We start from the raw sequence: 112,468 nt of genomic DNA on the forward strand, positions 1-112,468 counted from the left end.
AGCATTAGTAGAGGCATATTATGCAAGAAAGCAAGCGAATGCAGAATCAGCCAAAAGAAGAAAAAAAAAAAAACACTTCAATTTCACCCCTCCGTTCGTTCGAAATACCTGTCCAGCTGAGCCTTAAATTTATTTAGGCTATCAACTTCCACAACAAGGGATGGAAGTCTGTTCCACCAACCAACTACCCGCTGGCTAAAGGCAAATTTCCGCACATCTATCCTGCATCTGTCTTTCCTCAATCTGAATCTATGCCTTCTCAGGTGATTATTCTGAGCAAGAGGAAGAATCCCATCGACATTGAGCATGCTCAAACCATTCAATGCTTTATACACCTCTATCAGATCTCCTCGCCAGTGCCTAGTCTCCAAAGACTGTAATTTGCAAAACTTAAGCCTTTCTTCATAAGAGCAACCCTTTGTTCCATTCACTAATCTTGTTGCCCTTATCTGTAAATCCTTCTTAAAATGAGACCTCCAGACTTGTGTACTCAAGGTTTGGCTGACCATTGCCTTATACAAAGGGTACTAGGAAAGTTTTGCAATACAGCTTTGTTTATTTAATTTTTTAAAAGTAATTTCCTCTACATTCAATACACCTCTCCATCCTCCGAAACCAATCTTTAAACCAGTTCTGCCAAGTTTCACTAGGGAGTAAAGCACACTCGTTGTCCCAAGCCCGTAGAAGGTCCTCATCACTGGAAAACCGCCTCCCTTTTAGCTTCATTTTCACATTTTCACATGCGGGAACAGTGCAAAGTCGCAGGGAGAAAGGTCTGAACTGTAGGGAGGGTGCTCCAGAAGTTTCAGTCCTGTCGTGGTCAAATATTCGGTGCAGGCTTTGGCGCGGTGAGCTGCAGCATTATCGTGATGGAGGTACCAAGGTGTCCATTCTTGACTTTGGCCGCAGGTTCTTCATAGATCCAATGACTTTAGGCAGGCATTGTTCAGTATACCACTTAGCTGTGACTGTCTTCTGCGTATCCAAAACGACACGTTCCACAATTCCACTCGATTTGAAAAATACAGCTATCATTTTCTTCTTTACAGATCGGGATTTTCTGACAATTACGGGTGTGTCGTCATCATCAAAGACCCAAACTTTGTTTTGAGCCTTGGTCGGCAGATCGTAATAGTACAGCCAAGTCTCGTCACCTGTCACGATGTTGTTCACATACCGAGATTGTCCCTTATCAAACTTTTTTAACATCTCCTGGCACCAAGTCACACGTCGTGTCATCTGCTCTTCAGTCAGTTGATGCGGCACCCAGAGAGAACAAAGTTTCTTCACGTGCAAATGATCTTGCAGAATCGAACGAATTGCTGGTGCATTTAGGCCCAAAGTATCCTCTATCTGTTGGTAGGTCACTCGCCTGTTTTCGTCAAGCATTTTCCTCACAGCAGTAACGTTTTCCTCCGTAACTGACGTTCGTGGCCTCTCAGAATCCTCCAGAGTGAAATTTCCCCTTTGGAATTCTCTATACCACCTGAATATCGTTGTACGATGTGGACAATCATCATCTAGTGCAAGAGTCATTTCTTCTAAGCACTGGTGTATGGTTAAACCACGCACGAAATTATACCGCAAAACTGTCCTTATCTCATTTCGTGACCACGATGCTATCGCAAGCACTGTACACTCTCACTACTAATGAATAACTGAGCCCATCGACTTGGCGCGGCGGCTACTATGCACGTATGAACATGTCTCAACATGCAGCAACAAGCAGCTTCCTGTGATTCATTGTTGCGTCATATTGCAAAACTTTCCTAGTACCCTTTGTATTATGTTATACTAAGCTTACGCTATCTCTAGTTCGGGATATAATGTTCCATCGTATAACAATGGCGGCAAGTTACGAATGGTAAATCTATGGACACTGAAGTATTAATTAACTTCCAAATCTGGCTGTCTCAATTCAGAATTAACTAAGGATCTTGACTAGGTCTATAAGCTACTTATAGAAAATACTTTGATATTACAATTGGTCAATAAAGCGGCTAAATATGGCTAAAAAACCTCTCATTCAGCGGAGCTGCAACTTGTAACACGTGGATTTGATATCCTTACCGATACTAAGTAATACCTACAAAATCTTTATCTAAGTTAAACTTTAAACTAAGTATCTAGGAATATAAAGATACTCTAGAAAATTAGTTAATATGCCAATTTAAGCTAATAAAACAGAAAAAACTTCACTATTCCAGGAGCAGTAAAAACTTCGCCTGCACAAGGCTACTCTCGTTGAAAAGCCGTATAGGGTTAAACAGCTGACGACCCAAGAGACACCCTCTCCTCACCCCTGATAATCGTCAGCGGCGAATGCTGTAGTGTTAATAACATGCTGGTTGGACACTGGAGGATTGTAAACGATTGTGTTTCTCATGGGAATAAAAATACCAGGTACAATACACCTTCTTCCTCACTGGTCATGGATCGTTTCGGGCCAAGCTGCATGCCCTGGGTCTCACCGATTCTCCTCTCTGCACATGCGGTGACAATGAAGACTGGATTCACCTCATGTATAATTGCCCTCTTTATGATTTACCCAGAAGTCTCCTAATCACCAAAACTGGAAATATACCCAGTGGGCAGGAACACCTCTACATAATTGACGAAACCAACTACAAAGCCTTCACTACTTTTGCCCAGACTGTATTTGAAATGCGTCAAATTCACCTACAGCAAACTGTTCAACGCACCCCCCATCTTATAATGAACCCAAAACTCAATTCACAGAACATATCCTGAATGGAATCAAAGAAAACACAAACAGAATATTGATCTTTGTCATGACCTAACAGGAATCTCTCGACGTTCACAAAGGTAGCTATCTGACAAACCCACGAACCCAAAAAGGACTTTTCTACAATAGCCACAAGAACTCCAAGCAATCCTTGAGCTTCATGAATCCATGTGCCTCCTCTCATCCCCTAAGAGAAGATTATCCAAATCCCAGTGTGGGACACTGCTCATTGCCTACAAGTCACCCTTGGATGAAGAAGATTAAATTGCTTGACACTGGGCCCCTTGCCCATTGTGGGACCCACTCACTTGCTGGCACCTCTTCTCTTCAAGGTGTATGACAATATCTGATTTTCCTACTTGTGCAGGAACTCATATAAATACTCCTCTGGGAGTGGGACTGGCATTTGACTTATCAAATGCAGGATCATGCTATTAGGTAATCTGACTTTGTGGGTCACTTGGCCTCACAACCTTTTCTCTTCTTCCTGAGGTAGGGTGGGCTCCCCCCTGGGGGGAGCCCACCCTACCTCACCCTCTCTCTTCTGCTTACCTTCTTTCTTCTCCTCAATCTCTTACCCCTTCTCCTATTTCAAAAAAAAAAAAATTATTATTTTTTTTTTATTTATTTATTAATTTTTTATTTTTATTTATTTTATTTTATTTTATTATATATTTTTTTATTTATTTTTTATATTATTTTTATTTTATTTTATTATATATTTTTTTATTTATTTTTTATATTATTTTTATTTATTTTATTTTATTTTATTATATATTTTTTTATTTATTTTTTATATTATTTTTATTTTATTTTATTATATATTTTTTTATTTATTTTTTATATTATTTTTATTTTATTTTATTTTTTTATTATTATTAATTTTTAATTAATTTTTTTTATTTATTTTTTATTATTATTATTATTTTTTTTTTATTATTATTTATTTATTATTTTTTTTTTTATTTATTATTTTATTTTATTTTTTATTTTTTTTTCGGCCCTCCCTGGGAAGCTCAGGCTAACCCCAGGGTCGGCCAGCCAGAGTTCTCTTTCCACATACCTGGTCCGGCTCCCAGTGCCAGTGACGGTAACTAGCAGTCTGTGGTGTTCCACAGACCCTAGGCTAAGCGGCCAGATGAACAACATAACCCGCACTAAGCAAACATGAACATACACTAACATATGATATCTGGCCTTGACAGTACTGTACTGTCTTACTTCACAAGAGATTCAAATGCGGAGTTGTGCGAAAGCACCGGTGCCGCTTGTCAAAAAACACTATGTCACTATGTCACTATGGTACAATACACCGGTCTGCATGGGCAGCCCAGTAGAATCGTCACAGTCCTCCCCACACCGGATGAAAAAGTCTGGGTTCGAATCCCGTCGATGACGCGAAGAATTTTAATTGGCTTTTTAACTCCGTGGCTGAGTCAGTCGGTCTGAGGCGCAGAAAGCATGGTTTCTTCCCCCCCCCAGAAACTGGGGTTTTTCATCCAGGAAAACAGACGAAATGACCATATAACAAACGCAATTAACAGACATAAGACACACAGCACGGCAGATGAATTTAATTATTCGGGTGACCTAAAAATAAAATATAGGGTGTTTCAAAAGTGATAGTCAATAATTTAAAGGTGAACTGTACAGACTACAATATGCAAAAAAAGCCTAGTAAACTTTTTTCGTTTTCGAGATATTGTTTTCGTTTTCGAGAAATTGCACATTTCTAGTTGGGATCCACCACTGACAAGTTGAACTGTACAGAGTTGAGATCCACCACTGACTTGTTTGTTTAGGTTAGGTTATGCACATTCTCTCGTTTCCCCTCTCTCAATGCTCTGAGACGTGGCAGGCATACTAGTACAGTAGTATTTGTCAAAGTCATATGATAGTCAATATGGAAATAGGTTACAGCAACGAATAGTATGCGGACATGCACTTCATGTATTGTAAAGCCAACGGCAGTGCACTCGAAGCTGCACGTTTGTACCAAGAAGGATTTCCCCGCCGAAGACAGCCCAACAGGCGCACATTCATCAGGGTACATCAACGCCTTAGAGAACATGGGCGTTTCACACATGGAGTACGAGCAGGTAGGCTCAGAAGCATAACACCTGATATTGAGGAAAGGGCATTAGAAAGAATATCCTGTAATGTGTAACATCTGTAAAATCCTGTGGTTTTGAAACCAAAAATTAAAAATGCATTATCTTATGTTTAATAAAACCACCGGTAGCAAAGGATTCACAGCTTTTTTCTAAACTAGTGGTCCCATAGTCAGTGGCGGATCCTAACAGAAAATGTGTATTATCTCGAAAATGGTTCATTTGTGGCCCGATGTTCACTGGGACTCTTTGCTTACACCAGTCTGCGCAGTAGCACAGTAATCTCATCACTGTCCTCCCCACATTGAGTGGAAACGGCCCGGGTTCAAATCCCGTCGATGACGCAAGGAATTTTAATGGGCTTTTTTTACTCCGCGGCTGAGTTAGTCGGTCTCAGGCGTAGATAGCAAGGTTTTTTCTCCCAGAATCTGGGGTTTTTCATCCAGCAAAACAGACAAATCGACCATAGAACGCACGCAATTAATAGACATTCGATACACAACAAGGCATATGAATTTCAATATTTGGGTGGCCTAATGTAATAGTCTGTTATTTATTTATTTTATTTTATTTTATTTATTGGTACAACACCGATGGACGCCTTCATGTGTGGCGCAAGCACCACGAGTCCATGGATCCATCATGCATGGTGTCTACTGTCCAGGTAGGTGACGGTGGTTGCTTAATATGGAGCGTGTTTTTCTGGTAAGAACCAGAACCCCTGGTGCGTATGGACCAACATTTCACTGGTGAGGCTTACCGGCAGCTCTTAGGAGATTATTATTATTATTATTACTAGCCACATAGTGCAAGAAAGCCTGAGGCTTATGCTGCCCCAGCCAAAAGAAATTTCTGAGTTACCCTGAGAGAGAGAGAGAGAGAGAGAGAGAGAGAGAGAGAGAGAGAGAGAGAGAGAGAGAGAGAGAGAGAGAGAGAGAGAGAGTAGAAGGGAATCATCAAGAAAGAGAAGAATGATGATATCCAGCTGGGGACCCTGGGGGTATCATGATTTAATTTAGTCATAATTTACTGATCACTGAGTGTATATTATTTGAATATATGTTGTTATTACCCGAATATATGTTGAATATCATCATTTTTCTCCTTCTTGGTGACTCCCTTCCTACTTTTCTCTCTCTCTCTCTCTCTCTCTCTCTCTCTCTCTCTCTCTCTCTCTCTCTCTCTCTCTCTCAGGGTAATTCAGAAAATTTGGCTGGTGCAGCAAAAGCCTTAGGCTTCCTTGTACCATGTGGCTAATAATAATATATATATGTTGAATATATATCATTATCATTATTTGCCATATGGCAATATGGCAAATAAGGAGAGAGAAGGTATTCACCAAGAAATAGAAGAAAGATGATATCCAGCTCAGGGCCCTGGGTGTGCCAAGCACGTACTCACCAGATGTGAGCTTCTGGGATATATAACTTGAATATATACAGTATATGAATATATGTTCCTCATGGAAAAATTTAGTAAACTTCGTTTATACCCAGACGTGAATATTTTTTCAAACGGTTGGTAAGCCAATGAAAGGACTTAAAATAAGGTTTTAAGGTTTCATCGATTTGAGGCCTCATACATTTCACAAATTAGTGTGATTGTAGGCTCAAATATGCTTGACATATTCATCTCACTCACCTGTATCTATTAACTAATGACAGCGCTCCACAATGTACATCATGTCAAGTACAACTGACCATTCGCCATTTGTTAGTGGACTGTCCCCACTTTCAGAACATCCGCTTAGATTCTTTTAAATCAATTGCTAAAACACAGTCATGAATAAATTTATTGCAGATTCTGGGAGATGATCCTAATAAAAAAGAATTATTTACTTTCCTAAACCGGATAGAAATATATCATAAAATATTGTTATTATTTCATATTCACCATTAGAAGACACAATATGGCCCAAGTAGCCTAAGTGTCGTTAAACCCAACAACAACAACAACAACAATATGCTTGAATACATAGAATTTTCGCTTTTCAGTACTTTTTTTTTTTGAATGATTCGCTTCCTCCAGGTGTCGCGAGAATCCACAGTCAAGCGTGGTTCTATATTTGCATAACATGACGTGTTTAAAGCGGTGTGTACGGATTTTAATAATTTATAGTAAGGTTGAACAGAGTGAACCCAGAGTGAAATGTTCCACATATATCTTCCCAAAAGAAAAGTAACGACTGAAAAAATATTTATTAAAAGGAAGAAATGCTAACTAGATATGGCGGTTCATTTTAAATCATGCTTATCCTTGTGGTTTATCGTAATGTTTTGTAATTTAATGATTTTACCATTAAAAAGTCGAAAATTAACGGAAGAGAGCCTTAAGTATTACAGGTGAGCAAGAATGATTACAATCTTGTTTTTTTTTTTTTTTTTTCCCCATTACTATTATTTTTTGCAAACTGAAACCAGTGGTGAGAAAGAACGGGGAAACGCTGGTCCTCCACCTCTTTTTCTTTTTTTTTCCGTTGGGTCGTGGATTACTTTTTACCAGGAGTTGATGGTGATCAACAGTGGGGAGAGGAAAGAAACAGAAGAGAAGGCAATCTTGAAATTATTTCATATAAAATATTTTTTTAGACTACTTTGTAACCAAAAAAAAAAAAAAAATTACAAATTACTATCTGTATTTCTTTGTGATATCTTGTATAAATTTTGAATATTAACAAAGCCATAGTTTAAAACATTTAGACAAGTATTAAATGTTTTAAGATACATTCATTGAAAAAAATGTGTGTATGTGTATATATAATAATATTAATGCAGTCTCTCAAAACTGAATGGAAATTTTATTTCTTTTTGTCACTCTATGACCTGGAAAAATTAAATGATGACAAAACCCTGAACTTTAAATGTTGTAAAGCACTTGACAATTTCAGGGAGAATGTATTTTAACTTATACTGTAATTATAATGATATTGAAATTTCAGTTATAGTCCAGAACATGGTACAACCCTGTACTTCAGCGAAGAAGAAGGCAGTGATAGGCCGGTGGAAGCACATCTTATGCAGTGCTTTCCCCGTCTCCTCCTCACCTGCACATACCAGAGGATGTCATGTGACATCACAATATATAATATTGGAGTTGAAAAAATATTTATTAAAACAGCAATTTTTTTTTTAAAACAACTAACAAAAATTAACACCATATACAACCATTGATTCTTCTTGCCTGTGCATCACTAGACAATTTCATGAGCATTAACAATGAGAATTGCTCATGCACATCAACAGAAATATATATTTTTTAATGGGGGCTACTTCTACCCCCTGCTTCTGTGGGGACTACTGCCTCCATATCCCCACTAATATAAAGAGAACTTGATACAAAGAACTTGTATAGTTACTGCAAAAAAAATCAAATCATCAAGAAACACTTGGAAACAAAAAAAAAAACACTGCGTCGGTCCTCACATGCCAGCTGGTACACTTTATCAAACATCCACACTGAAAACACTTGTGTTCCGAAGCTATGAGATTCACACTCGTACACCATTCAATTACAGTCTTGCATCCATCCTTTTGCAAACCATGAATATGGAACAACAATCACACACAATAACCAAGGGCAGCAGAGCAGCACTACAATGACTAAACAACAGCACGATAATTTCACATTTCCTGCTAAAATCAGAAAATTCGGAAGTGAATTTGCATCCAATCAAACAATCAGAAATGCAAAATGAGGTAAATTACACATTCCCAGTAATCAGCCAATCATAAAACTCAACCAGACAATCTTTGGCCATGCCCACAATGCACTGACTCGGGTACCCATATTCTGGAGATCAGAATTTCAAAATTTCAGTCCCCACCCTAGTTGAAGAGAAATTATTCTACATCCCAACGTTCTCTGCTTTAGAAGGGGACATTTGAAAAGTTTGTGGCCAGAGCAGGAAAGGGTTATTTGAGGAGTCTGGTAACATGTTACTTTTCAATATAGTCTCCCCTTTGGAATCAATAACTTTTGCCACTAATGCTGCAATGTGTGGATTCCAGCTACAAAGCAAGTTTTTTTTCATGGGCCTCCAGGAATGCATCTACTACAGCTACAGTGTCACTGTCAATGGAAAAATGGATGCCAGCCAAAATTATTTTTTCAATTTTTTAAAATTTATTTATTTATTCAGGAACACTTCTCAAACCAAACTGCGGCAACACTGCAGTGTGTAATGTGCAGTTATCTTACAGATAAAGGCTAATCAGTGTAGTGGTGTAAGTGTACTGTAATGTCGTGGTGTGACTGGCCACTTTGCCTAGCTGGCAAGCAAGTTCCCATCCCTGGCACATGGAGCCAGCCAAGGGACCATCCAGCAAACACATGAGATCAAACATACAAATCCAGCAAACACATGAGATATATACAGAATCCATTAGATTGCCCTCAACCTTAAAGTGTATGAAGTAGATGTAAGGCAAAGATAGCATAAAGTCAAAAAAGAAAATTAAAGCACCAAAATATTCATTCGCCAAAATGCTCATTTATTAATTGTTATTTACCAATTTAAAAAAAAAAAAAAAAAAATTTTTTTTTAAAATTTATTTATTGTACCAGGCAGGCCCTGCCAAATTTGGGCAACCCCACTGTATATTTACAATACCATATACGCAGTATTACCAGTGGTGAGCTGTGAATATTTTAACAATGAGCTCACAGTTTTTCCGACTTTCTACTGAGTAAATTTGATCGATCGTGGAAATGACGTCTTCTGCGGTTTCTACTAGAGGCGCTTTGCACCCTCGCACTACTAGTAGTGTGATTAGAGCGCATGACGCATTTTTCGTGACTGGTATGATATCTTGAGTCAGTGACAGATTTAGGGGAGTGGACAGATTCGACTTATTACCCCCTTAACCATGCGTATGAGTGAATGTGTAAAACGTTCCTAGGTTTATATAAAAAAAACTTAAAAACCTGGTCGTCATGCTTCACCTTACGATGATAACTGGATACGACAGTGTCTGGAGTTCTAACTTTTTGATAAAATATGAAATAAAAATTAATGATTTTAAAGATTTTGTCGAAGACAGAATTTTTGAATACTATGACGTTGCGGTCATGCTTCCTGAAGTTACTACAGCAGTAAGTACGATTGCAACAATACAAATATTTGTCAACAATTTCTTTTTTTCGTCTCGCATTTTCGTTACATTCCATTGTTAGGTGCCCCTAACAGCTGCTTATGTCGCTTCAACTACAAGATCGGTACATCAATCGGTGCTATTTTACAGAGCTATTTAGATACATTGCACTCGCAAGTATACATCTCTTACTTTAGTTATTCTAAATCCATTGTATATTGTCTTCCAGAAATTATGAAAATTTGTGAATGGTCAATAAAATATTTACAATAAAAAAGCTGTTTTATTTTGTAATCGATACATACAAATCAAAATACCTAAAAGAAACGCGAAGGATGTTTCGCATAAACCATCTACTCCGTGTGCTCGACACATGCGCAACTTTTTTTATTCGTCCAATTTTTATAATGGATACCAGTAGCGTAGCTACCCTTTTTCAGGCCCAGAGGCAATGAGCATGTTCGGGCCTCTACTTAATTAATGAAAATTGCAAAAACAGGAGACAGCAAGATGCCGGACCTGGAGGCAATTGCCTTGCCTGCCTACATGGTAGGTACACCACTGATGGATACATTTTTTTCATGATAAAATTTTAATATTGAGAATAAAAAATAACACGAAATATTTCCCATATCACAAATAACATAAAAACTATCACAAAACATTCCACAATGTAAAAACAAACTAGAAAAAGTACACAAAAATCACAGATTACACGAAAAAGAAATATTTCACAAATATTCAAGAAAAATTTATTCTAAAAATTGCCAATTTACTTCTTTATTAATATTTGTTGTCGATCTCCTGCTTTGCTCAATAGCTGAGCGATGATTACAGAGGAATGATTTGACGTAACGATCCAGATCAAATTGAAGCAATGGTTTTCCATTTAGATAAGAGCTAAAAGGTATGGTCATCATAATCTGCAATGTGTTTAATTGTCACAATATTATTCATTACGCTGAAAGCTCACTCAGCTTCAAACTGCTAATCGCAATGGTTTCAAAGATATTTTCTGGCTTTTTTAATTGAAAAGGGAATTTCACTTGATTTTAAAGATAAACTGTCTTCGACAAAACTTTAAAATCATTCATTTTTATTTCATATTTTATCAGAAAACTTAAATCTCTTATTCGGTTTTCACCATCTTCCCACCGAGACGAAAGTTCTTTCACATTCCATGATTTCCAATAGCATATGTTTAAAATTTCTTTCAGTGGTATCGTTATTTTCTTTATTTAATTTAAAATTGCCCTGTTGCATTAATAACTTATCATTTAAGGATAAAACAATGCCTTTAATAACTTGTCAGGAGGTAATTTTTTTACTTTCGATTTTGATTCCTTCAACATGCTCCTTCACCACTTCTCAATTTTAGCTTCAGAATTTTTCAAATTAGCAATAGCACTGATAGTTCGAATAATTAATTTATATGCTTTTACCATTGTGATTCTGTAAAGCTTCTGAAAGGTAAGAGAGCTCCTGCAGGATGTTGATCATTAGTGCTGAATTGTTAAGAAATTCCAAATTTAAAGGTTGATTTAATAATCCGGAATATTTAACTTCTGATTCAAAATATTTGCACAAAGCGGGAATTCCTCCATCCCACAATTGCCGTCAGCAAGCTAAAAGCTGCTCATCGTGGCCCGAACACACGACCGATCTTTATAGTTTCCACATCAAGTTCTTTAGCAATCATCCTTAATTTGCGCTAGTGTTTTGGTTGTCTGTATGCCATTATATTTTAGAACATTTTCTACAGAGTGAAAGGCTCGACAAAGTTTCAAAATCTGCCAAAATTTCATCCTCGTAAAGTTTATATAATATCTTAGTTTCCTCAATCCCCCCCTCTACATTGCTACTATCACTAGTTCTTTGAATACAGTGCAAAATGTCGGAATCACACGCATATTCAGCTACTGTGACCATGTAAACATAAACAGGAGAAATTTACTGGAAGGTGTGGATCACTCACTTCTCCGAAAAACATACACCCGTTTGTCCGAGTAAAGGAGAACCACAACATAGGTTGACCAGGGGCTATTATTTGTGTCGGAATCTTCCTAATCCTCTGACTGGCTATGGAAAGCATATTGACTAGCGCAACTTCTCGGAATATGGCTGTGTAGGTTTTATGGACACCACTAACATTGTGAAACGGTAATCCCTTTTACCCTTAATTCGCACTTTCTAATTACCTAAAGGCCAGAGGTAAGAACGATGCATAAATTTGTTGTCTCTCCTAATCCGCTCATTACATGGAAATTTTCTTCATTCAACAGAAACCATTTTAAATGTAATTACCAAGGGGGAATCAAAAAAAAATCGCTCTAAAGAAGTTCGTTAAACAGAGGTCCGACTAATTAAATCAAAAATGAAGCAATTTTAAAATGCTGGGAATGGGCTCCCCTCGCCCCACCGTAGTTTCGGCTCTGGATACTCAATAATTGCGCATTTAGGATTTCATTTGTAAAATAAATGGGCTTGCAAATTGAAAAAAAATAAATAAATAACAATGGGCCCTCGCGAGCCCACTATAGCTCACCACTGAGTATTACAGATACAATTCATAATATCATACAGAGAATGAGGTTCAATTCAAAAGTAGGCAACAATGCCATGTAGGGTTCATGTCTACCCACACACGAACCCTACAAGAAGAAATGCATAATCCAAGTCACGTGCAGTACATGGAACTGCGTGACCTTACTGAAATTGTCCGATGTACATATAGTCTGTCACAGCACGAGGAACTGCACATTACTACTGAGCCATTTGAAATGTTTATGTTCTGAGAAAAGCAATGAATAATCCAATTGAAGTTATGCAGCACAAGGAACTTCATTTACTAAAATTGTACATAGAACAAGAAAGAAAGTGTAGTAAAAAGTCATTAGCGAAACTGCACTAATAATGACATGTGATTGCCCTGCTAAATGACAGTGCAGCACAATGAGCTGCAATAGACATTCCTTATTTGAGACAAACAGAGATTAATTACCTGCACATGTTATTGGTTAGTTGAGCAATTGTCACTGCATGAAGATTGATTCAATCGTTGATTTATGCTGGCATCTCATGGCATCCACAAAATGCCAGCATTTTGTGGCATTTGTGGGATTGATTGCCCTGCTATATGATCAGTGCAGCACAATGAGCTGCAATAGACATTCCTTATTTGAGACTAACAGAGGTGAATTACCTGTACATGTTGTTAGTGCACGTTATTGGTTAGTTGAGCAATCGTCACTGCATGAAGATTGATGCAATCTTTGATTTATGCTGACATTTTGTGGATGCCACAAAATGCCAGCAACAGGTGTCTAATCTTGCAATACAATTAATTTCAATAAAAATTGCTGTATTATATAATAATTATTTTTGGAAAAAGCTTATATACAGTAGTCATTACAACAATGTTACTTTTCAGTATATGGATTTCTAGGAGAAATATGTGCTAACTGCTATACACAATATTTATACCATATTTCAGTTTCCACTTACATATAGTTTGGTATTTATATCTCTCAAACCACTGTGTATTTTAATATAATTGGATAGATTCTGTTAGCTCCACCATTTCTTATTTATTTTTAGCTTCACAATTTCTCTTCCATTTTCCTCTCACTATCAAAGAATCCTTTAATACTCCCAATTAGAATTTTATATGCAGAATGATTTATAAGTATGTTACCACTCTTATGGGAGTTTTTTGTTTCAGATTGTTGCTTTCAGTTGGGAAGAAAAAAATTGCTAACAGACTGGTTTTCTTATGTTTTTTTACCCTTTTTAAAATTTTCTGTGTAACTGTGTAAAAATAAGTATAAAAAAAAAAATTTGTTTATATGTTTTGTATTTATAATTTCTTTGGCAGACCTGAACAGAATCATCAGTACTTGTAATTCATCCCTTTCCTTCTAGTGTTAACATAAGCAAAGAATTATTTGTTATTTTTCTTTGCGTTCTTAACCAAAGATCTCGTAATGCCTTGAGTAACTTGATTGCAGATTAATTTTTACTTTATTATAGGCTTCTATGTTCCCCTGATAGATTATAATCAACTCCTGCATTTTTCTAATCCATAAGATACTAGGAAGCTAAGCATTCGCTGCATATAATGGTGTTTTTAAAGATTTCTGTTTAATAACGGTTAGAATTTCACAGAGATTTTGAAATAAAGGTAAACTGAGTTTAAAAATGTAAATTACGGGCCAGAGCAGGTATCATACAATAAATCATTTTTAAACAGACAAAATGAGAAAAGGGGATTTCATAGATGACAAATTTTAGAAGTCAGAATACAGATATGTCTTATAGTTAGAATTTTCCAGAAAGCCATTCAGGAATACTTCTTCAGAATTAATAGTAATAATAAGCAGGGTTTGTGGGAGGGGGGGCAAACAGTACAATCCAGTATGCATACCAGCTAGCACAACAAACAGTAAATATCTTAAATTTTATGGTATTCTAATTTGATTTAAAAACAATTTTGATTTAAAAACAATTTAGTCCTTGAGGTTGTCACAGACATTCTCTCAGATATGCCAGACAAGCTGTACTTGCTACCTGGGAGTCAAAATGCTGATGGAACTGATATTTGGGTGACACTCAAGTCAAGTGGACCCAATTTCGGCAAAGTCCGGACGGTCTGTGAGCCAAATCCTCTGCTTGCACCTTCACGATGTTGGGACTGTTAGTAATCCTGGGTATAACCTCCATGCACAAGTACATGGTGGGTGACCACCCAGGTGTGAACCAACGTAAGCAGGGGTCGAGGTGTGGCACCCACACCATATGGAGTAATGCTGCCCCTCTATGTTACCAGGCAGTACTAGGTGGTAGATGACTCTCATCAACCGGTGAAATACCACCACTTTGCTTATTGGAGGCTTGAAGTGGTGGAACCCATGTTTAGTCTCTAGAGCTAAGGTCCGGCCAACCCTTCCCTATCTCTTCCCTCATGCAGTATGATTGATGACTTTTGAAGTTATGATGAATGTCGTGGCGAGATCCAATATTCCTTATATTTCGAGGGTACAGCTCTAAAACTGTGTTCGCAGGCCGGCCGCTAGTTAGTACACTGGACCAAACCTATTGGTAACTCTCTAGGAGGCTTCCGGATCAGCTAGTGTATAACCTTGCTACCTCTACTCTGCCAGACAGTGACTGGAGGGAGTACGAGTAGTGTGTATGCGGGGAGCATTGTCGAGGCCATGTTATGTCAAGGATCTGGGTATATTCTTACCACATGTACGCCATATCCAAAAATTTCATTACTTCATACAGCATGTCCCACCCACTTTTTCTTACTATTGAATACACCATGAATTGTCAAACTAATAGAGAGATCTTATCTGCGAAAAGATCTAAACCTCCCAAGGACTTCCTAATTCATTTCACAAATATACGTGGTCTCAGTTCTAATCTCAACGATGTCCATTTCCACTTGGAGTCTTCCAAACCCCATGTACTTTACTTGTGCATATGTCCATTCTGATATTCCCTGTCAGAGACTTGGCAATTTGGAATCTCCTCTCTTTGATTTTCTCTGGCTTAAAATCTCTCTACCGAATTGTGTCAAATTCATCTGTTGTCTCTACCATTCTCCCAACTCCACTAATCACTTGGAGCTCTTTGACTTCCTCTCTTTACAACTTGACTTTCTCCAGTCCAACTTTCCTAACAGTGATGTAATTTTCTTTGGTGATTTTAATGTTCACAACTCCAGCTGGCTTCCGTTTTCTAGTCACACTGACCCAGCAGGTCGAGATGCTGAGGCTTTTGCAATTACTAATGACTTAGCAGAGATTGTTCATTTACCTACAAGAATACCGGACAATCCTAATCATACAGCCAATACGCTTGATCTTTTTCTCACAAACAACCCTTCTATGTACAAGGTCGAAGTGAGAGGTCCTTTAGGCACTTCAGATCACCACTTGGTGATTGTCTCTTCTCCAATGGAACCTTTTATCTCATGGCTATTCCCAACCTCGTGTTGTTTGGCATTACAAGAATGCAAAATGGGATGACCTGCGAGATATCTTTTCTTCTTTTCCTTGGTCGGATTACTGTTTCAAAACTTCTGATGTCAACGTTTGCTCAGATCGTGTCAGTGAAATCATTCTTGCAGGAATGGAATCCTTTATCCCACACTCCACTTTAAAATCTCGTCCTTTATCTAATCCTTGGTTTTCCAATAAATGTGCTAAGGCTGTCCAAGAGAAGAATGTTGCATATCGTAATTGGCTTGTTTCTAATTCTTCAGTTTCATTTTCTGCCTACACCAAAGCTCGCAACAATTGTAAAGCAGTTATTAATCAGTCCAAACTAGAGTTTGAACAGGCTAAGAGTAGAAAACTTGCTTCTTGCCCTAATGGTAGCCGAGCATTCTGGTCTCTTGCCAAAGCTATTGGCCGCAACTTTTGTCCATCTCTGCTCCCACCTCTATCCAAACCAGATGGTTCTGTTGTCACTTCAGCCAAGGATAAAGCTGACCTGCTAGCATCCCATTTTTCTTCCAGCTCATGTATTAATGATCTTGGTAAAACACCTCCCACCATTCCTAACACACTCCATTCAATGCCTCCTGTGGTCTTCCGTCAAAAGGATATCAGAAGGATTTTGATGAATCTTGATACTAAGAAAGCTCCAGGTCCTGATGGTATTTCTCCACTAGTTCTCAAAACCTGTGCTCCTGAACTTACTCCTATTCTTTGCCGCCTTTTTTCACTTTCTTATTCGAAAGGTGTTTTTCCTTCTCCTTGGAAATTTGCTCATATCCAGGCAGTTCCTAAAAAGGGTGACAAATCCCTCCCATTGCAATTACTTTTGCAGATCCCTCCCATTGCAATTACTTCTACTCTTTCTAAAGTAATGGAGAAATCAATTAACCGCCAACTCTTAAACTACCTAGAAACCTTCCGTCTGATCAACAATCTCCAGTATGGATTCTGTCAGTGTCAATCCACTGGTGATATTCTGGCTTATGTTATCCATTTATGGACTAATTCAATGGAAAGGTTCGGTGAAACACAAGTAGTTGCTCTTGACATCTCAAAGGCTTTTGATCGTGTTTGGCATAAAGGTCTTCTAAACAAGCTTCCATCTTATGGTTTGCCAACTGTTTTTAGTAATTGGTTATCCAGTTTTCTCTCTGATTGCTCACTGAGGGTTATGGTAGATGGCTCTCTGTCTTCTAACTTCTCCACTAATGCCGATGTCTCCCAAGGTTCAGTTCTTTCCCCCACTCTTTTCCTCTTGTATATCAATGACCTTCTTCCATTGACTGGAAATCCTATCCATAGTTTTGCCGATGATAGCACATTGCATTCAACTTTCCATTTTGAGAAACCTTGTCCTGCTCAATCAGCTTCAACTTCTCGAAAATCCGCTGCCAATTCCTTAAATGCTGATCTTCAGGTAATTCTCCAGTGGGGCAAAGACAACTTAGTTGATTTCAACCTTTCTAAAACTCAGTCTTGTCTTATATCTCGCAAAAAGGATTCTTCTGCTCCTATGCTTATCTTTAGTGACACTCCGATTTCTAGGCAAAATGATATATCTCTTTTGGGGATTACCCTGACTTCTAATCTCTCTTGGCACAAGCACATTACAAATATTGCTTCCTCTGCATCTAAAAAACTTGGTTTTCTCTTTCACTCTCGGCGTTACCTTTCTTCCAAACAGCTGTTCACTCTGTATAAATCGCAAATCCGCCCTGCCATGGAATATTGTTCCCACATCTGGGGTGATGACCCCAAAACCTCTCTCAGGCTTCTTGATTCCATTCAGAAGAGGGCAGTTAGGTTAATTAACGATTCATCTCTAACAGAGATGAATCATTAATTAATATCATTAATCGTCATAGACGCACTGTTTCTGCTGCATGCCTCTTCTACAGATACTTCCATGGGCACTGTTCTTCTGAATTGGCTTCTATAATTCCCGCTCTCTCTTTCAAAACAGTCTGAACATGTGCAGCCACCAGCCAACATCCATTTACTGTCCAACTTCAAACCCACAGAACGAACTTTTCATCTTCCTCATTTATTCATTCAACTGCCGTTTTCTGGAACAACCTTCCTTCATACGTATTTCCTGAAAATTACAATCTACAGAAGTTCAAGTCCAATGTCAACAAATATCTTCTTTCATCTTCTCAACCTGCAACCTAAGCATGGTACTAAGTACTATAGGTTCTAATACCTCTCGTGTTTGGGGTTCACATAAAAAAAAAAAAAAAATTTCCCTAGAGCAAATAATTCTCTAGGGAAAAATTATTAACATAAAAAATAAAATAAAGTTTAACATACAAATTATGATAAAAAAAAAAATCCAATTGCATAATGAATACCAGTTCACTCTACTACTGTGCTTGTTTACATCATGAATGGCAGTCAACATTTACACAGCTGCAGTTCCTTTCTTGCACTTAAAACATTTACTCAGCCTCATAGTTGTCACCATGTTTGTTTACAAACAAGAGCATCAATCAGAATTTACATTTGCACCACCCAAGCACTCATGTCTCTGAGAATTTTGTTAACTCTCTATGTAATGTCATGTATTTCATATTATAACATCTTCATCAAATATTAATGTTATCACGACTGAGTTGTAGATTCTTTTACTACATATAATATTTAAATAGAAAAATTAACAAGTGAAATACCTGAAGGTTATTTCATTGTTAATTTTATCTCTGTAATTTACAGCTTTGTGTAATTTTATTATATAAAATAATAGCAGTCAGAGACCAAAAATTTTAATTCACTTAAAGACTTCTTGAGTATATTTTTTGATAAATATCTAATAATCTGGCACTACCACAATCCCATAGAGATGCCAAATTATCAGTCTTTTACTATCCATTAATATTTATACTATACTGCATTATGTTAAAATATATATGCTGTTTGTTGTTAAACTTTGAATACTGAAGAAGCATTTTTATTGCAGAGAACGAGTAGTTCAGATGTTCCAACATGCATATAACAGCTATCTTGTTAATGCATATCCTTATGATGAACTGAGACCATTGTCTTGCAATGGAATGGACACCTGGGGAAGCTTTTCTTTAACTCTAATTGATGCTCTAGATACTTTAGCTGTTATGGGCAATTATACCGAATTTCGGCGGATTGCCCACAAGATAATTAGTACTGCAGACTTCAATATAAACATCAATGTGTCTGTATTTGAGACTAATATACGAGGTTTGTATATAATTATGATAGTGTTATTGATCTCTGCATTTAGTTAAATAATTTGTAATATTATAGTAGCACCCAGATAAGTTGTCCAAGGGGCTGGAGGTTTAGAACTTCTTACAAGGAGAAACCTTCTTAGAAGGGAAAATGTCCTAAGGTTATGAAATATTAACTACACAAATAAAAATAAAAAGATACACATACATAAGTTAAAGATGATTTTAACTTATATGTATTAATAACTTTAACTTATGAATGGTCAATTTTATTGACCATTCATAAGTTAAAGATGATTTTAAGTACTATTTCAGAATTTATAAATATTTTACTATGCCTATGGAAAACTTTTTAAAGTGAGGATTTCTAATTGTTTAACATTCTGTTCATTAAACTCATTACCAAGTTGGAAGGATGAACTCCAAGTTCATCATTCCAACTATAACCCTTCAAATTATAAAAAATATAGTATAATTAATATTTATAGCATTAAAATAAAACTGCCCAGGAGGGAAGAAAAATTAGGGCCAGTGCGATAGATAGACAATACAGTTATTCTTTAAAGAATTACCAAAATTACTAATGATAATCTATAGAAATAAAGTATTATAAATTCAGCTTTCAATGTGCCGACCGGGCTAGCCGGGTGGGTAAAGTGCCTACCTGGCAACCCAAAGGTCGCTGGTTCGATTCCCGCCTCGGGCTTGGATCAAAGTACTGCAAAAACCTTGGGAGGTGCATTATGGCCACAGAAGCCTATGTGCCAACAACTACCAAAAAAAAAAAAAAAAAAGCTTTCAATGTACCTTAAAAGGTCACAATAAGACACAGCAACAATCCACTAAGTAATTCAGAACTGTTTAAAACCGTCAGAACTGAATAGCAAACTCTTCATGTGGTCAACGATATCCAGTTATGGATACTGATGAAAACAATTGCAATATGTCACTTCCATTATATCAAAATGTTTATACTAAAACGTTTTTAGGGCCGAAAACCTCAGACTATGGAAAATTCACTAATCAAAGGAGTTAGTGCATAGCATCATTTTAGTTCGTAGTAAATCACTGAAGTAGGTGGAATGGCATCTTTTTTGTTATGTCTCATATTGTGAATGCCTTTGCAACAAGTTGCCGTGATATTTCACTACCTTGAATAAGCAGTGCTTCATCAGTAGAGAAGACTGTTACTTATTCTCGGCGGATACTATCATCCAGGGGTGGTGGTGGTGATATCCGCCAAGTATCTGGTGGTATCTATCACAACGAGTTGCCGTGATATTGGACTACTGCGAATAGGCAACACTTTTCCAGTGGAGAAGACTAATGTTACTTATTCTCGGCGGATACCACCACCCCAATTCTAGGTGGATACCTTCCTGCAGAGTAAGATATCAAAATAATATGTCATGTGCTGTTCACTTGGGCAGAAATGTCATGCATTGTTAGTTAGTATTCTCCTTCAATCAGCATATCAATAGCCCCAATGTTTTCTGATGTGAGGAATGCCCATGGATGACTGGAATGCCTTTTATCTAATAAAATAATTTTAATATCATATACTTGGATTTCAGGAAGGATTTTAATACTGTTGCACATGGAAGACGGCTGTGCAAATTGGAGCGGTGTGGCATTAAGGGCAAGTTGCTGAAATGGATAAAGGCATGGTTGAGTGGGAGATGGCAGAGAATGGTAATAAATGGACACTGCTCTTTGTGGACTAATGTTATTAGTGGAGTCCCCCAGGGTTCAATGCTGGGCCCATTGTTGTTTTCTGTATTTATGAATGATATTGATGATGGTATATCAGGCTTAATGTCCAAGTTTGCACATGATACGAAGGCTGGTAGGGTTGTTAATGACAGTACGCTGCTGCAACAGGATCTAGAAAAGTTGAGTAGATGGACTGAGAAGTGGCAACTGGTTTAACATTGACAAATGTAAAGTACTGCATATGGGTAGAAGTTGTTGTTGTTATTTGGTTTTTAGGAGCATTAGCAACTAAGGCCATATTGCTCCGGGATATGCGGTGGTCATTCCCTGACCTTTCCGCATCCTCCGTATTTGGTGGTGACGGGCTCGAACCCCGGTCTAATCAAGAAGCGTGTGCTATGCACTGCTGCTCCTTCCCACCTGGCTACAGAGGCGCCTATGGGTAGAAGTAACCCCAGAGTAATGTATCAACTGTGTGGTACTACACTGACAGATAGAGAGTGAAAAGGACCTGGGGGTAATTGTGCAGGCAGATATGAAGTTTTCTGAGCAGTGCAGATGGCCTACAAGAGTAGCCCATGGTGTCTTGTCAATGATATACAGGAATTTTTTTAGCAGGGATAAGGAGGTGATTATCCCCTTGTATAAGGCAATGGTCAGGCCACACCTTGAGTACTGTATACAGGTCTGGAGGCCTCATTTTAAAGGATGTAGAGCTGTTGGATTGAGTTCAGAGAAGGGCAACAAGATTAGTGAATGGAACAAAGGGTTGCTCTTACGAAGAAAGGTTTAAGTTTACACATTACAGTGTCTGGAGAATAGGCACCTGCGAAGTGATCTGATTGAGGTGTATAAAGCCTTGAATGGTTTGAGCATGCTCGGTGCTGATGGGATTCTTCCTCTTGCTCAGAATAATTGCCTGAGAGGGCATAAATTCAAATTGAGGAAAGACAGTTGTAGGATAGATGTGCAGAAGTTTGCCTTTAGCCAGCGGGTGGTTGGTTGCTGGAAGAAACTTCCATCTGTCATTGTAGAAGTGGTTGGTTGGTTGGTTAAACAGATTCAAGGCAGAACTAGACAAACATTTGGAGCGGGTGGATGAGTGAAATGAGACTGGAGTATGTGGGTTTTTTTTTTTTTTTTTTTTGGCTGATACTATATAAGCTTGCTTCCTTGCATCATGTGCCCTTGCTAATGTGTGGCTTAGAATCTTCATTATCAATAAATCTATCAAACATACTACACTGAAGTTCAGAAAAGGCTGCATGAAAACATTGGGAGGAAGATACCTGAATTATGGAAGGATGGGTGGATGCTCCATCAAGATAGTGCACTCTGTTTGCCATTTTCTTATGAAAATACAAATCCCTATGTGTTGAACATGTACCCTATTTGCCAAACCTAGACTTCTGACTTTTTTCACCTCCATAAACTGAAGAATGTACTTAAGGGAACCCATTTTCTGTCCATTTTAGACTGAAGATAGAAAAAATACAACTGAAATATTAAAAGGGCTTACAGAAGATGACTTCCAGAAATGTTTCTGTGCTTGGAAGAAACATATGGAACAATGTATGCAAGCCCAAGGCAATTATTTTGCAGGGTATAGTTTTCAAGGTATGAAATATTTCATTATATTTATTTTATTGCAATAGTCCCATTATTTAATAGCTATACATTATATGTGTGCCAGGCCCCTATCTAAATTCAAGGACTACGTTAACTCAACACAGTCTACATCAAATACCAATGTTTGAAGATTTCTGTTTAGAAACTTATTTTAGAATCAGAAAATAACAAAATATCAGTATTTTGGCCCAATTTTAAGTGAACCGGAAAAATTGTGGGTCCAGTACGTCATTCACAAAATATAAATTAATTTCTTAAATAATAACATTTTCAATAATAAATTAATTGGTTGTGTTCTTGAAAGGTATGTATGAAGCCATGGACTGAAGGTCATAACAGCTTGAGCATGTTCAGTAATTTCAATTCTGTATGGGAAATGGTTTTATCCCAGTGGAATGCCATTTGAATCCCACGTGCCTACTGCTGTATCAGTCCCAAATAAATATCCAAATGCTTAAATTAAATGGCTATTAAAGCACCTTTTACTGTAACCTGAATATATTTTATAATGTGATATATGTCTATATTATCATCTTATATTATTTATTTAAGTGCTACATAACAGTTAAATATAGCCATGTCTATATTTTCAGTGATTGGGGGCCTGTTATCTGCTCATTTGCTCTCTCATAAAGCTGGAATGGATTTAGAACCTGGGTGGCCCTGCTCTGGCCCTCTGCTCAGGCTTGCAGAAAGTGTAGCTAGAAGACTGTTACCAGGTTTGAGTCAGGTTAAAATAATTCTAGTTCTTAAAAATTTGTAGAATCTAGCCTTGCCATCTACCCTTCCACATACACTGTACAAATATAAACTTTAAAAGTATTTTAAAAAAAACTCAACTAATTTAAGAAATAAAAATCCTAAAATGTAAATTTTAGGATTTTTATTTCTTAAATTAGTTGAGTTTTTTTTTTTTCTGTGATTAATGGAAGTGAAAAGAAATAACTAATTATCTTGTTACCAGTTAATTACTAATAATTTAACTATATATAAAAATAATTGTTTTCATTTCACTGCACATGTCACATTGCAATATTTGCTCACTTTTTTTAATGCTTATTTCTGCCTGTTTTTAATAAAAATTGAAATGAAACACATTTCATGTTTTACAACTTAATGAAATAAATAAATAGCAACATGGAACTCAGATCATAATATAAATTCAACATTTTTTGTAATGCTTTTTTCTTATTTTTCATAGATTTTAATAAAAATTGAAATACAATATGTATTTCACATTTCTGTTGTGATTAATATAATAAATGAATAGTAATATTTCAAGATTATATATATTTAGTAAACTGTTAACAAAAAAAAATGAGCTAACATGTGCTCTTCGAAAAAGGCAGTGGACTTTCCATACATGTACTGCTTAAACCAAAAATGTTTCTTTTTTGCACATCCACCATATTACCCATTTGTTCCTCCAGTCAAGTGCACGCATAATATCCAGTGCTTCTGCTACATTATAGGAATAGCCTATATGATATGTATGAAATAATTGAAAAAAAATTTTTTTTTTTCCAGATTTCTCTGTCTAATTTTAATGACATATGACATGTCTCGACAGATCTCTCTACAAGACCAAATATATAAATATATGAACAGGATGTCCTGACAACACTTTATTGTTGTTATATTTATTTTTTATTTATTTGTTAGCCTATCATATTCCATTACTGGCCCACAGTCTTTCCTTTCTATTAGGAATATTTGATTGTAACTTCCCACATTGACCAGACAGGTGGAGAATTGCATTATTTTGAAGACTTTCTTTGTCAGTTTGCATGATGAAAAAAATTCTCCGAAAAACCATGCATCTCTGCCTGAAACTAACTTAAGCTCTTTTGAAAAAAAGCTTCCTTAGGTTCTGATTTTGATGGAACTTACCAAGTACAAGAGTATGATGGCATTACTCTGGAGGACTTTAGTGTCCTTTATGCTATGCAAAAAATGGAATGGTCAAAAATTTTGAACATTAACTTGATGTAATAGGAGTAATAAGTTTTTCTGTTTGTTGCCACTGCTTTTTTTTTTTTTCCATGAGAAAATTTCCAGTGATAATCTATATATTTAATACAGAAGCCATTTTCTTTCAACAGTCAGCGTGAATGATAGGCTTAACTGATCGGGCTGGAAGTGGTTTCAAATTGAAGATATTTCTTCCTAGGTGTGCAGAAAGTTGTTAAAATTTAAAAATTCTGAATAGTTTTATTTTACGGAAAGGGCCAGTTTTGTAGTATAAACAAGAATAGTTCAACATTCACTTCATAGATGGAGCCACACGAAGATGTTAACTGTTAAACAAACTGTTGTCTAAGTTGATAAGGAATTTTTTTTCTAATTAACAATTTGCACTTTAACTGATTAACAATTTGCACATTCACACAATCGTGTCCTTTGTTTCAAAAAAATAAATAATAATAATAAAACTCTACTACCAATTGTGAAATTTTTGCAATGGGTACAGCTAGCTGTAGCCATTGCATACGAAAGGCCTAACCGATTTGGTCTCAAATTGAAGATATTTCTTCCTAGCTGTGCAGAAACTGAGAAAATATAAAAAATCCGAATAGTTTTATTTTACAGAACTGGCCAATTTTCTATACTAGCGCTGCCTACCTTAAAAGAAAGAATAGTTTTATTTTACAGAAATAAGAAAGGATTCAATGTGTACAGGCTTAGCTGCTCATGACAAAACACAGACTGCATTTCTTTAGGACAGCTAGAGAAAAACTCTGCTACTAATTGCAAAATTTTTGCAATGGGTACAGTTAGCTGTAGTCATTGTGTACGATAGGCCTAACCAATTTGGTCTCAAATTGAAGATATTTCTTCCTAGGTATGCAGAAACATGGGACAATATAAAAATTCCAAATAGTAAAAAATCCGAATAGTTTTATTCTACAGAACGGGCCAATTTTCTCTACTAGTGTTGTACTTAAAAGAAAAAATAGTTTTATTTTACAGAAATAAGAAACAAGAAAGGATTCAGTGCTTACTGGCTTACCTGCTCACGACCAAACACAGACTACATTTCTTTAGGACAGTTAGAGAAAAACTCTTCTACCAAATGTGAAATTTTCAAAAGGGGTACTGCTAGTGTGCTATTAATTCAAAAAAAAAAAAAAAAAAAAAAAAGCGGCCATTTTGTTCTTTATGCAGTTAATCCATATGTAATCACTTGGGAATCTTGTGGCCATTACCCCCAACCTGTTTTTTTATTTTTTAACTCTTTTGTGTTTCTAAAACCATTCTGTTGTTCATCTAGCTGTAATTCACTTTGCTCATTTGAAACAAAACACCTTTCAAGAAAAGGTATGGCCTCATTTTTCTTATTAAAAATTGGAGAAATTTAAATTTGAATATAGTTGGCATAGCTCATGCACACTTATGGCTATTTCATGCAAATACCAATTGGTTAAGTTTATTATTTAGACATCTTAAAGGTGAACAAGTGGATGGAGTATTCAACCCATCCACTTCCACAACAACAGATGGAAAATGATGCAAGAAAGCAAGTTTATATAGCATCAGCCAAAAAAAAACCAAGTAAACTACACACATCTCTCATCCATACCCAGTGCTGGATTAAGGCACGGGCTAGAAGGGCCTTGCCTGGGGCGGAATTCTTTAAGGGGTGCCAAATGTTACAAATCATGAAAAAAAAAAAAAAAAAATATATATATATATGTATATCCTTAGTTGTTATTTGGTTTTTAGGAGCATTAGCAACTAAGGCCATATTGCTCCGGTGCGGTGGTCATTCCCTGACCTTTCCGCATGCTCCGTATTTGGTGGTGACGGGCTCGAACCCCGGTCTAATCAAGAAGCGTGTGCTACGCACTGCTGCTCCTTCCCACCTGGCTACGGAGGCGCCTATATCCTTAGTAAAGGGGTGCCAAAAAATCTTTCTGCCCAAGGTGCAAAAATACCTTTGTCCAGCACTGTCCATACCCTCCAAGAATTTATCTAGTTCTTCCTTGAATTTATTCAACCCATCCACTTCCACAACAACAGATGGAAGCCTGTTCCAACAATCAATCACCCGTTGGCTGAAAGCAAACTTCTGCGCATCTATCCTTCAACCATCATTCTACCCTCATGAGCTTTGCACATTCTCTCCAGGGCTGAATTGATTGATAAGGCTCTCAACATGTACTTTCTCCTATTGTATCTGGACAGAATTGCAGTCAGTTTCAAATTCAATCCTAACTTGCAACTTTTTTTACCCCAACATTACCTGTACTTGTTAAGTAAATCCTCTGATCTCCTACTCTTAATATCATTAGTGTCAACATGTACAACAATATCACCTTTTGCACCCTTAAAAGATGATATCTGCTCTACATCATCTACTTTTTACCCTGGCAGACATACCCTGGTCCTATTCCACCTATCCTTCTTGCACAATGTATTTCCCATTTCCTTGATGATAAAGTCACTGACGATAATCACCTTCTGTGAGATTGGCACATTCTGACTTGGAAGTTTCCACTGTGTTGCCTGATGCACAAGTGTGAGCTCTAGCATTGAGTTGGACAGCTGAGAGCTTGATGGGCATCTACCCTGCTCTTCAAACTCTCATAAATGTCCATCAGAACACAGTTGATGCCTAATTTCTTCACACTCTCTGCACTGAACACACACAAAGACCCTTGGCTGTATCATATCCTGTTCCAGAAAGATTGGTGAACATTGCACAAGTTGAACATTTTTTTAGGCCATGATTCATAGGAGAATTATGCTCTTCGTTTCCCCCCCCCTCCCAAGCCACAGCACAGCACTCCCTGCTACTTTGTGTCCATTGTTTTTTTGCTCTAGTCTGGGGCATAATTTCCATTTAAATACAATTTAATTGATCAACAAAAAAAGATCAATCCAAAGGCCGCATCCAGAATAATAAATACAGTAGAGATATTAAAATATTTGGACAGTCCTACCATTAGGTTTAGCAAGCACTTCTAAAATTTCGTAATAAAGGAAAATCATGTTGCTTATAAAGTTTTTATTGAAACAGTAGACAAAATACAATTGTTTATAATTATTATTTCATTTAATGAGAGCTCTGTGGTTGTTAGTTTTCATTTACTAATGTAGCTATATCAATATCGATGCTTGTAGTTGCTAATCGCAGTAAATGTGAAAGTGATTTATCAGTCAATGAACATCTGTATTTGGATTTTATGAATTTTTTCGTTGAAAAAGTTCTTTCGCAATGATATGTGCTTCTGAGCATTGAGCACATCTTAGGTCCAAAGTCCCTCAATTTCGGATAGCGTTCGCTTGGTAATAATTTTAAAAAATCTTCTCCTTTTACGATTCTGCCAGTATAAAAAGGATCAGATTGCAAATCACACAATTCCAGTTGGAGGTCAGATCTTATGTCTTTAATGCTGACAGTCAATGGTTGAATGAAAACTGAAATATCTTCATATTTCAGTTTTCCTTAATATCACCAAATCGATTCTCAGTCCTCCATGATTGTTTCAATGCACTTTATATGAGCTGAAAATGATTTTCTCTCAAAATTCTTCATTTCTTCAAATTGTTTTTTGCAATTAGAAAAAATAGTAAAAAAATTATTGGCCAATGTTGATTTCAAAAGCTTCAGTTTACTTTTAAAACCATTCAAATGACCATATAAGTTGGCAATATTCTGTTGTTTTCCCTGCAACTTTAAGTTTGGATAGCCCTGCCTTATATTATCAAGTTCAAGATATACATTACGCTATACTCTTATGACTGCAGTTTTAAATTAGTTATATCCTCACTAAAAAAAAGTAATTTCTTAACCTAAAAACAAAAAAATGTATGCCTAACAAGTGATTAGAACCTTCGAGCTACTTATTTATCACAATTGAATCCTACTATTACGTGTTATGATATTCGCACCAAAATGTGGATACAATAGCGGTACAAATAATAAGTTGTAATTTACAAAATCACTTCCTAAATTTAAAAATAAGCTAACAAACTTCACTAAGACTATTAAACTATTTGTCAAACACAATTTAATATGTTAATCAAAAAGATGGTAAAAGTTTCCAAAAAAACTTATCTGTTCCCACAAGCTCAAAATTCTTTGATTTTTCACATATCATCCTGTGTTTGCATCATCCTTGAAAAGTGGTTATCATATAGGTAAGTGTTTTTGTTTTTATCTACTGCCATGCAGATAAAGAACAAAAAAAGAAGTTCAAAATGTCTAATAACTTTTTAAACTTTTATATGGTATATCATAAAGGATAGGCTCTGCTGAATTACTATGTGTTTAAAATGAATAGCAAATGTACAGAACCTTTATTGGACGTAAGAAGGAAAGAAGTATTAATGTCAGTGACTGCCATTGACTGTAGTATATCAACATATGTTTATTATTAAAGAAATTATTGGTGCTGATTAACTGAATAATTGAACACTTGATCTACCTCATTTCCATCGTACTGCATAATACTTAACAAGAAAAAAATTGCAATTTTATTGATTACTGCAAAGGAATAGCTAAGGACACTTTAAACATGGGTTTTTTGGAATTCAGTAAGCAACTTTATTTTTAAAACTTTTTTTTATATATAAATGGTATTAAATGGAGTTATAATGTTATTGTTTATCTTCTCAATAAATTGTACTTTGTCTTTATTCCATCTAGCATTTGAGACTAAGACAGGCATGCCTTATGGAACAGTTAATCTTCGCTATGGTGTACCATCAGGAGAGACTCCTGTTACCTGTACAGCTGGTGTATCAACCTTCATAGTGGAGTTTGGTGCACTTAGCCGGTTAACAGGAGACCCAGTATTCGAACAGACAGCTTTAAGAGCTCTTTATAAGTTATGGGATAGTAGATCATCTGTAGGATTAGTAAGTTAATATTTATGTATTTCATTTATTCCTATAGTATAAGTACTGCTTAACCTTGTTTCTAGTTATCCATAATTGAGTTTTTCCACACAGATATGAACATTTCTGCCAAGCCATCACATTTGGACAGTGATTAGGTTCACTGTCCTCTTGCACTATGTAGAAAGGCCTATATTGAATCCTGTATACATGGGAGGGTTTTTTCACACTGTGACCATGATAGTCAGGAGGGGAGTGGTGTGTAGTTCCCCCACGGAAAACTCAGGTTTTTCATCCAACAAACAGGTAAACCAACCATAAAATATATGCAGTATACAGACACAATAATGTTAACACCTTGTGGTCTTAGTTGACTAGATGTAAATATAAAAACAAAAATGTTCCTAGAATCTGTAGGATTCTAGGAACTTGAATAGCTAAACCTTGAACTTCTGATATCCATTTGAGAATTCTTAAGTTTTTTTTTTTCCTTCATGTTCTGAATGAAGGAAAGTGGCTTGTGGTACAATTGTATAAATATATCTTGTCTGCTCAATAAATATGTTGTTTTCTTAAGAGTATCAATTAGCATCAACATTAAAAACAAATGTGAAGAAAAATCTTCATAACAAAACTGTTGTGATTTTAAAAATAAATTATAAAATAATTGAGCATCTGACGAATTATTGAAGGTTGAGATATTATTACAAAATCAATCTTAGAAAAAAAAGAAAAGGTATCTGAATAAATTTGCATTTAGTAAATATTAAAATTAAAAATTATAACCTTATACTGAAAATATGGCCCTCATGTTTAATAACATGAGGACCATATTTTCAGGATCAATTTAGGACTTGGAAAACATTAAAAAAGTTCATAAAACATGTTCCCAGTTCTGAACTGGACACATGCTTATTACCATTAGCATTAGTTGAGGCATATGATGTAAGAAAGCAAGCTTATACCGCATCAGCCAAAAAATGAAGAAAAAACCTTCCCATTTCACCTAAATCCGGTCAATCCAAATGTTTGGTCTAGTTCAGCCTTAAATTTATTTAAGCTATCAACTTCCAGAACAACAACAACAGATGGAAGTCTGTTCCAGCAACCAACTACCCGCTGGCTAAAGGCAAACTTCCGCACATCTATTCTACATCTGTCTTTCCTCAATTTGAATTTATGCCCTCTCAGGTGATTATTCTGAGCAAGAGGAAGAATCCCATCAGCATTGAGCATGCTCAAGCCATTCAAGACTTTATACACCTGTCAGATCACCCCGCTGGTGCCTAGTCTCCAGATGCTCCAAGTTGCAGAACTTAAGCCTTTCTTCGTAAGCACACCCCTTTGTTCTTCTCACCAATCGTGTTGCCCTTCTCTGTACTCGTTCTAGCAACTATAGATCCTTCCTAAAATGAGGCCTCTAGACCCGTACACAGTACTCAAGGTGTGGCCTGACCATTGTCTTATACAAATGGATAATCACCTCCTCTTCTCTGCTAGCAAAGTTCCTATATATCATTATATGAACAGTTACAGGGCTATATCTGTTTGAATTTAAAAAAAAAAAAAAAAAACAGTTTTTCAATTGTAAAAAATAAATAAGAATAAGCAAAGATGTACCTAATATGAATAAACACTTAGGTACATGTGTGCTCGGGCGCCTCCATAGCCAGGTGGGAAGGAGCAGCAGTGCGTAGCACACGCTTCTTGATTAGACCGGGGTTCGAACCTGTCACCACCAAATACGGAGGATGCGGAAAGGTCAGGGAATGACCACCGCATATCCCGGAGCAATATGGCCTTAGTTGCTAATGCTCCTAAAAACCAAATAACGAACAAACAAACAAACAACATGTGTGCTTATTCTTATTCATTATTTGATTAATTTTATTATTTTTTACCATAAACTACACAGTTTTTTTTTTTTTTTTTTTTAATTTAAACAGCCATAGTTCTATAACCGTTTAGAATTAGACATATTTTTTCATTGCTTTCAAGTCCCGAGTTGACCTTGAAATACTCTGTATAACATTATAATTAACTTAAAGAATTCAAATTTTTCCAAATAATGAATGCAGGCATAAAATCAAATAAATATGTAAAAAATTAATCTGTAAACAAGTTATTTACAGTCTTGTTTCCCAAAATGAGGTGAATTCAAAAAAGGAGACATGTGTAAGCAAGTACAGTGGCATTTTTTTCATATGTTTGTGTGTGTGTACATTAAAAATAACTGAACATAAAAGAAAAAATATCACTGTTGTTCAATTAACTTGTACTTAATCTTCAGCATAAGTAAAAGTTAATCAACTTATACTTATGAAATTGAACCAGACATGAGGTTAGCTTTAATAAAGGGGCTGAAGCCACTCCTGAACAAATAAAAGCTGTAAGACAAGGTGGCATATATTTTTGGTATGGAGATAACCAAAGACTAGTAATTTCTGCTTGCAACTTTAGTTGATTTATTATATTGAAAAAATGTTAATAAAGAAGGCTTAAACTTTTACTATCAAAAATCAATAAATAATCTCTCTCTCTCTCTCTCTCTCTCTCTCTCTCTCTCTAAACCTAAATGAAATAATGGCACCAGACATTCCATGTGTGTACAAGAATTTTATCATGAAGTCTGTCCAGTGCTAGTTGCCCACTGTAAGAACACAGAATGCAGAGCCCATTACTCTGTCACCCTTTTTTCAGAGACTATAGGTATGTAATGATAGGGAAAAAAAGTATACCATCTGTACCACAATATAAATATGTAATATCAGTAAGAAATAAACAAGTTAAAAGTGGGGAAATGATTATTGGAAAGGAAATATGCAGGAGTACTAAGTTGAAAAAGCCAGAGATTTAATTGTATTATGAAAAAAAAAAAAAAAAGTTCTGTAGTGCTCATTAGTAAGAAATTACAATTTATTTTATTATATTTGACATAAGAAATGGATAGAAATCTATAAAACAAGCTAAGCTAAACACTAAGTAAACCAGGCCTATTCCGGTTGGCTCACCTGTAGTACAGAAGCTGTTGATTATACCATCCCAACTGGGATCGGGAGTAAATAGTAATTCATAAAAAAATATGAGGAGTAGCTTAGATGGCGAAGTTCATTGACAAGTTGCAAAGTGCCTGTGGTAAAGCAAGTTCAGAGTACAAGGGAAAGCAGTGATAATGACACTATTATTTGTTTCTGGTTATTTTCTTTTATGTTATTAAGTTTGCAATTCTTGAATTTGTTTTCTAAATATCATAAGTGGGCTCTTAAGAAAATTATAGCTAGAATCAGCAGATGTGTTCAGTAAAAACTTATTGAAATGATAATCATGAATGTATATATTTTTGTATTTGTGTGTTAGATTGCATAATAAATTGTTTTTGTTTGCAAAAGATTACTTATATTGAGAGAAAATAGACCAATGAGCCAAAACATTGACCAGCAAGTTGTTATGCAAATCGAAGCAACTGCAGGTGAACTATGGCACGTGCGCAGGTCAGGACATGGTATAAAAAACACCTGATACTGAGTTCTGTTAATCAGTGTTACTCTTGTTCTTCAGATAGGAAAGGCGCCTCCGTAGCCAGGTGGGCAGGAGCAGCAGTGCGTAGCACACGCTTCTTGATTAGACCGGGGTTCGAGCCTGTGACCACCAAATACGGAGGATGCGGAAAGGTCAGGGAATGACCACCGCATATCCCAGGAGCAATATGGCCTTAGTTGCTAATGCTCCCAAAATCCAAATAACAAACAAACAAACAAACAATCAGATAGGAAAGGCAGCGGACTTAAGCGAGTTTGACAAAGGCCAAATTGTATTGGTCAGGTGACTGGGTCAGAGCATATCCGAAACAGCACAGCTGGTGGGGTGCTCATGGTCAGCTGTGGTTAGTACCTATCGAAAGTGGTCCGAGGAGGGAAATCCATGAACCGCCGGCGAGGTGTTGGATGACCACTGCTTATCGATGCTAGAAGTGAGTGAAGGCTCTCCCAGATGGTACGTGCAACAGAAGGGCGACTATGATGCAACTTGCCGGTAATTGGAATGCTGGTGACGGCAATAATGTGTCATAACACACAGTACATCGAACCCTGCTGAAAATGGGGCTGTGTAGCCGCAGGCTGCTTTGAGTGCCCATGCTAACCACGGTTCACTTGCTATAGTGCCTACAATAGGCACATGAGCATCGAAACTGGACCTTGAGTGATTAAAAGAAAGTCATCTGGTCCAATGAATCATGTTTCCTGTTGCACCATGTTGACAGCCTGATACGTGTGCATCATTTACCTGGGAAAGTGATGCTGCCTGGATGCGCTATGGGATGAAAACAAGCTGGTGGCAGCAGTGTAATGCTTTGAGCGATGTTCTGCTGGATACCCTGGGTCCAGTCATTCATGTATCGGGCACTCTGACGTAGTAGTAGTAGTAGTGGCATGTGATGCAAGAAAGCAAGTGTATGAGCTTATGCAGCCAAAAAAAAAAAAAAAAAAATCACACCATTCCCTCCAAATGCCTGTCCACTTCCTCCTTAAATTTATTCAACCTATCAACTTCCACAACGACAGATGGAAGTTTGTTCCAGCAATTAACCACCCGCTGGCTAAAGGCAAATTTCCGCACATCTATTCTACATCTGTCCTTTCTTAATTTGAATTTATGCCCCTTTAGGTTTATAATCTGAACCAGTGGAAGGATCCCATCACAATTCAGCGTGCTCAACCCATTCAAGGTCTTATACACCTCAATCAGATCACCGCGCAGGTGCCTAGTCTCCAGCCACTGCAATTTGCAGAACTTAAGCCTCTCTTGGTAAGAGGATCCCTTCATTCCCCTCACCAATCTTGTTGCCCTTCTCTGTACACGCTCAAGTAAATCTACATCCTTCCTAAAATGAGGCCTCCAGACCTGTATGCAGTACTCAAGGCGTGGCCTGACCATTGCCTTATACAGAGGGACAATCACCTCCTTTTCCTTGCTAGCAAAATTCCTGTATATCATTGACAAAACCCCATGACCTGCCCTGGCAGCCTGTCTGCATTGCTCAGAAAACTTCATATCTGACTGCACAATTACTCCCAGGTCTTTTTCATTTTCTACCACCTTAAGTGTAGTACCACACAATTGGTACGTTTCTCTGGGGTTACTTCTACCCATATGCAGTATTCACCATCCACCTCCAAATTCCAATAGCCAGAATAGAATATCTAGAGAATTGCATTGATTCAGCCATGGAATTTAAAAAAAAAGTTCTTCCTTTCTTCCCACTTTTTATCTCTCCCCTCCCCTTTGCTGCCGTAGCCTAGTGGTCAGCCGCGCGGGTGCTTAAGTACACGTGCCTTGAGTGACCGGTGTTCCAGCCCATGACTGCCGAATACGGTGCTGTTTCTTGTATTCAATCTATCATGCTATCACTGGCTATAGTGCCTACAATGGGCACATGAGCATTGAAACTGGACCTTGAGTGATTGAAAGAAAGTCGTCTGGTCCAATGAATCATGTTTCCTGTTGCACCATGTTGATAGGTGGTCAACAGGTGGACGACCAAACGGTCAGAGGACCGTTTGGTCGTCCTGGAGTATAAACAGAAAAATTTATTTTTTTTGTCAACAATATTCAGAACCATAACACATTATCAAAACCTAATTAAAAAGATATATGCTTTTTCATGGTTAAAAAGTAAAAATTTAATTTGCAATTGACAATTCAATTCAGACATTTTGAACTCTGAAAATTCATTGATTCCTTTATCCGTGATTAAGCTTAACAGATGATCAAATTAAATTGAATTGAATTTAAAACAAAGGAAATTATATATTCAGCATTTCAATTTATTTATTCTTTTCAGTTGAATTGCTAGATATTTACTGTTATAATTATGTTTTAAATTCACATGAACATAATAATTTGTTAAGTTTAACCACTGAAGGACTCCAGTGAATTTGCAGATTCCAAAATGCCATTGTGCCTGCAGTGTTGAATAAATTGTTTTTGACCACATAGGAAAAATGTATGAAAATCACTGTTAATATATAGAACTGTTGAAATTATACATGTATTATTTTTTGCATTTATTCTTGAATTAGAATTTGCATATTTACTAGTATTTAAATTAATTTATAATAATTATTGTATACTTAATGTTTAGGTAGGAAATCATATTAATGTTCAAGATGGAAAGTGGACAGCTTTAGATGCAGGAATAGGGGCTGGCATTGACTCATATTATGAATATCTTGTTAAAGGTGCCATACTTCTACAGAGACCTGAACTCATGGAAATGTTCCAAGGTATAGTGGTCTAAAAATATTCTATGTTAATGCTGCAAGTAGTGAAGATTAATTGATCAAATCTATAGTGGCTACACTTGTTAGAAAAAAATGAGAAGACAGTTCTTTATATTAAGGTTGATGATATTTTTTTCTTCCTCCCAGTTAGAAATGATAATTTACATTGATAACTGAATCATCTATGTGATTTCTCTCTAATATAGTGAAGTAGACCAAATAGAGGATAAACCTAGTAATGTCTGCCAATGATGGGAAATGGAACTATTTTTTCATGAAATATAGTATTTTTTTTTTTTTTTTTTTTGGAATTGTTGTTTTGGGAATTTAACGAAAAATGCTGTGTTATACAACACCACTTAAAAGAAATATGCAAATAGAGTGAGTAGAGGCAAAACATAAAACCTCTTCATATCAAGGGTTTTGCTTCCACAGAAAACTTTGATAGGCAGCTCACTGAATACCCTGGGTCTATTTCTGTAGACTTCTTTAGAGTACATAATCTATTGATTATACTATCCCAACTACATGATCATACACAAGATTGCCATCATTCTTGAAGGTGGGTCAGGAATATTCCAAATTCAGGAAGAGTTGGCTATTATTACAAATATTTTTTAAGTTTGGTGGTTGTTATTATATTTATAAAATTATAAAGTACACAGAACTGGCTGTTATTATGCAGATTTTTTATGTTATTTTAATAAGTGTATCCATTCCTTCCTTCCAACAGTGCATATGAACATTTCTTGCTGATTTTTTGCTGGGTAATACAATTTTAGAGTTTATAAAACTAAAATATCATACTTCTGAAATAGTGATAGTTGGACAGTTTGTAATACAAACTGTTTCACTATTACAAAAACTTTGTCTATACAACCTATATCTATTTTATCAAACTCTTACCACCATCAGAAATTCCTGATCTAGCTGTCCTTTTAATTACATTGTCAACCAGACTGTCAACCTCATCTACCCAAGAATGTAATTTTTCTAGTGTTTGGCAATATTTTGACTTATATGTAAACTTTCTGAAGTCAATTAGTTTTCCACAATACTCTGTACCTTTTCAGTGTAAAAATTCATGTTATTCCACCTCATTTGATTGAGGTGGAATTTCCCTGAAATGTTTAATTTCCCAAAGGTTCTTTTCATATGGATGTCCCTTTGCTACTCTTTGTCTCACAAGATTAAGAAATTTACATCGGTATTCCTTATTTTTTATATATATATATATATATATATATATATATATATATTTTTTTTTTTTTTTTTTTTTTAAACCATCAGTTCTGTGCTCATCATAGAACTAAATCACTGTTGTACTATTTATAATTTCAGTTATGTTTCAGTTACCATTACCCACAATAAACAGTTAACTTTAAGCAAGGAAAGATAAATGAAATAAAGATAGGGAACCCATAAGGGCCATTTCATCAGGCAAAGTCAGCCCTTGTGAGTTCCAAAGGATTATTTCAGATTACTGCCGTCCAATAAACTACTCATGGATGTTCTACAATCCATATACTAGGCAAAAGTAGCAAACAAACAATTCAAAAATACAAAATATATGCCTTCTATCTTCTGTAATAGAAATGAACAAATATAATAAACAAAATACAAATTTCTGTGTTATCTCCAACCAATCAAAAGCCTAAACTGACAAAATAGATTCTCCGACAAAGCAATCCTTTTGGATTCTCTGTCGTTATTTTATTTAATTTATCTTTTCTTGTTTTAAATTAACTTCACTTATTGTGTTGCTGCTGGTGTTACTCCTTTGGTGCTTTTTTTTTTTTTTTTTTTTGGCAGAGGACTGTGTATTTTCACTGCAAGAGGTGGGTGTCAGTATTCACAATTGGGGTTTTTTTTTTTTTTGAATTTAATTTAATTAATTTTATTTTAATTAAGGTAATTTGTTTCACAGGTAAAATCCATTCCTTGCCAAGGAATGAATGATCTTAATTGCTACATTAGAATGTGGTATAACAATGTATTCTTTTCTTCAATAGTCTGAAGACATGGCTGTATTTTTTCGTGTTTGCAATTAATTTAAAATCTAATTATTATAAACAGTTAGTTCATTTATTTGATTAATATAATTTATATGATTGGCATACTTTATCATATTTGAAACCCCCTCCCAAATACATAATGTGAAATATATTACAAGAAAAATATTATTCAGAACAAATATTTTCTAAATAGTATTTAGAAATTAGTTAATGCTTATTTTCTCCTTGTTTGCATAGGTTATTATAAAGTTATTGCAAAGTACATGAAAAGAGATGACTGGTATATGTGGGTCAGTATGGGTAGTGGACAAGTGACTATGCCAGTTTTCCAGTCTTTGGAAGCTTATTGGCCTGGACTCTTGGTAAGTATAGACAGTGTATAATACATATGAGGATATAAAAACAGTGTACTGCATTCAGAAAATGTTTAGCTTTGACTGCATAAATACTATAACATATACTATATGTGCGGAAATTTTCCTTAAGTCAGCGGGTAGTTGATTGCTGGAATCGACTTCCATCTGTTGTTGCAAGACATTGATAGCTTAAATAAATTTAAGGCTGAACTAGACAAACATTTGGAGTGACCAGATGAGTGAAGTGGGAAGTTTTTTTTTTTTTTTTTTTTTTTGGCCGATGCTGTATAAGCTTGCTTTCTTGCATTATATGTCTCAACTAATGATAATGTGTTAGAATGGCCAAATAATGCGAGGTGACTATTGGTTGATGCATTTTTTATTTGATGCATATATTCATTTTATTTTCTATGCACAACCATTATATTACAGTATAGCAGTACAGTATAGCCTTTGTAGTAAAATGTTTTCAAAGTTTGGTTACATAAAGGCCTCCTTTTAGTTTGAAAAATTTTTCTGCAGACCCCTCAAACAAATTGTCTGTGGTGTAAATTCTTCAAGCTTTTTTAAATATAAGAAATTTTGGACATAACTGGTGAACTCCCAGAGGTCCTTGGACCACAGATTAAGAAATACTACAGTTAATGTATTATGTTATGGAAAGTAAGCAATACAAGTGCTGCTAAGATTTCATTTTGAAATCTGATAATAACCTTATCCCAAAGTTTGCCAGAATTGAGAGGCAGTCTTATATTTATTTATTTTAAATGTATTTCTTTCCAGAAATATCCTGCTTATAATAGCGATGTACTGAACTGCACAATAAATATCAGGAAAAGAATTTTTTATGCTATATGAAACTAGTGGAATGGTACACTAAATTGTGCCCTTGTCTATTGCTTCGTGTTTTGTGGCCTTTTGCCGAAACAGCAATACGTACATACATTGATAAATAATGCCAAACAAATAGGCACCTCCGTAGCCAGGTGGGAAGGAGCAGCGGTGCGTAGCACACTCTTCTTGATTAGACCGGGGTTCGAGCCTGTCACCACCGAATACGGAGGATGCGGAAAGGTCAGGGAATGACCACCGCATATCCCCGGAGCAATATGGCCTTAGTTGCTAATGCTCCTAAAAACAAAATAACTAACTAGCCAAACAAATACTGAAATTATTATTATATGTTACCTTGTAAGTTTTCGTGCCATCAACTCACAAAATTTTGTGCTGGTCCTGATGTTGGATTCACAAAAAAAAAAAAAAAAAAAAAAAATTAAAGAAAATATCATAGCAATGTTAATTTTACAAAATAAAATTGTACTCTATACTGTACTGTATATATATTGTACAACATAAGTTAAATACATACATTTTGAAAGTATTTTGATTGTCATTCATTTTACTCTAAAAAGGCAATGTGCCATACAGTTGCTAAAGTTGAGCTTCGAGTTCATAAATAAAAAAAATAAAATTTGTGATGTCATAAGATAGAATGTTCATAATTTGAGCAATTACTCTACATTTGCTTGTAAAACATTTATCAAACGTGTTAAGTTTAATAAATGCTTTATGCATAAAATGAAATAAATGCATTTAATCTATAAATGCCTTCATGCACAACATGAACCATATTTTTGTATATGTTTAATATTATAAATTTTGGAAATTTAATAAATAATCCATATATGCACAAGACACTACAACATATTGAAACATAATTTCATTATGTTGTAGTGTCAACTACTTCACACCCATAATTTGGGGAAAATGAAGGAAAACAAATGGACATGAACAGATAATCGAATATATTATAAACTCTATTTAACTAAAAAAATTTAAAACAAAATTGTTAATGTTTTAAAAATTTTTAGGTTTTTTTTATTTATTTCACAGGAAGTCCCAAATGCTTTTTTTAAAAAAAGCATAAAATTTGTAGACAATAATACTTCATTAGTACAAGTATAAAGACAATAATGACAAAATACTTCAATATATGTGTAATGGAGAAGGTAGTCATAACAGAAAAAGGGTTTAGTGGTGAAATAGCAAATATTGTGCTGCCCATATTTTTATTATAATCATTATTTAAATTAATTTAGGTGGGAGGCAAAAGTTCCCTTCTTTGGAATTTCAGCCACTCATTTCTACATTAAAAGTGAAACATGTTACATTTGTGCCATTGTTTTTGTTACCATATAATCTGGTTGATTTTTTTTCCTATTCTGCTTATTTAAAAAAAAAAAATAAACTTGTATAAGTCTGTTCTTTTTGTTGATATATCACTTTTATTCTTATTCCCAATCTTTATATATATATCCAAGATATATATAAGGTATATGATTTGTAATTTTTTAATTTTCTTCAAGGCGGGATCTGTAGATTATTGATACTATTGCAATTTTCTTTTTTATTTATTGCAATTCTTTTGACCCTCTTCCCAAAAATAACATAATTTTGGCAATGGGGAATCATTAATTGGCATCCATTTTTTCCAGGGGGTGTGCATTGCCCCCCCCAACCTGTGTGTGTTTATTTGCAACCAAATTGTCTTATTCATATTGCAGTTGCTACTTAGAAATAAATGTTTTTCAATTTTTTTTTTCTGTTTAACAGTTTTTTTTTTAAGTGTGTACATAGATGCCGTAGACACTTTTTTCTTTTAAATTTTACTACCAGATCAAGTATAAAGCCAAGAAAAATACTATAACGATATGATTTGCAAAAAAAAAAAAAAAAAAAAAAAGCTATTAGTAGCACACATTGTTTTTGCATGCATTGTAAGCTCGATGGATGCCAAGTACTGTACTACCTTTTGAACTGTTTTTGTTAAGTATGGTCAACTGTCTAAAACAGTTGCCATTCAATAATTTTCCTTCAAGTTTGGTTATTAGATCAAAATGGCAATGGGGAATCATTAATTGGCATCCATTTTTTACAGGGGGTGTGCATTGCCCCCCCCAACCTGTGTGTGTTTACGACCAGGCTGCCATGCACGGAAACTGAACTTGGCCTGTTATAACATAAGAACACTCATCGGTGAAGACAGGATATTAGAGCTGGAAAAGGAATTAGAAAACGTGAATTGGAATATCATCGGTTTGGCTGAAACAAGAAGAAGAAATGAATCGCTTATAAGTTTATCAAGTGGAAATCTGCTGTACACCAATGGAGACAGTGAAAGGAGTGAAGGTGGAGTTGGGTTTCTGGTCCATAAAGATTTTAAAAACAACATTTTGGAATTCAAAAGTACATCACCAAGAGTGTCAAGACTAATAATCATTGGAAAACAGTGTATAAACTTTATTTTTCTTCAGTGATATAAAAGTGGTCTAATGAATTATGATATCTCATTTAAAGACATGATTAAAGTCTGATGTATATATTTTGCACTAATTTTGACAATTTTATAGTGCAGCTACCAATTGATAATTTTTGCAGAAAATTTGTTATTAGGTCAAATACACATCAAAGGAAGATGTTATAACAATATGAATTTCAAAAGAAATAGTTCATTATGAGCATGTACTTTTGTACTTTTTTTTTTTTGTGTGTGTGTGTGTGTGCGCGTGCGCAATGTAGAACAGCTACAAAGTTTTCTGTTTGATATGATTTTGGCAGTTTACATCACAGTTGCTGACTGATAATTTTCTAATAGATATATAGCCAAGACAGTTTCTGTATAATGATAATTTTTCAAAAACAATGTGTAGTACACATGGCAAAGTAGTATTTTTCTTTTTTTTTTTCTTTTTTTTCTTCTAATAGTCAATAGTTATATTCCATGAGGCTTAGAAGGGAACAGGTATCCTGTGTGTTATCAGACACTCGGCCTAAAACACTGATGGATCCAATATCTCTCTATTACAGAAGATTTAGGAGAAGTCCGGTTGGCCTACCTCCCTAAAATCCACTCATGCACACCTTCTCGATGGTAAGCCCTGTTACGTCACTTAGGTGGCAACGAACATGTAGAGTGGTTCTCTTCAAGACGCCTGGTCAGCGTGAAGAGGAAAAGACCAAGCCCTCCAGCATATGAAAGCACGACGAAACAAATGGCCCTCAGTCCTCAGCAGCTTTCACTCTCCCTCTTACGGCAGCGAGAGGATCAGAGTGGAAGCAGAGGGTGCTAAGAATCTCTGGGTACGACCAGGCTGCCATGCACGGAAACTGAACTTGGCCTGTTATAACATAAGAACACTCATCGGTGAAGACAGGATATTAGAGCTGGAAAAGGAATTAGAAAACGTGAATTGGAATATCATCGGTTTGGCTGAAACAAGAAGAAGAAATGAATCGCTTATAAGTTTATCAAGTGGAAATCTGCTGTACACCAATGGAGACAGTGAAAGGAGTGAAGGTGGAGTTGGGTTTCTGGTCCATAAAGATTTTAAAAACAACATTTTGGAATTCAAAAGTACATCACCAAGAGTGTCAAGACTAATACTCAAGATTTCTAAGAGATACAAGCTAAAGATTATAATGGTTTATGCACCAACATCGAGCCATGATGATGAAGAGGTTGAAGAAATGTACACCGAAATTGAGAGTCTTCTAGATGAGCAGAAAACCCACTACACTATTACTATGGGAGACTTCAATGCTAAGGTTGGAAAAAGACAAAACAGCACAGAAAGGGGAACTATAGGAAATTTTGGAATTGGTGAAAGAAATGAAAGAGGTGAAATTTGCAGAATCTCAAGGACTGTCAGTAATGAACACTTTTTTCAAGAAAAGGGAGAACAGAAAGTCCAAATGGAAGAGTCCAAATGGATTAACTACTAATGAAATTGACTTCATCCTCACTAACAGAAGATATATTGTGAATAATGTTACCATCCTGAATAAGGTAAATATTGGAAGTGATCACAGAATGGTAAGATGTACACTTGATATAGATGTAGGAAAGGAAAGGAAAAAACTGACTCGAGTAAATAATATGAAGGTCTTTGAGGTAACAGAAGAGGAGAAAAAGCAGTATGTACTGGAACTTAAGAACAAGTTTGAGCTTCTGCAGACTGCTCAGGACCAAGATATCAACGAGGAATATTACAACTTTTTGAAAGTGATAAAGCCCAAGAAACCTATAGGGAAAAAGAAATCCAAAGAAGAAAAAATTAGTCAAGAAACACTTGTCATGATGAACCGAAGACGACAAATGAAAAGCAAGCAAAACACTGACAGGGAGAAAATTGAGTATACTGAGTTATGCAAAGCCATTAGAAAGAGACTCAGAGAGGACATAAGAAGAATTAACACAAGAAAAGTAGAACAAGCATTAAGGGAAAACAAGGGATTTAAATCAGCAGCCATGAGCTGCTGATTTAAATCCTTTGCCGGTGATAGTTCCCGGTAATACAGAAAGACAAATGATACTGCAACTGAAGAATAGCGATGGTGTACTTATAAACAGCGGAGAAGGCATAATTCAAATAGCAGAAGACTACTATAGAGAATTATACAAGGAGCAGGGGAATGATGCCAGCAGTGGGGAAGATGGATTGCAAAGTAGCAACACATACGACATACCCAATATTCTTCCCGATGAGGTAGAACATGCATTGAAGAAAATGAAGAATCAGAAAGCCCCGGGGGAAGATGAAGTTACTGTAGAGTTGTTAAAATTGGGAGGAAGAGACATAACACAAAAACTGGCAAGGCTCTTCACAAAGTGCATTAGAAAAGGTGTGATGCCTAAGCAGTGGAATAATGCAATCATAGTTTTGCTGCATAAGAAAGGAGATAAATCAGAAATTGGAAATTATAGACCAATTAGCTTGTTATCCCACATCTACAAGTTGTTCACAAGGGTCATTACTAACAGATTAGAAAGAATACTTAATGAGAATCAACCGAAAGAGCAAGCTCGCTTTAGGACAGGATTCTCAACTATGGATCACCTTCACGTAATATCACAGCTAATGGAGAAAGCAAATGAATATAAAACACCATTATGCCTGGAATTTGTGGATTATGAAAAGGCATTTGACTCCATACAGCATAAGGCAATGTTTCGGGCACTGGAAAGACAAGGCATCAATACCCCATATATTATGATTTTGAAGAAAATGTATGAGAGTGCTACCTCCTTTATTAGACTAGACAAAGACAGTAGGAAATTTAAAATTGAGAAAGGAGTTCGACAAGGAGACACAATATCTCCAAAGCTGTTTACTGCTGCCCTTGAGGAAGCTTTCAAAAGATTAGACTGGTCGCAGAAAGGAGTCAATGTGAACGAAGAGTACCTAAACCATTTACGATTTGCAGATGACATTGTGGTCATAAGCCATGATCCCAAAGAATTAGAGGAAAATCTTAATCAGTTATGCACAGCTAGTAAGGATTTTGGACTAAAGATGAATATGGCTAAAACAAAAGTAATGATGAACAAGTATGCCACAGAAAGGGAAATAATGATTGAAGGAGCAGTAATTGAAAAGGTGGAGTCATATACTTATCTGGGACAAGTTATTAGCTGTAATAATGATAAATGGCTGGAAGTCAAGAGAAGAATAAATTTTGGATGGATAGTATTCAGGAAATATAGTCACATACTGAAGAGCAATATCCCAGTTTGTCTGAAACGTAAAATAATGAACCAATGTATACTCCCCACCATGACTTATGGAAGTGAAACTTGGGCACTCACCAAAAGAATGGAAGAGAAGCTGAGAACTACACAGCGAAGAATGGAACGAATCATATTGGGAATCAGACTGTTAGATAAGAAGAGAAACACATGGATTAGGCAACAAACTCAAGTAAAGGACATTCTTATCAAAACTAAAGAACTAAAATGGTCTTGGGCAGGACGCATAGCTCGAAGACATGATGACAGATGGACTAAGAAAATAGCAGAATGGTATCCAAGAGGAGCTAGAAGAAAACCTGGAAGACAAAGGCAGAGATGGATAGATAAAATTCATGAGTTTGTGGGTAATAAATGGATGGCCAGTGCTCAAAACAGAAGGAACTGGAAAGTTGCTGGAGAGGCCTTCATCCTGCAGTGGATTGAAAATGGCTGATGATGATGATGATATTCCATGAAGTTTGAAATTTTGTTGCTAGATCAAATACATACTCAAAAAGGAATTATTACAATGTTCTCAAAAAACAATCTGTTAGTGGCAGCTTGGAATTATCAGGAGGTGATTATCCTATTGTATAAGATAATGGTTAGGTCGCATCTTGAGTATTGCATAGAAATCTGGAAGCGTCATTTTAAGGAAGGATGTGGATTTCTTGGAATGAATACAAAGAGGAGCAACAAGATTAGTTGGTCACAAAAGGCTACTCTCAACAAGAAAGACTCAAATTCTGTAAATTGCAGCATCTGGAAACTAGGCACTAGTAAGGAAACTTGATTGAGGTGGTTATGGCTTTGAATGAGTTGAGTAAACCAAATGCTGATGAAACTGCAGCCATTATCAACCCACTGCAGGATGGAAGCCTCCTCAACAATTCATGTTGAGGGAAATGGACCATAATCTGCCACACTGGTCCAGTGCAGGTTTGCAGTCAGGGGCTTGAACCCTGGTCTACTCAAAGAGTGTGTGCTACTGCACTCCCACTCCTGATCACTTGGCTGTGGAGATGATGGCATCCTTACTCAAACAACAAACAAAACATAAGGGAACATAAATTAAGATGCAGAATAGATGTGTGGAATTTTTCTTTCAGTTCAGTCAGAGAATAATTGATTGATTGATTATTGGAACAAACTTCCATCTGGTGTTATGGAAGCAGGCAGTTTCAATAAATTTAAGGAAGGATTGGAAATTAAGTTTTTTTTTATTTTATTTTATTTTATTTTTTATTTCTTGAAATGCTATACAAGCTTACTTCTTTGCATCGCTTGCTCTACTAATACTAATTGTGCCAGGCATGTATACCATGGGACTGGAAGGATATCTATCCCATTAGGATATGATAAAAATGATAAAAAGAATTTACTTTGCAAATTAATATGCTTAATGAAATTTTTCTTTTATATATCTGAAATCATCCTACTGGATATCACATCTCTTGTAATATTTTAGCAATAACTTGGGGCAGGGGAAAATTGTTCTTCATATTCTTGAATCTCTTAATCAGTGGGGAAACATTAATATTGTATAACAGAAAAATGATAAAAGAAGTACTAGAATTTCCAGGGTTTAATTCCCAATTTTTCTGCTTAAAATGCTATTATTGAATAAAAAAAAAGTTATTGAACTATTTCTTGTTTTTGGATTGCTATTTGGCCAAGGAGCAAAGTGATATTATAATTTAACATTTATGTAGAGCCTTGTTGGGAACATAGAGCAAGCTCTTAAGACTCTGTATAATTATCACCAAGTTTGGCGCCAATATGGTTTCACTCCAGAATTTTATGATATTGTTAGAAGTCAGGCCAATAGCAGACGAGAAGGATATCCACTTCGTCCAGGTAATGTTGCAGCTCTATCAACTTAATTTTGGATTCAGAATTTTTAATGTAGTCTAAAATGCTCCTCTATCTAAATTTTGTTCTCATTTGTATTCAAACACTTTCCTTTTCAGAAAGATGATGTGCTTTAAATAACAAACTATTTATTATATTGGGTATAAACTTCTTAATTATGTATAATCTTATTATTTTCATAACATCAAGTTTTCATTTGAAAAATGTATACAGAATACGACAAGTCAGGTTTTTGGGGCATGAATATCTTCAGAAATGAATAGTTAGGCTCTGCTCTTCATGATATAATGATGCTCCTATTTATTTTAAATTTATACACTTAGTAAATTTTCCCATCAGCTGAGATTATTTGCTGGTTACCTGCTAGTCTTCTGTCAGCTTAGTTAGCATAATACATCACTGTCCGGCACTTGTTTAGAGGGATCTGGATGTTATTCTCTTTGACAACTGGAGTTGTCAAATTTCTAAAAGTTTTCTAAATTTGTTAGCCAGTCTTGGGCAGATTGGATAGGTTTTTATCCTTCATGATATGTAAATTGACTCCTGAACACACTTCAACAAATGAAATACGCATATTATAATGGTTTAAGTGACAAGCTCCAGTACCACTAAAATAATAATTTGAACTTGAAATTTTTCTGTGATTTCATACTGAAAGGTTTCAAAAGTTGTTTGAGAAGGTAAAGGGAAGTGTTGGAGTGGGAGGGGAGGGGGGGAAGAATCTCCTATCCACTACCCGATAAGAAAAATGACAGAAAAACATGTCAAGGTGGTGGAAAAACCCAGGATGCTACTGGTTGATTAGGTGAATTACATCATTTTGTGTTCAACTGAGAAAAAGTGCCATGGAAACATTTCAAATGATGAAGCAAGTGCATGGAGAGAATACTTCCTGGGTGATTACTGATTATCATATGACATTGATGTTCAAAGAGCATTTCAGAAATTCCCTGTATATCATTATTATATGTAAAAAAAACAGTATCCCCAAACTGGCTCCTACACCCAGACAAAGAGTAACTATGTGGTGATAGTTCCCGGGAATAAGGTGTTCCAGCACCTCCCAACCCCAGATCTGCAGCAATTGTTGAACATCCTGACGGCAATGCTACATTGTACTAAAATTAAATCATTGCCATGTTTCAGTAGTTCAGGAGCATTTGATGCTCCTGAACTTCACACTTACTTCACATCAGGAGTTTCTGATGTGAAGTAAGTCACAATATATCATGTAACACTCCTGCATAATACACACCATTAACAGTGGTACAACATGGTCAGGCACAAGTTCTGGGGAAAGAACACAATGCAGGGCATCTGCCAAATCTTCTCATCTGGAGTTGATAACATTTACCCACTATCAAACAGTTTTGCAGGATATGATATTGGTCCCAGCCTTACTTCATTAGCTAATGACACTCACACAGATTTTTTTTTCAACAATGCTTGTCTTAATCACTGTCCAAACTTCACTCACATGAACTCGCTTCTATTTTTTGATGATCCATAGCAAGAATTAAATGAACACGTTTTCTCTGTATTATTTGTAACCAATGGGCAGTCAATACCATGGCACACCCAATGGAATTTGCCTACACAAATCATTATATGCTAGTCCTGCAATACAGGGAACTTCTGATATGCCTCTTGTACATCCCTCGATGTTATGCAAATAGTTCGATAAAAGCTTAGGAATTTGTGTCCATTATACAGTGCAGCAATTGGAAAACAAGACTGATGTTATGAGTTGAGTGCTGGTGCTGCCATCTACTAGACGTAAACATGAAATGAAAGGAGTGATTGTTCCTTGAGCACCACACTCAAGGTCAGCAAAAATTTCTACTATTTCAGAACATAGTGTGAGCTGACCTGTATGTCTCTTCTGTGTCTACATTGTAGAGGGACAACAAAACAAAGAACAGCCATCAAGTTTTGTGTTCAACTGAGAAAAAATGCCATGGAAACAATTCAAATGATGAAGCAAGTGTATGGAGAAAATTGTCTGTCTTGTCTGGGCTCAGCAGAAACAGTTTGAATGCCAGAGTTGATTGAAAAGGTGTGGGAAATCATTACCAATGGCTAATGTGCAATTCTCCGAATGATTTTAGAAGATATGTACATTAATAAGGAAACATTTGACAAATAATAACACAAGATTTGAGGAAAATGAAAGTCTGTGCAGTTTGTTTCACATTTGTTAACAGACGGTCAATGACAGGTATGAGTTGAACACTACAGAGAACTCATTGAGGCCACTGAAAGCAAACCAAATTCCTTGAATTTGAGCGTTATGGGTAACAAGACAGTGTTTTCAGTACTACCTGCAATGAAGCAACAATGTAGATTGGAAGTTAGCAAACTCTCTCAAAGCCAAAAAAAAAGTTAGTCAAGAAAGATCAAAAATCAAGACCATGCTCATCACTTTCTACAATAGCAAAGGAATTGTGCACAAATAATTTGTGCCCAATGGCCAAAGTGTTACTGCTTCCTACTATCTGAACATTTTGAAACGTTTGTTGCAGAGAATCTGTCGTGTGCAGCCTCAGTATGGAGAAGACAGCAGTTGGTTCCTCTTGCATCGGGACATTTTTTCTAACAAAAAAAAGTGTTTACTGTCGCACCTACCATACTCACTAGACTTAGCCCCTTGCAGCTTTTTTGTCACCGAAAGGCTGTTATTTTCATGTCATTGGCACCATTCAAAAAGCTGTGAAGAGAACATTGAAGAATATATCAGCCATGGCCTTCTGCTAGTCATTCCAGTCACTTCATGATCATTACATGCAGTGTGGGGATGTGGGAGAAAGTTCCTTTGAATAAACCAAGGTTAGTTTGCTGTGGGGTCATTTTTTTTTTCTAGGATCAGTCTTGTTTTCCAATTGCTGCACTGTGTAATATTTCTGTTATCCCTAAGCACGAGCTTTTAATTATCTAACAGATTATGTCAGTGGTCACATAAGGTCACAGATTTATAGAGAGTTTCTGCAACTATTTTATGAAATAAGTCCAAAACTGAATGGAAACAGAAAAGTAGCATTTACTTTCTTACTATGCAAGAAAAAAATAGATAAATACAATAATTCTTAATTTATTGATTTTTCTGTTGATGACTCATTCTGCTGATACAGAAGTTAAATAAATATAGAATGGGCAGATGCTCAGCTTGCTATCACAAGTCATTACTATGCAATAGCAAACTTAAGTTTTTTACTGACTATTATTAATAAGTTTCATACTTATGAAACTTATTAATTAACAGTCAGCAAAAAAAAATTGATTTTGGGAAGCTAATTTCATTAAGAGTTCAGTTAGTCCATTACAATGTTTATATGAACAAATGGTTAATATTGTTTGCAGTTCACGGGGACTATTTTCTAAAAAGCATGCACTCCCTCGGCATTTTGTGATCAGAAAAAAGACTAGCGCTTGCTATTTTGTGATCCCCTAAGAAAAACTTAGCCATGGTACATAGTGTTATATATCAGTGAGTTGATTTTAGAATGTGTCAATTACTCGGAAAGTTAACATTCATTTTCTTTATACTACAGTTATGTTATATGTAAGTAATGTTCATTCTTTAGTAGTACAAGACACGTTAGAGCAGTGGTACCCAACCAGAGCACTTCAGGTTTCTTCGATGGTACCATGAGATCAAGAAAGAAAAACTTCATTGAAATCATTGGGAATTATTGCATAACAGTTTAAACTATTTAGCTACATGTCAATTTATTTCAGTTTGTTCATTGATTATCCTGAATCACAAAATACAGATGTGCATAGTTAACCAACTAAAGTTGAATTTATAATTTAATTTTATTTATTTGGCTATGTACTAGTTCTTTTTTTTTTTTTTTTTTTGCTATTGCAGGAAAATTAATAATCTAATGGAAATAACTAGAAAAGAAGATACTATAACTAACTAATTAAGTGCTGCTAATTACACATTACTTCCCTGGCTCCATGGAATATTCACTTTATTTATGTCTTGGTTTTAGAAGTTAATGGCTTTAGTTTTTAAACATTTATCATTGTCAGATATCTTATATGGTGACTAATTTAGGCTTTAAAATGAAGATGAGCTACTCTTACTTACTGTGGATAACTGAAGTCTGTATCTTTAGAACCAACATGAAAACAAAGTTTTAAAGAAATTTTTAAAAGATTCCCATAGGTGTAAATTAGCACTTATCAGAAATCTGCCATTTGTAATTGCATTACTATTTCATCATAACATTGGTCATTATGACAAAATGGTATGTTGTAATCAGGTAATTGACCACCTCATTGATATAAGATTTCAGTAGTATTATATGAATTTGGTGTAAAGCTGTTTAAACAATGATTTGTCGTTTAATATTCATCTTTTAAGTATTCGTTACATAAATTACTTCAGATTACCAGCCAAAGCAAGAGAGCAGAAGTATTTACAGATATGTAATTCAAGAGGTTGGATCTGGAGAGAGGGGAATCCCCCTTCTCTGGATTATAGAGGAAGCATATTTTTGCATATCATGCTTATGCATTATAAAAAACATGAAGGCTGAATCCATGCTTGATGTAATGAGGAACAAAATCATTCTGAAATTGATACATTACATCTGTTTTAATAAAGCTTTCCAGTGTGATTCCATCTCTAGTTTACTGGAGTAAATAAAGAGTAAATAATACAAGATTCTTTAATAACAATCATTCTTGAGAGTGTGACAGCTAATAAAATTATGTAGAAAAATATATATTTTTTTGGTTTAAAATTTTTTTTTTATATACTCCGCCATGGTCAGTGGTGTTTACAATAAATCGTCAATACAAATGTTAATTGTATTTAGCAGCCATGGGCTTGAACCCCGGTCCACTCAGAGCGTGTGCTACTACACTCTCACTCCTGACCACTCGGCTATGTCAGGCTAATTTTATTATCAGTAATGAGGAAGGAGGGAACTTAGTCCATATACAAATATAGTAAACATATAACACATATGTAAAGATATATAATTATTAAAACTAGTAAAAATCTCATGTGGGAGAATAATAGAAATATTTGACAACTACAATAATTTAATTGTAGTTGTCAAATATAGCACCTCTTGGATACAAGTGGAGGAAAATTTATAACACAAATGGGAGTAAGCTACTCATTTCTCCAGATAGAGTGGCTTTCATCACTTATAGCATTTAGAAGCAATTTCCATTGGCATCAGTGTATATCCTATTTCTGTTTTGGGCTCCTTATTGCTATTTAGATCTGTTCACAGGGAAGGACTTTATGGCAATATATAATATTAAGTCAAAGGTAAATGAAATGCCAGAATTTCAATTATTTGTATTTACACTATGCTGTTTTCATAATTATGGATTTCTGAAAGCACCTTCAAAATGACATTTTATGCATGCTGAGATGACCAACTTTCTCTTCCACTGACTTACTTAGCACAGTCAAAATGCATAAACTTGAAGATATATGGAATACACTAACATTCTGTCAGTTAATGTTTGTTTGTTATTTGGTTTTTAGGAGCATTAGCAACTGAGGCCATATTGCTCTGGATATATGCGGTGGTCGTTCCCTGACCTTTCCGCATCCTCTGTATTTGGTGGCCATGGGCTCGAATGCCAGTCTAATCAAGAAGCGTGTGCTACACACTGCTGCTCCTGCCCACCTGACTACGGAGGCACCCTGTCAGTTAAAAAATAATTTAGAACTACATAGTATGAGGGGGGTGGTCAATAAGTATTTACCCTCACCTAGAAATATACGAGTTGGGAATTTCAAACTTGGCTGGCATTTTCATCTTCTCGATAGGCGCTTCTGTAGCCAGGTAAGCAGAAGCAGCAGTGCGAAGCATATGCTTCTTGATTAGACCGGGGTTCGAGCCTGTGACCACCAAATACGGAGGATGCGGAAAGTTCAGGAATGACCACCGCATATCCCCGGAGCAATGGCCTTAGTTGCTAATGCTCCTAAAAACCAAATAACAAACAAAGAATCTTCTCGATATATAAAAAAAAAAAAAAAGGTAAACTGCAGCCATTATCAACCCACTGCAGGATGGAAGTCTCCTCAACAATTCATGCTGAGGGAATTGGACCATAATCTGCCATGCTGGTCGAGTGCGGATTGGCAGATCAGCCTTATTTAGCAGTCAGGGGCTTGAACCTCGGTCTACCCAAAGTGGTCAGGAGCGGGGTGCAGTAGCACCCCAGCTCCCGACCACTCGGCTATGGATATAGCTACCTTTTAAAGCTACACATTTTTCCCATCTGTGGGTAAGCTTTTTCGAGTTTCTTGAATAGAAATCCTCATTTTGAGCAGAAAACCAAGCTTCCATCTCATTAATTACCTCCTCATCAGTCTGAAACCTTTGGCCCCATAATGGTTTCTTCATTTTAGGGGAAAGGAATTCTGAATGTCAGAGGTTAGGAGAATAAGGTGGGTACTGCAAATTTTCAAAGCCACACCCGATTTCAAAGTCTATTGTGAAAGCAGTCTTGTGATCAGGGGCATTGTTGGCTAGGAGGCAGACTATCTTTTGATAGTTTTCCCATGTCTCTTCAACTTGATAGCCTCCCAAATTTTCCTAGGTAGTTTCTGTAAAACTCCTCAATGATTCTGTTGCCTATTGGGAGGTAATCTGTAAGGATGATTCCTTTAGAGTCCCAGAAGACTGACAACATGATCTTGTGGGCAGAAAATCTTGGCTTTGTTTGGTTGATCGTGAAGATGAATGTTTCCATTGTTTGCTCATCTGTGTTGTTTCTAGATGATAGTGATGTATCCACTATTCATCCATCATTACCATCAGTCAAAAAAACATTAACATTCTCTCTGCAAAACTCTAGCAATTGTGCTGAATACTCGTTGTTGTTGTTATTTTGGTTTTTAGGAGCATTAGCAACTAATGCCATATTGCTCCGGGGATATGCGGTGGTCATTCCCTGACCTTTCCGCATCCTCCGTATTTGGTGGTCACGGGCTCGAACCCCAGTCTAATCAAGAAGCGTATGCTACGCACTGCTGCTCCTCCCCACCTGGATACGGAGGCGCTAACTCCTTCTTGTGGAGCAAGAAAGAGTGTTCTGTGTAATTTTTGGAGCTTTGTAGAGAGAATGTTGTTTTCAAAGAAATGTTGACAATCTTGGAATCCATTGAGCTGCCACCTTAGATGTGTGCAGGAACACATGCATTATGGTGCAAACAGACCAATGGCTTCATTTGCTATAAAATTTTTAGTCACATGTCTGTCTTCATGGATTAGCTGTTCCACACTGGCAGGATCTGTGGCTGAGATGGGTCTTCTTTTGAGTCATCATGCACACTGCTTTGCCCACACCTGAACTGTCTTTTTCAATTTTTCACAGTCTCATATGATGGACAATCCTCTCCATATACAACTTTCATCTCCTTAGGGACTTATTTCACTTTTTTGCCTTGCAAATGAAGAAATTTTATGATGGATCTGATCTCAACCTTCTCCAGCATGCCACCTCTCACTGTATTCATGGCTCTAGTTCAGTAACTGGTGGATCTAGAAAAACAAATAAATATACATTATCTTTTGAGACTCAGTAGTATTTATATACATACTATCAAATCCCTGACTCAAATATTTCTAAGTAAAGGTAAATACTTATTGACTGTTCCTTGTACTTCTAAACAAAATAGATAAACCCAAACGCAAAACTGAAATTTGAAATAGGATCTCACTGACCAGGAGTCCATCTCTCCAGTTTTCACAAGGCCTCATTGAACTAAAGGAAAGAACACTTCAGTAACCTGGGGAAATGGGTTCCACTGCTTTAGACAGAACTAAGTCTACAGCCCTTGCCATTTCAACTTAGACCAGTGGTTCCCGATCTTTTATCACTCGAGTCAAAAATGCTATATTCATAACATACCAAAAAGTGATTGTTTTTGAACTCAATAATTTTCCTAATCTTGCAGAACACCAAAGTGCCTGAACATACCATGTGAGCACCAGTGACCTAAACCATGAAGCTTCCACCTGAAAAGAGAAGTGAACTGAACTAAGACCACAACTGGAATACTGTATCCAACAGGAGATAGCACCTCTTGGATACAAGTGGAGGAGAAATTGTTGAAGTTAAACATAAGGCACCTGGGGTGGATGGAATCTGTCATTATATTAAAGGAGGCATCAAAGGAACTAAGCAAACCCTTAGCCATAATTATGAGAGCATCCATGGACTCAGGGGAAGTCTCCACGGACTGGAGATGTGCAAATGTATCCCCAATTCACAAAGGGGAATCGAAGGGTGACACGACTAATTACAAACCAATTAATTTAACTTCTGTTCCAGGTAAAATAATGGAGTCACTAGTTAAAGATGCCTTGCAGGATCATCTAGACAAGACTGCAGCAGTAATTCAGACACAGCATGGGTTTGTTAAGGGAAACTCTTGTCTGCCAAATTTGATTGGATACTATGATGTGGTTACAAAGGAACTGGATGCAAAAAATAATTTTGATCTCATATACCTGGATTTCAGGAAATCTTTTGACACTGTTGCACATGGAAGACTACTGTACAAATTAGAGCAGAATGGTATTAGGGGTAAGTTGCTACAATGGATAAAAGGGTGGTTGAGTGGGAGAAGACAGTGTGGTAATCAATGAACAGTGAAATTTTCACTGTTATAAATGATTCCAGAACTAGGAACCATAAATTCAAATTTATGGAGAAAAGAAGTTTACCAGATTGTTGGAAGTTTTCTTTTAGTCAGCAAGTCATTAATTACTGGAATACATTATTCCACTAATATTGCAGTTATTCCATATTTATTTATTGGTAGTTGAGGCTGCCAGCTTTGGATAAATTCAAAGGTCAGATGGAGTTTTTTTGGGAGTGGGGAAATACATAGATAGTAGTATTTTCATTTTTTATATATTTTATTTATTTGTTATTATTTTTTTATTGTTTATATATTTTTGGCTGCTGCAACAAAAACCTGTGACTTTCTTGCACTATATGGCTAATACTAATAGTAACATCATAAGATAAAAATCTTTATTGCGATAATAATAAGAATACAAATTGATACATTGCAGTATTTCCCCAAGAGCACAAGTCCTAGAATGATGGTGCTGAAATCTGGCCAACAATCATTTTCACAGTCGTGGTAAGACATTTAACTCTAATCAGCATGGGGAGCTTGTGAATTTGTAGTAAACTGGCCATTATTCTCTCTCTTTATGTTCATTGCAGTGCTTCACAAACTATAAAAATTTATTTCTTATAACATGCTATCATCAAGGTTACCTATACAGTTTTATTAAAATTATCAATAGAAGTAAATTTGAGGGGCATTGAAAATGTGAACTTTGAATTATACATTGTATACAGTACCTAATCAGTTTTTTAATAGAATAAGCCATATGAGATTTATGATTTTTAAAATTCTTTTATTAAGTTTTTGTAACCTGTATTACCCTTGTCAATTATCAGAATTGGTTGAGAGTGTGATGTATCTCTATCAAGCCACTAAGGATCCTCATCTACTAGATATTGGTATAGATATTCTGGAATCAATTCAGCACAGTGCAAGAACTGAATGTGGATATGCAACTGTAAGTTTTTCTACCTTATTTAATAGTATAATGCCAAATGTTGCATATAACAGTGGGAAGTTAATGGCTAAAGCATCAAATGATGCCATGTCACAAAGCATTAGAGGCAGGTTAATCTTTAAACTAATAGAGCTATATTTGCACTGTTTTTTGGGGGAGGGGAGGTTCTTAGGCAAAAAGTGAACTTTAATTTTATACTATTCAGAACCTCCCTATTTTAAAAGTCATCATTCGGCAGAGTATTTTTTTTTCCCTCGACTACCATTACCAAATGTAAAATGTTAAAAAGCCATGCATGACTCGGGTATTCTTTCTGGATATGTATGTTCATCAAGATGAACTGAACTTTAAAAGTAATTGCCAAAATCAGTTATGTTGTACTTCTGATTTCTAAATGCTCTCAGGTAACAATGGATACAGATATAAAATTTAGTGATACTGTACATGTGTAGTTTCTTGTGTACTTTGTCTCCTTAGTGTAATTGTTAGTTTTCTCAGCTAACTTATCCACAACATACACTTTAGTGGGACTCAGTTTCCCCAATACCACCACAAGTCTTTAGCTGCCTTGCCAAGGAATTCAATGAACAGTGAACTTTGCAATCAAAACATTTGTAAGTAACTAATCTATGCATAACTGTACTTATTTTTTAGAGCAAAAATAAGACAGAGTTCCAAATAGAAACAAACTGAAGAACTATACTTCAGAAAAATTCTATTTCCAACCTACAGCTCCTCTAATAACTTTAGCACTGACTGTCTTGTCTCTCTTTCTTGCTCAACTTAATTATAATCATTACCTTTGCCCAAACAAGCTTTGTAATGAGTTTAAATAAACTACAAAGCTTTTTCGATATTTTTGCCTTAAAAACAATATGTTGTTGTACTTCAATTTTTTTTTTTTTTTTTTTTTTTTTGGCTGATGCTGCATAAGCTTGCTTTCTTGCATCAAATGCCTCTACTAATAATATAATAATATATAATATAACATTGCAACTCAGAGCAGTTGCACACAGAAATTGCAACTCTATCGTAATTCTCGTTTTAAAAAAAAATCCATTTTTTATATAATCCATCTCTATCCACATGCACTCTCGGTAGTGCTACACATGATGAACTACACTTTCTCATGCTTGTGAAACCAAAACTAACTGTTAATGAGGAAGTTTTTACAAGTTAAGCCACGTGCTTTACATAACAATGTGAAAATTTATCTACAGCAAGAAATCTATTACAGTAAAATCTCGTTAATACAAACTCTGTTTATACAAAGTACTCGTTTATTACAAAATTTGGTTAATATGTATTACAAAGTTCTTTTTCATCCCATGAGAAATAAATATTGTCATTTTGTATGTTTAATACAAACCTTGGCAGAGCGATCCTATTATTGCCCCTGGCCACCTGGCTCCCTACTTCCCGAAGGATGGCACTGATTTGTTAGAAATTAGTTTTGTGTAAACAAAAGCAGTTTATGGTAGCTACAACATCAAGTGCACTCTGAAAAACATCTTTCTGAAGGATGGGTTATTAAATTAACAAAAGAATAAAAAGTTTTTCTAAGTTGTTTACGTGCACTCCCTCGGTCTCCACGGGAATAAGGTCAGTTGCAATTGTTCAAATTCAAATCCCCAGTTCAAAGAGTCTTTTGCTATTGTATACAACAATCTATTTTTTGTGCCCATTTATCTGAGCTGACATCTTTTTTGGAACTTGCGTCTTTAAATTAATTTAAAATTTCTTTATATTAAATCTTATCTAGCAGTGTTATGGCGATAAAACGTAGACGGACAGAATTAAGCTTGGAAATTAAACTAAAAATTATACAAGAAGCCGATAGGATGGAAAGAAGCAAAACAGACATTGCAAAGGAATACAACATCCCTTTACCTACTTTATCTACAATACTGAAAAACTGAAAAAAACTTGAAGCAGTGCGTGACACTGGAGCAGCGATGAAAAACAGGAAACAAATTCTTGGTGCAAAATGCAAGGAGCTTGAAACAAAACTTTTCAAGTGGTACCAACATATGTGTGCATCTAATTTGCCAACATCAGGTCCAATTTTGCAAGAAAAGGCAAATTATCTAGCTCAGCAACATGGGATTAGTGACTTCAAATGCAACAGTGGCTGGCTCCAAAGATTTAAAAACAGGAATAACTTGGTTTTGCAAAATGTTTGCGGTGAGTCTAGATTAGTTGACAAAGAAAAGGCTACAGACTGGTTATGTTCTGTGCATGTCTATGTAACTGGTTACATAGACATACAGTTGGTTATGTTCTGTGCATAAACCTGTCTCAACGAGACGGGTTTATTTTATAATTTTCTGCCAAACAAAACATTTGCTGTTCGAGGAGAGTCTTGTCATGGTGAAAAATTAAGTAAACAAAGACTCACTGTTCTGTTATGTTGCAATTCAGATGGCAGTACAAAACTATGGCCACTTGTGATTGGTAAGTTTTCCAAGCCAAGATGTTTTAAAGCAGTTAACCAACTTCCCTGTGATTATGAGGCCAATAGAAGTGCTTGGCTTACGGTCAAAATTTTTCAGTCTTAGTTATCAAAATTGGACAGAAGAATGACTTCAGAAAAAAGGAACATTTTTGATGATTCTAGACCGTTGTATAGCACATTCTGCCAAGACACTTAAGTTTACAAATATACAGCTGTTGTTTTTACCCCCCAATACCACCAGTTTAATGCAACCACTGGATCAAGGCATTATTTATAACCTCAAGAGAGCATATAGAACCCGCCTGATAAAGTATTTGATCTGCAACATAGAAGGAGGGAACGATTTGCAGCCAAATTGGAATGTCTTGGATGCTATCCGTAATTTTGTTATTGCTTGGGAAAGTATTACATCAAGTGTTATAATCAACTGCTTCAGAAAGAGTGGCTTTGGAGAAAACATCATCGAAAAACATGTTCCAGAAAAATGTGATAGCAACAGTGAGGAATGGAGGAATTTGAAGGAGCATATGAATTTTGTTGGCAAATTTGAAGAGTTTGTGAAGGTGGATGATGAAGTTGCTACCACTGCAACGCCAACACCAGAAGAGCTGCTGGGTACCAAACAAAACGATGGTGTTTTTGTTACCAGCGACAGCAAAAGTGAAGATGTGTGCATACTACCATCTAAAAAAGGTGCCCAAAATGCATTGAACATAATAGAGAATGTCTTGGCCTTCAGTAATGTTGATAAAGAAACAACTATTGCAAAGAAGCAACTATTTGATAACGTCCGTGCTGTAGTTAAAAATGCATATAGGACAAAAACTGTGCAAAAAACATTGGATTCTTTCTTTAAATTAGATTAATTTATTAAAAAGTTAATGGTTTGTATGTCTCCTTTTATAATTATTGTAATTATTTTTACTGTGATACTAAAATATTGTATATATCAAAATATATACTGTACAATTTTTCATTTCCGTTAATATTGCTTTTCTCTTAGTTTATCATACAAATAAAATAAAATCTTTAAAAAATATGTTATTCCTATTATTTTATTGTTAGACAAGGCTTTTGTTTTTATTTTATTTTATTTTTATTATTTTATTTTATTAATTTATTATTATTCTTAGATATACAGTATGTACCAAAAAAATAATAATAATAAATAACGGTAAAATTTTGACACTTTTGGGGACCTCATTATTACAAAACGTGAAAATTTAGTTCCCTTGAACTTTGTATTAACGAGATTCCACTGTATTTGACAAATTACAACACTGAATAAAGATATAATTCATTAAAATTAATCTATATTGTGCAACTGTCTCTAAACATAATAATAATATAAACAATATTACTGATGTTTTACATGCAGAGAGAATCTATTTCTACGATACAAAACTATGGTTGCAATTGGAGACATTCCTAGGGATTTTTGTAACAGCAGTTAGTAAAGTTAAAATATGAAAATAAATTAAAGAAGTTAATAATACTGTATACATAACACACTTTACACTTCATTTGTTTATATGAATCAGTATTCAGTTTATTTACATTAAATAATGTTAGGTAAAGATATATCGATGAACTGATGTAAAATCGTAACTGTTGGCTGTAACCATTAATTGGATTTAGGATTTTACATTAATTGCACTGATGCTATTAATATCTGTTCCTAACATATTTTTTGGTAAACTGAATACAGATTTATATAAACAAGTGGTTTTTTATCAACTTCTTCATTTAAAGTTCTCACAATGAGTTAAAAGAATTTTTTTAATAAAAGGCTTGCATTCCTTCTGCATGCAAGTGATACGCACTCCAAATGCCAACCAAGACACCATAATATTAAGCTAGAAAATAAAATTGTTTCCAGCTTAATATTAATTATCATCTCATTTTGTTGATTCTCCAACATGATTTTTTTCCTCCATTTAAGATTTTATATGAGACTGCTAATGTTTTGGTGGGGGTTCAAGTTGACAATCACGTGTTTCAAGGAAGGATATTAGAAGGATATCAGAATGCTAAACTAATCAACATTATGAGGTACAGGGGGAAAAAAATTTTTTTTTTTTTTTTTTTTTTTTAAGTGCAAGAAACTAGCCCTCTTTCTGTGCTTGATGATAGCTTTCAGAATGCATAAAGAACCTGGAGTGATGAAACTAATATGAAATTAAAGTTTAGTTTATGCCTAAGAGCCTCAAACATAGTACAAACCCATTTCTATTAGTTCTGCAGTAAACTGAAAATTTTTTTTTGATGAACTATCTCCAGTGTACTTTGTGTTGATGGCTTTATTCAAAAAAAATAAATAAAAAACAAGACATTACTAGAAAGCTTAAAAATCCCTTTAAGGGCTTTTAAGGGGATAAATTTCAGAGTTCTCCTAAATTTGTTCTTTGTCCCTTTTTTTTTTTTTTTTTTTTCCTAAATTTAGTATTACAGTTGTTTTTTTATAACTTTTAACGTGGTAAAAGACATACCATGAACTGCATTCAATAGGAACTTTTGAATTGTTATGGTATTTTCTCTTCTATTCTGGTCTTGTTTTTGAAATTGGTGCAGATTGCACATTTGGTATTTCAGACTTTGCTGCATGGATCCATCGTGTCATCATATTTCAAAATTTGCGTCATTTGCCCTTTTTTTTTTTTTTTTTTTTCAAATTGTGATATGAGTATTTTGGTCAATGTATATTGTAGTAATTAGCTTTTACTATAGAAGTTTGCAGTTATATACTTTATCCTCACTAGAAATTCTGTTTGGGAGTGCATATATTTTATTTAGAGGTGCTGTTTAATGGGTATTTTTCAAGGTTGCAATTGCTTCACTGGTTAGGGATATACAGTAAACCCCGCGATTCGTGGGGGTTACGTTCCTGAGAAATGCTGCGAATACTGAGTTATGGCTCCCATAGTAATAAAGGGGTTCCGTTCCAAAGTACAAAATATATAAGAAAACTAGTCTAAAATTTTGTCTATGTATGTATTATTATATGTACCTCCATAATATGACTATGTACATAGAAAGTACATAGTGAAATGCAAGCATGTGGCATTGAAATGAAAATAAGAAACAATTTAATATTAAATGTAATATTTATTAGAAATTTCAAACAAATGTTTCAAAGCAGCGCCTTTGCTAGCAAAAAAACTTATCCCGCCAGTGCTATCACCAGTTTCGCTAAAGTGTTGATAAAGGAGTTTTGCCTTTTCACAAATGATGAGTGAAATTAACGGAATTTTATTTTGAGTTCGGTCTTCTATCCACAGATTTAAAGCTTTTTCCATTTTTTCTAATTTAAAATCACGAGTTACAGAGCAAATTTTTGAAGCAATTAGCGCGTTTTCACGGACACTACGGCGGATTTTTCTTCCGATTTCTTGATTGATCGTACCATTGACTCATTGATTTTATAATGTTTTGCCACTGAGGAGACACTTTCACCATTAGAAATTTTATCTAATAACTCAATTTTATTCGCTAATGTCATCACCTTTTTTGATCTTTTCACATTTCCCTTGTTATTCATAGCCATATTTTTGTACTGGTTAGAAAGAACTTGTCCACAATAAAGTCACTTTCTTCCATTAACACACTAGAAAAAGTCTGTTTTACACTGTAAAACGGTAGATTTATCACTTTTGTAAGCATATCAATTTATAAATTGATAAATTTATCCAATTTATAAGCATATACAGTAAATTAAAAGCAAACGATAAATTGATAAATTTATCCAATTTATAAGCATATACAGTAAATTAAAAGCAAACGATGAAACCTTCCATGAAAAGAGCATAACACATACTGAACAAGGATTAGCGAGAAACATCCACGCTCGCGATTTTGTCACCCCTCTCCCCTCACCCACCGAGCGCTGTTTTGATCGGGAAAGATAATTTTAGTCACGCCCATGTTTTTTTATGGGGGAAAATGTTCACGCCGCTTTAAAATTCACATTTTTTAGGTTTCATTTTATATTAAATCAGCGACCGCGAATACAGATACCGTGAATAGCGGGGGTTTACTGTATTTGTTTACTGGTTGTGGTAGTGTAGGAGCTACTTGGCTTGGCTTCACTGCTTGGCTTCTTGCTTGGTTGTGGTAATGTGGGCTTATTGAAACACTCTTTCTTCACCCTCTGTTGTGCTAGCTTTTCCTGAGAAGATGGAGCACCAGCAGTCCAATTTCCCATTTATTTTTACTCTGATATTTCCATTATCTTTTATATATGGTGGAAAACGTTCATCAGAATTGTATTAGGTGCACTTTATTTTTTTTATCCTTTCTCTAAATTTAGCATTACAGTTTGTGATAAATTTTAAGCTAATAAAAGAGACTTACCATCTTGAGAGGTACTTTTTGAGTTTTTTCACTGCTGAAATTTTTTCCAGTCATTCCTCTGTATTTCACATACAGTAAACCCTCGATTTAACAGACCCTGATATAATGGATTTCGGATTTAACAGACCTCACAAATAATAACACAGTAATGTACATATTAATCTAGACTATATTATTTTTTTTGGGTTATACAAAACTTCAGTGTTATTATTAATTAAAAATTAATAATAATTACCTATTTCCATTATTGTTTTGATAATTACCTACTTTTATTTTTATAATCAAATTCAGGAAATTGTTTTTTATTCTTTCTAAAAACGTATTCAAATAGCTGTTTTCCCAGATAAGAGTAGGTGGTGACTTGCGAGCTGAACGTGACTTGGGACACTAAACTGCAGGTCTACCGACTTGCTTTGTTTCGGTCTCAGTCTGCCTCAAGCTATCATGCATTTAGGTTGTATACAGAGTGTTTCTGTGATTTCTGAATTGTTACTTTATTTATTAAATAATTTTGCAATCCTTACAATTTAAAATGGCATCAAGTGATAGAAGAATTTAAAAAAAAAAAAAAAAAAAGCGTGTGAACTTAAATGTGGCACAGAAATTAGCTAATTGAGAAATTAGAACAAGGCGTCTTTGTAGCATGTGTTTGTGAAATTTACGGCGTAAAAAAACAAACCATTTCAGATATCTGTAAATCAAAGGCCAAATTGCAGTGTTTTATATTTACAACAGAATATTACATATTTCTTTATTATAATTTAATAATTTTATATTGTTAAAAAAGCTTTAATAAAGCTTTTTTTTTTTACATTAAGAACAATAAAAAATGCCCCCTTCCTCAGGTTACATTCGATTTAACGGACTTTCGGCATTAACAGACACCCCTTCCTTCTATTAGTCCGTTAAATCGAGGGTTTACTGTATAGGCAAACTTAATTCAGTATTTTGTTATTCATATTAGGTGGACTTTTTATTTTTAATTATTTCCTCAAATTTCCTCAAACTAGCTGGTAGTTAAAAACGTACCATCTTGGCTGACTTTTAAAATTTCTGTTTCTGTATGTGGCCATCTTCTGCAAAAATTTCCCAAGTTTTCATGGGAAATTCTTGACAATGAGATCCCATAATTTCTGCACTTGGCCTGGCCTGCAAGTTTGCATGAAGAGCCTTGCTGCAGCTCACCAGCAAAAAAGGTTGCTCACCACTGTAGCAGATATTACTCACACTGAATTATTTCATTTATTCTATTTACAAATGAATGCATCTGCTACATGCATCTGCAGATGTAACCACTGTTCTATGCACACATTATGATAATTGCTTGAAAATTTTAACACATTGCTGCATTCAGTTTCTGGCATGGGGATATTTTGGTCTGTCCAGTGATAGAGAGCAGACTTTCTGCCTTCAAGGCATGCATTCACATTAGAGAAAACACTGTTATTCATGAGTTCACCTGAATCGCAAATATTATTTTAATATAAATACCTTCACCAAAAAGGTAAATCCACTATCTGTTTAGAGATCAAGGCACCATCACCGCAACAGCTGAAAGTCTCTGTCACTGGAGAGAATAAAGTATCCTCAAGATAGAAATTAAATACAGTAATCCATATAATTTTCAAAGTATTTCAATGCCTGCGTTGGGTTATAGGGTTGGGTTATATGTTTGGTTATATCAAACTAAGAGCCTCAAACATAGTATAAACCCATTTCTATTAGTTCTGCAGTAAACTGTATTGGGTTATATATTTCAATGCAGGCATTGAAATATAACTCTATAACCTTCATTTACTTTACTATGGTAATTATTTTTTTTTTTTTTGGTGTATGTGAATGTTGGTACTGTCTTGGTTTTTCATTTTTGTAATTTTTGTATAAAACAGAAATACTGGGAAAACCAGTTTTAAAAAACAGTGATATAACAAATATATGTGAAATACTATGAATATTTTTAACTTGATATATGTACATTTAAAAATTATTTTTTCTAAACTGTGTACTATTATTTATTATCAGAATACTACATTATCTCTACACATGAACATTTGAAGTTAATTAAAAAAAAAGGTTAGAAAGAAACAACCTGTTCAAATTTTAAAGGTACAAATTAAATGTTCTCTTAGTATTAGCAATGATGGCATGATGATTCAGTGAAGCAACTCTATGGCACTAACTTTTCAAAAATAAAAATACTACTAATTTTTATTACACACATTCTTCAAATCCTTTACCCATTTCACTAAATATAAATTTTTGCATTTATAGTATGTAATGAATAGTATGTAATGAATATTTATAATGAATAGTATTCTTTTGTAATTCCCTGATTGATTAATTTGGTGTATTTGCTCTTTACTTGGCCCTTTGTAATTGCTTAAAAAAAAACACACTTTACTTCTACTGGCATTGTGTGTGTATTGATAAGAACGTTCAAATTTTGCCACCATTGTTTTGGTATTGATATAAGAGATACTTGGAGGTTTTGACATAGCTTTGTAGCAGTGTAATCAGTATTAGAAGAGGCTTTTAAACTATAATTTATGTAGCACTACTTACATGTTTTAATAACTTAACTTTATCACATAGTCTGTAACATACAACATTAATATTCGTAGAACTTTTAGTATTGGTGATTTGGCATAGGCATTATGTTCTGCAACAGGATTTAGAAAAGTTAAGCAGATGTGCTGAGAAATGGCAGTTGAAGTTTAACATTGACAAATGCAAAGTACTGCATATGAGTAGCAGTAATCCCAGAGTAACCTACAAACTGTGTGGTACTACACTCAGGGTAATGGTGAATGAAAAAGAGCTGGGATAATTGTGCAGTCAGATATGAAATTTTCTGAGCAGTGCAGACAGACAGGCTGCCAGGGCAGCTGGTGGGGTTTTGTCAATGACATACAGGAATTTTATTAGCAGAGATATGGAGGTGATTATCCCTTTGTATAAGGCAATGGTGACGCCACAACTTGAGTACTGCATTACAGATCTGGAGGCCTCATTTTAGGAAGGATGCAGAGCTGCTGGAACTTGTACAGAGAAGGGGAATGAGATTGGTGAGGGGAACAAAGGGGTGCTCTTACCAAGAAAGGCTTCAGTTGTGCAAACTGCAACATCTGGAGACTCAGAACCTGTAAGGTGATTCGATTGAGGTGTTTAAGGCTTTGAATGGTTTGAGTGAGCTCGAATGCTTTTGCTCAGATTATGCACTTGAGGGGCATAAATTCAAATTGAGGAAAGACTGTTGCAGAAATTTGCTTTTAGCCAGCAAGTAGTTGATTGCTGGAACAGACTTTCATCTATCATTGTGGAAGTTGATAACTTTAGACTAAGGCGCATTTAGGGCTAGAGCCTCAAGCTGCGAACAAATTTGGACTATGTATATATAAAGTGCTTTAGCATCATAATACACAGCCATTTCTGAATAAACAGAAAATTTTTAAGGCGGCATCGTTTTAGGTTATATCTCATATTGTGAATACCTTCACAACGAGTTGCCATGATATTGCACTACTTCGAATAAGTAACGCTTCACCTAAGGAGAAGACTAATGTTACTTATTCTCAGATAGGTACCACCACCCAGACGGCACCGTTTCAGGGCTTTTTGGCCCTTCTTCAGTGAGTGGGTAGGTACCCAAGTGATGCAATGATGGCAAAAACAGATGGCAAAAAAAAAGAACTGGACAAACGTTTGGATGGAATTGTTAGGTGGAATGGAAAGGGTTTTTTTTTTTTTTGCTGATGCTGTATATGCTTGCTTTCTTGCATCATATGCCACTACTAATGCTAATACTAATATTCGCCTCATCCCTTTTTCTATAGTTAACATAAGCTTTCCTACCAGAAAATCAGATGGGATTTCCTCTAGGTGAAGGGTTCATTGCCTACAAGTAGATTTTCTTACATCTAATCTGGGTTTGTTTTTTTTTTTTTTTTTTTTTTTTTCAGTTCAATCAAAATGAAACTAATTAAAATAGCTAAAAAGCTTTAAAAGTATATGGAGCTTATGTATATTGGAAGATTTGTCCCATCCCTTCCTCAGCATCTGTGAAGAAGGGAAAGCATAAATCTCTGAAAAAGTTTCATAGTTATAGTTTTTCTGTCTGGTTGTCAGTTATATTTAAAATGAAATGATTTTAAAAAATGTAGAAATAAAGTGTAAGTGCAAGTTAAAATATGCTATATTTTAATTTGCCTTCCACTCTTTTTCATTCTCAAAGCATAAGTTGTACTCCCTAAGTAACAGAGATTGACCCCAATCAGTTTGGAAATTGACATTAAAGAAAATACTGGTTTGAAATTTTCTTTAAATCAGTGGTGGTCTCTGACCTGCATGAAGCTCATGACCATAAACTATTCAAAATCATTCTTCTCCAAGTAAATGAAAATATTTTGAAAATATTGGAAATGTTTCTGTGTTATATAATAAATACAATGTCTTAATATTAGATGTTCTATTCATCATTAGGTGAATATGATTGTGTTTGCATACTTTCCTCATTCCTCCCTTTGTTAAGTCCTGTTTGGTTGCCATTGTATCTCATAATCCTTTCTAGGCAGTTGTCTTACCATAATGTAAGTTACTTTGTTCTTGTGGAATTACATAGTAGTAGAATTGGCAAATGATGCAAGAATGAGAGCTTGTATATCAGCCAAAAAAAAAATAAAAAATAAAAAAAATCTACACACTTCACCCATCCATACCCTCCAAGAATTTGTCTAGTTCTTCCTTGAATTTATTTATACCATCCACCTCCACAAAAATTTATTTATGCCATCCACCTATTCCAACAATCAACCACTTGCTGGCTGAAGGAAACTTCTGCACATCCTGCAACCATCCTTCCTCAGCATAAATTTATGCCCCCTTGTGCATAGTCTCAGCAAGAAGAACAATACCATTAACATCAGCCTACTCAATCCATTCAAGGCTTTAAACAGTCTCCAGATGCTGCAGTTTGCAGAACTGAAGCCTTTCTAGGTAAAAGCATCCCTTTGTTCTCTTCACCGATCTGGTTGCCCTTCTCTGCACACATTACAGCAGATTCTACATCCTTCCTAAAGTGAGGCCTCCAGACCTGTATACAGTGCTCAAGATGCAGCCTAACCATGGCCTTGTACAAAGGGATAATCGCTTCTTTATTCCTGCTAGCAAAGTTTCTCTATATCATTGACAAAACCCATGAAACATTTCTTCACTTCAATTTTTTTACTTACATTTCTTCACTAAAATCTTCTGAAATGCAATAATTTTGGTCCATCAATATCAATCATTGAACAAAGAAAATAAATACATTGATATCAACATTTATTTCATATGATACTAATTTTGTGCCCCCATAAAAAATCATATACATTTTGTATAAAAGAAAGCATTTTTTATTAGTCTCTTATATCATTTTCTTTAAATCAGTTCATTGGTTATTCAGCAGATTTTTTTGTACTAAATAATAAATGGCTGTTATAGCAATACAGCACAATTTTTGTGTTTTAGCTAAGCTAACCCAAGGCTATCCAGCAAGCTATCTGCAGACCACACAAAATCTACTATCTGCAGACCACACAAAAAGTGTTACTAAATATTAGATGTAATTTTTCAGGTGATTTCGCATGTTATGTAGTAAATGAGTTTTGTCAGATGAAGTCTCATTAATTTTTTTTAATTTTGGCATAATATTATACAATATGTGAAATATAAATAAATGATTTTGAATCTTGTGGGTCTGATTCTTATTCATGTGGTTGTGCTTCATAGATCCAGATAATTGCAGGACAGTTATTTGTATTTGTACATTGGAAAAAATGTTTTTTATAATGCAGCCTGCAAGTAGGTACCAGAGGTACACTGCAGCGCCTCGGTAGTTTGAAGTTGGACTTAACAAAGTGGATAAATAACATTATATTAGCTAACCCTTCTACTTCTGCCTTTGTCCACCTAGGATTGAAAAACACTGGATTGAGTTAATGTGGATTGGAAAAGGTAGAAAAATTTTTGGCCTTTCTTCTCACTATGACTGAATTAATCAATCTCCAGTGAAAGTTGCTTAACAAAAATATCTGGTTTTACTTCTGTTAACTTGGAAGAAAAATATCTAAAAGTAGGATGGTTCCTCCTTTCCTGATGGATTAAAATCTGAAGCTGCATATTTGCATTCAGGAAGCAATGAAGGTGTTAATTCTTATCTGTATCCATTGGGCTATGTAAATTGGCTCAAATCAATTTCATTGAAGGGAAGCACACACCTTAACAAAGAGAAATAGAAATGTTAAATAAATTTCATAATTTGTAGAGTTAAATAATAAATATATTCTTAACCTACTTTAAATTCAGTTACGTGAAATGGGTTAAAATAATTCTTATGCAATTAATAGTAGATGTACAGTAAATACATAGTTGTTTTGCTTATCAATGATAAACACAACCAAAACATCTCTCATCTTGAAAAATAATTTGTTTAGTTATGCTCGTTTCAAGGCCACCAAGTCTCAGACTGAGCATAACTAAACACTTTGGACATTTAGCAAATGTACTGATGCTGGTCTTTCTTGAATAACTCCACATTTGTTAATAAAAATGTGTTATAAAAATAAAAAGTAACAGCATAATCTTGTATATTTTTCAGATAAAAAATGTCCAGGATCATCACATAGAAGATCGTATGGAATCCTTTTTCCTTGCTGAAACAACAAAATATTTATATTTGCTTTTTGATCCAACAAATTTTCTACATAACAATGGAAGTTGTGGTGAAGTAATTAAAACTACTGGAGGAGAATGTTTAACTGGAGCTGGGGGTTTTGTATTTAATACTGAAGCTCATCCCATTGATACTGCAGCAGTATATTGTTGTAGTTCAGAACGTAAGGAACATCAATCACTGCTGGCTGACTTCCAGAATAGCATGGATATCTTTGCTCTCCTAGAAATCAGTGAAAGAAAAGACTTTCTTAAAATATTCAAAGAAAACCAAAGGAAAAAAAAGAAATATAAAAATAATTGCAAACATTCATCTGGTGTACAGGTTCCATGTAGTAATTTCGGCGATGGTAAAAAAGACGAAAGCACACCTCTTCTGATGCCTCAGAATACCAAAAATTCTGCCATTTCTGAAGAAAATAATAATGTACACTTTGTTACACTTAATGATTCCGAATTGAAGAGCACAGAAAAAACTGCAAACTCTGATGCTCGTCAATTCCTCCAGGACGTTGAAAAGAAAGTTGATGAGGAATATAACATTCCCAAATTACCAGAAGTGAATGATGAGAATGCAGAAAACAAGTCTACAGACTTAACACCCAGTTCTTCCAATATTTCTTCTAGTGAATCAAGTGATACCACTCCAAAAATAAATCCTTTTAATTTAACAAACACTAGATCAAGTATAGATGACAATCTTTCAAGTTATAGTGATCAGATGAAACAGGTGGGAACAGATAATACTGATGAACACCAAGAAAGTAAGGATGAATCCAAAACAGACTCAAACAGTCTCTTGCAAGAAACAAGACTACCAGAAGAGCAATCTGAGGTCATCAGTGAATCTGGGACAAAATCTTCTTCATTTCCTTCCAAAGTCATTCCTGTTGTTCCAGTGATGCCTTTAACTGACGATTTCAATGGCGAATCTGTGCATACAGATAACTTAAAGAATTCAAGAAAAGGAAATACCATTCCACATTTTGAACTGTTGTCATGCCCAGCTCAACCTTTTGTTGCTCGATTATCACTGATGGGACAGATGTTTAATACTGACTGATGTGTATTATATTATATGAGTAATGAGGTGGGTGGAACCATAGTGGTGATTCATTTTTCCATATAAAATCATGTTATTTTAATAACATCCTAAATAATGGTATAAGCACTTTTTGAAAATCTTGTGGTTTTTTATGAACTAGAAAGCCTTTTTTGTGCAGCTTCAAATGAGCTGAAGCTTATTATTAAAGAATGGTAAGAAATTATTTTTCTGTACTGAAAACTGATTTTAGTATACATTTTAGGTTATTTTACAAGCAATAATTTTCAACTTCAGCTCAACTGTTAATACAAGAATTTTTCATTTAGCCAAAATCATGTATAATTTATTTTAGTGGGAGAAAAAAACCTTCCATCAAGAGCACTCTGTTCTGTTAATTTTTGAGAATTAAATTTTGATATTAAGTCATTCCATAAATACTCTAATCTTAAATTATTAATTTCTTTTAATATTAACTTCTTTTAGCATCTTTTTCTTTGAAGAGGACTTTTATCATTATGACATTTAATATTTGCAGAGGCTTGATCTCAAGCAAGTCTCCACACTAATATGTATGAAGACATGTCACAGGACACTTGTGACATGGCATGGTGGTGGTTGTTATGGTGTGTGTGTGTTTGGGGGGGGGGTTATATTCATGTGTTAATGCAGCTAATTTTAAGCAAATAAAGCTTACTGAAAAAAAAATAATAATAATTAACTTATAAACATAAAAGAAGTATTCAGAATTTCCTTTCATCAAAACTGTTGCATTTCTACAAGTAATATGTACATAAGGATTTTTATTTATTTATTGTGATGTGTGTGTCCCCCCCCAATCAAAATTATGGAAACTCTGCTGTGGATTATGTGTAGTTACTGTACAGATAAAGACCAATCAGTGTAATGAAAAGATAAGATAATGTTCCAGTTCAGAAAAAACAAACCCTTACCATAATTAATGAAACAGAATTAATTACAATTAATGTAAGCTAATTTATCTTCCCAACTCTATTATGAACCACATAGGCATCTCCCTATAATAATAATTAAAAGAAAGAAAGAAAAAACTTTCAAGCGAACTTATATCATTGAAGGTCCTTATGATGCTAAATATCTAAATACCATAATTTATTATTTCATGCTTTTCTGTGCATGTTATATTTTTTCCCTATTTTTTGCAGATAAAACAGTTTGGTGATAGTTTCAGAGTAGATTTTCAAGTAATGCCTAAACGTTTTCATTAAATTGCGTATAAAATTGAAAGTTTTTAAGCAGATAATCCATTTTTTAAAATCATATTTCAAAGTTTCTGTTTCAATGGCATTTATTTATTCACCCTTTTATTTGTATGTGATACATTATATAAGTTAACATACAAGTTAGGTAATTTATGCATTGCCTGACTTGTTTGTTACATTTCAATCATGTCCAATTATCAACAATTGATATCATATTTCAGTGATTAAAAATTTCTTTACTGTATTAATAAATTTGAGAGTTACCTCAATATCCAAATAGGAGATCTTCTTTTCCAACTCCGGGATAAAATGAATTAGAATAAATCAAAATTTACATTTAATTTTAAATCTCCGAATATAACAAATTATAAAAATACCTCAACGTGCTCATACTTCCCGTACGTGAACCCTCCAAGCACCGGAAAACAAGTCGACATCAAACAGCCCCAGACACTAGATAACCCACACACTAAAGAAAACTGAACACATTTTGTTAAAATCAAATTCCGCGTAAAATCGTGTAATATCTTCAAAATCGAGGTAGCACAATACCATGGCAACTCGTGAAGGCATTCACAATATGAGATATAACAAAAACAATGCCAATTTAATTAATTAATTTAACTACTTTGGTAGATGGCTATGTTAAAATGATGCTTTTGCACTAACCTACATGTTAGTATCTTCAAAATCTAAACTACATGATTTAATGCAGAATTTAATTTTAATTTTGACAAAATGTGTTCAGTCTTCTTTAGTGCATGGGTTATCTAGTGTCTGGGGCTGTTTGATGACGACTTGTTTTTCGGTGCTTGGAGGGTTCATGTACGGGAAGTATGAGCACATTGAGGTATTTTTATAAATTTGCTTATACTCTGAGATTTAAAATTAAATGTAAATTTTTATTTATTCTAATTCATTTTATCCCAGAAGTTGGAAAAGAAGATCTCCTATTTAGTATTTAAATTTATATCTCTTAGATACTTTACTGTATTAAAGAAGTGTGTACTAAAATGCCATGTGATGCTCACATGATAGGTAGCTGTGAGGTGAGATTTGTATAGCAGTCCTTTTGGGGGAGGGTAGAATGAGTTAACCTGTTAACATAATTTGATATCATAGTCCCTAAGAATGTTCTCAATGAGTCCTCAAATTTCAAAAGATATTGGAGATGTTGCTTACCAACTGTTGTAAAGCAACATTTCTGAGGTTTCTGTAGAATCAGAATTATACCTGAAACTTCTCTCAGCCTCTGTCATTCCCTAACAGAACATGGGCTGAAAATTTGGTTCCAATCTGGTATTTCCTTCTTGGGTAATTCCCAAACATTCAAAAACATACTTTCATTTATGTATACAGATTTGTCTGGGTGGTGCTGGGGGATATGTCATCATAATTGCACCTAAAATTTCCCTTGGGACCAACAAAGCATACACTGAAAATTTCCATATTTTTACCTGGATTTCTGTGAGGATGGAGTGGGGATGGATGTGCATCTGGGCCCAAAAGTGTTCCAGTGACCACTGAAATATACTGAAAATTTGGCATTGATCTGACTCTTCCTTCTCAGGTAAAGCCCAAACATCCAAAATTATATATGGATATTTCTTTTTGTGGGTGGGTGGGTGGAGGGGTTTGCAGCAGAATAAGGAATTGATTCCAAAACCTTCGCAAAGGCATAACATAAGATATGCTGAAAATTTGATGTTGAACATACTTTCTTACTGAGTAAGAAAGTATCTAATCATCCAAAAACATACATTCACATATAAGATAACTTAAAATTCTGAGAATTTTCTAAATTTTTATTGGTCCAATTTTAATGAAGTTTGGGATATCTCTATACAAATCTTCCCAAATATAAAGTTTTATTAAAATCAATTGACATAGTTATTACATGCAAATGAATAGAAATGGTGAAGACAATAAGCATCTTATGCATTTGCAAGGTAGCATAAAATAGTACATCACTACTTGCAGATTTAAAAAATATTTTCTTTGCCTTACTGTTTCTGGTTTATAACTCTCTTGCCTACCCACCCACCCACTCACCTCAGTTGTATACTCAGTCTCTATCATGGACATAGGTGGGGTCAGCAGGGTTTGTGTGATTGTTCACTTGTAATTGGTTAATTCTTTTAATTATTTATTTCTTCTATACTTTGACATATTTTTGGAAACATGCAATTTGTTTGAGGATTAGCAAAAAGGCCTTTTACATTTTAAGATAAAGGTTATGGAGTGAAAAATAAATTGAAAGGTGTGGACTTCAATATGCAAGAATATCACACCAACTGTGTGTGTTGTGCTTATAGAACCTTGTAAGTAGCACAATGGTTGTGACACTGCCCTTCCACATCACACAACTTGGAAAAGGACTTGGTTCTGGTTGCATCAAGTTGGAAAGAATTTTTATGGGCTCTTTCATTATCCATCATAAGGATTTTTTCTGTTTTAATTTCCTCAGCTCCCAAAGTGTACTTTAACTGCATATACAAGGTGTGGCACTGAGAATTAGTGTTTTGGTTTTTTTTTTGTTTTTTTTTTTGAATTATCACTTGAACAAGTTGAAATTTTGTAAAAAAAAAAAAAAAAAAAAAAAAAAAAATGCAGTTTTAGTTCTTAATATCAAAATTGGCTAAAATTGGCAGTAGTTATGCACCTTTCTGATCTAGCTGAAAATGTTCAGTTACAATTTCTGTAGAAAGTTTTCATCAATCTCTCCAATTTCCTATGAAATATTCTCTTTTAATTCAGTAATGTATTTGAAGGGTAAGCATGATAAACTTTACTTTGGCTATACCCACAGGATAAAAGTCATTTTTACTGAGGTGGAGACCTTGGAGGCCATGCAGTGTTACCAAATCTTGAAATTACATAATTGGGAAACACATGCAACTACACATGAAAGTGTAGGTTCACAGTCTCTGTAACACTTTTACCATGTTCAGCACAACAACATATAACAAAATGTTGCTCAAATATTCTTCCATTATGCAGTTCACAAAACAGTTCTCACTTACAGCATAACTTAAGGCCCCTTTGCAACTACCAGACATGTCAGAACCTGCAGTTGTGTCAGTGTATTCTTGGACATACACTCCTGCCATTTACCAGTAGTTCACCAAAACTTGAGCAGTTATACAACAGCACTGCCATTTCACAAATTAACTGATCAGCCTGTACAAAATCTTGGGAAAGTATTTTTCTTTGTCTTTCAACATTAAAATGCTAGAGTTTGATTTAGTAAATGATAATTTAAAAATTTTACTACAGATGACTTTACATAGTGTATGCCCCTTATTGTGATCATGGATAATGTTATCATTTGTTAGTGTTATAACTTTTATGATGTTCTGATCAGATGCATAGAAAAAATTATCTATTGTAATTAGTGCTTCAGTTTGTTGTTGGTTTTTTTTTTTTTTTTTTGTATTATCGTAAAGCGCACACATGCAGTGGAAATGATTACATAACATCCACATCCTGATTTGACTGTTTTACAATAAAGCATTAACTCTCTTCTAATTCTTGATTATAATATTTTTTTTATTTGTTTTTTAATAGTTATATGAATTTCCAGAAATACTGTGACAGTTTTTTATTTTTATTAATGACTTCCTTGAAGAAATGGTGGACAGTCAAATTAAAATATTTGATATTGCTTGATTTTCATATTTTCTTTCTACATACTTCCACCTTTTCCTGTGTACAATAAACTGTCTTGTTTCATCAGTTATTGTTATTAATTAAGCTGTGTCCTGAAGTGATCACAATAAGTGGTGTCTGCTGTATTAGTTTTAAATAAAGTTTTATTTTGATGAAGCTTATGGTGCTATATATACATACATTTTATTAAATTAAAACCTATTTATTTTAGCAAAAAGAAAATGCATTAACTATGGTGCTTTTACATTAGCTATAGCGAAATTATAAAATGTACTGATCAACAGTCACACTACTATGTATAAAATTAAATTTATTCAGCCATTACTCTATTGCATAAGTTTCTAAACTGGGTTGTATGAGATTTATAATTAGTAAAGTGATTTTACAAATTTTACAATTTTTTTTTTGTTTGCTTTTTAACGAAAGAGAGGCAGATAATGTAGAAAAGTCTTTGAGGGCTTGTCAAGATATATTAACAATATTTTAATGTGAATTAAGAAATATCTAAGATGTAGAACTGTCTACAGTAGTGGTTTTCAAAGTGTGTTCTGCAGAACCTAAAGTTCCACAAAGGAATATCAGAGGTTCTGTGAATGTTCTGTTAATTTTTTATTATTATGTTTTAAATTTAAATGGTACACATTTTTAATTTATTGTTAATAATTACTGTTATTAAAGATATTAGGATTCCGCAGAACATTTAGATTTGTGAAAGGGTTCTGCAGACAAAAGTTTGAAAAGCCCAACTCTAGTATCTGAGCAGTGTTATGAAAAGACCATATGGTAGTTATGTAATCCAGCTAATAAATAAAAAGACATAAACATTTCCTCGAAGATGTTAACATAAGCAGAGAAATTACAATTCACGGAAGGAAAATTAGGAGTATTCATCAGTTGAATTTGCATACTCAATTAACTTATAGTAAAATGTTTGAAGGGCTATGAATAGATGGGAGTGGTTAAATCCCATTTGTAAGATTTTCTTGTACATTATACCATAAGATGTCAGTGTGCATTTCATTCAGAAAATGGGATAACCATGGTGTAAAATACTGAATCTTTCCTTTCCTCTCTTAATTGTTGTATATGCTGAAATATGTAACATACTGTAAATAAAATTTTGGATATTTGTTCACTAAGAGGAGTAAAACATTAATATGAGAAACGTTTAGTGTTGTAGAATGATTGTGTAATTTTATATGTTGTATGACTTAAATAAGTGTCTTAAAACTTTTAAAATTCAAAAAGTATCGTTATAGATATGGTCAATATCATATTGAAAGTTGTAAAATATGAGTTTAGGTCTTTTTAATTCTAAGTCATTTATTATAACCAACATTCCAATGTGAAAATGTTAGGAGTGATTTAAAAAATAATAAAAAAATACAAATCAGAATTTAAATTAAAGAAACTTAAAATCCTCCAAGACCGGATGTCCACTATTTCTAATACTCAGAATATCTTTTCCCAATAAGGTGTTGTTTTAACTTGGCAGCGGTTGCATGGGACCTGACAGGTCCCTCTCCAAAATAATTATTGGTTTGGTGCTAAGGCTGAAACTTTCAATACCTTCCTAAATAGGCAAACTTTTATTTAAGCAATTTTGGAAGTGAACGATTATTGCTTACTCAGAATTAAACATGCAAAGGACTTCTTAGGTCTCACATGACTATTCGCTACTATTTTTTGCCTTCATCTTCATCGTTGCTACTTTCACTTTCAGCATAACGTAAACAGTGTCTCTCACTTGTCAGTTGGTTCATTTATGTTTAATTGACCAAAAGGTGATTTTTGTCTCTTATTATTAATGTAAAATGGTTTCTTGTTTTGATTATTATCTGTTTATTCCTTTATTTCGCAAAACATTGATACATGCATATTCATAAATTTCAGTATTGCTCTTGGTGATTTACTAAGCTGGAAGATGGAAGTGACAAACTTTTAAATTTTAAAAATTATATTTACAAATATAATTTTTACAAAATCATGTTAAAAGTTGTAAAATATGAGTTTAGGTATGTCAATTCTAAGTCAAATTTTCCTGCATTTATAAACCAAACATTCCAATGTAAAAACAAAATAGTTTGTTCAATAAAGTGATTTTAGAAAAATGCAAATCAGAATTTAAATAAAGAAATTATTACAATCTACAACTGGATGTCCCATTATTTCATGCATATATTTTTTATGATTGTTGATTTTTTTTTTTCCAGCAAAGCTAATAAAAGTTTTTTGTTGAGAATAACATATAAAAAAAAACATTTTTAAATTTTCAAATTTTTCTCTAAAAATAAAGCAAGTATTGCATTATTTTTGCATTTATTTAGGAAAAAATCAAATATTAGTGTACTTCAAGCAAAATAAAAAAAAAAATCCAAAAGTAAAAAAAGTTTGGCTCCTGTCAGGTGCTCCATGATTTGTTTGTTATGATCAGAGATATTATCGCTGCTTTGACTTAAGTTATGTCAGATTTTGCTAGTAGTAAAATAGACTGAAAATTGATAGTAATGCAACTGTTAATCATAAAAGATTAATTTGAGTGCCTTTCAGTTTTACTTTATTTTAATGGATGCCTCGGTTCATAGCCACAATTACATCATGTTGCATGTAAATTATGATGATGAACTAAAATTTTCAGAATAGCTGAAAAATATGTCAGCTATTTCTTCACTGTATTAGACATTGTCACCCTTGGAGAAGCGAATAAAGCCACTAACATTTGTGGGGATATATTAATCTTTTTTCTGTATTCCCACGTAGTTCATATACACTGATGTTCAAAGAAAGTGCATCACCTAGGAATTTCACATTTCTAACCCTTTTTCATGATGGTATGTTACATTAATGACTAGCATCACAAATAGAAATATAAACAAAAGATATTTATAATAGTTAAGGCAAAGCTAAGTAATATTTGACAGGTGCTCTCAAAATATTCCAAAATGAGCATTTGCAACCTTTATACAACAGTTTTGGTAAACACAACAATTATGGCTGAAATGTTATCAGAAGCCTTCAGTTTATCATTTTAAATGGAAAACAAAATGAAAAGTTCAACAGGTGCAAACTAATATTTAGTTGAAATGCCTCTGGCCCTGATGACAGCAGCACACCGTCGAGGCATTCACAAGATCAATTTGTGAAGATAATCAACTGATAGTTCATGATTCCAAACAAATTATGGCTTCCTGAAGTTCACAAAGTGTCTTTCATTTCTTTCCGACAATTACAGATTCCACATGATGCCAACAGTTCTCTATAGGATTCAGGTCTGGGATGTTTTCTGGCCAGCTAAGAATTGTAATGGACCATTCTTCCAACCATTTTTTCACCTGTAACAAATGTTACAGGTGAAAAAATGTAAACAGTAATGTAAACACATTACTGTCGCACCTCTAATGCAGAAATGAAACTAAAGTAACTACAGAAGTGCCTATTTACACTTTTCGCTCGATGACAAGGAGCAGAGTCATCCTGAAAGATGCAGTTACTTGGCAGGTTAAAATGGTCTCTAACAGTTGCCGCAATTTGCCTTCCAATATAGCCACATATCCACTGGCATTTACAGAACCTTTTATAAACTGCAGGTGACCTACTCCACGATATGAACTGCACCCCCACGTCATTTGGCTGGTAGGGAATTTCACTGTAGATACCATACAGTCTGGATAGTATTCTTCACCACATCTACAGCAAGTCGTTTGTCTCCCATCAGAGCCATGCAGGTTGAATTTCTTCTCATCCAAGAAAATAACTGACTTCTGCTACTCGAGGGTCCATTTGACACACTCCTTACAGCAAATTAATCGGGCCTTTTTCATTTTTTGTGTGAGGAGGGGCTTCTTCTTAGGACGATGGGCTACAAGTCCATTTTTGAAGAGGCGTCTTCTGACTGCTACTGCACTTGCTACCACTCCTGTATGTTCTTACCATTCTCTTTTTAGCTCAGACAAAGACGCTTTATGGTTTTTAAGGCATAAGTGCTTCAAAATGTGGTCTTGTTTTGGTGTATAGACTAGTTTGCATCCTGTTCCTTTTTTCCTATCATCAGAACCAGTATTCTTGAGTTTGGAAATATTAACGTAATATTACATCAGCTGTTACTGTCGACTGATTACAAGATGCTCTATAAGCAATATGATGGGAAGAACAGCCTTCCTCGTGTAAAACAACCATAGCACTCTTTCCTCGTGGTGTCAACTGCACATAACTTGCCATCCTGACACAGAATGACTGCAACTCTTGCAGAGCATGCTTATATAGCTGAAAGTAACAGCTGATGCAATATTATGTCATCACCTACAGGTGTCAATCTTATCTGATCCAATATTTAAGAAATATTGCCATATACTTGTTATTTGGACGACAATTATAATTTTAAGGAGTGATGCACTTTCTTTGAACACCAGTGTAGTCTTCACTGCATGGATATATACTCTGGGACAAGGAAGGGCAACTGATACTTCCTGTAAGAGGGAAACTAAGGAAATTATGCAAAAAGTAATTTCATATAATTTTATATATGATAAGCTTTTGTAACAAAACAAATTTTTTTAGACTTTGCAGGATTTGTTCATATCTCAGAAAATTTTGTAGGGAAGGATGAACTATTAGTGCACTATTACATAAAAATCAGACCCAAACCATCAGACCGCCACTAATATTTTTCCACAATTAGAATGGTGCATTCCTTTTTCAGAATTTTCTGTGGGTTTGCATAACCTCAAGTTTTTCTCATTGGATCAAAAACAATGCATTAGAGGATTTTTCATTCCAGCCAATTCTTTTTCCACTATACTAGAGGTCAGTTTTAAGTATGTAACCATTGTTCCTATGCATAGGTGGCAGTTTGACTTTTAGGAGGCAAAATATTTATTATGGAATTAAGTTTATTTTGGCTTTTTTTTTTTTTTAAGTGTATCTTTTGAAAAAATATTTAAGTTAATCTTGGGCGTAAGTTCCAAGTTCAAGACAAACTAATAATTACAGGAACACCAAATCAACTGGACTACATTGAAAGATGATTATAATTCAACTTATGTTGTGGAAAATTTATTACTCCAGACAGCAATTTCAGTGCTGATTGGCACCACCTCAGCAGGTACCTAAGTGTATATTAAAAATTGAATTCACAAACCAAGAACCTTATTTTACACTGTACTGAGCAAAAACCATTTCAATTCTAAGTTAACTATGAATGCCACCAAATATGCAGAAAGAGCTTGGGGGGGGGGGGGGAATTAACAATAACAAGTTTACTTACACAAGAGAACATGGGAGGATTGTTCTCAGCTCTTGTTCTTAATGACCAAGAGAAGTAGAAATACAAGACAAAGTTAAAATTCATGAAAGAATGTCTTTTGCTCTGGTACATCAGAATAATAATCACTTCCCTTCCCCACCAGTGAGTGGACTTGGGAAGAAAAACTTGATGTAATGAAATAAAACAATTTAAAGAAATATGAGGCAATGATTAGGCTCCATCTTGAGTACTGCATACAGGTCTCAAGGCCTCATTTTAGGCAGGATATAGATCTGCTAGAATGGGTATAGAGAAGTGCAGTGAGACTGGTAGGGGGAATAAAAGAGTGTTCTTACCAAAAAAGCTTCAGTTCTACAAATTGCAGCATCTGGAGATTAAGCACCCACGAGGAAATCTGATTCAGGTGTTTAAGGCTTTCAATGGATTGAGTAACCTCAATTCTGATTGAATCCTTCCTCTTGCTTAGACTACACATGTCGGAGGACATAAATTCAAACTGAAGAAGGGTGGTGGTTGCCCTCAGTCAGTAGGCAGTCGATTATTGGAACAAACTCCCATTTGGTGTTGGATGGTAGTTTTAACAAATTTGAATAAAGGTGGGTAGTTTGAATAAATTCAAGGAACACCTAAACAAACTGTTTAGAAGGGATGGGAAGTGTTAACTTTTTTTGGCTGATGCATAAGCTTACTTGCTTTGCATTGTGTACCACTAATAAAAAATTTTAAAATGATTAAAAATTTTTTTTAGACTTGAGTTAAGGATCTAAATTCTCTCCTTTAGAACTAAAGTTGCAACTATGGCAAAAAAAAAAAAAAAAAGCCTATAGATAAATGCTTCTTACCTAATTGAGTTGGATTTATTGTTATCTGGTGGTCTCATCATAAAAACTAGACAACAGTTGGTTTCCCATACCTGCAACGTATTTTGGAATATATTCAAATCAACTATATAATATCGGTGAAAATACACCATAGTTTACCCATAAGTTTAACTACATGTGTAGTCTATGTAAAAGTTAGTGCAAATGCATCATATTAGTACACAGCTAAACTCTAAATTATCAAATTTTTGCAAAGGTGGCATCGTTTAAGTTATATCTCATATTGTGGATACCTTCACGAGTTGCCATGATATTGTGCACTACTTCAAATAAGTAACACTTCACCAAAGGAGAAGACTGTTGTTACTTATTCTCAGTGGATACCACCACCCAGATGGCACCGTTTCAGGACTATTTTTTTTTTTTTTTATGAAAAACCCCAAACACGAAAGGTATCAAAACCTATAGTACTTAGTACCATGCATGGGTTGAAGGAAAAGTATGGGGAGGAGGGGGATGCCAGAAACTGCACTAGAGACTAAACATGGGTTTCACCACTTCAAGCCTCCAATAAGCAAAGTGGTGGTATTTCACCGGTTGATGAAAGTCATCTACCACCTACAAATTTGGCCCTTCCTCGGTGGGTGGGTAGGTACCCTAGGGAAGAATGGCCAAATATCCCTGAAACAGTGCCATCTGGGTGGTGGTATCCACTGAGAATAAGTAACAACAGTCTTCTCCTTTGGTGAAGTGTTACTTATTTTAAGTAGTGAAATATCATGGCAACTCGTGAAGGTATTCACAATATGAGATATAACTTAAACAATGCTGCCTTTTCAAAAATTAGCTAATTTAGTGTTTAGCTGTGTACTAATATGATGTATTTGCACTAACTGTACATAATCTAATTCTCTTGCAGCCTGAGGCATAAACATCTTAGTCTACATACGTAGTGTTAAGCATCGTTTAGATTTTATCTCATATTGTGACTACCTTCACAATGAGATACCAGGTATTGCACTACTTCAAATAAATGATGCTGCCTTTGCAAAAATTTGCTAATTTACAGTTTAGCTGTGTACTAATATGATGCATTTGCACTAACTTGTACATAGACTACGTATGTAGTTAAACTTATGGGTAAACTATGGTGTATTTACACTGATATTATATAGTTAACTTGAATAAATAAATAACAGTAGTCTCCTCTACTAGAGAAGCATTATTTATTTGAAGTAGTGCAATACCTGGTATCTTGTTGTGAAGGTAGCCACAATATGAGAAATCTAAATGATGCTGTTACACTACGTATGTAGTTAAATTTATGGGTAAACTGTGTATTTACACCGATATTATATAGTTAATTTCAATCCATAATGTATTATACCTTGAGCATTTAGCCTTCAAAATTCAAATCAACATGTATCCACAAAGTCTATATTTGGAAACTGCATATTAAATATTTAATCATTAGGAACATTTTGTAGGCATGCGACTCTTCATATGGTTCTAAAGATTTTAAAGGAATGGCATTATTGATAGAAATTAGGGTATTACTTTTAAACCTTAGGTTTTGTTTGCTTTTCAAGGATTGATTAAAGCTAATATAATTTGCACTCTAAAGTTACGATTACATCTACACCGCAACATCTTGGCAATACTGTTGTTTTAATTTTCTTTCAGCAAATTATTTATTAGAACAATAATTATACAGGAATTAATTATATAAAATGAAATTTCTAAAATTTAATTAAAAAAGGTTTAAATCAATTTTTTTTTATCATTAACATATACTGTTCTATACTGTACTCTGAAAATAATATAGTGTAACTTAAACTGCACTACATTAGCATAATATACTACACACACAGCCCAAAAAATTAGAAACCTTAATTCAGTATCGACTAGGTGTCTGCCTTTTCTCAAATTGGAAACTAGGTGTCCACTAGGTGTATGAGGGAATCTAGCTCCAGATTTCACCATTCTTCCATTGTGATATTTTCCAATTGCTGTATTGTGGTAGGTGCATTATGGCCATGTTGCTCTTGCACCGTAAAGCCCACCCACACACACACAAACTGTATTGTGGTTAGAAGAGAACTGTTAAGCCAAACTGCCCTTTCCAATATTTCAGACATTTTCAATTGGATTCAGACCTGAAGAATTAGATGACTAGGGTGGATGACAGAAAAATTGGGAATGTTTCTTGAGCTATTCAGTTATAATTTTTGCACAGTGGGTAGTTGTACTGTCATTTTGAAAGATTCCATCGCAATCCAGATAAAAATGGAGCATTGCACAATGAAGTTGGTCCTATGTCACAGAAAGATATCCATTGGAGGTAACACAACCTTCTAACAGTATAAGCAGACCCAGTCTGTACCAATAGAATATATCCCACATCACAATAGCACCTCTAGCTGCTTGAGTGGTGAATATGAGATAGTCTAAATGCATGGCTTCATGAGGTTAATGCCACACTTTCACCCTATTATTGATGCAAAAAGTATAAATTGAGATTCACCAGACCACAAAATCTTTTTCCACTGTTCCGCAGTCCAGTAGAATAGTGGTGGCACCACTCCACTTGAATCTTTCAATTTTTTATAGAAGTGGCTTTCTTATAGGCACACGGCCACCACATCCCATATTCATCAACTCTGCCCGACAGTTCAGTTGTAGATGAATCTTTCTTTGTCTAAATTTAATTTTTCCATTGAGGAAGATCACCTACCTTCCCCATGACTGTATTGAATAAAAAACCCCAGAAAACGATACAATCTATCTGCACTAAACTATGTGTTGCCCCAATTATTTGCTCTATATTTTGGAAATACGCATTGACTTTTCAGGTTTTTTTTTTTTTTTTTTTTTAGGTCTTGTCAGTTTTCTTCTAGGTCCTGGCAGCACGTTTTAAAATAGGATTAACTCAAATCATAATGCTCAATCAAGCTCTGTTTTTTCAAATTGTTTCGATGGAGCCATTTAGGTGCACCTAATCCCAACCTTGAGAATACTGATCCTGTAACTATTTGGTTATGGTGCAACTTGCACTTCTCTGCTCCTGAAGTTGCATGTAGAGCATTAATCTCCCCACTTCCCTTCAGCACCACACCGAATCCCTAATGGCATTCTTCACCTCTATCTACATGCACCTGAAAAATCACCGAACCTCAAGAAGAACATGCTATCTATCTTAATCTGGCCTTTACATTGACTCCCTGTGAACTCAGTGACAACTCAATCCAGCTGTTCCAATTCTGTTTACCTTTAACATCCCAAAAAACTGATGCCACCACCTTGCCAACAGAAGGAATTGACTTGCCTTTCTCTGGAGAGGGAGAAGAGATGGGTTTCGACTGCTCCTTTGTCTCTGGCTGAAAGTGATAGAGCCACATCTCATCCACAGTCACAAACCTTGCAAGGAAATTTGCTGGATCTGCTTGAAACCGATGAAAATATTCACTTGACTTGACAGTTCTTGTGCGTTTTTGATCTGCTGTCAACAACTTTGGGACCCATTATGTTGATACCTTTTTATAGTGAAAACCTCTGTTATTATTGGTTCACACATTCAGATGAGATGCCCAAGATGCTGATAATGTACTGAAGTGTCACTCTTCTATTACTCATCACCAGATTATGCACACTGTTAAAAACTTCTGGAGTAGTGGACATTGCAGGTCTTCTAACAGTATGGGTCATCTCTGCCATCTTCCAGGCTCTCCCTCTCCCCCAGTTTACATTCTGCTGTTCACTTCTTAATCATGGAACAGGAAGGGGGATCCTCTTCCAGTGTTGGACCCATATTCTCATCTTTTTTCCCAAATACTAGTTGACTGCATGGTGGGCTGAATTTTGTTCTTCTTTCTTCGTTCACACAAAATTTTGGTTTGGGGACCTGTAACTAAAAGAAATAAAAAGGACTATTGAAATTGCACGAAGCTTGGTAGGTTACTATTTGAAGTGTTACACATTAAGTACAGACATTTTTCACAACCTGCCATTACCCTTTCAAACTCTGGCCACGAACTTTTCAAATGCCCCTTGTACAAAGACCAACAGGGAAGAGAGACCAGTTGGAATGAATAATAACGGATTATGTTTATGATGACTCAAAGTTCTTTTCGGAAAGAGATGATATAAGGATCCATCCTGGTGAAAGAGTGCTTCTGCCTATATTCACCAATGGTGTAAAAATTAAACACCAGAAATCATGACACAGTGTGCCATGATTTCTGGTGTTTGATCTTTTATAATTCCACTGGTTGAAATCATTCTTAGGTTACATAGCCCATTGTTCCAAAAGGAATGCTCAGCTTCATACAACTAAATTCGTCAGACAGTTTCTCTGCAATGTCGCCATGCTCCCCCGGACTGCTAGGTCCTCTGATTTGTCTCCTATGGAGAGTGTCTGGTACATAATGAGATTGTAACTTAGAGCCATGTCCAAACTAGTCAAAACTATAGTAGTTTTAAGGGAACAGAAACCATGGAGAAATGGAGAAATATTTCCATTGAGAAATATTGGAGAAATATTTCTCCAATATTTTGACTCAATACTAAGTTGCATAACGGCTTATATCGCTGCTAGAAGGAGGCATACTTCGTAGTAATGCAGTTTTCGGCATTAATTAATAACTGTTTTTCTGTTGTTTTGTTCATTTCTTGCGTTTGTGTTATTTGTGTACCAAAACTCAAATAAATCAATTGGCACTTTTAGAATAAGTTCTTTTTCTAACACTGAATGCATATGCTTTTGATTCATATAATCATCACCAGCAAATAATATTATTGCTAATCCCTAAATGCATTTGTCTCTTTATTTCCCACACTCCCAAACTAAAAACTATTTTTAGGCCACCCGAATAATCAAATTCATTCGCCGTGTCTTATGTCTGTTAATTGCGTGTGCTCTATGGTCGAGTTGTCTGTTTTGCTGGACGAAAAACCCCAGTTTCTGGTTTCCCCCCCCCCCACCACCACTCAGTTCTCCCCTTGTAAAGCGATCACAGGTCATCACCGTCCGATAATTCTAAATTAGAGACAGACCTAAATCAGTTCGTGTAGCTCGCCAAGAGGGCGCCCTTTTTGTTTTCAACCTCCTCATGCTATCTTCACTACGACATGTCAGTGAGGTGAGGTTATCGAAGGTGGTCGATAGGGAAGAATTGTGTCGTAAAATGACAACCTGTTCTGTTTTCATAGACGATCAGCACAAGCAGAACAGACCTGAGACGAATATCACCTGCTGGAACGATAAGCGTGTCGCCCGTCGGGCGCGTAACTATCAGCAAGAAGATAGTAGTTGCCAGTGTTCACACCTTGATAGATGAGGGACAAATACAGATTAATCGACAACTTGTTATCGGGTACAAACTGGTCAGAGGTGATACGACCGTCGAATTTCATTAAAGCTGATACATGAAAATATTTTCCCATCAAGGTGGCGCGACACAAAAATGACTTTTTTTTTTAAAGATAATTTGAATACATTTTGATTTTTATAGCACAAGGTATTGTGAAAATTTATTATAACAGTTAAGTTAGTTTGCCCGGGTAACACAGTGGCGCCGTCACCGCCTTTCCCACATCGGGTAGAAAAGGCCCGTGTTCGAATCCCGTCAATGACGCGAGGAACTTTTATGGCCATTTTTCACTTCGTGCCTGAGTTAGTCGGTCTCAAGCGTAGATAGCAAGGTTCCTCCCCCACCGGAAACTCTGGTTTTTCGTCCAATAAAACAGGCAAATCGACCAGAGAACGAACGCCATTCACGAACATAATACACCTAGTGTGACATTATAACTGCTAAGCTGAAGAATTTACCTCCATAGGTGAACGAAAACAAAAGATCAGTACCTTCCTCATTGGATTCGAATCTTGCATTAGAAAATACTACTTAGTCGCAAGAACTTTTATAATCTTTTTCTCAAACTTTGAGTGATCGTGTCCAGATTTGCATAGTTTTCTTTTCTTTTCTTTTTATTTATATTTTTTCTTAATTCCAGGAACTTTGATTTGTCATCCACAAACAGGCTAACGAATAATAGAATAGGCCTCGGCTGTTTGGAAAATAAACGAGTTTTATTTATTAAGAAGTTATAAAATTACTACTTTGTAATCTGATACATTTCTGTAAAAAAAAAAAAAAAAAAACTAAATCTAAATCCAAACCCTCAACTATATTTACATGACCATATCATTCCGTTCACTAGGACCATGCGCTTCATTGGATTAACACTTGACAAAAATCTCAACTTCTTAGCACATATAAAGCAAATCCGGACAAACTACTTAGAAAAAATTAACATTCTTAGAGCAATATCTGCCAAAACCTAGGGTGATGATCGTACTAGCCTTCTCAATCTTTATAGAGCATTAATTAGATCGCACCTGGACTATAGCTCTCTGGATTTTGGCAGAGTCTTCGACTCTGCCGAAAACAGTGCACTAACGTGGCTTGAACCTATCCAGCACAAAGCTCTCAGAATTTGGTTCGGAGCCTTTAGAACATCCCCAGCTCAAAACCTATATATAGAAGCTCACAAACCACAATGGCATCTCAGAAGGAAAATTTTATTAGTAAACTATGCATCCAAAGTTTGGAGCCTGCCAGCTCATCCTAATTGGCCACACCTTTTCCATCCTCAGTGGACTGCTCATTATAAAAATAAGCCGCATTTCAATAAACCTACAGGCATTATACTCCATGAGATCACTTCAGACTGGAATCTACAAATTTAAAAAATCTATCAAGATGTGCTCGTCCCTGACCACAATGATTAAACATGATAGTTATTTCAGTGAGTGGAGTGAGCATTCTCTGGCAAGCTTAAATACATCACAACTTTATGCTATAAACACCCAAAGTAATGTTGAATATAATCAGATATACATTGATCGTTCTAAATCAGACAAGACAGCAGGTGCTGCGACAGTCCTACCTGCTTTTTTTTCTCCTTTTTTTTTTTTTTTGCGTCTCTACCCAACGGAGTTCAGCAATTTCACTACAGGACTTTTTGCCATCTGCTTGGCTCTTAATCACTTAGATTCTCAAACCAGCGCACAGCATATCATATATATACCGATTCTTTAAGCACTATCAACTCAATGCAGAATGAAACACACAATTATCATCCACTGCTGAAACAAATCAAATCTAAACTGATCCAGCTACAAGACAAACAACATACAGTGGTATTCTGCCGAATCCCAGCTCATTGTGAAATACTCGGAAATGAAAACGCAGATCAGGCAGCAAAACTACCAATAAATTCAAATGCTATGAAACCATTATACGAGAAACCTACTACTCCCAATGGAAAAATATACGGCAAGAACATAGCAACAATAAACTCATATAAATTAAGACTCAGCCATCCTTCTGGACCTCCAGCACAAGGAAAGTACAAAAAAAAGTGGTTCTTGCAAGAGTACGCACTGGAGACTCATATAACTCATCTTTACCTACTCAGAAACGAAGGCCCTCCACGGTGTACTCACTGCCATAATGTTCTCTCAGTAACTTGATTGCTCCTATTATCAGCAGGAAAGGCTAGAATCATTTCCATCTCACAGGTTTACAGGAATCTATAACAAGCACATCTTGGAAAATGAAGCAAACCTAGATGAATTTTTCTCCTTTCTGAAGAAGATAAGGATGTTCTCTCAACTCTAAAAACTTACAAACTTGAAACTATTATATTAATTTGAAAGGAACAATATGGCCGCTGTAGCCCTTGTGCCAAAACCTCCAATAATAACAACAACCAAAACGGATAATGTATTTAGTAGATTTTCAGATTTGTCTGTCGTTATATATGTATATTACTCATTGAAATTTTCAAAATTAATATAATCCAAATAGAAATATGTCAGCGACCTCTAGTTTCGAATTTCCTTTTACATACATTCCGAGATTTATTCTAAATAATAATTAAACTATGAAATAGCTCTTGCTTATATTTTTATCTGATTAAAATCTAAGATTTTTTTTATATATCTGTTGCAAATAACATGTTTTCAAAAGAAGTATTGTATCTTATTTCCAACTATGGGTCTGTCCCAATAATTTTTTTTCTAAATATTATAGAAAGAAAACTATATCAATAATAATATTGATGTTGATATAAACACTAAAAAAGCTGCCAAAATGGATCTTAATGAACAAATTGATGATTTTGAAAACATAAAGGCAAGGAAGATGACTTTTTAAATAAGAACTATGTTTATAAATTTATCTAATTATCAAATGTACATCAAAATTTCTTATTTTGATGCACCAATTTTTATAGTTTATTTTAAATAATATTTTTACATAAAAAGCATTGGCGTTACACGTAAATAAAAATGGAGAGAGTGGGACCCCTTCGGTGATCTTTGCATAGGGCCCAAAAATTCTGACTACGCCAATGCTTCCAGCTCATCTTTTTTGTATGCTTACGATTTTTCATCCAGGTATCGCATCAAATGAAAACACCTTGCTCTATATAATAAAGTTAAAGAGGGAGGGAAGGGGAAAATGTTGTTACAAAGACGATATGAAAAGCTGCTATCGGTGAGGGCAACAAGTGCGGAAGCTTTATCATGTGGCAAACAACAGCGAGAAATCATGAGGTACTTATCAATTTCCAAACACTTCACATGAAAATGCGTTGTCGCCAGTAATCCTGGATTTTCTAGTAGGGAGCTGCTTGCTTGATAATTCCCTTATCGCAATAGCCGACAGAGGGCGATAGTAATGGGTCCGTAGATTTCAGTGGCGAGTGGATAACGAAACAAGGTCCCTTTGTGCCACAGGTATAGCGATAAAAGTCTGCCTCACAGTTGCACATTGCAAATGTGTAAAGTTATCAGAGGTTATATGTCCAGCTTCAACACTGAAAGATAACAAAATCAACTTGATTTCGATATTTCAAGTTAGCAGCTAGTAAACAAACAGATGTTTATTCGTTGGCTGAGATGTTGCTACCGGAAATAAAGCAGACCTGCAGTTCCCTCCCTCCTCAAATCACATTTCTCTGTTCTCGACTGCCTCTTAAGTATCATTGAAGATTAAGCGGTTGTCTTTCATATGCTGTACGACACGGGGCAGGTCCTGATTTATGCATATACAAAATGGGCTATAAAGCCCTTGTGCTCAGATAACAACCCAGTACAATAATGATAATTAAAGAAGCATTTAATAACGCACAATTCGCTGTACCTTGTCACAGGTAGAGGTATAGCAGCCAAAGACCTAACCAGGTTCGACTCCTGTCAGCAAAAAACAAGGTGAGGTAACAGTGGGATTAGGAGCACCAGCACTGGACTATAGAGAATTTGAAAAACGTAGTTTGGTCTAATGAATCGCAGTTTCTGATGTTTCACGATAATGAGGGAATCATAATATGGCAATAAGAGCATGAGTTCATGGACTTATCCTACCAGGTGTCTACAATGCAGACTATTGGTGGCGTTCTAATGATGTGGGGAGTGTTTTCGTGGTGCATCATGACACCAGGGAAGCAACATTTGGATGCTACAAGTTATCAGGAAATTGTTTCTGTCAAGACACATCCTTTCATGGTTATAACGTATTCGCCTCGAATACGTTCTTCCACATTTGCAGACGAATTTTTAGATCATTTTGCGCCGTATGTGTATGCCTGTAAATTGCGTGTGTTCTGTGGTCGATTTGCTGTTTGCAGGATACAAAACCCGAGTTTAAAGAAATTTTTATCAGTATTTTTCACAACGAGTTTCCACATTGTAAAAATGATCCATAAAAATTCCTCGCGTCGTTGACGAGGGTCGAACCCAGATCTTTTCTACCCAGTGTGGGAAGGAAGGCGATTCTACCAACTTTGCTACCCACGAGAGTCAAGGAGAGGAACTACTAGTTCTTAAGTATATGCATCTAATAAAGTGGTCACTCAGTATATGTTCCAGACTTTCCAGGACCTGTGAACTAATATTTTATTCCAGGGTTATAATAGCATGCTATATAGCTTCCCCCACTCTTAAATAGTAGGCTTGGGTGGTTTAATGTTTATTTGCAACGAAACTTCTGATGCAGTCAGTTGGTTGAGGAACAATTGGTCGGCACTACTTGTGTAGCATCACAAAGATCATGAAAAATAGTGGTTAATAGCGTTAGAGTTAATTTTATATCTTTTATTAATTTCGAATATAGAATTTAAAAAATACAAATGCATAAATCAATAATCTGGGCTACTGATATTTTTTACTTCAGAATATGCAATGTGAGTTTTTTAAAATATAATCCAACGTTAGTAATTAATGACAACGTGATTGTGAGGTGTTAATATCTCTCATTAGTCCTTCGCAATCATATTGTCATACCCACTCAATAAATGCCCTCGTCAGTGGGTACACTGGTGTGCAAAACTTAAGGACCAACACTATATCTAAAGGGTTACAACCACAAAATCTTTACTTAAGGTACTCTTTACTGATGAGAGTAGATTCAGTCTCAGCAGCGATTCTGGACGTCAGCTAATCTGGCGAGAGGTTGGCACACGGTATCACCCCGCAAACATAGGCGCCTCCGTAGCCAGGTGGGAAGGAGCAGTAGTGCGTAGCACACACTTCTTGATTAAACCGGGGTTCGAGCCCGTCACCACCAAATACGGAGGATGCGGAAAGGTCAGGGAATGACCACCACATATTCCCGGAGCAATATGGCCTTAGTTGCTAATGCTCCTAAAAACCAAACAACAAACAAACAAACCCCGCAAACATCACTGAAAGGGATCGATATGGCGGTCGAGGTGTTCTTCTGGGGAGGCGTTATCTTGGATGGACGTACACAACTCCAGATACTGGAAGGCGGTACTGTAACCGGTGCACGCTACTGTACTGAGGTAATGCTTCCCCATGTGCGTCTGTTCAGAGGTGCCATTGGCCCCGAGTTCGTGTTAAAGAAGCTATACACACCCCATCGCACTGCAGCTGTTGATATGCTTTTGGAAAGTGAGGACATTGTTCTTATGGATTGGCCTGTCCGTTTCCGTCGATCTAAATCCCATCGAACACATATGGGACGCTCTGGGGAGACGCCTAGCGGCACGTCCACACCCACCAGAAAATGTTCACCAGCTGAAGATGGCGCTGACAGAGGAATGGACGATGTTACCGCAAGAACTTATCAACAACATTGTTCTACGTATGGACAGGCGGTGCAAAGCCTGCATCGACATTAGGGGTGGTCATATCTCCTACTGAGGACCACCTCTTTCCTTTGTTCCATCTTTGGCAGTGATGCATCTGTATCATGACAGCAAGTGCTATGTTGCCATTTTTGAATAAAGTCCCTCTGTACCGTTTTTTTTTTTTCGTTGTTGTGTCGGTGCTGTTTCCTTCATCATTTCTGTACCTCACGAGGTTCCTTTGGTATGCTTTTCTCATATCCAGGCCACTCCTATGAAAACCTGACTGGTCCTTAAATTTTGCACACCAATATATAATCATCATCCTTCCCACACAAGGTGGATAGGACTGAAGTTTTAACCCGTTAATGACGCAAGGAATTTTTATGTGTCTTTTTCAGAACGTGGTTGAGTTGGGCGGTCTCAGGCGAGGATAGCTTTTTTCTCCCGGAAACTTGTGTTTTTCGTCCAGCTAACAGCAAATCGACCACAGAACACATGCAATTTACAGACATTATGTACGGCGCAATATGGCAATATGGCCGAAATTGCTGATGCGCCATAAACTCTGCAACAACCAATCAACTCAATAAAAATGATAGTGTAATGAAAGAAAAGGGAATTTTTTTTTTTTATCCTGCTGATGCCCTCTTCGTGGGCATAGGATCTCCTGGTGCACCTTTTCCCTTCCATTTCTTACTTGACTGTCTTTTGCTGTTCTCTCCCACCTTTCTTTAGGGTGCTATACCACTTGTGGTTTCCTGCCCTTCTCCTCGCCTTGGACCTCCCTTCCTCGAGGTCCCAGCTTTTTTCTTTCCCTTCTTCCCTATGCCCCATTTCACTTCTTGAGTCCTCCTTCTTTGCTCTGCTGAGAGATTGGACCCCAACTGGCGCACCTCTACTAACTTGCTTATTTCTTCGTGCCGTGGACAGATGCTGGAATGTCTCGTCCTGGTGACGAAGCCTTCCAGTAACTGAGAAGCCAGAGGAACAACAGGAACAACACTCTGCCCACGATACCTACACTACTCACACACTTATCTGGCCTTGGCAGATCTTGCTTCTTTACAATGACACTTTTTCGAGGTTTTGTGGGGGACCACTGGCCACGCTCACAGATACACACTATGTCCACTATTTTATTATATACATTGTTCAGGTCTGCGCGGTAGCGCAGTGGCATCGTCACCATCCTTCCCACAAACCAGTGCAAAAAAGGCCCTGGTTAGAATCCCGTCAATGACGCGAGGAACTTTTATGGTTTTTTTTTTTTTTTTTTCACTCCACAGCTGAATTAGTTAGTCGATCTCAGGCGTAGATAGAAGGTTTCCCCCACGGAAACTCGCGTTTTTTCGTCCAGTAAACAGGCAAATCGACCAGAGAACACGTGCAATTCACAAACATAATAAACTTGGGCAGATGAATGAATAGTCATGGTGGCCCTAGTGTGACATTTATTATAATTTATTGTATAAATTGTTCATTGTCGATTTAGGAAAGACACGAATTTTTATTTATTTATTTATTGTACTATGTGACCCCAGCCAGCTTTCCTGGCAACCCCACAACCTATTTACAATGCTGTACCACTGAACAATGTTGATATACAATTTGTACAGTAGTAGTAGTAGTAGTAGTAGTAGTAGTGGTGGCATGTGATGCAAGAAAGCAAATGTATGAGCTTATGCAGCATCAGCCAAAAAAAAAAAAAAATCACACCATTCCCTCCAAATGCCTGTCCAGTTCCTCCTTAAATTTATTCAACCTATCAACTTCCACAACGACAGATGGAAGTTTGTTCCAGCAATTAACCACCCGCTGGCTAAAGGCAAATTTCCACACATCTATTCTACATCTGTCTTTTCTTAATTTGAATTTATGCCCCCTTAGGTTCGTAATCTGAACAAGTGTAAGGATCCCATCAGAATTCAGCGTGCTCAACCCATTCAAGGCCTTATATACCTCAATCAGATCACCGCGCAGGTGCCTAGTCTCCAGCCACTGCAATTTGCAGAACTTAAGCCTCTCTTGGTAAGAGGATCCCTTCATTCCCCTCACCAATCTTGTTGCCCTTCTCTGTACACGCTCAAGTAAATCTACATCCTTCCTAAAATGAGGCCTCCAGACCTGTACGCAGTACTCAAGGCGTGGCCTGACCATTGCCTTATACAGAGGGATAATCACCTCCTCTTCCCTGCTAGCAAAATTCCTATATATCATTGACAAAACCCCATGACCTGCCCTGGCAGCCTGTCTACATTGCTCAGAAAACTTCATATCTGCCTGCACAATTACTCCCAGGTCTTTTTCATTTTCTACCACCTTAAGTGTAGTACCACACAGTTGGTACGTTTCTCTGGGGTTACTTCTACCCATATGCAGTACTTTGCATTTGTCAAGGTTAAACTTCAGTTGCCACTTCTTAGCCCATCTGCCCAAATTATCCAGATCCTGTTGCAGTAGCACACTGCCATTACTGTCATTAACAACCCTGCCAACCTTTGTATCATCTGCAAACTTCGACATTAAGCCTGATATACCTTCATCAATATCATTGATAAATATACAAAACAACAGTGGACCTAACACCGAACCCTGTGGGACTCCACTAATAACATTAGTCCAAGAAGAGCAGCACCCATTGATTACCACCCTCTGTCTTCTCGCACTTAACCATCCTTTTATCCATTGTAGCAACTTACCCTTAATACCATTCTGCTCCAATTTGTACAATAGTCTTCCATGCGCAACAGTGTCAAAAGCTTTCCTGAAATCCAAATATATGATATCAAAATTATTTTTTGCATCCAGTTCCTTTGTAACCACATCATAATAACCTATCAAATTTGTCAGACAAGACTTTCCCTTAACAAACCCATGCTGTGTCTGAATTATTGCTGCAGTCTTGTCTAGATGATCCTGCAATGCATCTTTAACCAGCGACTCCATTATTTTACCCGGAACAGAAGTTAAACTAACTGGTCAGTTATCTCAGATTCTCTCGTAAAGGATCAGTTCGTTCTCAATGTAATGGCATCACAATGCAATACCATTACTTGAACCTGTTTTTGTTATATGGGGTAAAGATGCTATACTTACGGAAACATTGGATAATTCATGGGAGAGGTATATACTAGCAACTAAATGTACCAAGACTCCCAAAGTTAATTGACATCAGACGTCTAATTACTACTGCAGAAATGTTCACAGGCACGATAAATGTCCCTAACATTTGGGATATCTGTCAGTGACACAACCTTGAGCCATCCATGAGGTCTACCTCCATACTTATCCTGAAACTATGTGATCGTTTCTTACCTACCTAGGCACTTTCAAAAATACAGGCACTCCTGCGTCTTAGAATTGACCTGAAATATGACTATCGATAAGAAATACCGTCGCATTTTCCTAGAATAGATCACATCCGTACAACTGAAATAACTCTTGCTAAATTTTGTGGTATGAACTGTGCAGAATACCTAATGATGAAAATAGCCATCCACATTGCCTGTTCGAACCAGGCGATAATTATAGAGCTGGCTGCTACATCAATTGTTATTTCATCTGATGTTTGTCGGATGAAAATCCTTGGTTTGGATTTTTATTCATTTTTCATGCCATATCTTTTTCAGGGTAATGTTCAATGATATAAATATTTGTTCCTTTGTCTTTGTCTTTTGGTTTTGATTCTAGCCAGGATTTCACAGATATTTATACTTCCACTACTAAAAAGCTGAAGGCTGAAATTCAGAAAATGGTGGTAAGTAAGGGAGCGTTCACAGATATGTAAATATGTTTTGATGATGTTAATGATATTTGATTTTATTAAGAAGTATGAAGTTTCATTTATATATTGTATATTTTGAGTTGTTTATCGAATTGGAGTTTTATTTATAATTATAATTGTAATTGTTGTATTTGTATAATGTGTCATTTGTGAATCTTCTCTGTGTAATATTTATTTGTATAATATGTAATGTGTTATTAGGCGTGGATGAACGTTAAGCTCAGGAAAAGCAAAGGATAGAGTGAAAAAATAAATACGAGATCAGCTATTCAAAACTACACGGATCGATAATAAGCCTTCGATATTTAAGGAACATGCCGCGAACAGCTTGAGCTGGAAATATCCAGCTGTTCTGGCCAACGCCCTCGTGAGTAGCACATTTGGTAAGATCGCTGTCCTCCCAAACCTGGTGGGAAAGTCCTGAGTTCAAGTTCCGTCGATGAAGGGAGGAATTTTTATGGGCCTTTTTCGCAACGTGGCTGAGTTAGTCGATCTGAGGCGAGGGCGCATGGTTTTTTTCTCGAAACTAGGGTTTTTCGTCCAGCAAAACAGAAAATTGAGCTCAGAACACACGCAATTTACAGACAGTATACACGAAGTAATATAGCCTTAGTCGCTGATACTCCTAAAACCCAACTACAACGTATTTGGCCGATTTCAGTACCTTCAGAATCATCTGAACAAACGGGGTGAGATGCGCATAACCATTATTCATTATTTGACGACTCTTGCTATTAAATGATGGCTTCAGTTTTTCCTATGGGTCGTGCAAATAGTCAGCATCAATGTTAGCACAGACCATGAAAACACGAAAGCTGTCTTCAGCAATGGAAGATTTAAAGCAACGACTCAAATCGTTTATGTACAGTACACCTTTTTTTTTTTTTTTTTTTTTTTTACTCCAGTAAAAAAAGGGGGAGTGGCACAATGGTTATAATCACCACTCTCCCCACTCGAGTGGTAAAAGCCCGGGTTCGAATCACGTTAATAATAGCTGGAACTTTTATGGGCTTTTTCACTTCGTGGCTAAGTTAGTCGGTTTCAGATGAAGACAGTAGTATTTTTTCATTCCCAAAACTCGGGTTTTTCGTCTAGCAAAATATACAAAAAACCAGGAAACACATGAAATTTATGGACATAATACACATAGGTGGAAAAATTTATTCTGGGGTAACCTTAAAATTAATTTTTTTCTCTCTTTCGTTTCCATAACTTCAAAATCTTCCGAACTTTTTGAATTCCCTTAAATATTCGCTTTTTTTTTCAAATAATTTCCCTAACAGCAAGGACAGATGTCAATGAAAATAATGCTCTGTCACATCATTTGGAAAATGACACGAGAATTGAACTAAGAGTTCAATTTCGTAGCCGAAGGAAGTTCATAAATACTTCCCGACAAGTCAGAAAGAAGAGCTATTTTCACGCGGTTGTCAAATTAGCCAGTCTCAGGCAAAAAAAAAAATTGATTTTTGTCTAAAAATGTCAGATTTTTCATCTAGTAAAATATACATGCCAACCTTAGAATGCAATCAATTTAAAAACACGTTATATCAAAACCTTAGCAGTATCAGAGTTATTCCAAAAAATAACAATCACCCACTTTTCTCTATTTCAATTCATTCACAGCGACTCCACAAAGATTCTTTTCTGATAGTGATGGTTATACACCTAAAATTGATACCATGCAAAAGGTACAGCAAATTCTCTTTATAATAAGTTTTGTTTCCTAAGATTAATTACTTCAAAATAAACAATGCCATCGTCTACAATTATCTGTAAATTCGGAACTGGCAGGAAATCTTTTCGAGTTGTTTGGTTTTTAGGAGCATTAGCAACTAAGGCCATATTGCTCCGGGGATATGCGGTGGTCATTCCCTGACCTTTCCGCATCCTCCGTATTTGGTGGTCATGGGCTCGAACCCCGGTCTAATCAAGAAGCGTGTGCTACGCACTGCTGCTCCTGCCCACCTGACTTTTCGAGTGAAAATCAAGATTCGCTTTTTGCATGTAATTAGAACCGTCATTTATACAGACCTTTTTCTTAAGCACTGTAAGATAACCTTCTCATCTGAGATGTAGGCATTTTTGTAGACTCTGGGAGAGTTCACTGACAATGGCACAGAAAGGGGTTAAGAGCCACTGTTGTATGTGGACCAGCCTAATAGCAAAACAACGAGCACTTTTAATGAGGATCACGGGATCATAATTTTTCTGGAAACTAAAATAAGTTTCTAAATTTTACTGTAAAGGTGGTGAAGTTTCTTTTTCAAATATTGGGTGGCAAAACCCAGATATAAAGCACTGCTGCTCCCTATTGAACAGTCATGACTTTAAATAAATTAAGTCGAGTTACCGGAATCTGCTGTGGCCCTGTAAGTTGTTCATAGCGGTTTAAATTATCTGTTGATGTCTTGAATTCTGTTTAGGTGAAACTGGTAACCAGAACGAAAAATACAAAAAAAAAAAAAAAACCAGAAAGAACTAAAGAAAGAAAGCCTTCTAAATCAGTACTAATTTTATCTTCTCCATCTTCCTAAATGTTAAAATAACATTCATTATCAAGTTGATACCAAGTACATTATTACAAGCGGAAGTCTAGAATTTTATTACGAAGTTTTATTACGTAGAATGAATGACAGCCATTATGTTGTCATCTAAATAATGTCATCTGATATACGGTATCACAAAGTATTGTTTTCCATTATCTCTCGAGTTTCCATATCCCAGCAGGGGGGATTTTGATATATTAAAAATTTGGCGGACTATTACTACCGAGCAAAAGTCACTTTACGAAAGACAAATGATTGGAGAAACTAAACAATTATGGAAGGTGAGAACAACTGACATATCAATAATCGACTTCCCAACAAGATTAAAAAAGATCGAGATTCGAATTTACTCCATTTTGTTATGGTTGCAATCTATCCATTATTAGATAAAACACTGGTATCTATAAAATGTCAGGCCTTCTAATATCATGAATGGATTCATTCAAGACTGATACACGTGTGTGGCACGAGCTGTGGTAGGTACGATATGTTCAAGATATTTCTCATAAAATTTCGGGAAAATGGTTACATTAGTTTTTCATCCCACAAAACACATAAACAGAGCAGATAATATGCACAATTTATAGACATGATATACTTACGTTTTATGGACTTAATTACTACAAGCATAAAGTTATCCAGCCCCTTTGATGTGAAGTTCTTTGATGTGATCTGATGTGAAACAGGGCGACCAAGATCAGTTTCCACCATCTTATATCTGTTTACCACTGCACATATGTACCGCACAACGAAGTTGAAGCTAACTCGACTATTTATCGAATATTAATAAATCTATTATGAATATTAATAAATTGGTTCTATGGGCAAAAGAAAATCAAGTAACTGTAGAAATTTTTACAATTCAGAAAAATATATGTAATTACTAACTTCCCATGCGGCTTAGGCTCGAATTCCGTTGTTATCTGAAATCAGAAGACTTTCCACCAGAGTACTGCCGTAGAGGGGCGAAATTATGCAAATCGACTGTTAAGTTTATGTCGGGTGTAACGTAAACCTGACGAGCAAAAATTCAGAAGTTACTGACAAACTACGAAGGGAAATGAGTTAAAAGTGGTTTAGTACGAAAAAGACTTAGAGGTTATGGTACAACCAAATACGAAATTCTAGGAAAACACGTGGCGTTCTGTTTAAGCTTTACAGAACCTTTGCTAGTAGGGAGAAGGAACATTTTCCCGCTCTAAAAGACTATCGTGAGACCGCATTTAGAATATTGTGTTCAGATCTGGAGGCCACATCTGGAAAAAAAAATAAATAAAAATAAAAAAAGAGAGCTTCTGAAGAGGGTTCAAAGGTGTGAGATCAGATTGGTGAGACCTGAAAAAGCTTGGCAATTAGACATCATAGGAGGACACCTACTTAGGTGTGTAAGGCCGTTGAAAGGGATCAGTAAAATAAATGGAGGAAGTACATTCTCATTAGTAAGACAGAAGAAAACCAGGGGACACAAATGTTAAATTATTATTAATACTAACAAATAAGGAGCAGAAACAAAATTGTTTGGGGTGAGTAAACAAACTTTTCACTATTTACTACTTCTATGCCGTTCACAAACGTGACCATAACCAAAGGTTGACTTGTCCAGATTTATGAGCACGCAGCCCTCGTGGGTAGCACAGTTGGTACAATCACCGTCCTCCTCACAGCACGTGGAAAAGACCAGAGTTCGAGTCCCGTCGACGACGTGGAGTTTTTATGGGCCTTTTTCACAACGTGGCTGAGCTAGTCGGCCTCAGGCGAAAGCAGCAATTTTTTTTTTCTCCCGGAAACTCGGGTTTTTCGTCCAGCAAACAGAAAATCGACCACAGAACACAATTTACAGACAGTATATACGGAGCAATATGACCTTAGTCGCTGATGCTCCTAAAACCCTACTATTATAACCACAACTTGTGCACGTAGTAAAGTTTGAATATTCATATAACATTGTACTTTATTAATATCATTTATATGTTTATATAACCAAAATATAATGAAAATATTTCATAACTAACAGTGAACCAATTTATTGAATACTTTATTGGTGACATATAAACACTTGCAATTCGCAATCACCAAACTCTACGACCTGAAAAAATGTTGGTAATTTTTTACATAGAACGGTTCCGAGAGTAGAATTATTAAGCCTCCTATTTTTATGAACGATTATACCCTCAATTCTAAAAAATATATATACTCTTTATCAGTGGTGTGGTTAAAAGTTATATTATAAATACTATTAAAAAATGGCGGCATTTTTAGAATTCCTGAAACCCTAAGCTAAACCAGACGACAACTATAATCATGTTGTTACCAAGGTGACAGATCAATTGGTATCAAACACTTTTCGTTTGACTACCAGAATGGGTCGCTGCAGGCGTTTATGAAAAACATACGTATCGAGAGCGACCAAAAGGCGGACCTACACTTGTCATTAGCGCTATGGGGTTAACGCCTAACATGTGACTTCCTTATCAGGTCGGTCAACCGCGAACTTCGCTACGGAAAATGATTACTAGAGGGGATTAGATTAAACAAACCATTTCCAGAAGCGGGGGTCAACAGCGATGCCAATGATGACAGTAGGCCATTGTACTAATTGGCCAACGGATACGACTAGCCGTGCCAGGAGTACTTACGTGGGATTAAATCGTTACAAATCAGCATGACTTCCCCTCTATTTTATATCCTACACCTCCAGAGTTAAAAGCTCCAGTTTACCTCACAATGAACTTTAAGTTTCAAGAGTCAAAATAATCATTATTTTATGGGTAAATAATCCGCACGATTGATTTATGGTTTTATGAACTTGAAAGCTAGTGGAGTCTTGGAGAAATAGCAGCCAATTTAAAAAGGGGGAATTTTAGGAACGATCACTTAATTAAGGGATTGTTTCAAATGCATTTATTTAAAATATAATGAATAAATAATTTCTTTATCAAAATTCTAATTAAACATTACTTTTCGTTATTAAAATTTTCAGTTTAATAATAATGAAATGTATTCACCAAATTCATTTAAATTTATACCATCTTCGAAAGTTGTTATATAGTAGTGCGCAAATTAATGGAAACAAGCCAATTATTTACAGATATAAGCATTTATTGAATAAACATATTATAAAAGTAAAAAGTAAGCAATTTTACCTCCTTTAGCTAAAATAAGTTATACTCCGGCACGACCACCAGGTCAGTGGCGTTTACAATAAATCAACCAATACAAATGTTAAACGTATTTAGCAGTCAAGGGTTTGAACGCCGGTCTATTCAAAGAACGTGTGATATGGCACTGACAACTCGGCTACGGCAGACTGCCAGTTGTTGACAATTTTTTGGCATTTCTGGATCATGAAACCAAATTTGTTGTGCTGTCCATTTTTCTCAATTTCCCTTTACAGGTTACCCATAAATTTTCTGGGCTATTAATGTCAGATGAATCACCTGGCCAATCAAAACATGTAATGCCATTTTCCTGCAGGAAAGCAGCTCTCACTCAATGCGGAAATAACGAGTTTCCAAAATTTGCAATTTTGCACTGTTCATCATTCCATCAACAGGAACAATGTCACAGGGTCCTTTTGCCAAAAACCATCTCCGAAACATCTTTTTTACAGCCTATTTAACCATCAGTTGAATATGCTTCCCAAAAACAAGTTCCCCATCTTGTTTTCGAATATAACGAAGGCACCTACTTTGAACAATAAAGTGAGTCTCATCGGAAAATAGCACATTCTTTCACTGTTCAGTTGTCCATCCAGCACATTTCTTTGCCCAACCCAATCGTTTTTTCTTTATATTTTCTGTTATAAGCTGTTTTGTCGGAGGGCACACTGTCTTTCGACTACCGTCTAACAGTCTGAGACGAATTGTGGGGTAATAAATATGAATTCCATCATCGGCAAGTTCTTTTTGAAGATCAAAACTTGTTTTCTGTGGATCAATCTTTGATTTGAAAAGATTGCTTCATGTCTGACTGTAGTTTTTCGCTTTCTCCCACAGGTTCCTTTCCACTTCGGAGACACCGACCCTGTTTCTTTCTTCCGTTCTAGAATTTTATTTACAGCACTCATGCTACGTGAGTGCTGTAAATACGATACACCATTGGTCGACGATACACCATCATTGACCGTTTGGAAAGGTCTGGAGTAGATTTCTATCGATGACAAGAGGAACATTTGAAGTCCTCTTCAATCGGGGCTGTAAAATTTGAGAATACTTATTAAAACTCATATACACTATGAACTTATGTCTAAATTATTTTATAATTTATGATTGTAGTCGATGTTCGCAATGGAAGTTCGGCTGAATGAGGATCACTTTTAACACCAATTCAAGGAAAGATCATTATACAATGATTCCTACCAGAACTTCTAAATTTATTGTTTGATTATAATAAAACTTGCATACTATATGCACTCCAAATGTTGAGTTACAACCACGTTTTATTTTTTCAAACTTTTCACAGATAGTTCGTTCGTCGGATAGCGTCTTAGCTGTAATAACAGAAACAAAAGTTCAGCTACTTGAAGATACCTCCTCGCATCATCACAAAGATGCAAGATCAATTGTTAATTAAATGCTGTTGTATTGACTGCGTAACAGTGCTGTTGTTGAAAATTCTTACTACTTGGTGGCTCTGCCAGAGTATAAGAAGAAGCTCTTTTTTATTCCTTTATTTTTTAAATTTCGTTCACATCTCGGAGCTATTGGCAACTTGGACGTTACTATGTGCCAACTGATGACCCACTAAAAGCTATTTTAACATGAATGACGCATATTATGAGATCATCTGTTAGATATGAGTTCTATACAGTGTTTAGTCGTGTTTTACTCTATAAGATGACAACAACAACCTGATAAAGTAAAAAAAAAAAAAAAAATCTGTTATGGGTGAGTGACCTTATTATGATTATTATTTTATTATTTTGTTTTTCTCTCAAGCTCCATGTCAAATACCAGGATGATTTCCTTGGTGGCATGGCGATGTAATATTAGTACAGTATTTATAAAAACAAATCAATGCAAGGAAGCCTTACATTGATTTGTCTTATGAAATACTCCTATAAATAATCTACAAGTATAATAATAAAAGAGCCTGTTATCTCTCTATCTGTCAGCGCCATTGTTCCAAAACCAAACGTAGATTTTAATAAATGCGTTTTTATTTTTTAAACGCATTTATTAAAATTTCATATTTCTAATTATTACCTTCCTTAAGGGGGCGCCATTATCGATTTAAGTCATATAGTTTCTCTCAATAAATAGATTATATTTTGTATTATCGACAGTTGTAATCGACGCCATAAGCGAGAAGAAAACTTTAAATGCATTTTATTGGAAATTTTGCGATATTAATTAATATTAATGATATAAATGAAAGAGGGTACCACCGTCGGTTGACGATCTTTACGTGGAACATTTTCAAATTGATTTTTATGAACAATTCAAAATTAAATCCTACAGGAGCTAGAATACGATCAATAAAGAAAATTTTGTTCTCCAAAAAACTATAAAAAACATTGTTGATCGACATAGATCGACATCCATTTATTGCACTGAACTTGAATTACTGGACTTTCCACAGACAATGAAATAGCTATGTGCTTATCTCCCCATTCTGCCAAACATCTAACAACTGTCTGATAGAACATTTCTTCAAACACCCTTAAAGAATGCCACAGGGTATGCAATTCTTTATGACCAGAAAAATTGAAATTTGGTTCTCTTTAGAGCAGAATCCGGAGAAAGATTGCAACCAATGCAAATCCAACTTCGAGATTCAAAGCGACTGAAATGTATCCCATACATTAGCACCGCATTCTTCATTTCACATTCATAGTGTCTGAGACCAACTTATCCCTTCGCTCAACATCTCCTATCTTGTATGCCTTCATGTTCACACAAAGTTCCTGGGTTGTTAGAAGAAATAAATATCTTCTAGTCTTCAATCCAGGTTTCCGTAATGAAAATTAAAAATTTTCATAGTTATTTCCTCTACTAAAGAATTAAAATCTTCATGAAGTTCCAACTGTTCCACAGAGTACCATGAAAAGGAAAGAACGTGGAAAATACGAGCAAACAAAAATCTGAACCTCACTGTAAAGCACTAATAATAATGGATGTAATTCCCCCGGCTCTTAAGCTATACTGTATTGTTCACAGTCGAGTTCGTTTGAAAACATCGCTGCAGGGATGTTTCAAACGAACTAATGCTATGGTAACAAACTTAACTTCAAAGGGTATGTCAGTATAGTATCTGTGTCTACGTTAGTGTTAAGAGTGTTGCCAATAAAAGGAGTGAATTAGAGCTCCTGGTTAGGACAACTAACGCTAATAAGGCTAACGGAAACATGGTGTCACCGGGAAATTTGGGATGATGAGTTTCACTATAGTACGTACAAAGTACGTACTTAGGCAGGATAGGGAAGAAGAATGGGTGACATGGTTACGCTTTTTATCGAAAGCAGCCTGAGCGAGACAAAATTTTCTCAAATTCAAAATTTATGCATGCCAGCATAGAATCTGTAGTCTCAGTTAGTTGGAAGTAAAGGTATAATCAAAATAAAAGTGACCTACAGACCAGAAGACTGTGAAGAGTATGATGGGAGTCTCTGCATGCAGATGGAATAGGCGAGCATGTAAGAATGTCTTATTATGGTTGATGTCAATTGTCTCTTATTAATTGGAGCAATTGGGAGGGGACCTTCCCATGGGGAACAAAGTTTTTTAAATTAACTAGATGATTGTTGTATCAGAGAAAATTCTAGTGGCATGTTCTCGAGCCAGAAGACATCATAAGGCTGACAGTATAGGAACTATTAGCAGGGAGTGATAACGAAGTTTTCAACAACAAGTAACTACAGATGATCAGTCTGTCTTCAGTGATATATAAAAAATTAACAACGGTGTAATACACTTTTGATCATTTATATACGAAATGAATTCTGATGGAAACACAGCACGGTTTTGTAAAGAGAAAGTTATGTTTCATCAACCTGATTAGGTATTTTGACAGAGTCACTTATGAACTGGATGTAAGAATTGATTTCGACATTGTTTATTTGGATTTTAGCAAAACACTGATGCAGTCCCCGAGAGAGGTTATATTATGAACTGGAACACGTTGAGAACATGGAGTCCTACAAGGATCGGTTCTGAACCACTGTTGTTTCTGATTTTCATAAATGGCATCGACGAAGGGACTCAAGTGTAAGGTCTTCCACTTGGGGAAAAGGAACCTTAAAATAACTTATACAGTTGGGATGAATTTAAAAAAGAAGTGAAGAAAGGAATTTGGCGGTTACAACAGACGGACATTAACTTATCTGTGCAGTATAGACAGGCAGCAAGGAAGGACCATGGGGTCTTATCGATGATTTATCGAACAATATCTTGTAGCGATAGGGGAGATCATAATCCCAATGTGCAAGGAAATTGTAAAACCGCATTTGCAATGCTTGTTCAAGTATGGAGACCTCATCTAAAAAAAGAACATTGAACTTCTTGAAAGGCTCCAAATAAGGGCCTAGTAAGATCAGTAAAAGGGCGTACATATAAGGAAGAACTTCAGATATGTGGCTCTGAAAGGAGATAATAAAATGAATGAAGGAGAAATTTTTCATGGTTATAAATGATTATAAATGATACCAGAATCTGACAGCTAAAGGAAATTCAAAGGTCAACTGGATAGTTATCTGGGTGATGAGGGAGGCACGCGTATTTTATATTATTTTAATATATATATTTTTCTTTATGGGTTAGTTATATAGAAAACCAGGCAGGCTTTATGCAACCGAAGCCTGCTTGGGGTTTCCTTGCACCATATGGGTTTTACTAATACTAATATTTGAAAAGTTACTCTTTACAACTTTTGACATCTCTGATATTGTGAACTTATATCATCACCGAGTTGGCAGATGCTGTACTTGAGGTGCCTAATCTCCCACCGATAAGGTACCAATATGGCCGTGTAGGGTTTCGTATGATTTTGTATCTTTGTTTTACCTTAGCCATTCTGTAAAATAGAGATTCAAATCCCACCCTTAGCTATACCGTATTTTTTTAAGTAGGTATATTCGGATTGGTACAGGATCTTTAAACAAAAGACCGAAATAATTATTGCTCCCACCTTCCGTACATCAAGGGGACAGGTGTAGTGTATAGTCCAGAGGGAAAAGAATTGTTTACTTTCTACCCGTTTCCCAAACTTGTGTCAATCAAGTCACACGTGAAATCAAGACTCTATATTCTCAGCACGCCTAAAGAATAATTGCCATTGAATTCGATAGAGCTTTTCATAATTGGTGGTACATTTGAAGAAAACCGTGGCACGCCATGGTTCCAATTAGTAGTAATACTCATTTTAGTATTACTAATAATAATAATAATTATTATTAGTAGTAGTAATACTAAAATGACCCAAGAAAGACTTAATAGATGCAAATGATGCAAGAAAGCAAGCTTATACAGGACCACCAAAAAAAAAAAAAAAAAAAAAATCACTCCCCATATCACCTGTCAATCGCTTCTAACATTTATCTAGTTCTTCCATGAATTTATTCAAACTAACCATCTCTTCAATACCAAATGGGAACTTATATCATCATGACTGGGTATCACTTATATCAACAATCGACATCCGCTGGCAGAAGGCAAATTTTCGCACAAGGCACAAGGGGAAAGATTCATCAGCATTGATATTAAGAGATCCGTTCAACAGATCTCCTGGCAGGTTTCTACTCTCCAGACACTTCGATTTGTAGAACTAAAGCCTTTTGTCATAAGAATACCCTTGTATACCCCTAGCTACTCTCATTGCTCTACCCTGCACCCATTCCAATAGATCCACATCTTTCCTTCTTAAAATGAGGCCTCCAGACCTGTATGCACTTCTCAAGGTGTGGCCTCACCATTGCCTTATACAGTGGGATAATCTCCTCTTTGTCCTTACTGGAAAAATTCCTGTATATCATTGACAAAATCCCACGAGTGTGCTGGTAGGCAGCCTGTCTCCATTGTTCAGAGAACTTCATATCTGACTGCACAATAACCCAGGTCTTTCTTATTTTCCACTATCCTGAGTATAGTACCACACAGTTGGTACGTTAATCTGGGATTACTGTTAACAATATACAGTACTCTGAATTTTTAAATGTTAAAACACTTCCATTGCCATTTCTCAGCCCATCTGTCTAAATTTTCTAGAACCTGTTGCAGTAGCATGCCGTCATTCCTATCATTAACCACCCTGCCGACCTTTGTATCACCTGCAAACTTGGACATTAAGCCTGATATGCTTTCATCGATATCATTGATAAATATAGAAAACAACAATGGGCCCAACACCATACCCTGGGGGACTCCACTAACAACATTAGTCCACGAAGAGCAGTGTCCATTGATTTCCACCCTCTGTCTTCTACCACTCAACCATCCCGTAGCAGTAATTTTCCATTAATGCCACACTGCTCCCATTTATACAGTAGTCTTCCATGTGCAACAGTATCAAAAGCTTTCCTGAAATCCATCTATATGATATCAAAATCAAAATTATTTTTTTGCATCCAGGTTCTTTATTACTGTATTAGTGTATCCAATCAGATTGGTCTGATAAGAAAGTCCTTTAACGTATCCCTGTTGTGACTGTAGTATAACTAGCGCTATATTTAGATGATTCTCCATTACTTATTTAACCAGTGAGTCTATTGATTTCTTTGGAACAGAAGTTAAGCTAACAAGTCAGTAATTACTCATGCCCTTTGATCCTCCTTTACGAACTGGGAATACATTCGCACATCTCCAGTCCACAGAGACCTCCTCTGAATACAAGGATTCTCTTATAACCGTGGCTACAGGTTTGCTTACCTCTCTTGTTGCTTCCCTTATTATAATTGGATATAATTCGATTTTCTGTATATCTTGTTAAACGAGATACTTTTCAGGAACGTACCTCCTGCCGTTGGCAAGGGACTGTGTTATTACCATAATGACCTATATATCCACTAAGTATAACAGATTTGGATGATGATGTTGATGTGACTGGGTGAAAAGTCCAGGCTGTATCCATCTGTCCCTCATACGTCTGCCTCAGATTACCTTTCTCGCATATTTAATAAACAGATGTAATTTTAGGATTACGACTTGCTATTTTACAGGAGAAATACTATTCTACGTATTCCACCCACAAACGTAACTCCTGCTTTATATTTTATATTTATAAAAAATTATGAAAACAAACCAGAGGAGCCTAATTATTACCCTAATTTTGATTACTGCAATCCATACGAATCTGAATACATTTAGTAATATGTAATAATAAAATTATATGACAGGCTGTTTATAAGAACATATAAGTATATGATTGTAATAATAAGAAACAAATTGGTTTTAATATTTTGGCATGCTTGGCTATCCCCTACAATACAGGAAGTCCCACATACCTTCTTTCCCTCTCCACCAGTGAATTTCAGTGCATTACTATAATTAAAAGAAAATGAATATTATTATTTATATTAATATTATTGTGAATATATATTTAAATATTTTGTAAATTTAAATGAAATGTTTTAATTTAAAATAATATATAAGATAATGTGAATAAGATATATGAAGTTTACCGAAATAAATATTTAGTTTGAAACTTTAAAATGCATGTTATTTAACTTCTCAAATATTACTATTATCATGAGAGTTGCAGCTCGTATTCTGTTTTTCTTAGATATTAAACCTGGCTATATTAATATAAATATAGCCAGGAGAAATATAAACGTTATGCAACATAAAAGTCGCATAACGTTTATATTTCCTGTATGAGTTGACAAACAGCAATTTCAAGTAAAAATTCCGAGCACAAACTAAGCAAAACAAAGCCCAGATAAACCGCTACATACTTGCCCAGAGAAAAGATTTCTTTTTTTTTTTTTTTTTCATCTCATTTATAACCTGATGTCCCAATGGTATCTTCGCCTTGTTGCTGTGATGGGGCTTGGGTGCTGTGACAATCTCGAGAGTTATGGCTATACTAGCACAGACTGGTAGGGTCACCCGGGTCTTCGTGAGGTAGGGGCCAGACTAAGAGATACCTAGGAGAAGGAAACTACGATTCAAACCAGGGTAGATCTGACTCTTTAGCCCAGCAAAGCAATATACCTAAGAAAAGGTGCGCTAAATAATACCTCTGGACGAGGACAGCAGCTCCTACTGTACAGGTAATGAGTGGGGATAGAAGCTATCCGAACAGTCATTGTCCTGACAGCTTAGTGATAGGTGTGTCATTATAGCACTGTGATGCAGAAAGCCGGCAGGGAAACTACTGCATTATTCTATCCCTAGAACAATCACCATGGCAGTGTTAAAGATACCAAGGACAGCGAGGGTGACCAATGAGAATGTTCTGCATAGAATTAAAAAAAAAAAATCTGTGAATTACTGAAGAACGTAAAGAAAAGAAAAACAGCGTATCTTGTACACCTGATGCGGAACAACAAATATGCAATTCCAGGCTAATTACTGAGGTAAGAATAGAGGGAAGAAGAAAGACTGCGAGAAGACGCATATCATGGCTAGATAACATCAAGAATTGAAAGGGACTGAACACCGAGCAGCTGTTCGGAGCTACCAGAGACCGAGGAACACTTGCTGTGGTGGTCACCGACCTCCGTTAGGAGATGGCACATGGAGAAGGAGAAGAAGATAACTGAAATGCATTTACTGGTAACTTGTATTTCTGTATTTTGGTTGAAGAAGCAACGCAATTGTGGAAAACTGGAAAGAGAAAATTTATTTAAAAACTTAATATACTTAGGCGTATTCTCAGCCAAGATTTGGGATGTGGACAGAACTATTCTACCTATAAAAAGTCTTAATCATGAAGATATGTGGATATGATTATGTCAAGGAAAAAGTACTGAAATGGCTTAATCCTGCTTAGTATTCAGGCCTGGGTGCCTTTAAAACATTACCAGGGTCTACAACTAAATATCCACCTCCTGAAACTATGCAACAGTTAAGTATTTTTCAATTGTGATTCAAAAATAATCAAGGAATTTAATTACAATGGATTAGTTACTATTAATCACAATCAGTATTTGCAGATCTTTGAAAGTTTCTAAATAAACCTTTAAAAACCACAAATAATTCTCTTAAACAGTATTATTTAAAACATAATTGAATACATTATTTCAATTATATTTCAGGTTTCTGTTAGCTTAAAGTGTCAGAATTCAAACCGAATTTTTCAGATCATTTATTAGCGCATGATTATTATTATTATTATTTCCCATATGGTGCAAGGAAGCTTGAGGCTTATGCTGCACCAGACAAAAAAAAAAAAAAAAAAATTTCTGAATTACCACGAGAGAGAGAGAGAGAGATACCAAGAAAAAAAAGAATGATGATATCCAGCTCAGGACCCTGGGTGTGCCAAGCCCATACTCACCAGATGTAAGCCCCTGGGGTTATACAATTTATTTTCTGATAATAAAACACCTGAACTTACCACCACATATTAAGTACAGCGGTTTTTCGTTACAATGAAAGTGATTTCTCAAATGAAAGTGAAATAGCCTTTCGAATAATTTGCTTGAGTATCTGAGAGTTTTCATATTTCTCAGGATATTAATGTAATTAATTGTGTTGTCTCAGTAACCTTCCCGATTTTAAAACCTTGAAATAAGCCTCAGTATTTGAGACCAGTCTATATAGATGGATTTCTTGTGTATGTTGCTGTAGTAAGGTTTTTAGGAGCATCAGCGACTAAGGCCATATTGCTTCTTGTATATTGTCTGTAAATTGCTAAGGCCATATTGCTTCTTGTATATTGTCTGTAAATTGCGTGCGTTCTGAGATCGATTTTCTGTTCGTTGGGTGAAAAACTCGAGTTTCCCGGAGAAAAAACAATAAAACAATACTACCCTTCGCCTGAGACTAACAAAATCAGCCACGTTGTGAAGAGTCCATAAAAATTCCTCTGGTCATCGAAGGGACTCAAACTCAGGTCTCGTTTTCACCCGGTGTGGGGAGGGCAGCGAACCTACCAATTGTGCTATCCAAGAGGGCATGCGTGTTAAAAATAAACTAATAAAATTACAATATGGTTTACGTAATCAGAAGTAAATGGGTCCAGAACCAACTGGCTTTACTAAAAATTCCGATTATATTGAATAATAAAATAAAAAAGTATATTTTATAATTTTTTTTATTCAAATTAATTGAAAATGTTACCTAATAAAAATTCAAAGCAAAACCCTCAAGCTGCGGTAAAATTTACAGACGTATAACAGACATTATTATACGTCTAAAAATGTCAATTGAATAATAACAGAAAGAAAACAAAATTATAATGTAGCTAATGAAAAAAAAAAACATTTCCAAAACAAACATAAAATGTATACTTTGCTGGTACTTTTAGTCCTATACT

General features: G+C 35.6%; 1 protein-coding gene across 1 annotated transcript; it reads left to right on the forward strand.

Moving 5' to 3' along the window:
• The first annotated feature begins 7,086 nt into the window (after positions 1-7,086).
• LOC150083684 (ER degradation-enhancing alpha-mannosidase-like protein 2) lies at positions 7,087-70,595 on the forward strand. The gene is made up of 9 exons (XM_090378566.1): positions 7,087-7,202; positions 18,912-19,168; positions 23,094-23,219; positions 29,153-29,364; positions 35,486-35,627; positions 37,877-38,001; positions 46,276-46,420; positions 55,898-56,019; positions 69,459-70,595. Exons 1-9 carry the CDS (start codon positions 7,087-7,089, stop codon positions 70,593-70,595), a joined length of 2,382 nt encoding a protein of 793 aa, XP_090234692.1.
• Positions 70,596-112,468: the final 41,873 nt, after the last annotated feature.

The sequence above is a fragment of the Mastigoproctus giganteus genome, chromosome 7 (genome assembly GCF_048544385.1).
Source record: "Mastigoproctus giganteus isolate SK-2022 chromosome 7, ASM4854438v1, whole genome shotgun sequence".
NCBI classification, from domain to species: Eukaryota; Metazoa; Arthropoda; class Arachnida; order Uropygi; family Thelyphonidae; genus Mastigoproctus; species Mastigoproctus giganteus.

Bases quoted from the DNA above. Each gene is read 5' to 3' on its own strand.
- LOC150083684 (XM_090378566.1), top strand. From the start codon at position 7,087: ATGGCGGTTCATTTTAAATCATGCTTATCCTTGTGGTTTATCGTAATG. The intron at 19,169-23,093 runs GTTTGTATATAA...CTATATTTTCAG, and splicing joins ATTTGAGACTAATATACGAG to TGATTGGGGGCCTGTTATCT. The intron at 38,002-46,275 runs GTAAGTATAGAC...ACATTTATGTAG, and splicing joins CTTATTGGCCTGGACTCTTG to AGCCTTGTTGGGAACATAGA.